The following is a 144,179-nucleotide window of genomic DNA, read 5'->3' on the forward strand; positions in this document are numbered from 1 at the left end:
TCATACATCACATTAGAGTATCTTGGAGCTGGAATGAATAAGTTTGCATTTACTCTGGGGCTCTTTCCTATGGGTCTTCCACTAGGGAGTTACAAGAATGGACTCAGGTGTAGATATTTTGGCTGGGATATGAAATGTCCTCGCAAAAGGCTCATGTGTTAAAATCCTGGTCCCCAGGTGGTGGAACCAATCACTGAGAGGTGACTGAATCATGAGAGCTTTGATCTAACCATTGAAATCATTCATTTATAGATTCATAATTTGGTGGTATTTTTGGTAGGTGGGTCCTCATTGGAATAAGTAGGTCATTGAAAATATGTCCTTGGGGGATATATCTTTTCCTGGGCCTCTTTCTCTCTGTTTCTCTACTTCTTGGCTGCCATAAGGTAAGCAGTTCTGATCTATCACACCCTTCCAACTGTGATGTTCTGCCTTGCTTCAGACCCAAAGTAATGGTCTAGAAAACTTTGGGCTAAACTCTCTGAAACTGTGAGCCAAAATAAACCTTTCCTTCTTTAAATTGTTTCTCTCAGATATTTGGTCACAACATCAAAAATGTAAACTAGTGGACCTCACTAATACAAGTATTTGTGTTAGTCAGTTTTTCATCGGGTTTTTGTTTGTTTTTCATCAGGTTTTCATTTGTTTTTGTGACAAATACCTGTGACAAAATACCTGAGAGAATCAATATATAATGAAGAAAGGTTTATTCTGGCTCATAGTTTCAGAGGTGTTAGTCCATGGTCTCTTTCCTTGTTGCTTTGGGTCTATGGTGGCATGGTACATCATGGAAGGAGCTCATGGTAGAGAAAGCCTGTTCACCTCATGGCTGCTAAGAAGCAAAATGAGATAGAAAGTGCCAAGGTCCTAATATCCCCTTCAAAGTTACACCCCCAATGACCCAACTTCATTCTACTAAGCCTCACTTCTTAAAAGTTTCTACCACTTCCCAATAGCAGACAGGCTGGTGGCCAAGCCTTTAACACATGGACCTTTAGGGGACATTCAAGGTTTAAACTATAGCGAGCATGCAGGAGATGATCCACTGCAACTGGGGGACTATTGAAAACATCATCCACTTCTTTGGCTCATTTATTCCTAGGAAGTAAATGCTACCAGTTGACAGAGTAGGGACACCAGTCCTTCTTGCACCAAAGGCTACCAGATAAGCAGTACAACTGAAACGGGCCTGCCTTTTGTAGAAAGCTAGAAAGAGCAGAACAGGATCAATAAGTATCTATCACTTCAGGAAAGTAAGAAAGTATAGCAGGACCCCTTCCCATTGCACAGGCAAGCATAAATGTCTTAAAATAAAAAAATAGGATAGGAACACTGAGACCAGCTCTCTGGCACAGCTCACTGAACACAAGGTATGGGTAGTCCATGGCTTGAAAAATGTGAAGACTGCCAAATTAGCTCACTACAGAATAGAGCAGGGTTCATCAAACTGTAGTCCATGAGCCAAGTCTAGTCTGCCACATCTTCTTTTTGTACTTAAGGGTATACTGAACTTCCTATTTTTCCCATTCTTTTAAATTTATTATGTATTTATATATTAAACATGTTTTACCTTTTTTTTATGTCAAAAAGGTAATGCCTTGATGTCATAATAAGGTTTGAGGGAGACATGTGAGTACCCAATCATCACATTTATGAACCAAAAAAGGATGCTGAGAAAAAATAGAGAAGGTGAACCAAATTGGGCTATAATACATATATACATGGAAGTGTCACAAGGAAACTCCTGTGTAGCTATCTTAAACAAGCAAAAATGTCATTTTCTTTTTGTTTACAAAATCAGAGAACAGAGGGGCAGACCCGGTCCTGCCTAAGGGGTAGGTACCAGTGGGAGGGGGAGGAGGTAGGAAAAGGAGATAGGAGAGTGAATGTGGTGCAAATACTGTTTACACATGTATGGAAAGGTAAAAATGATACCTGTTGAAACCATTCCAAGAATGGGGGGAGGAAGGATATAGGAGAATGGTGGAGGGGGTGAATTCAAGTATGATATATTTGATATATTGTAAGATTTTTTGTAAATGCCACAATGTACCCCCACCCAGCACAACAATAAAAAAATTTTTTTTAAAGAAACATGGTTTAGAAGATGTAATATTGTTTTGAATCATCTCAATCATTGTCTTTCATCTAAGTATTTGCGTTCTATTCATTCCATCTGCATCTTGTTCCTTTCTGTTTATTATTATTTTCTTGCATTAATTGAAACTAGTTCCTTTCTGTTTATTATTATTTTCTTGCATTAATTAAAACTAATTTATTATTTTTTCCCACTTTTAGTTTGCCAACTATATACTATATATTCTTTTACTGATTATTCTAGAAAGTAGACCCTGCATTTATAACATATTAAAGTGTAATATTAGTTATTTCTTTAACACTTTCTTACACATTTTTTGGTTAATTAAAAAAATTTAATTGCATTGAAAAATCCCCTTCTTCCCTTTCTTTCCTATCTGATTTTCATGAATTTTAATATCATATATATACATATATATATATATATATATATATATATATATACTGGGTTTTTTGCAGTACTGGGGCTTGAACTCAGGGCTTTCACCTTGAGACATTCCACCAGCCCTATTTTTGTGAAGGGCTTTTCGAGATAGGGTCTTGGGGAACTATTTGCCTGGGCTGTCTTCCAACTGCAGTCCTCCTGAACTGATTTCCTGAGTAGCTAGGATTACAGGCGTGAGCCACCAGCACCCAGCTCCTACTATATTTTTAAATTTTAAATATTTTTTATTTTTCTATAGTCTGCAATGTTTTGAGAAATCCTCACATATTTTCTATTTTTGATGCTTTTATTCCTTTCTACATCTCTTAAACTTCTGTCTGGAATCATTTTTCTTTTGTACAAAGAATACTCTTTAGAATTTCCTTAAGTTCAGGACTGATGGAAAATGATAGTTTGCATTTTTATTTGTCCAAAAATATTTTGACTTTGCCTTCAATCTTGAAGGATATTTCATTAAGCACAGAACACTGGATTGGCATTCCAAAGCAAGGAAGATACAAAAAATTAAATAAAACCCAAACAAACAAACAAAAACCTTACAACTAAGAGATTTAAGTAGGATAGCAGAATATAGAATAAGCATGCAAAAATAAATCATGTTCCTATATAGTAGCAAGCAATAAGTGGATAGTGAAAGAAATGGAATATTTAAGTGTAAATCTGTGAAATCAGAATATACACTATCTGTATACTTAAAAACTAAGAAATGCTGATGAAATCAGACTCCTAGGCGAATGAATAGATATGTTATGTTCATGATTTAGCAGACTCAACACAGCAATGATGTCTCTTCTACAAAATTGATATGCACACTTAACATAATTTCCATCCAAATTCCAACAAGACTTTTTATAGATATAGACTACAAGATGCTAAAAATTTATATAAAACAAAGAAACTAGAATAGCTAAATGTTTTTAAGAAGATAAAAATGGAAGGAATCTGCCTACCCTCCTGTAAAACTCATTATGTAGTCACATTAATCAAGGAAGTATGATTTTGCCAAAAGTCTAGGCACATAGATCAACGGAATAAGATCAAGAATACAGAAATAGTGCCACACAAATATACCCAACTGCTTTTGATGAAGATGCAAATGAATTTCAAGGAGGAAAGATAGTCTTTTCAACAGTTAGCTCTGGAGAAATTTTATATTCATAGATATCATGTCAGATAGCCTAAAATATAAATCTCAACCTAAAACTTACACACAAATTTAAAACAAAAAATGATAAAGCTTTTGGGAGAAAATCCAAGGGACTTGGGTCTAGGCCAAGTGTTAGATTTTACACCAAAAACACTATCCATAAAATGAAAAATTGATAAATTAGATTTCATCATAATTAAAAACATGTTTCTTCTTTGAAAGATCCCATTAAAAAGATAAAAAGACAAGCTACATATTGAAAAGAAAACAATGTATTTAACAAAGAACTAACATCTAAAGCATATAAAAACACTCAGAAATAAAGACAAACAATCTAATTAGAAAATGGATACCAAAAAGGATACAGAGATGGCAAATATATACAAGAAAAATTTCAACATCATTAGCCATTAGGGGAAAGCATACTAAAAAAAGCCACAATGCAATGTCCCTATACACATATAAGCATGGCTAAAATAAAAAATAGCAACACCACCAAACATTACTTAGGATGCGGAAAAACTGAATCACTCATCAATTGCTGGTGAGAATGCAAAATGATACTACCATTCTAAAAAAAAAAAACTAAAAAACTAAACACGAGATTACCATAAAACCCAGAAGTTGTAACCCTGGGCATTTGTCGCAGAGAAATGAAAATTGTGTTTACATAGAAACCTGTGCATTAATATTTTATATATGATCCCTCCAAACTGGAAAGAATCCAGCTGACCTTCAATGGGTGAAAGGTTGGATCAACTATGGTACCATGCAGTATTTTTTAGCAGTAAAAGTAATGATCTGTTGATTCATGCAACAACCTGCCAGAATCTCCATGGAAAGAGTATAAAAAGTCAACTCTACATTAGATCAAGGGCAAACACAACAAGGGGACAGGACTCTGATCAGACAATAAAGCGAGAGCACACAAGGGAGGTATAAGGATAGGAAAGACACCCAAAAAACTAGATAGCATTTGTTGCCCTCAATGCAGAGAAACTAAAGCAGACACTTTAAAGTGACAGAGGCCAATAGGAGAAGGTGACCAGGAACTGGAGAAAAGGTTAGTTTGAGAAGAATTAATTTAGAAGGTAACACACATGTACAGGGAAAGCAACGCAAGTCAACTCCCTGTATAGCTATCTTTATCTCAACTAGCAAAAACCCTTGGTTCTTCCTATTATTGCTTATACTCTCTTCAACAAAATTAGAGATAAGGGCAAAATAGTTTCTGCCGGGTAGCGAGGGTGTAGGTGTGAGAGGGAGGGGGTGAAGGTAGGGGGTGAGGGGGACAAGGGGGGAGAAATGACCCAAACATTGTATGCACATATGAATAAAAGAAAAAAATAAAAAGTCAACCCCAAAAGATTATATTTACATAGCATCCTTAAAATGACAAACTTAAAGAAATTGGTAACAGTTTAAAGGTTGCCTGGGATTAAAAAGGAGTTGGGAGGAAGGAGGAATGTAGATGTGGCTAAAAAATGACAAAATAAAGGATCCTTGTGGTGATGGAAATGTTCTGTGCCCTCACTGTTTAATGTCAATATTCTAGTTGTGATAATATAAATTTTTACCACCAGAGGAAACTGAGTAAAGGATGTATACAATCTTACCATGGTATTTCTTACAAGTGCATGTGAATCCATAAATCTCTCTGTATTATTTCTTCCAGGTGCATGTGAACCACAATTATCTCAAAATAAAAAGTTTAATGAAGGAAAAGTATACAGGGAGAGAGAAAAACATGACTTAGCAAAGCATTTTAAAAACACAAAGATTTCAAGTGACATTTTGCACTATATGTTACTAAAAATATTAAAGAAAAAAAACCAATATAATTTTAGGCTTCATTCAATGACTACAATATAAAAGCTAGTGGTTTCTATTTCGAGCTGACTGTTTTAAGTGGTGTGCTTCTAACTTCTGGGTCCTGCACTTTAAGAGGAATTTAAAGTGAACTCAAAGTCTAGATATAAGATGAAGATGACTCTGGAACCATGTCATACTTAAAATTATTGAAGAAACTGACAGTGTTTACCCACAAGAGTGAGTGTACTCTGGACAACATTCTTTAATTATCTGAAGAATGACCATATGCAAGAATTAAACAGTCTCTGGAAGACCCTAAGGAACAGAAAGAGTGAAGCTAGGAGTAAAAAGTAGAAGAAAGATTTTGGTTTGATACAAGAAAATGTGGCTTTTATCTAGAGTGAGTGGGAGTCCTCCCAATATGAAGGATACTCAGAGTGGTGTGACAGCTCTGTGAATATGAATCGGCAAACATGGGCTGAGATATTACGAATGGGAGTGTGAGTGTGAGTCATGCTTGCAACTTCCCAGACACATTAGCTTTACCTCAGCAGAGTTATCACCATGTTCTTTCTTCAGGATGGTTCTTAGTGGGCTTGTTATCTTGCAGAGATATCCCGCGGTTCAGCTTGAGGTCATGTCACACAAAGTCTAGAATGACAGGGCAACCTTAGAGCAGCTTGAGTAGACATAGTTTACTACACATAGCAGCCTGTGTTTCTAAGCAAAGTGGACCTGCACCAGACACCTGACCTTTTAAGTCTGATAAGATATGCCTCTCTGGGTTCTCATTGAGCTAACACCTGGCCAAAGATGAAATCAACCAATTTCACTGGTAGGAATCGCTTTCCAAAAGTGAATGTGTTTTTTCTGCACATTGTAGTGGCATCACTGAGAGGTGCAAAGGTTGTGGACTTTGAAGAAATCTAGGCTTAAGCTCAAATTCTGTCCCTGATATTTTACTGGTTGTGTCATCTTGATCAGGCACATCACCTTTCTGGGGCACAGTAATCTTTTTTTCCTTAATTCTTTTTTTTTTAAATTAAATTAAATTAAATTAAATTTTATCCATACATGCACAATGTTTGGGTCATTTCTTTCCCCTTGCCCCCCCAACCCCTACCTTCACCCACTCCCTCTCACCCCTACCCCCTCGCTACCCGGCAGAAACTATTTTGCCCTTATCTCTAATTTTGTTGAAGAGAGAGTATAAGCAATAATAGGAAGGACCAAGGGTTTTTGCTAGTTGAGATAAAGATAGCTATACAGGGAGTTGACTTGCATTGCTTTCCCTGTACATGTGTGTTACCTTCTAAATTAATTCTCAAACTAACCTTTTCTCTAGTTCCTGGTCCCCTTCTCCTATTGGCCTCTATCACTTTAAAGTATCTGTATTAGTGTCTCTGCATTTAGGGCAACAAATGCTATCTAGTTTTTTGGGTGTCTTACCTATCTTCATACCTCCCTTGTACCTCTCGCTTTATCATGTGATCAAAGTCCAATCCCCTTGTTGTGTTTACTCTTGGTCTAATGTCCACATATGAGGGAGAACCTATGATTTTTGGTCTTTTGGGCCAGGCTAACCTCACTCAGAATGATGTTCTCCAATTCCATCCACTTACCAGCGAATGATAACATTTCATTCTTCTTCATGGCTGCATAAAATTCCACTGCGTATAGATACCACATTTTCTTAATCCATTCGTCAATAGTGGGGCATCTTGGCTGTTTCCATAATTTGGCTATTGTGAACGGGGCTGCAATAAACATGGGTGTGCACGTGGCTCTGGAGTAACCTGAGTCGCATCCTTTTGGGTATATCCCCAAGAGTAGTATTGCTGGATCATATGGTAGATCTATGTTTAGATTTTTAAGAAGCTTCCAATTTTTTTTTCAGAGTGGTTGTACTAGTTTGCATTCACACCAGCAGTGTAAAAGGGTTCCTTTTTCCCTACATTCTCACCAACACCTGTTGTTAGTGGTGTTGCTAACGATGGTTATTCTAACAGGGGTGAGGTGGAATCTTAGTGTGGTTTTAATTTGCATTTCCTTTATGGCTAGAGATGGTGAGCATTTTTTCATGGTTTTTTTGGTCATTTGAATTTCTGCTTTTGAGAAAGTTCTGTTTAGTTCACTTGCCCATTTTTTTATTGGTTCATTGATTTTGGGAGAGTTTAGTTTTTTTTAGTTCCCTATATATTCTGCTTATCAGTCCTTCAGTGTACAGCTGGCAAATATTTTCTCCCACTCTGTGGGTGTTCTCTTAAGTTTAGAGACCATTTCCTTTGTTGAGCAGAAGCTTTTTAGTTTTATGAAGTTCATTTATCTATGCTCTCTTAGTTGCTGAGCTGCTGGGGTTCCATTGAGAAAGTCCTTACCTATACCTATTAATTCCAGAGTATTTCCTACTCTTTCCTGTACCAACTTTAGAGTTTGGGGTCTGATATGAAGGTCCTTGATCCATTTTGAGTTAATATTGGTATATGGTGATAAACATGGACATAGCCCCGCAGCCTCAGATAGACATTCACAAAGCTGTCTCCAGACTCCTCAATTCTTTTTTAAAATTATTTTAAATATATTATTGCTGTGACATTTAAGAAAAGTGCTCACAATATATCATAGTTTAATTCATCCCCTCCATCATTCTCCTTTATTCCCCTTCCTCTATTCCTTGAATAGTGTCAACAGGTCTCATTTTTCCATTTTTTTCATACATAAGTATGTAGTATTTTTTCTCTACATTCACCCTCCTACACCTTTTCATTATATCTTCCCCCTTCCCACTGGTACCAACACCTAGACAGGACCTGTTTTACTTTCCTGTTCTCTATTTTTGAAAACAAGACATTTTTGTTTGTTTAAGACAGCTACACAGAGAGTTTCATTGTGACATTTCCATATGTATGCATAATAACCCGAACTGGTTCATCCCTCTACGGGGTAGAGTATTCTTAATATGTTAATTGGTATGATCATAACCCTACATCCATGGGTCCACATGATGTGCTGGCCAAGGTACAGAGAGCACAGAGCATCACGTCTAGAATCACAGCAAGTTTGCAATAGATAATATTGATTTTCTTCATTTTTCCTTGGTCAGCAAAGTGTTAGGTATGGCAGGAAAGAGATTTGGGCATGTGATGAACTTTTTAACTGAATGAGTGGCCTTCTATCCCCCAAAATAATATTTTTGAAGAAAATGAGAAAGAGAGAGCAAGGGAAAGGAAACTAGAAGAGACCACATTCTACACAGTAACCAGGTTTTTGAGGAGAAGCCCTTCTTTTGCCCACAAACACACAAAGTCCCTGGTAACCACTCCACCTTTCCATTTACTATGGTTTGAACATGGTCTCACCCCACTGAAACTCAAATTGATACTTAATTCCTCAGTGTGTCAGTCTGGGGAGATCAGGCCTAGAGGGAGTTGCCTGGGTTATGGGATAAGCCCTCATGAATAGGACTGCACTAGTTAACTCAGGGAGGGTTGTTAAAAGCAAAGTACCCATTGTGCTTTGTCTCTGCATCCACTCACTTGCTCTTTTGTTTTCTACCATGGGCTCAGGCAGTATGAGGCCTTCCCCAGCAACTGAGAAGATTCTGGTACTATGCTCCTGGACTTCCAGCACTGTGAACCCAAATAAATCTCTTTTCTTTATCAACTACCTAGTCTCAGGTATTCCATTATAGTATGAACTGAGACTAATCTCCCTTCCTTCTTTTCCATTCAGTCTTTCTTTTCTCCTAAAAGTTGTCATAGGAGCAACTGAAGACTTACAGATATTTATTTATACAAGGTGATATTAAGTGCCTAATAATATTGTGGTATAGCACTAGACAATCATAGTTATGTGAACAACATATATATATATATATAGGGACAAAGTCCTGGAGCTCACCTTCCATGAGGCATTAGCCCTTTATTTGCGGAGTCATGGGACAATATTGTGGGGAAGCTTGCAATGAATCACATGAGGAGCCTTACGAAAGAGCCATATTTCAATCAATATGAATTATTAATTATCTGTGTCACCATCTTGATGTGTACATGCTGACTATCCCTAGTCTGAGGGAGAGAATTGATTGGTATGTGGTAAGAGTGTATAGGTGAAGGTGGGACATATTCAGTGGAAGGTGGCTTGCAAAAACTTGTATTTATATTTATATTTATGCTTACATTTATCTGTGACTTACTCATAGTGAATCTTAAATCTTGTTGGGAGGCTTCTCCCAAAAATTTGTGTATCCTGCCACACAAGAATCCTCTCTAGCTTTACCTCCAGTCATATCCATCCACCTAATTCATGTGTACTCAAAGAATGAAAACTTACGCAAGCTTTAGCTTACAAAAATATACTCAGGAACCTCACTTGCAAATCTATAGGAAAATGAAAAACCTGAAAAAAATCAGTCTCAAATAAATTAAAATGTATTAAATTTTCCACTACCTGATATGGCCAGAAGACTGTGAGGAAGAGAACAGAGAATAAAAATCAGGCTCTGTTTCTCATTGTCCTTTAACTGTTCATATATTTCTTAACTTTGCTAAGTCTTAATTTCCCCCTCTGTAACGTAAACAAGTAAGGCTAACACTGTAAATGAATAATAAATATTTAAAACACACAAAAGAAACAAAAATAGTAAGACTCATGATGCATTTTTAATTGTAGGTAAAATTATAGTGGAGACAGGCAAGGTTGAATGCAGGTTATTTCTTAGTTTTATAACTTTTGGGAACTCTTCTCATAGCTTATATTCACACTTATTGTACTTACTATTTATTATCACTGAAGTCCATGATTATTCACTGGCATAGCAGGTTGTAACTAAGTAAACTCTTATAACTAAATGGTTTATTTTACCAGTGTTTGGAATTCTTATTAGAAACAATTAACATTCAAAGGTAAGGTTAAGAGAAATGCCAATAAGCCTTGGGACAAATGAAAGTCAAAGCGCAATCTATCATTTACAACCTTCATATAGATTTTCCTAGCTTAAAAGCATCAGTTAAAGTCTTTGTTCACATTGGTTATGGCTTGGTACCAATCTTAAGGGCATTTGTCTTCTTTATTCTCTTTGAACTTTTTCTGAAAGGAGAATGCATTAATTTTATGATCAGAATAATTTAAAAATTGTTGAAAATAACTAGAAAACCAGGAAGTAGAAGGCAGAAGAATAAGAATAATCTGGTAAACCAATGATCTTTAATGGATATTAGCCAGATGGTAGGACTTAGGTCTTTGTTGCATGATAATACATTGAATCTATATAATGTACCATAGAATGAATCAATGTGTTTTTAACTTTAAATATACACACATGTATTTTATAATGATCAATATTAATATGATAGTATTATAATGTAAATGGGAAAATATGTTGTCAGATAAGTTCAATAATGTATTCAAATGCATTATCTAGGCAATATAAATAGGAAAGCCATACTTATAAGTCACATTGTCTATTCTCACCTGTTGGCATTTAAAGCAAATTCAGTCTCTTAAAGATGATAAGGATCACCATAGAGTGGACAGATTCTTTAGATTGTTTTGGTTTGTAAAGATTTCCTTTGGATTACAAATGGCCACAGAAATACTTCTATCTCATTCATTTTGGTATAATGGATATTAAAAAACAGTTCAGATGAGGTGAATATAAGAAATATGCCTCCAAAAAGCAATCTGAATAAAAGTCTGTCAATGAACAAAAAAGCCCAAGATGACTGGAATATATTGCATTAATAAATAACATTTATTTCATTACTCTTTCCTAACAATGTAGGAATTACCCCCAAAAGTTCATTTTAATTTAGTTAATGGTATGGAATTCTAAGAATATAATTGAAGGATTCCTTCTTTCTGACTTATATTGAGATTTAAAAGAGGTTTTTATTCAGCATTCTCTGCAATACCAGCAGAGGAAGACAGCAAGCATCTCTTTTCCTACTCTTCCTGGTGTTTCGTTTGGTTAATTTTCTCCCCATCACATCATTATTCAAATCATCTCAGGTCAGAAAGTAAGTTCAGGTTTTAGGATCCCTGTAGGCTTAGAGGCTATGCACATCGCTGGAATAGTAAACAAAAGCAGTTCCTTAGCTTCAGACAAAGAGATGTTATGGGAGGGGCAGGGAAGTCACTAGTGTGTGGATGCTCTGGCAGGACCAGGGAAGTTTCGAAAACGGCATCCTGTGAAAATTCAAGGACTCTTGAAGGAATCCTAGGTAGTAGGATCTTGTCTTAAAGCTAAACTCCAATTTTTGTATAAGAGGGATAAAAAGCAAATAGTGTGAGCTGCTAAATAAGAAATCTGACTAAATGTAAGACAGGAACTCAGTGATGGAATCCAGCATACAGGCAGAGAGCTACTTTCAGGATAACTCACCTTTTCCTATGGGTCCTTAGACACTAACTCAGATGGAAAAGAGGAGGTTATGTTCATCCTTTTTATAATTATTGTCATAATTACTAAGATGTGTAAAATGCCTACAAAGTCACAGATACTGTATTTATCATTGGATGCAGCTCATTTAATCTCATCAACAATCTCCTTCAATTAATGCACAAAAAATTTAAAGATAAAAAAACATTTCAACTTGACTTCCTTTTGAATCTCTAATAGACTATACTCACCTGGTTTCTAAAGAAATAAACTTTAACATTCTGACAAATTCAGATCCATTCAGATTTCATTACAAATACAAGTTCTATGTCAACGCTAAGTATGTCATTAAGTCCCCATTGAACATCTGCAAATCTTCATAAAACTCAACATCAGTTGAGAGAAAACAGGACTGATGAGTAGGTACAATCTGATCAGAGATCTGAACCATTCTTTCCATAGTTCAGAAACCTTTAATGTACTTAGATGCCTACATTGTTAATTTCCTGGCTATTGCATTTTATTTTGGTTCCAAAAGAGGTATTGTTTAATTTTGACATTTCAGCTCTCTCTACTGATATGGATTGCTAATTTTCTTATAACCTTCACACTGTAACCATCTTGTCCCTTCCTACTGCTGAGATTTTCCTAACTTCCTTTAGTTTCTTACTACCCTGTCTCTCTCCTTGGGAAAAAAGTAACATACAGATACGAGTAGACATGCATATGCAACTTTAGACAACTGTGAATATCTTGTCCTTCTATGACCACCTTAACTTTTAGGTTAGCTTCTGTTTGCGTTAGTGTTTATCTATTATAAAACATCCCATATTAATAGTCATTCCTTATGAAAGAGCTAGAGTCATACTTCTCTAATTCTGCTTTAAAAACTAAGCCCAAGGGCTGGAGGTGTGGCTCAAGTGGTAGAGCACCTGCTTTGTAATCATGAAGTCCCGAGTTCAAACCCCAGTCCCAACAAAAAAAATTGTATAGTAAAAACTAAGCCCGAGACAAATATTCTAACTTTGATGGTTAGGTATGTATATACTGACCAGTAGTTAGTTTTTATTGTCATATTATTGTTGTACTGGGGTACAGTGTGACCTTTACCAAGGTGCTTACAATATATCATAGTTGAATTTAACACCTCCACCATTCTCCTTTATACCTCCTCCCCCATGACCTGTATGAAACAAATAATATTAAGCATGACAATTTCCACAGAAAAACAACCTAATACATAATAAACAACATAATTATTTTGTAGCTAAAAACTATACACTCTTTCCTAATTTAACACACAAAATTGCCTCATAACTATCTTGGAATTACTGCTTTTGAAACTGAAATTAATTTAATGCAATTTGGAAAAGTTGCTTTATATTCTTTTTGAGTATGACTATATAGTAGATAAATTGACAGACCATTTTTCCTGCACTTGGGGTGATTTAAGTGTTATATGAGTTGCATAGTAACAACCTGAACTTCATTTTAATGCAAACTGTCAACAGTTTGCATTTATTGCTTCTCATCAGGTTCTTTATATTATTACTAGTACTGAGAGTTAAAAATGACTACAATTTCCATCACTAGAGCCAAATAGATTTTTAAATTGATTTATCCACACATAAGTGATTCATAACCAGCTCCCTGATGGGCTATTTTTTTGCTGTCCTCATTATGAGACATAAAAATAAATCCCCATTTTGTGGATTAGTAACCATGCCACTCTTTAAATTGGCAATGTAAATTTCAAAATAAACATTCTGTTATGAGGTATTACCAATATCTTAAGCTTATGACTACACTTTCAACTGATTTGGCAACCTAACTGAGCATAGGAAGTTACATCAATCTGTAAGTTGATGGGGAAGATTGTAGAGATTTGTTTGGTATATTGGAGTGTCTCTCACCAATACCTGTTGCTGGCACAGAATAGGCATGCAGTCAATGTATATGGAGTAAAATAGTACAATAATAAAGCTAAATGCTAAAGTGTGCACATCATTTTAGACTTTTTTTAGAATAATGAAAGGATTACCAATAGGAATAAATAAACAATACCCAAGACATTTTTATTATTTACTCATTTATTCATATATGCATACATTGTGTGGGCTGTCTCTTTCCCCTGCACCTCTTTCAATGCCAGGCAGAACTTGTTCTGCCCTCTTCTCCAATTTTGTTGAAGAAAGACATTGCATTTTTGCTAGTTTGAGATAAAGACAGCTATACAGAGAGATTCCTAACATTGCTTCCATGAACATGTGTATTACAACACAAATTGGTTCATCTCTACAAGACCTCTTTACTACTTCCTGGTCACCTTCCCATTGTGGTCTCTGTCAGTTTAAGATTATTTTATTTGCTCCTCTACAGTAGACACATCAAACACTTTCAAGTTTTGAGTTTCCCACCCTTCCCTATTCCTCCTGTATATGTTCTCCCCTTAGCATGTGACCCATGTCCAATAATATTACTGCATTTGTTTAAGTCTGCATATGAGGGAGAACATACGATTTTTTTGGCCTTCTGAACCTGGCTAACTTTGCTTAAGATTATGTTCTCCAGTTCAATCCATTTACTTGTGAATGACAAATTTTCATTCTTCTTCATGGCTGAGTAAAATTCCATTGTATATAAATACCACATTTTCTTACTTCATGCATCAATACTGGGGCATCTTGGCTGTTTCCATATCTTGGCTATTGGGAACAGTGCTGCAATAAACATGGGTGTGCAGGTGCTTTTGGAATAACCTGAACCACATTCCTTTGGATATATCCCTAAGAGTGGGATAGCTAGATCATATGGCAGATCTATGTTTAGTTTTTTAAGAACCCTCCATATTGTTTTCCAAACTGGTTGTACTAGCTTACATTCCCACCAGCAGTGTATGAGGATTCCTTTTTGCCTGCACCCTCACCAACATTTGTTGTTGATGGTGTTTTTGATGATAGCTATTCTAACAGGGGTGAGGTGGAATCTTAGTGTGATTTTGATTTGCATTTCCTTTATGGCCAGGAATGGTGAGCATTTTTTCATGTGTTTTTTGACCATTTGGATTTCTTCCTTTGAAAAGGTTCTGTTTAGTTCAGTTGCCCATTTTTTTTGTTGGTTCATTGATTTGGGGGGAGTTTAGTTTTTTGAGTTCCTTGTATATTCTGGTTGTCAGTCCTTTGTCTGATGTATAGCCAGTGAATATTTTCTTCCACTCTGTGGGTGGTCTCTTCAGTTTAGAGACCATTTCTTTTGTTGTGCAGAAGCTTTTTAATTTCATGTGGTCCCATTTATCCATCCTTTCTCCTAGTTGCTGGGCTGCTGGAGTTTTATTGAGGAAATCCTTGCCTATACTTATTCCTTCCAGAGTATTCCCTGCTCTTTCCAATACTAACTTCAGAGTTTTGGGTGTGATATGAAGGTCCTTAATCCACTTTGAGTTGATACTAGTACAGGGTGATAGACATGGATCTAGTTTCAGTTTTCTGCTGGCAGATAACCACTTTCCCCAGCCACATTTGTTGAAGAGGCTGTCTATTCTCCATTGTATGTTTTTGGCACCTTTGTCAAAAATAAGTGGGTATAGCTCTGTGAATTCATATCTGGGTCCTCTATTCTGTTCCACTAGTCTTCATATCTGTTTTTGTGCCAGTGCCATGATGTTTTTATTGCTATTACTTTGTAATATAGTTTGAAGTCGGGTATCGTGACACCTCCAGCATTGCTCTTTTTGCAGATTATTACCTTGGCTATTTGTGGTCTCTGTGTTTCCAAATGAACTTTAGGGTAGATTTTTCAATCTCTGTGATGAATGTCTTTGGGGTTTTGATGGGAATTGCGTTGAACATGTAGATTGCTTTTGGTAGTATAGCCATTTTTACTGTTGATTCTACCAATCCATGAGCACAGGAGATCTTTCCACCTTCTGTAGTCTTCCTCAGTCTCTTTTTTTCAGAGGTTTGTAGTTCTCCTTCTAGAGGTCATTCACATTCTTTGTTGTTTACTCCTAGGTATTTTTTTTTTTTTGAGGCTATTGTAAATGGAATTGTTGTTAGATATTCTTTCTCAATTTGTTCATTGTTGGTGTACAGAAAAGCTAATGATTTTTGTAAGTTGATTTTGTATCCTGCTACATTGCTGAAGCTGTTTATGATGTCTAAGAGTTTTGGAGTAGAGTTTTTTGGGTCTTTGAGGTATAGGATCATGTTATCTGCAAATAGGGATACTTTGACTGTTCTTTACTTATTTGTATTCTTTTTATTTCTTCTTCTTGTCTTATTGTTCTGGCTAGGAATTCCAGGACTATGTTGAATAGGAGTGGGGAGTATAGGCACTCTTTTCCTATTCCTGATTTTAGGGGAAATGGTTTCAGTGTTTCTCCATTAAGTATGATGTTCACTATAGGTTTGTCATATACGCCTTTATAATGTTGAGGTACTTTCCTTCTATTCCTAGTTTTCTTAGAGCTTTTATCATGAAGTGCTGTTGAATCTTATCAAAGGCTTTTTCTGCATCTATTGAGATGATCAAATGGTTTTTGTTTTTTGCTTCTATTAATGTGCTGTATTACATTTATAGATTTGCGTATGTTGAACCACCCCTGCATCCCTGGGATGAAGACAACTTGGTCATGGTGAATGATCTTTCTAATATGTTCTTGGATTTGGATTGCCATTATTTTTTTGAGAATTTTTGCATCGATGTTCATTAAGGTGATTAGCTTATAGTTCTCCTTTTTGGATGCGTCTTTGTCTGGTTTTGGGATGAATGTAATACTGTCTTCATAGAATGAGTTAGGCAGTATTCCTTCCCTTTCTATTTCATGCAAAAGTTTAAGGAGAGTTGGTACTAGTTCTTCTTTAAAAGTCTGATAGAATTCAGCAGAGAATCCATTGGGTCCCAGACTTTTCTTTTTTGGGAGACTCTACTGCTGCTTCAATTTCATTTTGTGTTATAGATATGTTTAGGTGGTTAATAACTTCTTAATTATTATTGGATGGTCATAAGTATCTAGAAATGTGTCCATTTCTTCATGATTTTCAAATTTATTGGAATATAGGTTCTTCCAAAGTAGTCTCTGATGATTTCCTGGATTTCCTTGGTGTTTGCTGTTATCTCCCCTTTTGCTTTTCTGATTTTACTGATTTGGGTTTTTTCCCTCCTAATTTTAGTCAGATTTGCCAGGGGTCTGTCAATCTTGTTTTTTTTGGTCTCTATTTAAGTAATTTCATCCCTTGCTTTTATTATTTCTCTCCTCCTGCTTGATATGGGTTTTGCTAGTTCTTATTTTTCTAAGAGTTTGATATGTAGCATTAGGTTGTTTATTTGAGATCTTTCTGTCCTTTTAATATATGCACTCATAGCTATAAACTTTCCTCTTAGGACTGCCTTTGCTGTGTCCCATAGGTTCTGGTAGGTGTTGTTTTCATCTTCATTAACTTCCAGGAAACTTTTAATTTCCTCTTTTACTTTATCAATGACCCACTGATCATTGAGCAATGTGTTGTTCAGCTTCCAATTGGTTGTCTATTTTCTGCTGTCGTTTTTGTTGTTGAGTTCTAGTTTTAATGCACTGTGATCAGATAGAATGCAGGGGATTATTTCTATTTTCTTATATTTGCTGAAGCTTGCTTTGTGCTCTAACATATGATCAATTTTGGAGAAGTTTCCATGGGCTGCTAAGCAGAATGTATATTGTGTGAAAGGTTGGATGAAATATTCTGTAGACATCAGCTAGGTTCATTTGATCTATGGTGTGGTTCAGTTCTAGAATTTCTTTATTGATTTTTTTGTTTGGATGACCTATCTATTGGTGATAGGGGGGTATTAAAGTCTCCGACTACCACTGTGTTGGAGTCTATATATGCTTTTAAGTCCTTTAGAGTATATTTGATGAAATTGGGTGCACTGATATTGGGTGCCTATAAGTTGATAATTGTTATTTCCTCTTGTTGTATTTCCCTTTTTATTAGTATGAAGTGTCTTTCTCTATATCATTTGATCAATGTAAGTTTGAAGTCTACTTTGTCTGATATAAGTATTGTTACTCTTGTTTTCGGGGGCCATTGGCTTGGTAAATCTTTCAGCCTTTCACCTTAAGCCAGTGTTTGTTTCTGTCAATGAGATAGGTCTCCTGTAAACAACAGATGGTTGGCTCTTCCTTTTTAATCCAGTTTGCTATATGGTGTTTTTTGATGGGGAAGTTGAGTCATTTGACATTCAGTGTTAATATTGATAGGTATGGAGTGATTCCTGCCATTTAGTTGTTTTTGTTATTTAAGGTTTTGATTGATTTGAGAGTAGAAGCTGAATCCATGCTACTCTCTGATTCCTTCCTTCTTCTACCTGAGACATTTTATTCTAAAGCAAAAATTTGTTGCTGCCCTATTCTAAAATGCACCTATGAACCTGGCTTGATATTTAACAATTCTAACATAGAGTATCAGTCAGATGCAGTTGCAACAGGTCCATTCACATGTAGTGAGCAGGTTCAGTTTTACCAAGCTTCAGTAGAAGAGAGTTATAATAGTATGTTAAATAGAAAAGCAATTGTTAGCAAGGTTGAAGAAACAGATTTTAGATTGAGTTTCCAAGATGAACACTGACAAGTTGAAATGCCATGGAAATTTTGACTTGATTAAGAGACTATAGAATGAGAAAGCTGTCAAAGAGTTTGGGAAATTGGTCATTTCTGTTGCCATATACTGCAACATATCTGACCCTACTTCTTACCCAAACTCAGTTCTGCAGTGAAGTCTTACAGAACTACATGTGATTGATGGACTCTAAGTTACATTAAGAATGGTAACTGCAAGGGATCCTGGGAAATTTAATTTTAATATTCTGATCTCAGCATTATTACACAGTCTACTGTAAGTGCCATAGAACTTTTCTCCTGAAAAAGATATTACTCCATTGAATTCAGTTTTCTAATTCATTCCAATACCTTATAAAATTAAACAATAAGGCATCAGGCATTAAACCAATCCAAGGTTATTGACAATGTAAAATTTGACCAGATTCCTCAACACTTTCCAGTCACTGATGAAATGATGAAATCACATCCCCCAAACAGAATGCCACAATCTAGTTAGAAAGCCATATGTCATACAGCATCACTCTCCAATTAGACATACTGTTCAATCAACAGTTACAAAGAACAGAAGACAGTTGAATGCTCTAGCTGAAAATGGAAGTATAAACAGATCAGTAAGGAAAATATGTTTGAAGAAGAATTTCAGAAGATGTAGCTTTAGTGTAATGGAAACTGCAGGAGCTATCAGACCAGGCTGGCATAAAGACAATTATCTTTATATAACCTTGAACAAATCTGTTAACCTCAACCTGTGCCTCAATTTTCTCATCATGCAAGTGGGGTAAATAAAAACATATCATTTATTGAGTTTTCTGAGAGTTGATTGGGTTAGAGTTGTGCCTGGAACATATTAAACATATAAGAAATGTTAGTTATTACAATTAATCATTTAACAAATCATGTTATTATCTAATGCCTAATTTCAGTCCTGGAGACTGAAAAAGATAGATGACCAAAAAAGACCCAGCTATGATTCCCAAGGTACTTAGAATCTAATCCAGAATTACTAGCAATACAAGACACTGGAAAGTGTTGTATACAGCAAAGAGAGGTGTTTTCTTTTTGTTTTCAAAAAGCCTTAGGAAGACTAGTAAGTAGAATCCTACACAGAGTAACAAGGGTGATGAATAGAAACTGCCAGTATAGAGAAAGAACAATTTAGGGAGTAACATGGCTAACCTCAATAGACTAATGTGAATCATTCCAACTTAAGTAATGCCTCAAAACAAAAACCATCACAGACCATAACATTAGCAATGAAGAACTTAGAAGAAATATGATTATCTATAAGATGGATCAGGCTTTTTAGTTTTTATTTTAATACTATTTTTTTCTATAAACAAACCACATGAGTAATTGGGCACCAGCTCAGCAGCACTTATTCAGCATTTGTATCATAAAGAAGGAATTGGATAAACATTGAAAACCAAAAATATATCAAAGTAAGTTGCTTACACAAGTAAATCCAAAGTAGTCTGCCTACTTGATATAGCACTAAACATTTGATCATACATCTATCCAAAGATACACAGATATGGCAATCTGAATTTGGCAAGAGAGTCCAATTTATGAACAACTCAAATTTCTGTGAAAGTCTGCAAAGAGTATTCACTTAACAAATCATTGTTGGAAAAAAATTGGGGTCGGGGGAAAGTAATGGAGGTTGAACTCAGGGCTTTGCACTTGTCAGGCAGGCATATTATCACTTAAGCAACTCTGTCGCCTCTTTCTGTGCTGGCTATTTTTGAGATAGAGTTTCACTTTATGCCTGGGTTGTAATGGACTGTGATTCTCCTATTTGTGCTTCCTCAGATAGCTGGGAATGACAGATGTGTGCCACCATACCTGGCATTGATCATGATGGGGGTCTTGTGAACTTTTTGCTGGACTGGTCTTGAACTATGATTCTTCCCATCTCCACCTTCCAAGTAGCTAGGATTACAGGCTTGAGCCACTGTGCCCATTGTGAAAACTTTTGAAAGATAATGCATAAGATATTTCTTCCCAAAGCCTGTGAGAATAAATGAACCTATTTCTTTTTATATAGCCAAGTTCTTAACAGAACAGAGCAATTTTTATGATCATTTGTCAATTACAATAAATGTTCAATTCCCCAAATTCAAAAGAAACAGTATATTCAGTATATATTTATTGAACCTTCATTCTTAAGCTTGCCTCTTACCAGGTCCCATGGGAATACAAAGTTTAAGATTAGGTCCTTATTTTTAGAGATTTCTAACCTAATGTATAAGTTAAATTGAACAAGGACTAAAAGGTGAATAATCAAAATGAAGTAAATAAGAATAAATATATAAGAGATATCATTAGATAACATATGAGTAAATACAGCTACAAACACATATGATTTTATAGGCTAAATGCTACTCCAGAGAAATCAGATCAGTAAGACCTGATATAGACAAAAACATTAATTATAGGGGTGGACCGATGCCAGGAGTTGAACAGAATTAGTAGAGGAGAAGATTAGCAGCATTCCAGGTGTGAGAAACAACTGACTAAAATGCATTCAAATGAACTCTAGAGCTAATATTGCTCAGGTACAGAATATTCAGAGGGACCCAATGGAAATAACAAAGAAAATGTAGTTTGGGGACAGATTGTAAAGATTTTTGAATGCCAGGATAAGGAGTTAATTGGTAAAGGATTGTCACAACAGGGATTTCAGCAGGATAGTATGTAGATGCAATGTGCCTGGCAACACGAAGGGGACAACTGGGATAGAGGGAGACAAGCTGGATGAGAAATTTAAAGAAAATTGGGTTTGATGTGCTGAGGCTCAAAACTAGACTGGCAGATATAAGTAGAGAAAAGGGAATAAGGAGTTAAATGACATTCTCAAAGAAAAAGGAAGGGCTTGGTGCTTATTAGAAAATAATTGCTATTTCTGGGTGAGGTAGAGCACCCCTGTAATCTCAGTACTGGGGTAGAGAAAGGAAGAACATGAGGCCAGCCTAGGATACAAAGAAAGACTCTGCCTCAAAAACAGGAAAAAAAAAAAGAATTGGTATCTTTGTAAAAATGATAAAATATTTTCCATCCCTCATAAAATTTAAAAAGCAAGATGGATAGAGAAAAAGAGATAAGGAGATAGCAACAGAGATTTGACCACTCTTTAGATTAAGTTCCCAGGAGGAAAATATTAAAAATTATGGGAAGTATTTTTGCATTTTAATTTTCTAAAAGAAGATGCTAGGATAAATGTATGTTTATCTTCTAAGTAGAAACAAACTGAGAGGAGCTTTTGACATTATTAAGTCTGTAATTAAAGCTCTTGAATTAACACTCTGCAGAGGTCCACTAATGGTACTTTTGATAAAAGAATTAATTGAAAAGGAGCACCTAATTTCTACATGATGTTCATCTAAAATATTCACCCAGTACTGGCTCCAGGGATGGCCCACCAGGTTGGCAATCATCTTGCTGGAGCTGTCATTTCTAAGATTCTTCTGGATTCCTTACAGGCAAATGTCAGTGTACCATCAACTAATCTCAGTAAAGCAGCCTACAATAAACTTTATTAGGAGAAAAGTAGAATGATTACAATAAATTCAGAGTAGGAAGAACATGATGAGCTCTGTACTGGCAACAAGGAGTCTTGAAGAAGAACTTGTCATTTTCCTGGTCTGCATTCCTTTGTGGCCAGCACTTTGTAAACAACACTATAAACATCAGGCATTAAATAAGAAGCATCTACATATTCCCTACTGAACAGGGTTTAGTTTGGCATGAGAATTAAGTAAATGGCATTATCAAATATATTCTCCAAATTATTTGAAAGGCATATTTCTATGGGTTAAAGGTCCAATTATGAGAAATACAAAAATTAGTCCTACCTGAAGCATCTCTCTGAAAGCCAAATGAAATATTAAAGAGCTACCAACATGGAAGGATTCAATTTTGGTTTCTCAATTAGATGCTATTCACTAAATTCATCAAAAGACTTAAATGGCAGAAGAAAGACACACTTGCAAAAAAAAATGAATGAATTAATGAATGAATTGTCCTTGCTGTCAATTGTCTGCTATGTGGAATCTGTACAATTTTACATTGTCACTGGGTACTGAGATCACTCCTGAAGCAGTGCCCTTTCAGTTCTGATACAAATCACTGTAAAGCAAAGAGCAGTGCCCAGCTGGGAAAGCAGGTGTAAAATGGCCCAACTAATTACTGCCTTGTCAAGTAATGGCTACAAGGCAACCAGTGACTTCCCTGAGAGTGAATTTTGGTGATTCCTACCAATTAGATTAAGAAATAACGTATAAAGGAAAAAGCATGTACGTCACAGAGAGAGACAGGACCAAGAGTGTAATGACCCTTGGTCTGAGGTAAGAAAGGACAGAGATTTTTAGGGAAAGGCCTGTTAAGCCAAACATAGAAAGAAGATGTATAGCTTATTTCAGACCAACTTTGAGTTTATTGGCAGAGCTACCAAATTACACTTGACCAAAAAAGGAGCCCCCAGATGGACAACACAGCTTTCCCATTCACGATCCATACTGGTAGATTTAACACACTCGGCTACAATTTTTATGAAGCCATAACTATGAAAACACTCTGGATTACAGTCAGAAAATAAAGAATTTCTAGTATCCTGAAGCATTCAACAGCAAACAAGCCTGACTATCTGGGACAACAGCCATATTTCAATCCCCAATCCTGGGCCTTTTCTTTAAAATGTTCCCAAAATGCAAGTGCTTTCTAAATCCCAAAGGGAAAGGAAAGTTATTACCAGGATCTATAAGACTGCTTACTCTCCCTACTATTCTTTGCCTGGAGGCTAGGAATCCAGCATTTTATCAGCAGCCCTGCTCAGTGAAGTGGAGGACACATGTCCAGATGGCGAAGTCACCTGCTTCTAGGCAATGCATAGAAGCAATTACTGTTGTTTGGCTCCTATCCAGAACAAAAATAAAGAATTTAATATGTTAGTCTCAATAACTATGTTCTGGTTGATCCAGGAAGTTTTAGATAAATAATATGATATTTTCAGGAAGGAGTTTCACTTTTAACTCTTATGATAAAAAATATGCTGTTAATACTTTCAGTAATAATTATACTACACTGTTATGTTGAAGTCATAGCATTCTTTTAGAAACTCTCCTGGTAATATTTTAGAATTTGTTCTTTTATCAACAAAGATCCCAACAACAATTTCAACATTTTCAGCAAAACAGACTGACCTATAAGGCAACAAACTGCTACAAATAGGTATGTCCACTCTTGTAAAATGAGTAATTTCAATGAGATCCAGTGTTACTTGAGAATAATTCAGCATCTGTTTAATCATAATTCCTGTCTTACTAAGTTAAATAATGATATGCGAACTAAAGTGTTCTTAGGAGAAAATTACTATTTCTATTAGAATAATGACTATAAATTGCTTATTTCTTATATGATGCATAATTCTTTAATGTGATTGATTCTGTTGGATTTTAATAAAGAGAAAAAGTGACTCTTCCTATGTTGTTCCAAAAGGTACTTAAAGGGTTATAGAATATATGCACAAGGTTAAAAACAAAATTAAGAAAATTGGGAAGGCCATCAATGGATAGTTCCAGGTTGAGTCTTAGAATGGTGATTCACATTTTGCTCTTGCAATAATTCTGTATATTCTTCTGCTATTCTATAACATCTTCCCCCAACAAATAAGTGTACTAAGGCATTTGCTTCTATGTACTATCCCCAGATAGCTCTAGAGATTTGTGTCTATGAGAGATTTATGGCATGCCACCATAAGCATTAGCCAACTGCATTCCTACATGTTCATAGGCATGAAAGACTTTTTGGACTCAATTCACCAACATTTAGAATAAAAGAATACTAAGCATCATGTAACTGGTAAAGTCTTAGCAAATGCAGTTTCTTTATAATTTCAGTTAATTCCAAGACAGTGATCTGAAGAGGCATAAAAAAAAAAGTGCAAAGTATTTTAGTAAAATTTTTTCTTACTCTTTTTCTTACTTATTTAAATTGTAATCCTTTATTGACTACAACATCTGCTTCAACAGTTAAGCATATATTTAGATCTTCATCAAATGACTATTGAATGTTTAGGATGTGCCAGACACTATGCTAGCTTCAGCATTTTTCCCTGATACAGTGAAGCAACCAGCAGACCACTAGTTGTTTTATACTTCCTTTGTTGCATTCATTAACTCAATTTGCTCCTGGGACCTTCCTTTCTAATGCCTTGTGAAGAAATGGAGAGACAAGAAGACCTGGTCTTAAACAATATGCTATATAGCAAGGGAAGGTAGAGAGAAAATGGAGGGAACTAAGAAGGTAGAAATCAGCATAGCTTGCTTATTGTTTGTGAAGAGGGGCATATGAGTTAGAAAGAGATCAGGATGCATTTACAGCTTTTTAACTTCCACAACTCAGAGAATACTGGTGCCATTCACTAAATAGGAACCAGGGATGGCAAAAGTGAGATCTGCTTTCCTTTTAATTATATACTTAACCTGCATTAGACCATTTAGGTAGAAATTCTAATAGAGTGTAGGATTTAAGTTGTACAGGTCAAAAGAATGAAGGGGATACGAAGATCAGATTGGGAATTTTGGTAACTAGATCATAGTTAAAATATGAAAATATGTGAGATAAAGCAGGGAAGTGAATGGAGAAGACCAAGGAGGCCAAGGTTAGAACCCTGTAGCATTATCAACACCTAAAGGACAATCAATAGAAGAGGAATGCATATAAAAAGCTAAGAATAAAAGACAATTGGGGTCTGTCTTAGGCTAGGTTCTCCTGAAACCAGAGACTGATGCAATGCCCTGGTATAGGTAGTTTATTTTGATAAGCATTTCCAAAGAATGGAGGAGGGAGAGACTGGAAGAATGGAACAAGGGAGGAAGAGCAAATCCAATGTGTCCTCTTAAAATCACTACCATTATGGACAGTAGAGACTCAGACTTGGTGGAAAGCTGGAAGGAGTCATGCATGCAGAATGCCCTCAAAATTATCCCCTGCTTGAGACAGCAAGGGCGAGCATTTTTCCATAGGTTCCTGTCCCTACTGGGCAAGATAGGCCTTATAGATTATTAATCTCCTTGTACTTCAATATTTGTGCTTGTTTAGGAATGAATGAAATGCTCCATATATATTTCATGTGGTGTTAGGCAGGAAACCTTGGGATAGAAATACATGGATGGAGAGAGATTTCTTTCAGTTGGGCAGTATGTATGGCACTTAAATGGCTTCATCTTCCTTACTAATGGGTTGACTTTATCTGTGAGGAGATGGAGCTCAATGCTTTTTAACTCTGTTTGCATAATGTTTGCTCCAGTTGCTCTTTCATGGCATGATGACCTTAAGTGTGCCCATTGATGTCTGATGGCAGTCAGCTTGGCACTATGTGGCTGGCTAGAATCTTCAAGGGACAGATCCAGAACAATATCTGAGCTTTGGTTTTTGCTGCTAAAAGTTAGGCTCTCAGTAAAGTCAGTAGCAAGGTCAATGTTAGAGAGAGGAAGACCTTTCAGTTGGGTGCATGCATGGCTTCTTGCCCTGTTCTCATGGTGTAGTAGTCTGAGTTCAATAAGTGAAAAGAAACCACAGTATAATTTGGACAGAAAAAAATTTAATGTAGGGAAATCTTGATTTTAAACAGATACTTGAGTAATGAGGATTTGGCTAATAAGACATATAGAGAATCCTAAAGAATACAGGAATGGCTTCTATAAGAAATAGCCATTATCTTTAGAGCTGAGATAGAAATCCAAAAAAGAGGCCTCTCAACCCCAGGGCAGAGATCAAGACCTTGCCAGTAAAAACATGCCAGTGGCCCTGGGTGGTAGCAAAGTCAGTGTGGCATCATGCTGGCAGGGCTTAAGGGAAATCTGCCCTCTGGAACTTCCCAGAAATCTGCTTTCTAGGGTTCAGGGAGAGTTCTTCATGGAGAAAGGTATGTATCCTATAGGCACTGGGCTATAAAACCACCAAAGGGACAAGAAGCTACTGGTTGCTGGGAACTGCTGGTAGCCTGTATTGCCAAAGTCAATGCTAAAAAAGCCAGCAAACTACAGGAGCTTGTGGAACAAGTACAATGGGACCAAAAAGGAACACTATTTCCTCCCACGATGTCTCTTCTACTTCCTTCTCTCACAAAGCTTAACGTCATGCAACTAGCAAAGGGAAAGCATTTAAAGGGTCCATACCTGTTTTCACAACAGCAAAACAGATGAATTTGGATCTGAAAGGCAAAAGATAACAAAAATACATGACTATAGCCATACTGCTCATGACTGATTGCACAAGCACTGACCTCAAAGGACAAAAGCAAGCTGACATGCACAGGACAAGTCTACCTTGAATGAAAACATATTGGGTTTGTGATGTAGGATGAACACAGGTTGTTGAGAGTTGAGCTGGACAGAGTCCTCCTTGATTGTACCTCAGCTGGTTGATCAAGGTAACTCCACAGTATTGATCCTCTGAGCACTTTGGAATAACTAGCAGGGACCCGAGGCAACTGGATCCTCTGGGACTGTCTTTGTAGCCACTGGCCAGCTTTAGTCATTTATCATTTTCTATGTGTGCCATGACATAGAAAAAAATGAGGTACACTAGAAGAGAGAGACCAGTAAAGTACACCTGGGAAAATCTTTTTAAAAGACTAGCTATAGCTACCAGAAACTCAGAATCTACAGGACTTTGTTTGAATATTTACGATGAAAATATTTATTTACATGTCTATGTCCTTACAAAAAAGGAAGAGAAAATAAATAGATATTATGAGAGGAGAGATGAAAAATTTAGTAATAAAATCAGACATGGGGAAAGTCTTTTTTTGGAATCTATCCACTGCATGATCCCTACATGCAATGAAAGATTCCTGTACAAGTGGAAGTTTTCAAAATCTGATTTCAGAACACACTCTTTGAATTTGAATTGTGTCCTTCGTAAGGCATCCCAGGGAGATTACATTCGCCAAAGGTTTCCTTACTATGACTTGACTGGTATTAGACAAGGTACTTTCAGTTATCATTATTATTATTGTTATTATTATCATCAAAATTCTTATTAGTGGTTGTTGTTTAAGGCAGGGTCTTGCTATGTTGCCCAAGCTGGTCTCAAGCCAACCACCTGCCTCAGCCTACAAAGTAAGCATGTAATACTGTGCCTGCCTAAAATGTTCTGTTCTTAAATTGCTCCTTGATATAATTTATAAGGACATGGAAAGAGAATTTAAGGTGTAGGTTACTAATTCATCATTCCACCTAATAAAACCTGAAATAATTCAAGTCCCCCAAATATCTAGGACCTACTCAAGGGCTAAAAACCAGCAGCAATATGAGGAAGAGGTAATGTCACATTAGCCCCAAATAAAATCTTGACCCATTCAGAAAAACTACTGCAAGAAACCTCAGCTGATATTCTATTGTGATTGAGTGACTACTTATACATCATCTGAAATTTATTTGCTGTTTTTTATCATTACACCAGCTTTACTTGGCTTGACTTGATTGACATAATTAGGAGCTTATTGCTCAAATGTTGTCATATTAGATATTTGTTGTCTTTTTCTTTTATTGTGACTATGTTTCTTCCAAAGAAGCCACTATTAATATCTTTTTAAAAATAAAAATCTGTTAAACAATAGCACTACAAATGTCTTCTGAAGGTTTTCTCTGCATAATTTTGTATGTTTATTATCCAACTATATATTCATGTATCATATATTATTGCAAACTTATGTTTGAGCAGGTAGAGCCAAGAAGAGTTTTAAAGATAGGACCATTTCACATTTGGCATTTTAGTCGGGTTCTGCTTCCTTTATCTCTGTTGATAGGTTCTATTTTTAATCTCATTCTCCTGATTCTATTTTTCAATTTTGCACGGTACACTTTATTTGATTCAGGAAAGTGTATCTTTTCTTGTTTGTTTGTATGTCTCAGTGCTTGTGTCTGTGCACTGTGCTACACTCATGAGAACTCCTCACTCTTTGCTAAATTAGATGCAAGTGTTTCTACTCCCCAGGCAGTTCAACTAGAAAGAGTAAGGTTACAAAAGATAATAAATACACTGCACTGGTAAACATGTAAAACAATGTAAGCTGTATGATAGCCATGGCAAAAATCCTACTACAAAATCAATTTCACAAAAAGTCAAAGAAAATGTGGTTAATTTAGAAGTAGTGATAGGTGTTAGAGGAAGACAGACTTACATGGAAGCAGCGGCTGAATAGCAGGGTCATGGTGGCTGCAGACCCACAATTTCATTCACAGGGAACAAATTAGCTAGAATTGTAAAATATTAGGACTGAAAGACATTTAGCGATCACTTGGCCTGCTCCCATTGATGCGTAGAACATAGGAGCGAAGAGACAGGTTAGTCGCTTTCCTTCTAATACCAATCATATAAGCTGATTACAATAGCTTTAAAACATTCTTGAATGTGCTATTTAGTTTTAGTATACAAAATTACTTAAGGAAATAAGTAATTCTTGTTGATAAGCATGCAGGTTTTAATTTTTAGTTGTAAGTTAACAAATTATAGTTTCATATTTTTATGGGATACAAAATGATGCTATTATTTATGAAGATAATGTGGTATAATTAAATCAAACTAATCAACATTTCCATCACCTCAATTACTTATCATTTGTGTAGAGAAAACATCTGAAATGTACTCATAGAGATTTCAAAATGTAAAATATGTTATTTACTAAGTTCTCCATACATATATCTTGCAGAAGAAAACAAACCTCCTGCAGTCAAACTGAGGCTTTGTACCATATAAATGTCTACTATCTCCCCACCCAACCCCATCATCTGACCGCCACCTTTCTACTCTGTTTCTTGAGTGCCAGTGTTTTAGATTCCATATGTAAATGAGAACTCATGGTACCTTTCTTTCTGTGCCTGGGTTATTTCACTTAGCATAAGGCTCATTCATGTTGTTGCAAATGACAAAGTGTCTTTCTGTTTTAAGTTTATGTATTTCCCTTTTGTGTACATATACCATGTTTCCTCTATGCCATCTTCTGTTGATGTGTGCCTGTTCTACATGACTGAGCAAGGATTATTTAAGAAATACAAAGGAGTTTTGCAGTTGATATCTTATTTCCTAAGAAACATGACCTATTGATACTCATGCTTCATTTTGTTGATACTCTTTATCCCTCTTGTAAAATTCTCTTCTCCATTTGCGTTTATAGGTGAACTTGCTCCTTCACCCATACACAAGCAATACAAGAACCCTTTGCAACTGAGAAAGAAACATTTCTTCAAGTCCCAATATTTCCCCCACTCATCACTCCAATTCCCTAAGTAAATATCATCTTAGCTTAAAAATGTATTTCTAAGCTGTTACATTGGGGCAGTTTACCTTTCAAAGCACAATATATATTTGCATTTGCATTTATGTTAATGGTGATTTTATAGTTCTCCTACAAACTTCCTGGGCTTTACATTGAAAAAAGCAGGGCTTATTCTGGGATTTTCCTTAAGAAATGATGGATGGGGTGAATCTAATTAAGATACATTGTAAGCACATATGTAAATGTCACAATGAAACCCCCTGTGCACTAATATAAGCTAATAGAAATATAATAAAGAACATTTGCCCTCCACCGCCAGAGAGTGAATAATATTGGCAAATTTAAAGGCTATTTTTATTCTTTTTCTAATACTTACTGTATTTTCAAAACTCTAGAACCCAGTCATGGAGACCATAGGTATGATTTTGATAAAAGGTGAGAATAGATCATTAAAGACAAAGGGAAGGCATAGTAGTAGAGACTATAGAGCTGAAATTTAATTGATTAATAGTGATGAAACTTTAGTCAAATTACATCCCAAGCTTCAGTTTTATCTTCTACAAAATAACGATAATAATCATAGCAACAATAACAATAGACCCAACCTCAAAAATACACGTGATGATTTATATTATAAACTTCTGATGATTTATATTATAAACTTCTGATAGATGATAACTGCTGTTATTTTCTCACTGTAGAGATAGTAAACAAGACATAAATATTTAAACTCATGTGTATTTGTACCAGATGGGCAATAATGAAATAAGTTGACACACATATGTATGTATGTATGTGTACATACATCTACTGGTATATAGACATATACTAGCATATATATATATATATACATACATATGTATATACTAGTAAGTCTTTTTAAAAATATATATATTATACATATATGTGATCTATCTATCTGTCTATCTATATGTATGCACACATACTGGTAAGGGTAAGTCTTTTCTGAAATATCTACATAACTACATATCTTTATACATACTGACAAGCCTTTTTGCAACAAAATGCACTATACATTCATATATATTATGAATATCAGATAAGCATTTCAAATAAAAATTAATTTTAGGTATAAAGTGCTAACTATATTACATTAGAACCAAGTTTTTAAAGTATATTAATGAGTAGGCTCTACATGACATAACTGCTGATAATTTATTGATCATAAATGTAAAATATTAGTCTTTAAATTTTATCTGTCATTTAAAATTGTGTCAGCCAAGGTCTGTGTGCTATTAAATCCATAACACTTAAAAATATTTCCTCATTAGTGACACTGCTATAATTATTGCTTTCATTCAGGATCCTGGTTTATATTAATAAATGTTACCTAAAGTTCAATGTCTGTTGCTGCTCATTATTTTTAGTCATGTGGAGGCGAGCAGCATGATTTGTTGGAAAATGAGGACCAGATCTGAGATAACAGAAGGCTGCACCTTAAGACATTGAAAAATAGGAATAGTTCTTACAATAAGTTCATTTTCTGTAAGAGCCACATTGACTATGTACTCATGCACATACATGCTTTATTTTGTCATTATTATGAATAGGCAAAAAGGGTTGTGGTAAAGACATTATGTCCTTTGGTTATGATACACAGGCCTTGCCCCTAAAATCTCAACCAACACTGCCAGCAGAAGATAGAATAACCTGTTGAGGCACAATTTTTTCCCCATAATCTTCCCTTGTTTCTTAAATTGTTAAAGTCGTCTATGAATAAAACTTCCAAAACAGGACAAAAAAGGTTGATATTTCTGATGGTGAAACAGACCTTGTATTACAGACATGCAACTCATCCTATGCCTAAACACCATCAATCATTTAGAATTAAATACGCAAGTAGATTTTATAGCATGAGTTTTGAGGTTCTGAGATCTCACTACAGACTAGTACTTCTACAGTGATATCTGGAACTATTTGCAGTTTGTAGATCATGTGTGTTATATGCATGGCAAAAAAGCAATGCCTTTCCAAATGAAAGCAAATTGGGTCCTTATATTTGGAAAGCCTGATTTTGGTATTCTGCATATTTGTGTCTTGGCTCAGTGTCCTTTCTTTACAACATAAACTTCAAATTCTTCTATTTTTTTTAGCATATTATTGTTGTACCAGGGTTACATTATAACATTTGCAAAATTGTTATAGTGTATCTTAGTTAGAGTCACTCCTTCCATCTTTTTCCTTTATTCCCCTTTCCCTCTTAGACCAGTTTCAACAGGAATCATAATTCCAGTTTCATGCATGAATACATAGTACTTCCACCATAATAATCCTTCTATACTCTTCCCTTATGCCTTCCACCCCTCACGCTGGTACCAACCCATGGTCAGGGTTTGTTTTACTTTCCCTCCCTTCATTTGTAAAAAATGAATTTTTGTGTAATACTTGAAAATGGGCAAAAGAAAATAATTATTTCTTTAATTCAAGCTTGAGGACATGAAGTTAAAAGTAAAGAACTATAAAGCGACTAACAAAACAGAACTACTTACATGATGAAAAGTGTGCTTTTTTTTTTCGTTCATGTTTATTTTCATATGAGAAAATAAGATGTTTATAACTTCACTTAGTATTAGAAGTATTTAGTCCAAGAAATATATTTGCAAGTCAGTAAAATTTTTATGCCAAAAACATGGACTTATGATTACGTTTTGGCTCATGGCTGTCAATCATTAAAATTCATGCTATTACAGTTATTTATAAATTCACAAAAGATCCCTTTGTGTGCAATGGCCTGGGGCAGTATGTAATATATAATTATGGCCCTTCTGAAAAACCTAATTATAGAACAAAGCTGAATACCATCTCTACATGACTGGGATAGCCACGTGTTTTCCCCCATCTCATTGCTAATTGGAGACACCTACTTTTTTAAAGCAATAGATGCCAAGTTTAGGAACAGATTTGAACACCTGATACAGATTCAGATGTAGCAGGATGTGACAACTCAATTATTTAGCTTCATTTCTCATACATGCTTCTCCAAAACTAATTTTTCAAACAAAATTGAAAGTAGTGTACAATGAAAAAATGAAAGAGTATCCTTAGAACAAAGATTAAAATATAACAGTCAACTCATGAATGAATGTATTTGGAAACCTAGGTTGAAATAACCACTCAATTTCATTAAACTCACATCTGAAGCAAACGGAAACTATTTTAAAAAGACTGATTCACCAGGAGAAGCCACTTTTTTTTTTAACATGATAGTGCCCAAGGTAGTTTTCTGTAGTGTTACTGGTAGATGTTTATAGAACATACAAAGGTCATGGGTGTGATAAATGACCTCTATGTAAACATTATTTACTAAAGTAGCCACTGATTCCAGAAGATATTTTGGTTGTGATCCTTGGCAAGGAAGGCCAATAAAGTAAGAGCTATTTTGTCAATAAAGAATAAGATTTTTCTCTAGAATGTCACTCTTTAGGGCCAATCTACAAACTGTGATTTCTTAGTCCATGGTTTGGTTCTGTAATGCCCAAATCATTTTCTGCTTATTTGAAATTTGAAAAAAAGAAGTAGAAGAGAATTTTTGTATAAGATTGAATGTTGTGTTTTTAATTCTTGAAGCCTCTCTGTGGTCAAAATTCAACAGATCCAACACAAGATGAATAAGTGAATTATTTTTTTTTGGTGGTACTTGGGTTTGGTGAAACTCATGCTTGTTAAGGCAGGCACTCTACCACTTGAGCCTTGTTTTTTTTTTTTTGCATTAGTTGTTTTTCAGATAGGTTTTCATGCTTTGGCCCAGGTTGGTCTACAAACCTCTACCTACTACCTCCTATGTAGCCTGAATACAGACATGAACTGTCATGCTTGTCTTGTTTGCTGAGATGTAGTCTTGCTGAATTTTTGCCTACTCTGGCCTCAAACAATGATCCTACCCATCTCTGCCTCCCAATCCCATAGCTGGGATTATAGGCATGTACCACCACACCTAGCTAGAATGAATGAATTTATTAATCAAAGGTGTTTGTTATTAAACTACTCTGTGCAGACCATATATTAGCACTTGGAAGAGGAGTAGGTTAAATAATCTAAATCAGGGTCACCAAATTTTTCTGTAGAAGAAAAGTCATTAATATTTTTAGTTCTATGGGCTCTTCAATGCTAACATCTTAGCACAAAAGCACCACAGATAATATGTAAACAAACAACTATAGCTTTGTTCAAATAAAATGTCATTTATACATTCTGGAAGAAATCATATTGGCCCACCAGTCAGTTTGCCAGCCCCGATCTAAATAAATAGAACATTTACCTTTAATGTGCTTTTAAGGAAGGATTTTTATTCTGCCTTGGATTTACTTTCGAAGTGCATTAACCACCTGTGCACCAATGGAGTAGCCTACAATTTCATACTGGGTTGAGAGGTTGTCAAGAGTACAGCTGAAGAGTTCTTCAAGTATGCATCCAAATCCCAGCGCTTGGTGATTCTCAATTTCCTGATATAATTATGGAAGTGCAATCTTCAATGAGATTTCTTTTTTTAAACATTTTAACTAGAAAGAATGGAAAGCTTCCTGGTGTTTCCAATATAAGTACTTTGTATCTCATTATGACACAACTAATTTAAGCTTTTATCTGAGCACTGTCTATGACCCAGCATTATACCAAAACATTTTTTTGGCTTGAACTCGGAGCCTTAGGCTTCCAAGGAAGGCTCTCTACCACTTCAGCCAGTCTCCCAGCCCCTTTGTGCTTTATTTACTTTTTAGATAGAGTCTTGCATTGCTTGGGCTGAACTCAGACCATGATCAGAATTCCTGTCTACTGTCTCTCATGTAGCTTGGATTACAGACATGCACCACTCAACCTGCTTGTTTTCTGGGATAGGATCTTGCTAAATTTTTGCACAAGCTAGCCTTGAAACATGATCCTCCCAATCATATACCACGTAGCTGGGATTACAGTTATGAACCTCCACTGGACTTCTTTTTTTCAGATGGGTATTGCTAATGTTTTATCCAGACTTGCTTTGAATCACAATCCTCCTGATCTCTGCCTTCTCAGTAGCTGGGATTACAGGTATGAACCATTTTTTAAAAATTATGTGATACTTTAAAAGATTTTAGCATCAGCAGAGCATAATATTTATATAAGTATAAAATACTTTAAAAGAATGCAATAAAAAACAAAAAATATGAATTTCTATAGGAAATTGATAATCCTTCAAAATCCACTTCATGGGATCCTCTGAGTTTTTTGATCAAATTGGCCTCATTGTGTGTGCTTGGTAAATATCTATTGGTGCAATGCTTGCATTTAGAGAAGCAAAGACTAGAGACTGTTTGACATGTTCTCATTTGGGCAGATACCATGAGTTGTTTTAGTCACTATTATTCTGTCTGTCACATAGAGGGGGCACATTAAAACAAAGGTGAGGTTCTCATAATTATAAGAATTTGTTCCTTTTATTGAGAGTAGGAGTTGGTTTTGCTTTCTAACTTTAATAATATTTCATGTCACACCCTCAGCCAACCAGAATATATATATTTTTCCATACATATGGAGACACAGAGAGAAAAAGAGATTTGATATGAAGAAATGGCTCAGAAGATTTTGGAGGCTGAGAATTCTCACAGTCTGTTATCTGCCAACTGGAGATGCATGCAGGAAAGCTGGTGGTGTCCAAGTCTGAATGCTCAAGGACCAGGGTTCCTCATGATGTGAATCTCAGACCAAGGCCAGGGGAAAATGAGAGGCCCCAGACCAAGATGAAAGGCAGGAAAAAGAGGTAGAGGAAAAATTTCTCTTTCTTTTACCTTTAGTTCCAGTGAGATCCTTGATGATGAGTGAGATAATTAGCCTCACAGGTGAGAAAGTCCACTAAATCATGTTACTCTTGTTTGGTAGCACCCTCACAGACCAACCCAGACATAACATTTACTCTGGGGACCCCTTGATCAGGTCAAGTTGACATATAGAATTAACCATCACAGAGACTTTTAAACTAGGAGTAAGATATTGTGTTTACTCTCAACATACTTATAATTTCTATTGAAATAAAGAAAGTAAATAAAAGTAAGTTATATCCTATATCATATTATTAATACATTGCTTCTTGTATATACACTTCACCTCAGAGAGGAGAGACATCAGTAAGGGCTTGATGAGTGAAAAAGGGAAGACTTCATGACAAAGAGAACTGAATTAAACTTTGAATTACTATTAGAGTATGAGCCTGGAGATGTACAGATCCTTAAAATTACAAAGAATCATTTGAACCTAGGTAATTGAATCTATTTTTGTTTCCTAAAAGGGTGAGTGATGAAACAAATTCATGCCCATTTACTTACATAATTTCCAAGATTGGTGACCTAGAGAACTGGTCCATCTACAGGGAAAAAACTTTGAGTCAACGATGTGGAGAACTTTATGTGGAGTCACTCTAGTTGGAGTCACAGGGTGGAGTGGAAGTAGTGCTTGATTGGCCATTAGGGAAGGTAGCTGCAAGAGCTAAGGCAGTTGGGAGTGAATAGTTGAAATTAGTTACGTGTGGGAGCTAGGTTGCAGAACTCAGAGGATGGCACATACACATGGTCTGCAGTAGTATGGATTGCCACAACCTCATAGCACTTCTCCATCCCACAACTAGACTTTTGAAGTTGCCAGAGATTTGAACCATCCTGTAGAAAGCTTCTGTTGTGTCCCACCCTGTCCTAACAAGCACGGAAGCTGACAATAATTATGGTCAGCTCTTCCCAGGAACCATGCAGAGAGCAGAAGTGATCACAGAAAGATCTGGTCAGAATAGAGTGACATCTTTCACTGCTTCCCACACAGTTGACCTCCTTGTAGGACAGGAAGCCTTGACATTTTCCCTTCTACCACCGTTTTTGTGGTGCTGTATTGTTTGTTTGCTTGCTTGTTTTCCTATCAAGACTAACAAAATCAGGCCTCATCACTTTAAATATTTACAAATAAAATTTCACTCTTCTTTTTTAAATGTTTTCTCTTTTTGTTTTATCTTTCCTTAGTGTTTCATTTCCTCTTTTTTGTCCTGCTTTGTTTTATTTTTTCAGAAAGATTGTCACAGAAGGCCAGGGCAGGCTTTAAGCTCAATATCCTCCTACATTAACCTCCCAAGTGCTAGGATTGCATTGTGAGTCATCATGCCCAGTTTTGCACATTTAATTTTTAATCTTTTCTTCCTCTCTCTCCTTTCAATTCACCATCCTTTAGAATTTTTCTTTTTCAATTAGATAAGTTTCCTCTTGCTCCTTTCTTCTTCTTTCTCATCTTTCTCCCTTTGTAATGTTTTCTTTATTTTCAAAATGTTTTGGATTTTTTTCTCTTTGTTTTTTCATTAGCTGGATCTTCTCTTTCTTTCTTCTCTCTCTCTCTCTCCTCTCTCTCTGTTTCTCTCTCTCTGTCTCTCTCTCTCCCTTCATTCTGTTCTCCCTTCTACTTATTTTTCTTCTTTGTTGTATTTTCTTTTTTTTTGTACCAATCTCCAGTATTACTTTTTCTGTTTTTTTTCCATTTTTTAACCTTATTAACCAATGTCTTCTTAGTTTAGTCAGTAATGACTTTGCTCCTTTTTCTTCTAATGTTACTGGAGTTGTGGGGCGGTAATTGTTTTTAATTGGTTATTACTGTGTTTATATAACTAGGTTGTTCAGTTTGTTTTCTTCCCTCTGAATGGTGTTGGGCATCAGACCCTGGGCCTTCAGCATGTTGGGTGGATATTCACCCACTGAGCTACACCCCCCTACCCTCAGCCCCAGTTGTGAGAAACTGCACCTCAATCTTTCCACAATCTAGTCCCACCTGTACCTCATTGAATACTTCAATTGAAAATATACAGTAGATTAAAACTTTCAGTCAGTGACCCAGCCAGCTATGCACAAATCTTAATGCAGAAATACAAAATAATATGAAAAAATAAGGCAATATGACTATAGTACTACTTCCAATTATAGCAGAGTGAATAAAATTTTGGACAAAGAATTATTGTAAGAATAATCAATGAATTCACAGAGGACACAAGTAAACACTTGAAGTAAATAAAATGTGAATGAAATAATGAAGACAATGCAGGATATGAAGAACAATTACAAAAGAGATATCTGAAAACAGCAAATTGAATTTCAGAAATATAAAATTCAATAAGTCAAATAAAAAACTTAAGGGAAAGCCTCCTCCTCTCTACCAAGCAGAAGATAGAATATTAGGGCTTGTTTGAAGAAAGGTGAAAGAATTAGAACATTCTGACAGCAATAAATTTAAAAATAAGAAAGAACAAACAGAGCACAGAACACCTCTGAGATACCTCAGAAATACTGAACTTGTGAATCATGGGCATACAGGAAGGAGAAGTACAAGCTAATGGTATAGGAGCATATTCAGGAAAATAATAGCAGAAAAATTCTCAAATCTTTGGAAAGAGATAAACATCCAGGTACAGGAAGCTTTTATACCCTGCCACAGCATCTGAGTAGGAGATGGCCATGAGAGTTTGTCTTTGAGAAGGTCAAGCAGCAGGGATCTCTGGCAGTGAAGGATATGGTGGTTGAAACTCCATGGCAAGAGTGAGGAGTATTATCTAGGGTCATGGTGGAAATACATCAGCAAGCCTATGGGTGGTATAATATTCAGCCTCCAGGACATCTGTATTGGCTGCCGATGGGCCTGAGAGCCCCAAGCCTAAACCCTGTGATTTCCAAAGCCTTCTCCCCACTACAGAGAGGTGAACAGTTGGATGGGGTCTAAAAGCACTGAGATCTGTGTCCAGGAACTACATCCTGGTATGTATTTTCAACCAAGTGGTACTGAGTGTGCAGAGTTCAGACCCTCTGAATTACTTGATTTCCACCAACTCCTCCTTTGCACAGGCAGGTGAACAGCTAGGCAGAATCTGAAAGCACTGACTCAAGCAGGCAGAGTGCGTAGGTCCCTCAAATCTCCACCTGCCAGTACAGAAGTCACTGCTGTGTTTCCCTCCTCCAACTGACACTCTGATGCATTTGGATCTCACCCCTAAGCATGGGCACTTTCTGCTCCCAGGGACACAAACTGGAAAGGTTGAGGAGCAAGTTGGATCATGCCAGGCCTACAGGCTATAAAGCTCCCTCTGGCCAGAAGTATCTTCCGGAAAGAAGCCAAGAAGAGAACAACTAACCCTTGTACAACAGACTACAGATGATTTTTCTTAATCTGAGCAGTGCTGCTCAGATCACATGGACGAATACTTAGCAACTGAACCATACACTCAGTCCAGTGCTGAGAAATATTATCTCAACTCTGCAACTATACACTTCTGCCTAAGCATTGAGAATATTTGTACTCAAAGACTGAAGATGATTAATTCCCAACCAATGACTTGGCCTCAGATATCCAAATTCAAATGTAGGAACACAAAATACCAGGCAGTATGACTCCCCCAAAACTCAACAACTTAACAGCAACAAACACTAATAATAGTGAAGTGGATGAAATTTCAAAGGGTTAAAAGTGATTATAAGAAAGATCAATGAAATAAAAAGGACACAAAGAACCCTGAATGAATTCCAAGAAAATGCAAAAAAGAGCCAAATGAGGGCAGGAGCAGTGGCTCAAAGCTGTATTCCTAGTTACATGGGGGTGGAGGGAAGGCAGGGATCAGAAGGACTGATCGGGCAAAAATTTAGGGAGATCCCATCTTAACCAATAAACCAGGCACAGTGGTTTACACTTATGTGAGAGGCCATAGTAGGAGAATTGCAGTCCAGGCCAGCCCTGGGCAAAAACACAAGACCCTATCTAAAACAAATAAACTAAGGCAAAAAGAGGTGGAGGAATGGCTTAAGTGTCAGAGCACATGCCTAGCAAGTGCAAAGCCCTAAGTTCAAACCCCAGTACTACCAATAAATAAATAAATAACCACAAAAAAACCAAAAAGCTTAATGAATAGAAAAGGCAATGCAGAACATTAAAGAAGAATTAATAAAGGTACAGAAATTCTCACAAAATGAAAAAAATTAAAATTTTAGGAATTAAAACTTCAATAAGTCAAAGAAAACGCTTATTTGAAAGCTTCTCTAGTAGACTGGGTTTTAAAACAAGGTAGATATATATTAGAACATTCAATTGAAGATTTTAAAAAAAGAAGCATGAATGTAAATTTTAAGACCTCTGGGATACCATTAAAAGACCAAATCTATGAATTATGAGAACAGAAGGAAAAAGGTGCCAGCTAAAGGCATAGAAAACATGTTCAATAGAGTAATTACAGAAAACTTTCCAAATCTTGAGAAAAAGATGACTATCCAGAAACAGGAGTCTTTTAGGACTCTGAACAGACATGACAAGTAAAGAACATCAGGCATACAGAACAAGAAAAAGTATAGAAAGCCACAAGTGATAAGTCACCTATAAAGACAAACTCATTAGAATAACAGATTTCCCAGCAAAAACTTTAAAAGCAAGGAGGGCATGGAACATCCTGAAAGAAAATAACTGCCAACCTAGATTATTGAAGTCTCCTTCATAATTGAAGGAGAAATAAAAAATAGCCATGATAAAGATGAAAGTAATTCATGTCCACTAAACTAGTGCTACAGAAGATACTTAAAGTCAAAATTGTTCTTATTAAGAAAGCAAACAACAAATGCTGGTGAGCATGCAGGGGAAAAGAAACACTTATACATTGTTGGTGGGAGTATAAATTAGGGCAGCCACTATGGAAATCAGTATAGAGATTCCTTAAAACACTAAAAATAGAAACAACATATGATCCCAAGGAATGTATGACAGCATACAACAGAGATGCCTGAACACCCATGTTTATTGAGCACTGTTCACTACTTAAGTTATGGAATCAGCTTAATTGCACATCAGCTGATGGATAGATAAAGAGAATGTGGTATACATGCCCAGTGGAGTATTATTCAGCCACAAAGAATGTTATTTGCAGGAAAATGGATAGAACTAGAGCTCATGATATTAAGTAGAGTAAGCCAGACTGAGAAAGACAAATATCACATGTTCACTCTCATATGCAGAATGTAGAACTAAAAAAAAATGAATGAGATGATAGTAAAATGGGACTGTTCAGAGTGGGAACCAGCAGGGGCTAGGAAGGGCAAAAGGAGAGGGTGAAGGGGTGGTAAAAATGATGGAATTACTTTATATGCATGTATGATAATAGAATAATGAAACCTGTTTAAAAATTGTTTTAAAAGGTGGATAAGGAGGATAAAAAATAATAATAGAAGGGGTGGATTTGACCAAAGTATGTTATATGCATGCAGAGAAATGACACAATAAAACCCCTTTGTACAATTAACATACATTAATATATACATACACTAATATATATAAAATGTATATGCAAAACTGCATATAAGGTGGATTACTGTGTCACTTTAAGGGCAAGTCTCTTCTATGAAGCCATGATTAAGAGTCTAGAGTGTGCTGAAGGGTCTTCACGGAGTTGTATTAGCTGATAGTTTAGACTTAATTGACTATGTAGTGGCCTTGTATGCTAGCAGCTTAGAAACAGATTTAGAATTGAAAGGTCAAGACAACATTCCGGCCCAGATCCTATTCTTCTCAAATATTTATCCCTAACATAGATATTAATATGTTTCTATTCTGATAGTCAAGCAACTTTGTTTGAATTCCAAGAGGCTTTGGGTCCTCTAATATACTGACCCTGTCAGTCTCAGTTTCTTCATCTTTAAAATAGAACAAAACATATAGAAATGAGGATAAAACCTTAATATCTATAAGGATTTTAAAACAGAATCTGGCACAAAGTTGCATGCAATAAATTATAGTTACAATGATTACTTAATCTCAGTGACTAGCTTCAAATTCACTTATTCAATTCAGCATTAACTTCCTTAATGACTTTGAATTGTACCTAACTCAGCATCACAGGTTCTTAAGGACTTAGAAAATGTTCTGGAAGGAATTCATCTGAAAAAGATGGACATGACATGTTCATTTTTCTGAGCCTCATTATTATTCTAAATGAATAAAGAAGAAATTATTTAAAAGTATACAAAAATTTGAAATGAAGACAATGATGAAAGCGGAAGAGAGGAAAATAGACAAAACATGTCAACACAGTTTTGAATGATGTACAGCAGAGAGTTAAATGGTAGCTATTTTCAGAACAGCAATATTGAAACATAACTTCCTACAGTGAAAGCCTATTTTCATCATAGGATCCTAGAAAGGTCTAGAAATTGGAAACACCAGTTACCTGTGAAAATGGGAATAAAAGTGGGATTGAAAATAGAATGATTTCTAAGTTTATATAAGGAACAGCTCAAATCTCACTTTCCTTGACCCCACACAGCTTGGCAACCCCAATACATCTGCCACCACCAAAACCATGAGAAAGTCTACAGATGGGCTTGAGGCACACACACCATTCTAAACCTAGCCAGCGTGATACATGCTGACTTCTTCAACTGACCCACCAAATTTGTTTTATGTTCATGAATTTGAGAGAAGGTTTATAAAGCCCATTATAATTCAATCCCCAAAATTAATAATTCTATAAATACATGTCAATTTTAAATAATACTCAGTTTAATTGAAAATTAGTCAATGAAAACCTTTCAAAATTGATTCATCCACTTATTTTCTTTGATTTCAGTTAGTATTTTACATTAGTAATGGTTATAGAATATGTTAACCAAATAAGATTTCTCAAAAAAGTATAAGCCAATTCTTAAGTAGAAAAGGTTAATGTTCCTTGTCTTACACACATGTGGATAGCTTCAGCCTGGACAAGTTTGTTGGACAAATATGGTGGGGATATCAATGACTGCTTCTCAGAGGCTCTGGCAAAATGTCAAAGATTCTCCTCTGTACTGGAAGCATCTGTGTCTTTCAGGAGAAGAAGTTAGTTGAGAGAGGACCAGAAGAATTTGTAGTGATTCGGTGATCAACAAAAAGGACAGGCATCCCATAGAGAGTGGAAATATGATATCCTGAATGGACTGGTGGGAGAACCCAACTTGAGATGCACAAAAAAGAGTTATAGCCTAGCCCATTCTGAAAACCAGTTGCAAGGTTGTTCTCTCCCCACTAATCCTGTGTCCTCATGTGCATCTTCAAGGACAAAGATGCCTCTGCAAATTCAGATGCCTCTGAATGGAGAAATTCTGAAGTAACTGAGTATTAAATCTGAAATGATTAAAAGAACCTGGAATTTATTAGCTAGAGTTACTTGCTTTCAGGAAAAAAAGGGCAGTTTAAATTTGTTTACAAAAAATAATTCCTTTCTTTCTTTCCTTCTTTCTTTTTTCTCTTTCTTTCTTTCCTTCCTTCCTTCCTTCTTTCTTTCTTTCTTTTGTTCTCTCTTTCTTTCTTTCTCTCTTTCTTTCCTCACTCTCTTTCTTTTCTCTCTGTATAATTTATATGTACACCCAAATTTATGTATATATAATTATATATAAATTTATGTGTATGTATATATACATGTGTATACACATGTGTACATAAATTTGGGAGTTTCTGACTAATCATTTCATACCTATTGGACTCATTACTGCCACCGCAACTCAACTCCTTTTTAAAAAAATTTTTATTGTTGTGCTGGTGGGGGTACATTGTCGCATCCACAAAAGTTCTTACAATATATCAAATACTTTAATTCACCCCCTCCGTCATTCTCCTTCCCCCCATTCCTGGAATAGTTCAACAGGCATCATTCTTCCACTTACATACATGTGTATATACTATTTGCACTATATTCACCCTCCCACATCCTTTCCCCACTTCTTCTCCCCTCCCACTGATCCCATCCTTCTCCCCCACCCCCAGATAGGACCTGTTCCACCCTCCTGTTCTCGGATTTTGCAAAAGAAAAAAAAATGACATTTCTATTTAAGATAGCTGCACAGAGTTTCCTTGTGACATTTCTATGTATAAATGTACTATTGTTAACTCCTATTGGAACCCATTCTACCAATGTCACACCGTATGTCATTTTCTCTTCTACATTTTCCCTTTGGGAACAAAAACATCCCCATGGTATTGTCTCAACATCTATGAAAATGAACCTAGACTCTCCATTTCTAGCCAACATCTTTTCCCCGAATTCTGAGTCCAATTTCCAGCAGTTTGGATATATAAGCACCTGAGCTCTCTCATGAAATATAAAGTTGATTTTCCTGTCTTGGTCCTTTAAGTTCGGCCTGCATATTCACTTTGGCCAGCTGAGACTCAAGGCAGCATTTTCTTGAAAACCTCTGTGTTTCACTCTTGGCTTACATGTAGTCACTCTCACTCCTAAGACCTAGATTTCTGGCTCATACTCTGTATTTGGCACCTTCAGCTGGTATTTTATAATCTTCACTTTAAGTTTGTACCCTGACTTAATACATAATTCCTCAATTTTTATTGTCATTGCCCCAAGGGACAAACTTCCTTTCCCATTCCAATCCCAAGTATCAGCCAAAAGGTGCTAAATTCTGACAATCATGACCCCCATATGTGCAATTCTCTTAAGTTTACATCTTGGACTTCTTTTCTGAATATTTCTCTTTAGAAACATCTACTTCTCCCTCTCTCCTTCTCTCTTCTATATCAATTTGGGGGTAAATGCTCTTAATTCAGTCTTCAGTGTCTTTATCACTGGTTTCCTCTTTTGAATTCTTATTATCACCACCTTAACATTCAGTTAAACAACAAAAATGGCTTCCTGCCTTGTTGTCCTACTTCCAAGTCTCTACCACTGAAATAAAAGATACATTGCTGTCAGAATACTCTTCCTAAACCTTCTTTACTTAATCTTATTCCACAAAAATCTTATGTGGAAAATCAAAACAAAAGGATACTATTCCCACCACTTTATCAATGACCTTTCATTTTACACAGAACCTAATCCATATACTGTTGTTTTATTGACCACATCCTCATCCTACCTCCACAAATGCAATTTTCCAGACCCACCACGGCCCTTGCCATGAACCATCTAACATGTCCTCCTTTGCCTCTGTTCCTTCTATCTACCTGTAAAGATTTCCCCATCTTTCAACATACAATAAAAATATCCCTTCCTTAAAGTTGAATCTCTCACCCACTCCAAAATTTGTGCTTATTTTTCCAAGGCATGGATCACCTCCCAACTGCAGAGGGCTTATTTATGCATATCTGCATCACTAGATCATTGTTAGCTTTAATTATAGCTACCACACACCCCATTCCATGGTGTGTAAGATAGTGCCTTAAACATAACAGATGTTCAATATATGTAAATTGAATTGAATATGCTAGAAGTCAGAAAAAAAACTATAAAAGATCTGTTTCTTTTTAAACTGCCCACCACACTCCACTCTGTTTCCACAATTTCATAAAGCTAAAGAAAATACAGAAATATTTAGGGTTCTTGCCTTCTAGGCATACCTCAAGTGTCATCATACAGCTATCAACTAGTCAAAACAAGGTAAGCATTGCTAAAAACCTTAACAGGCCAAGAAAGTGGTATCCAGTCTTCAAAGGTATCAAATAGTAGAATTTATAGAAAAAAATAAATTAACCTAATCTAATTATTCCCCTACACAAAAGGAGCCTAATTATAGCCATTATGTTTAGAATGACACCATCTTTCTCTGATGTTCATTTCAAGGACACCTCTAGGGAATTTGTAGGCTTGGAAATATTCTGTACTCCATGGTGTGATAGCATGACTTTAGTTTAAAGCTGATAAAAGTCACTTTTAATTTATTTTTGTTCAGAAACTTTAATGTAACTGGAAATTATTTCAAATTAAGTCTTTCTTGCAATTGTTTTGATTTAAAAGTTGAGAACTCCTACATTTATTTTTGCTTATATCCTTCAGAACTTAGGATATTTAGTTAGTAATCAGAGTTTGAGCATGAGTAGTTTCTAGAACTAAAACAAAATTATACATAGATTATCCATAGCTTTTAAAAGTTTTCATTGTGAAAGTGTGGTTACTTTAGCCATTCATCAATTATTCATAATGCATTTGTTAAACAACTTCATTGATGCAGAACTTACACACATATTACAAAGTGGTTATAGTTTACTAAGACTTCACCAACCTTAAAAAAAATGCTTCAAGCACATAATTTGCTGAACATGTTTCCTGTCATACTACGGAAGACATTACTGAGGTGGATCTTTTGTATTTCTCACATTTGGATGATAGAATGAAACATATGAAATCAGAGCATAAATGGAAAGGCTATTTACAACTCAATCCTAGAGAGCTTGTTCAAACAAAAGATGGTAGGCTGGGTTCATAGCTCAGTAGAACACTTGCCTAGCATGTGCGAGGTGTTGGGTTATATTATTGAAAGTTTCTTTTTAAAAACTTATTGACATATGTTAATTGTATAAAGTAATGAGTTTCATTGTGACATTTTAATACACACTTATGATGTAGTTTCATCATATTTACCTACATACTACCTTCTGTTACTCCTCTATGCCTCCAACTGGTCTCTTGATGCTTGCCTAATACTTTACCTTATCCCCTAAGTTTCCACATATGAGAGAAAAGAAGTGATACCTGACCTTCTGAGTTTGGCTTATTTTACTTAACATGAGGATCTCCAATTCTACCCATTTTCCTTTAAATGGTATAATTTCACTTATTTATGACTTAATAATAATTCCATTACATACATATACTACATTTTCCTTATCCATTTCTTCTTTGATGGGTTGATTCCATGTTGTGGATACTGTGAAACTCTCTAGTAAACATGGTTATGCAGGTTTCTTTCTTTTTTTTTTTTTTCATTTTTCTTTTATTATTCATATGTGCATACAAGGCTTGGTTCATTTCTCCCCCCTGCCCCCACCCCCTCCCTTACCACCCACTCCACCCCCTCCCTCTCCCCCTGCTCAATACCCAGCAGAAACTATTTTGTCCTTATTTCTAATTTTGTTGTAGAGAGAGTATAAGCAATAATAGGAAGGAACAAGGGTTTTTGCTGGTTGAGATAAGGATAGCTATACAGGGCATTGACTCACATTGATTTCCTGTGCGTGGATGTTACCTTCTAGGTTAATTCAGGTTTCTTTCTTGAATGTGGCATTTTATTCCTCTGGGTATGTACCCGGGAATGCTAAAACTAGATAGTATGGTTGATCTATTTTTAGTTTTTCAATGAACCTCCAAACTGATTTCCATAGTTGCTGCACTAATTTATATTCCTACCAAGAGTTTATAAGGGTTCATTTTCCCCTGCATCCCTGCCAGCATTTGCTGTTTTTTTTTTCTTGATGATAGTCCTTCTCACTGCAGGGAGATAAAATCCCAGTGTAATTTTGACTTGCATGGGTAAAGATATTGAGCAACTTTTCATGTTCAAGCCATTTTTACTTTTTGATAATTGCTTATTCAGTTCATTCTCCCATACATTGATTGGATTATTCATTATTTTGGTGTTTAATATTTTAGTTTTTTATATATTCTAGATATTAATCCCTCCCCCTGTAAGATGAATGACTGGCAAAAACTCTCTGCTATTCTGTAGGCTGTTTCTTCACTTTCTTGACTGTGTCTTGCTTTTCAGAAGCTTTTTAATTTATTTCAATTCCATTTATCAGTTCTTATCATTATTTCCCAAGCTGTTGGATCCTATTCAGAAAGTCATGGTCTATGCCAATATCTTAAAGTGCTTATCCTAAGTTTTCCTCTAGTAGTCCCAAAGTTTCAGGTCTTGTTTAAAGATATTTGATCCATTTTGATTTGACTTTTGTACAGGGTGAAAGATAAGGATCTAGTTTCAGTCTTCTACATGTGAATATCCAATTTTCCCAACAATACTTATTAAAGAGCCTGACTTATCTTCAATGTGGTTTTAGAAACTTTGTCAAGAGTAAGATGGCTCTAGCTTTGTGTGTTTATTGCTAGACTCTCTCTTTTATTCCACTGGTTTATATGTCTATTTTGTGCCAGTACTATGCTATTTTTAGCACTATTGCTCTGTACATAAAATGAGTTTGAGTAGTATTGCAATATGTGCATCATTGTTCTTTTTGCTCAGGATTGCAAAGCCTATTTGGGGCCTTTTGTGCTTCCAAATGAATTTTAGGTTTGTTTTTTCTAGTTTTGTGAACAGTATCATTGGAATTTTGATGGAAGATTCCATTGACTCTGTAGGTCACTTTCAGTAAGATGGGTCATTTTCTCAATATTAATTCTGCTGATCCATGAACATGGGAGATCTTTCCATCTTCTAGTGTCTTCTTCAATTTCTTTAGTGTTTTGTAATTTTAATTGTAGTGATCTTTCATGTCCTTAGTTATGTTTATTTCTAGATATTTTATTTTTTGAAGTTATTGTGAGTGGGATTGTTTTCCTGATTTCATTATCAGTGAGGTCATTGTTGGTGTATAGGAAAGCTACTTATTTTTATTATTGTATCTGGCAACTTTGTTGAAAGTGTTTATCAGTCCTAAGAGTCTTCTAGTGCACTCTTTAGAGTCTTTTAAGTATAGGAGCATATCATCTGAAAATAGAGGTAATACGACTTCTTTGTTTTGTATTTGTGTCTCTTTTATTGTATTCACTTGTCTTGTTGCTCTGGCTAAGGTTTCAATCATTACATTGAATAAGAGTGGTGAGAGTTGACACTAGTCTTATGCCTAATTCCACAGGAAATGTTTTCAGTTTTCCCCCATTCGGTACAATGTTATAGGTCTGTTGTACATAACCTTTATTATGATGAGGGATAGTCCTTTTCTTCCTTTTCCTAGTTTCTTTAGGGCTTTTATCAGGAAGGGGTATTGAATTTTGTCCATAGCCTTTTCTGCATCTATGCAGACGATCATGTGACTTTTGTCCAATTCTATTTATATGCTGTATTATGTTTACTAGCTGCATACATTGAATAATCCTTGCATTCTTGGAATGAAACTCATGTATGATTTTTCACTGTGATATTAACTTCTATTTGCAGACACTTATCTAGGGTTTTTGCCTCTATGTTCATGAAGAATATTAAGCTATAATTTCTTTCTGCTGTGTCCTTATCTGGTGTTCATATGATGTTAATACTGGGTTTGTACAACGAGTTTGGAAGCAGTCTCTCCTTTGCTGTTTAATGGAATAGTTTGAGTTGTATTGGTGTCAGTTCTTCTTTAAAGATATGGTAGAATTCATCAGTGAATCTGTCTAGATCTGGGCTTTTATTTATTGGGAGACTTTTTATTACTGCTTCGATATCATTATTCATTATCTATCTGATTATGTCATTTATATACTTATTTCAATTTTTATAGTTCATATGAGTTTAGAAATTACCCATTTATCTAGATTTTCCAATTTATTTGAATTTATTTTTTTCAAAATATTCCCCAATGATCCTCTGGGTTTCAGTAGTATCTGTTGTAATATTCCCATTTTCATCTCTATGTTAACTTGTGTCTTTTTCTCTTTCTTTACATTAGTTTGCTAAGAGTTTATTAATTTTGTTTACCCTTTCAAAGAACAATTCTTTGTCTCTCTGATACTTCCCATTGTCCTTTTAGTTTCCATTTATACAATTTCAGCTCTCATCATTATTATTTCTTTCCCTCTACTTATTTTGTGTTTGGCTTGTTCTTGTTACTCTAAGATCCTGAGGTACATTATTCCTTTTTTTTTTTTTTTTTATTTTAGAACACTCTCCTCTTTTTTTTTCTTTCCATCTGTCATTTTGCATTTTCTTTTTTTTTAATTTTTATTTTATTCATATGTGCATACAATGTTTGGGTCATTTCTCCCCCCTTACCCCCACCCCCTCTCTTGCCCCCCCCTTACCCCTCGCTACCTGGCAGAAACCATTCTGCCTTTATCTCTAATTTTGTTGAAGAGAGAGTATAAGCAATAATAGGAAGGACCAAGGGTTTTTGATAGTTGAGATAAGGATAGCTATACAGGGAGTTGACATGCATTGATTTCCTATATTGGTAGCTATAAATTTCCCTCTTAGAACTGCCTTTACTATTTCCACTCTTTGGTAGTTTACGTTTTCATTTTTATGTGATTATAGGAATTTTTTAAAAATCCCCCCTGATATCTTTGATGACCCATTGATCATTCCAAAAGGAATTGTTCAATCTCCATTATTTTTGTATTTTCTGCTACTTCTCTTGTTAGTGATTAGCAGTTTTATGCCATTATAATCTGATAAGACACAAAAAATTATTTTTTGTTTCTGTTTACTAAAACTTGTTTAGCCTAAAGTATGATCATAGACTGCTGAGAATAATGTATATTCCACAGCCATTAGATGGACTATTTTGTTGATGTCGTTAAGTCCATGTCATTTATGATGTACTTTAAAGTTTCTTTTTAAATTTTTTGGGAGGAGATTATCTATCTATTAATCATGATGGGGTACTAAAAGCTGTCATCACTATTTTTTCTAGCCCTCTCTGTCCTTTTATATCCAGGGGTATTTGGGTGTAGAAATGTTTGGTGCATGTGTATTTATAATCATTATGTCTTCCTGGTGGATCATTTTCTTTGTTAATTTGTATTAACCTTCCTTATCTCTTCTGACTAATTTTGGCTTGAAATCTACTTTGTCAGGTATCACTATAGCTACTTCTACTTGATTTTGAGATTCACTTCCTGGAATACTATTTTCCATCCTTTCCTTTTCAATCTGCGTATGTCTTTGAAAATGACTTGAGTTTCTTGCAAACAAAAAAAAAACCTGTTAGGTATTTCTTGTTTTTCTCACTGAATCAGCCAATTTTCTCTTTTAATTGGACAGTTAAGAGCTCTTACATTTGTGGTTCATACTGGTAAGTATATAGGAATTACCATTTAAAAATATTTTTATGGTTGTTTCAAATATTCTAAGTTCTTATAGGTTTGATTCTTTATTGAGTTAATTACGTTGCTTATTTTCTAATTCTTATTTGTTTACCTCTCCTATGATGTTTGTTCTGTTTCAAACTCCCATGATTATGTATTTCTTTCTTCCTCCTTTGTGTGCAGTGTTCTTTAAGTATGTTCTGTAGTGCTGGATTGGTAGTCATGATTTGTGCCTAATTTGGAAAGTCTTTATTTTTCCCTGGATTTGAAAGGTTAACTTTTCTGAGTGTTTGGCAATTTTTTTTCAAGGATTAAAATACATGGCCTTTAAGGGTCTAGTGAGAAGTCATCTGTATTAAGATTGGTTTGCCTTTGAGAGTATCTAGCTTCTTCTCTTTTGCAGCTTTCAGTTTTCATTCCTCATTCTGTATTCTTGGAATTTTAATAATAATATAAAATAGGCAATTTATTTTCTAGTCAAGGCTTTTTAGGGTTCTAAATGCTTTCTGTATCTGGATGTCTGTCTTTCCTTATATTTGTAGTGTTTCTGCTATTATTTCACTGAGTAAGTTTTCTATGCTCTTAGTTTATATCTCTGCACTCTCTTCAGTCTGAAATATTTGCAAGTCTGATGTCTTAATTGTATCCTAGAGATCATGAAAATGAAGTCATAGCTCTTAGGTTTTTTCTTATTAATATCTGAATATAATTTTATCAACCTTATCTTCAAGCCCTAATAATCTTCCTTTACTTGATATAGTTCATTGGTGATGCTTTCCACTAATAGTTTTCTTTTTAAATAAATTTTTCTTAGGATATCTTCATGATATAGGGGAGGATTCATAGTGACAATTTTGATTAGACTTATATTTTACACTAGTTACAGTGCCCCCGTTGTCCCTCCCCCTCAGCTCCTCACTTAAAGCAATTGCAAGAGGTTTTCTATTTCTGTTTCATATAGGTATATGAAGTCCACTTAACATACACTGTCACTTTAATCTCCTTCCTTCACCCTCCCCCTTCCATTAGTCCCCCTCCCCCACACACAAGCGGTGTGCCTATTTTTACAGTCCTGGTTTTCATTATTAACATTTAAATTGATGTTCAAAGGGGTTTCTGTGGGTGTGCTTGATTTTGGCCTGTTCAATTTCTTCAAATACTCTCCCTTACCCCTTGACCTCCCACCCCCCGTTTTTCAACATCTTTCAATACACATCTTTATATCCTCTACCCTCACATCTTATGGTATGCAATATTACTATTGCTTTATCACTCTCTTTTCCTTTCTCTCTTTCCTAGAGTTCCATAGAGTAGTTCCACTGTTACAAACATGTTCTACAACTGAGTTTGTATATGATCATGCTTGTTTTTGTGTCTATGCTTATCTTTGGATCTGTCTTCCATGTATGAGAGAAAACATGTGTCTTTTGTTTTTCTAATCTTGTCTAACTTCACTTAACATGATATCCTTCGATTGCATCTGTTTACCTTCAAACCCCAGGTTTCTTTTCTTACATTCTTTTGGGTAGACACCCAGGAGAAGTATCACTGGATCTTAGGGCAGTTCTATCTCTAGGTTTTTGAGAAATCTCCATACTGTTTTCTATAGTGGTTATACTAATTTGCATTCCCACAAGCAGTGTATAAGGGTTCCTGTTTCACCACATCCTCACCAGCATTTGTTGTTGTTACTACCCTTGATTAGGGCCATTCTAACTGGGGTCAGATGAAAACTAAGTGTTGTTTTGATTTTCATCTCTTTTATAACCAGAAAAGTTGAACACTTCTTCATAGATTTACTGTCCATTTGTTCCTCTTCCTTTGAGAATTTCCAGTTTAATTCATGTAGCCATTTCTTCATTGGGGTGTTGATTCTTTGGGGGCTGAGTTTTTTGAGTTCCCTATAGATTCTGGATATTAGACCCTTGTTGGATGAGTAGCTGGCAAAGATTTTCTCCCATTCTGTGGGAATGTCTCTTGAGTCTGGCTATTGTTTCCTTTACTGTGCAGAAGCTCTTTAGTTTGATGCAGTCCCATTTGTATATTGTTTCTCTTAGATGTTGAGCCTTTTGAGTTCTGTTTAGGAAGTCGTTCCCTATATTTATCTGATCTAGTGTATTTCCTACTGCATCTTGGAGTTGTTTCAAAGTTTCAGGCCTTATATTAAGGTCTTTGATCCACTTTGAATTGATTTTGGTACAGGTTGAAAGAGATCTAGTTTCAGTCTTACTGGACATGATGTCCAGTAAGAGGCTGTCTTTTCTCCATCGTGTGTTTTGGGCTCCTTTGCGAAAGATCAACTGGCTATGTATGCATGGGCTTAGGTCTGGATCTTCTATTCTGATCCATTGGTCTTCCTATCTGTTTTTGTGCTGATACCACGTTGTTTTTGTTGCTATGGCTCTGTAGTATCATTTGAGGTCAGGTATTGTGATGGCTCCAGCGTTGGACTTTTTGCTCAGAATTGCTTTGGTTATTTGAGGTCTTTTGTATTTCCTTGTGTACTTCATGATTGCTTTTTACTATTTCTGTGCAGTGTCATTGGAATTTTGATAGGGATTGTGTTGCACATGTAGATTGCTATTGGTAGTATGACTATTTTCACAGTATTGATTCTACTAATCCACGAGCATGGAAGGTCTTTCCATCTTCTGATGTCTTCTTTGATTTCTCTCTTCAGTGGTTTGTAGTTTTCATTAAAAAGGTCTTTGGTTTCTTTTGTTAAATTTATTTTGAAGTACTTTATTGTTTTTAAGGCTATTGTAAATGGGATTGTTTCCTTGATTTTTTTCTCAGTCTGTGTGTTGTTGGTATATAGAAAAACTACTGATTTATATATATATTAATTTTGTATCCTGCTATTTTGCCAAAAGAGTTTATGATTTTTAGGAGTTTTTTGTAGCATTTTTGGGGTCTTTTAGGTATAGGATCATATGATCTGCAAATAGGGAAAGCTTGACTTCTTCCTTCCCTATTTGAATCCCTTTTATTTCTTGCTCTTATCTTATCACTTTGGCTAGGAATTCCAAAACTATATTGAATAGGAGTGGAGAAAGCAGACAGCCCTGAGTTGTTCCTGACGTTAAGGAGAACAGTTTCAGTTGTTCTCCATTTAGTATGCAGTTGGGTCTAGGTTTGATGTATATAGCCTTTATTATGTTGAGGAACATTCCTTCGATTCCAAGTTTCTTCAGAGCTTTTATCATGAAAGGGTGTTGGATTTTGTCAAAGGCTTTTTCTGCATCTATTGACAGCATTATGTGGTTTTTGTCCTTGCATCTGTTTATGTGCTGTATTATGCTTATGGAGTTATGTATGTTGAGCCATCCTTGCATCCCTGGAATGAAACCAACTTGGTCATGGTGTATGATCTTTTTGATGTGTTGTTGAATTCTGTTTGCCAGTATTTTGTTGAGAATCTTTGCATCTATATTCATGAAAAATACTGGTCTATAATTCTCTTTTCTGGTTACAGCTTTAGTGGGTTTCCAAATGAGTGTAATGTTGGCTTCATAAAATGAGTTTGATAGTGTTCCTTCCCTTTCTTTTTCCTGGAAAAATGTGTGGAGTATTGGTGTTAGTTCTTCTTTAAAGGTTGATAAAATTCAGTTGTGAATTCATTTTCTTTGTACAACAACTATTACTGTTCCAATTTCATTGCATGCAGTAAGACTATGTAGGTGGCTAATATCTTCTTTGTTCAATTTTGGTTAGTTGTGTCTAGGAATTTATCCATTTCATACAGATTTTCCAGTTTACTTGAATATAAGTTTTCAGAGTACTCTCTAATGATTCTCTGGATTTCATTGGTATTTGTGGTTATGTCACCTTTTCATCTCTGATTTTATTAAGTTGGGTCTTCTCCCTCCTCTGTTTCTTCATGTTGGCTAAGGGTTTGTCGATCTTGTTAATCTTTTCAAAGAACCAACTTCTTGCTTCCTTGAGTCTTTGTATAATTTGTTTGGTTTCAATTTCATTAATCTTGGCTCTGATCTTTGTTATTTCTCTCTGTCTGCTGGTTTTGGGTTTGGTTATTTTTGTTTTTCCAGGAACTTAAGGTGCATCATTAGATTGTTTATTTGAGAGGTCTCTGTTTTAATGTAGGCATTTATAGTTATGAACTTTCCCCTTAGCAGGGCCTTTGCTATGTCCCACAGATTCTGGTATGTTGTATTTTCATTTTCATTGGATTCTAGGACTTTTTTGAATTCTTCACTTATGACTTCTGACACCTATTGGATTTTTAGCAGTGTGTTGTTCAGTTTCCATGTGTTTGAGTATTTTCTGGGGTTTCTTTTGTTGTTGAGGTCTAGTTTTATTCCATTGTGATCTGATATGTTGCAAGGGGTTATTTCAATTTTTTTGAATTTGTTAAGACTTGCTTTGTGTCCTATAATATGATGTATTTTGGAGAAAGTTCCATGAACTGCAGAAAAGAATGTGTATTGCTGAGTTGTTGAGTGAAATACTCTGTAGATGTCAACCATGTCTATTTGGTATAGCATGTGTAGTAGCTCTGAAGTTTCTTTGTTTATCTTTCATCTGGATGATATATCTGTTGGTAACAGCAGGCTATTCCAGTCTCCCACTATTACTGTGTTAGTGTCTATCTGGGCTCTTAGTGCCATTGGAGTATTTTTAATGTAGATGGGTGCCTCTGTGTTTGGTGCATATATGTTAAGGATTGATATTTCCTCTTGATGAATTGTTCCTTTCATTAACATGAAGTGACCTTTGTTGTCTCTTCTGATTGATTTCAGTTTAAGGTCTACTTTGTGAAATATGTGTATAGCTACTCCTGCTTGTTTATCAGGTCCATTTGCTTGGAAAACTTTTTTCCACCCTTTGACTCTAAGTCAGTGTTTAGTTTTTGCAGTTAGATAAGTCTCTTGTAAGCAACATATTGTTGAGTCTTATTTTTAATACAATTTGCTATTCTATGTCTCTTGATTGGGACATGGTGGCCATTCACATTCAGTGTTGGTATTGAGAGGTGCCTGCTGTTTCCCTGAGAGGTGTCATTTTTGATTCTCTGTTGTCTAGTTTTACCTATTTCTTATTTACTGGTCTGCTTGCTCAAAAGGGTTTATTCTTTCTTGAGTCTACCTGTCTCACCCTAGTTTCTTCTTCTATATGTAAAAGTCCTTTAAGTATCTTCTGTAGTGCTGGCTTGGTGGTTGCAAATTCCTTTAGTTTTTCCTTATTGTGGAAGGTTTTAGTTTCTCCTTCAATTAGGAAGTATGGTTTTGCTGTGTAGACTATTGTGGGTTGACAGTTGCTTTCTTTTAGGGACTGGATTATGTCTTTCCATGACCTTCTTGTGTTTAGAGTTTGAACTGAGACATCTGCTGTTATTCTAAAGAGTTTGCCTTTTCTCTTTTGCAACTTTCAGAATTCTTTCTTTGCTCTGTGTGTATGCTAAGTGTTTTGATTATGATGTGTCTGGGGGTGTTTCTCTTTTGGTCCTGATGGTTTGGTGTTCTGTAAGACTTCTGCATGTGGGTGACTCTTTCTCAAGGTTAGGGAAGTTTTCTCCTATTATTCTATTGAATAGGTTGTCAGTGCCTTTTTTTGTATCTCCTTCTTCTACACCCCTAATACGTAGGTTTGATCTTTTCATGCTGTCCCTCATAGCTTGCATGTTCCATTCATATTTTCTTAGCATGTTTTCACAATCTTTTACTATTTGGTCTAATCCTCTACTTTGTCTTCAGTTCCTGATACTCTGTTTTCAGCTTGCTCCACTCTGTTCACCAAGCTTCTGATTATAATATTTATTTGGGATATTGAGTTGTTTATTTGGGATTCATTATTTTCAGGGTTTCCATATCTTTATTGGTTACCTCTTTCATATCCTGGATAGTCTTAATTTCATTAACCTGTTTGTTTCTATTTTCTTTGAGCTCATTTAATTGTTTATTCATGTTTCTACTTTGAGGTTGTTAATCATTTTTACTATTGTTTTTTGGAATTCATTGTATGACAGCTCATCCTCTACACAGGTTTTTGGATCCTTAGTGGTGGAATTGGGTTTTGATGGAGAGTGGTTATCTTGCTGTTTCATTGTGCATTGAGATTTATGCATCTGGAGTTGGGAGTTATTTTTTGTTTTGTTTTGTTTTAATCTCTTGTGCCCCTATAGTTGGTGCTTTGAGTTTTGAGGGGGTTTTGTTTTGTTTTGTTTTGTTTTTTCCCTGCTGGAGCTCCAGAAGTGTTCCTCAGAGAGGGATATGCTGAATATGTTACCCCTTTCAGGGTTCTTGTTGTGGTGTCAATTGTCTCTTTTCTTCCCTCAATGAGGGTCTGGAGTTCCTACTCTTTGATGGGAGTGCAGAGACTCTCCTTCAGTTGCAGTAGAGAGTGCTGGGTCTCTGTGCACCATGAGGGTTAGGCTTCCTAGTACCAGCAAGGTAGTGGATTGCCACTCGGTGGAGGAGCTGTGATTCCAGCTCTTGGAGAGAAGAGATGTGATTGTCCTGCAGGGAGGTGCAGTATGAAATGCTGGTCTTCTGTGTGCAGAGGGGAATCTGGTGTTCTCCCTCTTTGATGGGGAAGCAAGGGCTCTCTTGTTGTCAGAGACAATGTAGAGTGCTGGGCTTCCATGCTCTGTGGGAGGGAAGCCTCACACCTGCAGATTAGTAAAGCCTGGAGTCTGGGGTTCACTTTTGTGTGTGGTAGCAGTCTTCTGGCACTGTGTAGCAAGTTGAGGGTACCTGTGGGGCAGCAAAGCTGATGGGCTTGAATTATCTGGTGCTTACCAGGCAGCAGAGGCCCTGGGTTTTACTTGTGTTGGGGTGTGGGCTTCCAGGAGCCACAGCAGCTGCTGCTGACTTAGGAAAACAAGTGCAGGCCCTGATTTTCCACCTGTGCCTCAGGGAGCATAGTTCTGTGGGATTGCTACCCACTCGGGAGAACCAAGGTAACAGGAACCATGAGTTTTTGGGGCATGTGTTCCAGCCCAGGCTTCAGGAAGCACAGTCCCTTGATGCTGCTGCCAGCTTAGGAGAACAAAGCCTGCATGTAGCTGGAGTTCTGTGCCCAACCTCCCACACAGGCTTCAGGGAGCTCAGTTCTTGGCACTGCTGCTGGGGGAACTGAGCCTGCTGTTACCCATGGAGCAATGGAAGCCATGGGACCTGCTTACACAATGGTTTTGGTTTCTCTGACATTTTAGGGTGAAGGTGGCAGGACTTATTACTGAGTAATAGAGCCTGGAGCTGCACGGCAACTTCAGAGTTGAGTGTTGAGCTGTGCATCATTCTTTCCATTCTTCCCCTGGCTAGTTGTTTCTCTATTTGTGAATTCAGAGAGGGTTTTGCTTCTTGCTGGTTGTAAGACCCCATGGGTGCCTGTTGGAGTCCTCTGATCTTCCTTTCTTGGGCTAGTTGGTCACTGCTAGGCTATAGGAATGTCAACAATTTGCCATCTTGCCCTCTCTCCTCACTTTCCACTAGTTTTTAAATTTTGGTTTAAAAATTTATTTTCCAAGATTTCTGAGTTTTGTTTTTTGTTGTTCAAAATCTTTATCTCTCTGCTTTATTCAACTGTTTGTTTCCTTTTTTAAATTAGACTTTTGAATTCTTTGTCCAGCATTTCATCTGCTTCCATATCTTTGGGTTCAGTTAATGAGGTAATTAACTTTTGGGGGTATAATGTTGATTTATGTTTTCTGACTTCTTTTGCTTCTATGTTGTGATTTGCACATCTGTTGGGATATATTTCTCTTTCACTTGTATAAGGGATTTTTCTTAGTAAGTAGCTTCTTTTAAGGGCTCAATCTCCACTGGAATTCAGGAGGGAGAAAATAAACTTCAGTAACATCAACACTGAATAAAACAAACCAGATACATAAAGATAGAACAAAGCAATTACAAATACCACTACACCCCCAATCACAATAGAAAAGGGGCAAATATAATGCAGATTAAACTAGGAAGTTAAAAATTAAGAAAGGTAAAGTACTATTGTTAAAGTGATAAAATTGTGGGTGGAGGAAGGGAAAAAGAATGAAGAAGCAGGAAAGGAAAGGAAAAGACTATGGTGTATAAACATGAGGAAAATAGTGAGAGGAAACACAATGTTATAAATCCAAAACAAAATAATCAAAGAGAAAACAAAGTCAAAAGTTCCTCCTTGCTGAGAGGAAAGAGACACCTCTTTCCCAGGCCTTTAGTTAAAGAGTTGGCCAGGTATGTGGGTATGTAGCAGAGTGGGCAATGTGACTTGTTTCTTTTCAGATACAATTGGTGCAGAAATGGAGCCCCTTCTGCTGTGTCAACCACAATACCATGATACTGTCAGGTTATGACCATGCCATGAACCTTATCTTTGTACCCAGGATGCAGTGACAGTATCAGTCATCTTCGAACTGCTCTTCTCCAGCACACCTGTGTTCTGCTCAGGGGGGTGCCCCTCACACCTGAGACTCTTTATCAGTGAGCTGACTGCTGTAAAAAAGTTCAGGTAGGACAGTGTGTCCTTTAAATGTCTCTGAGCATACGAGTGAAGAGAAATTGACCAAACCAAAGCTATTTGCACTAGGGCCATAACATCAAGTGATCCTCCACACCTCCTATCACACTAGTCTTCAACCCAGCTCTACCTGTATCCACACCTTTCAGATATAGTACCAGTGGCTTTACATAGGCACATCTTCTGCTTCTCTCTGTAACAAAGACCATGCTTTCTGCCTTGTAAACATGTGTCTGTGAACCTGTGTCCAATCATAAGCAGTATTCCTGGGCCCATACTGGCTCTGGGTAGTTTACCATTTAGCCAGTAAGGGGAAAGACTGTAAAGATTTGGAGGTATAAAAATGCAGGGGCTTGCAATATCTCTGTCATTAAGGTCAGCTAGTAAAGATGGTTGCTTGTTATGGTACTCTTAACTCAGCTAGTAATTGTGGGAGACCCCTTTTCTAGTGCCAATTTTCTGCTGAGATCATGGCTCTCTTATTTTAGGCTGTATTTTTGCAAAGCACCATATTATGCATTTATATGGCTCACCAAGACATTCCTTCTCTCTTACATCTACAGCCCCACTGAGGGGGCGCTTTCTCTTTCCCCAGTATACAGTGGAGTGGTCACTGTTAGGGTTCCTTGATTCTCTTACATGTCCAAAATTCAGTATTTATGGATTTCACTTGGTTACTGATTATCTACTTTTGTACCCCACTAACTTTCCATAACACTCCATCCCTCCCTGAAACCACAAACTTGGCATTTTGCTTCAATATCACAGAGACATAGGAAAATGCCAGGTATCTCTAATTCACCCTTTTCCTTCCACGTGGAGGTTTTTCTTGACACCTCCTTTATACCAGCTTTTGAGAGAAACCAAACAGCAGATCCTGTTTCTACTAATAAATTTTCTGTGACCACTTTCTCTTTAAACTCATCTCAAGTAAAATTGAGCTGGCCAACTTTGCACAACATTAGCATCTGATCTATTTGTTCCATAAAATCTACTAAAGATTCACTTGATGTGTAGTCAGATTTCCATTGCTGTGCTAAAATAGCTGAGAAAAACTCTTTAAGGGCAAACAGATTTATTTTGTTCATCCATAATGGGAGTAAGGGTGTGGATGAGCAGAACATCTCACCTCGTGAGATCCAAGAAGCAGAAAGAGAAAACTTATGCTAGCAGGCATTTTCCTTTTTCTTCTTTTATTCCATCTAAGCCCTAAGCCTATAAGATCATGCTTCATACATTCAAGTTAGGCTTTCCCCCTTTAGTTAATCTTTTCTGGAAATGTTCTCACAGATACTCCAAGAGGTGTGCTTTACTAAACTCTTAGGCATGTCCAATCGAATCAAGTTGACAATCAAGATGAACCACCACAAATCGATGTCTTCTTAACTTGACACACAAACACATCTCTTTAAAACATAACATTACACATTTGTGCCCTAAACAACTCATGTCTATCTCATAATCAAAATGCATTAGGTCCATCTCCAAGTGTCCCATAGTGTTAACAGTTCCAGCATTGCTCAAAATACCAAGCTTCAAGTCTCCTCTAAGATTAAAGGCAAACTCTTAGCTGTGAGCCCCTATAATTTTTTTTTTTAAATCATATATGGGCAGGGGGTAGGGAGGAGAAATGACCCAAACAATGTGTACCCATATGAATAAATGAATAAAGAAAAAAAGTCATACACTTCCAATACACAATGGCACAGAGTAAATATTCTCACTCCAAAATGGAGAAATGGGGACACAGAAAAAAGAGATGAGACCAAAGTAGACTGAAATCCCAAAGAATAAACATTAAATCCTGTAGCTCCGTGTCTGACATCCAAGGCACAAGGTGACTTGAAGTGAGCTCCAAAGGGCTCCACTGATCATCACTATGTGTTCTACAGAAGCAATTGAACTTGTTAGCCTTGAACTATATTAGAAATTATTCTTCTGGATGTGAATATGATATCTATGTTTATATGCCCCCATACATTATGTGAAAAATTAGACTGAATTACTAATGACATTTGCCTTTTTTCAAGTGCAGATTAACTTCTAATAAAGAGGTACTGAATGGATAACATGTTCAGTACTAATGAGCTCCACAACAATATTCATGATCTACCTGGGCTCTAAGACATCCTAGGTCCTCTTTGCTCCTAGTGGGCAATGGACCCAGAACAGAAAAGGATGTTGTAGCTAGTGAGCATTTGGACTGAAAAATATTTGGAAATGTTGGGCATATATACTTTCCAGATGTCAGCATGTTGACTCAACCTGACTCTAAGTTTACTGATTTGTATGCAAGATAAGTATTTTTAATAAAGCTCACACATGCATTACCATATATTGATACTATAAATTGTCCTGGCTATATAGCAGCATCTTTTATATATTTGAAAAATGCAAAGGCTGAGGAAAATGCATGTTGAGAGATCACTTGAATGCATGTTATATTTCTCAGAATATAATTATGTCAAACCTAAATATAACTACATAGTTGATCAAGTCTTACAAATCCCAAGTATGCAAATCCTTTAAAAATATTTCCTTTGAGGGAATTTGTATATTTCAAAATTTTCAGGAAATTATATATGAATTGTGAAGTAAAACAGTAAAATGAATAAATATGATTACTATTTTTAAGAAAGGAAGAATACTAACATGGAGTATTGGACTATTTCCACAAATCTCTTAACCTCTCAAATCAACATTGAAATATTCAAGAAATAGGAAGACCTGACTTAATGCAAGCATGACTAAATATAACTTGTAAATAACATTCTATGGCAGTTCTCCTGCATGGTGACTATGGAACAGCCACCCCTTCAATAAAAGAGGATGGATTAAATATTAGACACCTTGACTTATTGCTAGGTAGTTGGGAAAGTTTTTGAAATTCTCTGCTATAATCTGAATATGCCCCCCAATTGATAAATTAAAATTTAATTACTAACATGATAATATTATTAAGAGGTGGGGCATTTTAGGAGATGATCAACTTAGGAGGGCAGAGACTCATGAATGAAATTAACAAACTTATAAAGGAGGTGCAAGGGAGAACTTTGCTATTCTGTCATGTGAGGACATGGAAAGAGATGTCATTTATGATGCAAAGAGCACGACTTCACCAGACACACTGAACCTGACAGTGCCTTGATCTTGTACTTCTCAAACTCTAAAACCATGACAATGAATAGTATTTATGTACTACCCAATTCATGATAATTTATAACATCGTAAACATCCCTCCTGGGAGGGAAACACCCCCCCTCAGTTTACTCTAGCATTGATTTCAATAAGAATTATGTGAAATAAAGTTAGCATTGTACTAATCCAATGCTTGGTACACAGTAAGGTTTTGTTAAGTGTTAATTTCTTTCCTCTCTTCTATAATATAGCAGCAAATAAGGAAGGTTGAGTTGGTCCTAAAAGAGTGCTTCACTCTGTTTTAAAGGCAGTGCACAGGGAAATAGCCAGGAACATGATTATAGCTCATTAACAATAAGAAAACTTGCCAATAGTCCAACTTGTCAACCTTAACAACACAATCTAGTGTACCTTTCAGGCAATCTTTAAATTCAGAAATCTATTCTCCTTTAGTTTTCATATTTGCTGACTCAATTAATTGTATTTTGAAATTATTTTGGATAAATTTACATTAACCTTTCCCATCCAAGGTATTGTCCCTTCTGGAGAGGGAGGGGCTCTTTCATGTTCTCAGTAAAAGTGGAAGTTTCTATTATCTTTATCAGAAAATAAATAGCCCACCTTGTTGGGAATTTATCCTGTTTTTTTGCTTGAGATCCTTGAATTATAAATGGTTAAAATTGAAACTACATGTGGAGAACAGAAATACTGTATTATTTATTTATTTTTTATTATTATTATGAACAGAGGTCTCTTCAACATCTGTGTTATATCTTATTGAAATTCATCCAGCTAACCACAGCTGGTATTCCATAGGAAAGTGGGAAGAAATGAGAAAAGAATTCTTTTGCAAGAGAGGTGGGTCTTGGGGAAAAAGGAAAAATATATTTGTTTGTTGTGGTTTTTTATACTGTTGTTTAACTTTGTTACACTAGAATTTTCTTGGACTTCCTGAGAATGATTGCTTAACAGACAGACAGGTAAAACAAGTATAAATTCAAAGTGTTACTCAGAAAAGAAATATACTTCAGGTATCTTATAAACCAGGGAAAAGTATATTAAAGGCTATTTCGGTTTCCCAAAGGAATGTTTATATCTTCGTGAAATAATTTACAGTTTCTCTTTCCCACTAAAAGCATGAAAATTGGTCATATAGCACACCATTTTTGCAAAAGATGGCAAAATGAAATGGTAATCAATGGCTACAGACCATGAGATGGCCAATGGTACCATGGAGTAAGTGAGAGCTGTTTGTAGCCACTAAATCAGTGTTTCTTATTTTTTCCTATCCTGTTTCCACCATTCAGTAGCACACAATGATCTGTTTAGAAACTCAAGCACATTTTTAAAGCCCTTTTCTTTACTGGATAAGTATTTTAAAGTAATCTGCAAAAGTGAACAAAAACATAACAGTCAAATTTTACCTCATTTGAAAACGCGATCAATAAAATTTTTGATCGCCATCTTTCTCCCCACCTTTCTTCCCTTAGCTTATTTTTCGAAAAGCAAAGTTAATTTTCCATCTTATTAAAGCAAATGAATGAGGATTCAGAAATATCTATCTCCACGCCCACAACTTAATGTAAATTGTCTGTTGATTGTAACACTGTCTAGGAGCAGCATTTATCATGATTTCATTGAAAATCTTGATGCAGAATCAAAGGGGGATAAGATAGTCTGTAATATATTTAGGAAACATTGAAAAAAGTGAGTCAAAACTTGCTCAAAGGAAGAATCTATTCTCCCCAACTTAGGATCCACTACAGAGGAAGCTGTACTTGAAAACATTCAAATGATGATTTATCACTAACTTTCAGAAATTTGGTCTTGATAGCAGGTGAAAATCAGCACCATGACATAAATTGTCTAGTCAAAGTACCAATGTTCCTTCTCTTTCCTTGTAAACTTGTTTACTGTGTGAATGCTATCATAGAGGATGCTGATAAATGAGATGGTCACATATTTTTTATAATGCAAGCACACTCATTCTCATTTCTAAGGACAGAAAAACATTCTGATGGATTGAAAAGGCAAGTGGAAGACCAAATTAGGGCAAATCTTCCCCCCCCCCCATAACATTAAAGGCTTTCCTTAACTTGATAACATATTTGTTTGCTACTCTTGGGCACACCTACCTTTACATTTCCTTTTCCCTAGTCTCACTAGGATTATTAGAGGATTCTCCAAACAATCAGACAGGCAATTACTGTAATGCAGTCTCAACAAGAGCTGATCAATGTGGCATCAACAGCCAGTGTACTTAACTCAAATAGCACCATTGCCAGCTAAGGGGTTTCATGTCTGCAGAGAGTGAGAATATGTGAGAGAAATGAGGTTCAAATGCTTAGCAAGAGTCCTTCTTTGCTTCTTTCCATGGAAGGGCTGGCTCTGGTGAATGTTTAGAAAAACAATATTAATGCTGCTGCTTCAGAGGATCCATGGGGAAATCTGATAAATATCTGATTAAATTTGTCTCCAACATAATTACATTAAAGTCAAATTTGTTTAACTTTTTCTATGCTTGGTTATCTCTGCAAGAGCCCAAAAGATGTTAATTGGCAACCTAGCTTCTAATGTATTTATACCACTGGTGGTTCATTAAGTTCAAGTTATATAATGCAAATGAAAAGAGATTGAAGCTCTTTTTTTAAGAAAGTTAATGATTCAACTTTTAGGTTTTTATTTTTAAAAGGAACCTGTGAACTCTTTGTCAATTTAAAAGTATTATACTTCTAGACATTAGAAAATAAAGCTAAGGGAAATTATAAATGTGACAGACTCTGTCCTGTCTACCCTGCCTGCACTTGAGATGCACTATCTTGAAGAATTTAACACAGGAAACAGTTTTTTACACTTAAATTTCCTTTTTCCACTCCTTCATTGGTTACATCTCTTGAATATGTTCTCAAAGAAGTTATAATTTAGCAGATGATACAAGAAATGAGAAATAACACAAAGAATATTTTAGAAGTAGAAACTCAATGCATTAAATTACTACACACACACACACACATACACACACATATTGAACAAAATTGCTGTACGGATTCCTAAATTTTGCTGAGAATTCAGATAGATTTCTATGTGTAATGAGAGATATCCTGTTGTCTTAGTTTTGGATTAGTCTCTAAAGTTAAAACAAATGGTGTTTATTCAGTACCCACACATATATAAGAGCCTAAATATCCATGCATAATTTGCTAAGGGGTGATGCCAAATCTGTCACACTATCCAACAGACCATTGCCACTTCCAGGATATACAGAAGGGACATGACTAGTGAAAGCATATTAGTGAGGAAGACTTCTCTAGAGAGACTACTTCTGTCCCTCTCACCTAAACATTTTAATTGTCTGGAGAAGCCGATGACTGCTATTCTGCACTGGGAATACACAAAGGAAGGCAGCTCATGTTTCCTGTGGGTCAAGTCTAAACCTACTACAAAAGTGAAAACCTGCATCCATTCAGGGACACTTGCTCATGACTACTCCTTGGAGGATTATTGTGGCCCTTACAGAGAGAGACTAAAGGAAAGCATGGCCATGCAGAATGCTGTAGCAAACCAGCACAATAGACGTCAATATGAATGAAGTTATAGGTGGATTCCTATTTATAATCTGGGGTGGCTACAGATTGCTAAGCACCCAGGCAAGGTGCCGGTTAAGATCCAACATTCCTACAGGCATGGGAATCAGAATATAACTACAAGCTTAAGATCTTTCGGAACCTTACCAGTCCTCCCTTCCCACATCTCCAACAGAGGAGAAACAAGAGGCTGCACAGGCAGAAGAGCAGGGAGGGCAGATAATGAAGAAGCACATTGTAAGCCCCATCTGTTCTATAGATTTCCCACTCCAGGTTGATTCAGATCGGGAGAGGAGGAAGGCTTTAACTGAACACAAATAAGCATAATGTGAAGTATCTGAGCAAGCTATGGAACTAGCATAGAATTTCTTCCAAGATCAGACAAGAAAGAGTGTACAAACTGAAGAAATGAGTTGTCCTGGAAAAGATAACTCTTTACATTCAGTTTATAAAAATCTGTAATATAAGTTTTAAGAATGTATAGCTAAGGAGAAGTGAATGATAGTATAATAGCAAGAGAGGAATTTGAAGTTTAAGAAGGGAAACTTGAATGAGGGAGAAAGAAGGTAGGGTATGTTATTGGGTTAACCTAAGAAAGCAAAACCATTTTTGACAGGATTGCTAAGGACCTTGATAGAACAGAAAGGCTTAATAAAATTTCCATACTGTTTTCTACAAGGCATATGGTACTGGCCTCTCCTTCCTACTATAATATCTTCCATAAACCAATAAGTGTTAAGTGGAATATTACAGCAGAACTGGAAGCTATAAATTGTGTCACCTCTGGGCAGCAGCAGCACAAAGACAGAAGAGACCAAGAAAAGGTAAGTCACTCATATCAGGACACATACTCCTTTGAATGCATTCTGAAGAAAGTGGTGTTTACACAGATTCCCTCACAATGAGAACTTCCCTTACTGATTTCACATTTTATATAATTCCATTTTATTTTATAATATCAATTATAATTCCTTCTTTCTTCAATCATGTACAGTGTCCACTCCACATCTGCTGATGAGCGCATCAAAGGCATTCCCCACTTCCGTTACAGTGTTTCTGATTCTTGCATTCCCTTTTGATTGTTTCTTAGTTTCTAAATCTGTTGAGATTACCTATCTGCTCTACCATGCTATTCACTTTTTTCATTAGAGTCTTTAACATATTAATCACAGTTATTTTAAATTCTTAGTAGGATAATTCCAAAATCTCTGCCATATCTAAACCTTGAACCCATGCTGTGTTTGTCTCTTTGGGCTGTATTTGTTTCTTTTTAGTGTGCCTTGTAATTTGTTGTTGAAAACCAAACACAATATAAAAGATAAAAGGCACAAAGAGGGATAGGTCTTTAGTATGAGGTTTTATATTTCTCTACCTAGGAGAAAAACTTTCCTGTTTGATTTAGCTATGATTTCACAGGCTAAAATTTTGTTGTATGTGCTGGATTTTGTGCCTACTATTGTCTTTGGGTTTTTCTTCATACTCCTAAATAAGGTCTAAGGTTTGCAGCCCTTTTAAGTATAATCCCGTTATTACAGAGATTTACTGAGGTAGTGGTGAGGTGAGGCAGGCAGAAAAGTATTGTCATCCATTTAGTGAGACTGAGTTGGGTATTTCCTTTCTAGGTTGGTCAGACTTTGGCAATACCCTGGCTGATTAGGTTCTAGGAGAGTAGTTTCCCTTGAGGCCAGGACTTTGTAAGGATAACAGGGGACTCTGCACTGTTTCAGAATGGTTGCATTTCCCTTTCTCTTGCTGGAATCAGGTAGAAAATTTTCTCAGATCTTTGTAGTGAGAACCACTACGACTCTTGGCATTTAAAATTCTCACAAATGAGGAAATCCTTAAGACTGGAATGCCTGGGAGTTTTTAACTTTCAAGCTAGGCCACATTGAGTTTCAAGCATTTAAAAAATTACAGTTTAAATGTTTCTACTGATATTGGTTTAGCTGAAGCTTCTGCTCCCAGGCTTCTGCTAAAAGTATACTGTGAGCTTTACCTATCTGTCTCTCCAGTTTTAGGACAGCAGTTGCCTATGACCTCAATTCTCTGATGGAACAAAGAAGGCCTGTTGATTGTTCAGGTTTTTTTTTCAGTTATGAGGGTGGGAGTGACAACTTTCAAACTCTTTACATGTTAGACTGGAAACCCTAAGATTCTATTCTTTTTTAATTTGTCATTAATATACTGAATTTCACTATGTTCCAGAAACATTCATATTCACTGATGATATAAAGGCAAATAAGACATGGACACTTTCTTTGATGATTGTACTGTGTGAGGGTCCTATCCTAAATTATTTATTTCAGCATCTTCCATTATTTTTGCTATATTATGTTACATTTACTTCTTCCTGTAAACATTTAAGATCCTCTTTGTGTTTCTTTTCTATTATTTCTATTTAGAACCCAGATTTCTGTTCTTCACCTAGGACTTATTCAATTGTTCTGTCATTCTCATCTTGGTTGAGTCTTTGTGTCAGTACACTTTTCTCTATTCTGGTATCTCTGAGATTATTACTCAGTTATTCATTGCTTCAGTGTTTCAATACCAGCTATAGTAAAGCACTGTTAAGAAGAAATCTTTGATATATAAAGTGTATACCATGCACGGCCTCAGTCTTCATGGCTAGATCAGTAAGTACCTTGTGGATACCAAAGCATTAATCAAGCTAAAGACATTGAAAACAATTGTGAAGGTAGTTGATGGACCCTAGCAGGTAAGAATCATCTCTCAATTTTGAGTTGTTACAAATAGACGAGCCTTGTGGGACTACATTTTAGATCCATAAAAATAGCATGTAATATTATTGTTGGCAAATCAAATACCAAGTATATATGAATAAATATGAATGTTTTCATACATTAGATTCCCAGATACCCTAATTACATTGAGTGATCCATTTTAGGAATGTATACTCTTATTAAGCATTTTATATTAAGTGGGTTTCACTTCTCTACCAATATTTTTATTCACATTAGTTTCTTGAGAAGCAAAATATGAATGTACATTTGAAAATTGTTGATGATTTTTATCTAAGTTTTCTGATTTACTACAACATTACTGATTCAAAAGTCAGGAACTATCTTTTCATACTTTGTCAGTCTCTGATAAAGAGATATATCTTCTAATCAATGTTTTCATGTAGTTGAATGGGCAGTGGTTTATTTTTATTTTTCAAAGATATGTATCATGGTGACATTTTAAGAAATATATACATTGTATTCAATGAATGAAGTGGACTTAATCATCACATATATTGAGCATTTAATTTTTCCCACACTTTTTATTTTCAAATATTACAACGCTATAAAAGAGAAATTCACATCTAGTCATAGCTAAGTAAAATATGAACATTACATGAGAACTAAAAATGTACCCAATAGGATACTAAATATTATTCTTCAGTTCCAAAAAATATCCACATAGAAAAGATGAGATACGTAAAGAAGAGAAACAAGTAAGCATGTAGATAAACCTAAATGAATACTGTATTGTAGATTATATAAGTCTTATATACAATTAAAATATTCAAAAACAATAGTATCTTCATAGGGAGATTGGTAACCAACTAGAGGCAAAATTTTGTTAGCGCTGTGCATTGTTGGCCAAGAAAGTAAAAGTAGATTAATATTAATATTTGATTAGTCAAGAATGTATGCAGTGATCTCTGGAGTAGCCATTAAGAATAGCAAAAGCCATTAATACTTCAAATTAAAATGGGAAAATGAACTAGTAAAAATTACTTGAATCTGTAAACTATTTTAAATTTATGCAACAGGAAAGATAGATGAGGTAGCACAAATAGTAGCTTTCAATTATGCTAAATTTAAACACAAATACACTAGTTATTTACATTAAATGTTTAAGGATCCAAGTGTGGTGATTCATGCTGGTAATCCCAGCTACTTGGGAGGTAGAGACCAGAAGGATCACAGTCCCAGTCCTGCTTAGGCAAAATAAATAAATAATTAACAAGGCCATATCTCAAAGAATGAGTCAGACATAAGGGTTCATGCCTGCAATCCCAGCTATGCAGGAGGCTGTAGGTAGGAGTACTTCTGTCCAAGCCTGGCCCTGGGAAGAAGTATGACACCCCATCAGAAAAATAACTAAAGCAGAAAGGGCTTAGGGAATGGTTAAAGTAATAGTGCATCTGCGTAGCAAGTGTGAGACTCAGAGTTCAAACTCCACTACCACCAAAAAAAAAGTGTAAGGATTAACTGCTCCAATCAATGTGTGAAAATGCTTACCTTACTAACATGAAAAAATGAAATGGGTATGCCCAAAAGTTTGAGAACTTTCAGTATCATTTTTGCAAATTTTATAAAGTATTAGATGATATAAGACTAACCAATCAGTTCCACTAGCATTATCTAAAACATACTTCTTAAACCATGGACAAAAGAATAAAGAAACCAGCAATGGAATTAAGTGATCTACAGACAGAAGTTTGTAGAGTAGTGTTTCTTCTACCCACAATTCACATCAATCTGCTAATAGAGGGAGCCTTGGAGAGAAGCTCTTAGTGAGCTTAATTTGTTGCCTCACAAGTACCTGATACCTAATCTGTACCTTAAAAGTCTAAAAGCAAAAGCTGTTCTAATGGCAGAATTTGATGAGGAAATGGAAATACGAATTTTTCTGTACACCAATGATAGTCTTAATTGAAGAATATCAGACTTGCCATTGTGAAAAGAATCCCACTCAAAAGAAACACTAGGAAAGGTAAGGTGATTTCCACAGTGGGTGAACCATGATAAACCAGAGACTGAGAATGGAATTGTAAGTATCCAGCTATAGAATATAGTAGATGCATTAAGATATATGAAGCTGTGGGATATTCACCAGAAACCCTTAAAACCAGCCACATAAGGAAGACCTGCTGCTTGTAACCTCCAAACTCAAAGAGCACCACAACAGGTCAAATAAGCCACTGTGCTCTGTGTCACTTTTTTTCCCAACTAAACACTGTATCAGGTAGATGCAGCCTGCTGAGTGGGACTGAAAGAGTAAGACTTTGATGAGAAAACACCCATGTTCCCAACTATAGTGACAGAAAAGAGAAGCTTTAACAAGAACACGGTTTGGAGTCTGTGATAATTAAGACTGTATTATATCATTTATTATCTAAGACTGATGAGAAGAAGTATGGGGGTTGGTAGGGATTTCATCTCAGGAGTTAAGGAGTAGAGCTGTGGTGTCAATTTGAAGAGTAGACCTAAAGGAGTCAAATTGAGAAAGAATCAAGTACTGTCTACTTACATCCATGGAGTCCATTTAATTCAACAGGCCAGTTACACGTACAATAAAACCACGAACAGCACATACAAAGACTTGGAAAAAAAACTTGACTATCAAAGGAGCTGGGTATACAGAAGTCCTAAGGGTGCAAAAGATATGTTTGAACCTAATGTGTGAAATAAAGTCATAGTACTTCTGGATCTTTTTTGTGTTGCTGGTACCTGTTTGGCACAGGAAAGAAGTGCTCCCTTTTATGGGATGAGGCTGCCAAGCCCTCTCTAAACAGATGGCTGTTATTCCATTATTCAGATAGCTTCCCTTGACACTTCTCTGTATGCCAATTAGTCCTGCAGATACAGTCTTTTATTTTGGAGATATTATTGAGATAGCTGTGAGCCACAGTATCCAAAGGTGTAAATTATTTTTATTTATCTACATCCTACCAATCTGTACCTAAAATTAGGTTGCTTCTAATACTGATAAATCATAAAAAATTATGTAATCCATTTTTGTGCTGGGTCTTGGAGAGTTAGTGCTAGTACTGACTTTGCCCAAATTCTCTTCAGAATGGGGAGAGGATAGTTACTGCAGATGACAACCAGTTTGCTAGATAACTACACAGAAGTTGCAACAAAAACCTAGACTTTCACAATTGAAAAGAATAGTTGAGGTCATTTAACCTATCATCTAATAAAGAAACCCAAATTGAGAATGTTTCATGTGAATGATGAGGATTTTTTTTATAAGAAGAATAGAACAAGAGGAAGCTAATATCAGATTTTTTTCACCCTCCAAGTTTTGCTTTTTTCACCATAGTTTTTTTCTTGGATAATAATTCCCCACAAACAGAAAATAAAGCCACGTGTAACTGAGTTTACGTTATCCTGCAGCAAGACATCCGTGTTAGTCAGCTGTCTGCCGCTGTTACAAAATATCTGCGATAACAAAATTATAAGGAGAAAAATTTATTTTGGGCCTTGGTTTCAGAGGATTCAGTCACTTTTAGGCCTGTGATAGGCAATGTATCATGGCAACAAGAGAGAAGAAACAACTCACCTCATGGCATCCAGGAAGCAATAAGAGACGGGAGAAAAGTGGCCAAGGTTCTAACATCCCTTTGAGGGCACAACCTCAGTGACTTCACTATTTCAATAGGCTGTCCTTCTCAAAGGTCCCACCAGCTTCCAATAGCACCATCAGCTGGGGATGAAGCCAGTAACACATAAACCTTGGGGGAAACCTAAGATCCAAACCATAACAGCATGCAAGAGAAAAGTACCACTTTCACAATGATTAGCAAAAATGTCCTGTGTAGGTCTCTGGCTAGTGTCATGCAGTCCCTGCCTAGAACCAGAGATGGCATCAACTCCACCTGATCTACAGGGACTAAAGATGAGGATAGGTTGCTGATCCACAGGTATTCCTACTAGATAAATGTTCACTAAACTAAGGAAGATTTTTGATGGCTTTTATACTGTCCTGTTTTTCTGTTCATTCCATCTCCATTCCTCCATTCAAGTTCTTAAACGAGCCAAGATGATATGAGATATCAATTGAGTGATGTCATCTACATCTTGACTTCTGAAAGGAACTTCCAAGGAATTTTTTTTAAGTCAGAGAAATGTCTAGAATTCAGCAGTTGACAAGACTTTCTATGACACCTTACTTCATCACTTCATTATGGGTTTGGAGCTCACTGCTTTGTGGTTTAATACCAGATTCATTATTGATGGCCCTTGGGGCTCTGATCTGATTCTTTCATCTTCAGATCTGGAAGTTTAAGTCAGAGAATAACTGAACAACTTTGATAGTAGAGTGCCTGCTGTGCAAGCACGAAGCCCTGAGTTTAAACCCAATCCATGCAAAAAAGTAATAATAAGAAACACAATTTGTGAACACACACTTAAGCTAAATGGTAAAGAAGCACATAGGAAACCTCTAGAGTATTACAGTTTTAGGCATTCCAGAAGTGAAAAATGATTTTGCCAGGAGACCAAACCCAGTCAAGATTGGCCCTTCTGTAGAATCTGCATGTCTAGCAGTCATGCCTTGCAGGTGTTAGGGGTCAATTCTTCAAATATTATATTCCTTAGTTTTATAAGTGGACTCATGTTGCTGGACAATGTAGTTGGGACAAGAACACACACAACAAAGTAATTAGAGTTGCAGCTGATCCTTATTGAACTTTCTTTTAGAAGAAGTTTCTACACCCACCTAACACAATGTTTCAGGAGAATTCTTAGTCCTAATTTGTAAAGAAAATTCAAAATGTTTCTGGGAAGGAAAGCAGCATCCAGTTGTATTTGGTGTAGTCTTTCAAAATTTCAGTCTCAACCTCACATTTTTGCTGTGGAAGACATGTTTAGAGTCATGTCTCTGACCAGGGAAAAGGTTATGTGAAAAAGAACTATGACTGCAGAGTACACAGACGAATTCGATTTTTGTAAACAAAAAGGAGAGAATAAAATTAAGTTCTGTTGTTTTATCAAAGCAGTTCTTCACCTTGACTGCATATTTGAACCACTTTAGAACTTTTGAAAATTACTGATTTTTTCACTGTCCATTTCCACCCCTGACCAATTAAATGAGAATATTTGGGAGTAGGGATATGAAAAGCTTCCCAAGTAATTCTAATGCTTAACTAGGGTAGAAAACCAAAATTTAAGAAATATATAAAAGCTAGATATAAAATTTGTGTTAAGATAATTGAAATGTAAGGTATCAGTTGAAGAAGAGAAGATTTTGGTAAACTTTTCACTATCATTCTAAGCATACAATATGTGTGTGCACTAGGTTAGAAACTCTAAAACATACTTGTTGGGTAGAAATACTTATTCTTCTTATGACTGAAGAAACCTATAGCTGTTCAGCATAAGTGGCCTGAACAAGATCACAAAGCTAGTAATGTAACTCCATGTCTGACTGATGCTAAGAATCTGTTAAAAATAGGGACTGTACCTTACTTATCCTTTAGTCTTTTCTACTTCCTGTTGCACCCAGTTTCTAGCAAAGCATCTTGTCTAGAATAGGGGCTTTGAAAGAGGTAATTTACATTCCACTTAACTGAGCAAAATAGACTGTGACTGACATATCATGAAGTACTGCTTTTTTTCTACTATAATCTATTTTAAGTGCCTTTTAAGAATAATTAACAAAAGAAGTCTAGAAAGCTGAGTGATACCTGGTTAAAGTAGAGGTTTCAGTGTCTTTAGTATAGCTTAGGTTAGGTATGCTATCATGAATTTGACCAGGAAGAAAGCTGATCAGCCAAAGGTAGTGAAGGCTTTGGATATTGGCAGAGATAAGAGCACAGCCAGAAAATTAACTAAGTAACAGATCATGTGGAGATATGTATTCAGGAAGTGAATTCAAGTTAAATTCAATTTGCTGAACTTCTACTTAGTTCAAGTATAAGTCATGAAGGTCAAAGTGAGATCAAGATTTCACTGGAAAGGTGAAAGAAACAATTCTTATCCTAAATTCTTAGGATCTATATTAATCAGTGTTATTAGCCAAAGAATCCAGAATCAAGAGCCAGGTGTTAGACATCTGAAAACTTTGCAATGACCCAAGTATCAGGATACATTGATCATTGGGAGATCAAGTAAAAATAAAACCCATAAATATTTGTCCTATAACTATTATATCTAAGCCACTTGGTACTATAATGAAAACACAAAAATTAAATAAAGCACAAACTTTATATTGAACCAGGGAATCATCTAATAGATTGATAAGAGAAAGGTATTATCAAGGAATAGATAAAATTAGAATCTGCCATATCTTGGCTATTACATATAGTGCTCCAATAAACATGGCAGCACAGATATTTTGTTGACATACTGGTTTCATTTCCTTTCGTATATACCCATTCCTTTGGGTATATACCAGCAAGTGGAACGATTGGGTCATATTTTAACTTTTTAAGAAACCTCCATGTTGTTCTCCATAGTAGCTATATACTGATTTACATCCCCCACAAGCATTTGTTATCTTTCATGTTTTTGATAACACCAATTTAAATTGGAGTGAAGTGATAAAATATCACTGTGGTTTTTGATTTGCACTTCCCTGATAACCAGTGACATGGAACACTTTTTCATTAATCTGTTGTCCATTTTTACGTCTTATTTTGAGAAATCTCTACTCCAGTCTTTTACCTCCTTTTTAATCAGGTTGTTTGGCTTCAAAACGGATTCACTCAATGAAGTGACAAGCAGTTGTTCACTAGCAAAGGTGATTCTAACCCTAATTGTAATTCATTTTTAGTGTAATTAAATCAGTGATGCCTTTATAATGCGATAAAAATATTACTCTGTTAAATATATATCACTTGAAAATGGAAAAAATGTTTCTTGAAGAATAGGTAAGATTTTGGCAGCCATGCTTAAGAGGAAAGTAAGAATTTTTAAAAGGCAAAAGGAGACTTTAGTCCCTGTTAAACTAAATTTTAAGAACAGGATTCAGATTTTGGAAAATTCATATAGTCAACATATCAATGGCATGGATGATTTAAATAGCAATTTTTAAACATATTTAAGGAATGGGGAGAAGCAAAGACAAATACCAAAGTCCTTCTTCTGAAGGGAGAATGCCTTATCCCCGAGTCATTGACTGCCCTCTAAAACACAGCACACATTAGGGCTCAAGAAAGTTTAACAAGTGAATTTTCTCAAGATTGGGAAACATGTATGGACACTCAAAATTTAATGCTGTTTAAAACTAATTTTTTTTCAGCCACTGAAAACATCAGCAACAAAGCATCTTTGGGAGAGGATTATGTTTTAGAGAACAATACTTTCTACATGATGATAACAATTCATTCCCTTTTCTGATTTTCTAGTTTTGAATGCACCTAGTATCTAAAGCAGCATCTTAGGGAGTTGATTAAGTGAACTGAGAGTAGTCACTTGCATATGACATTCAGCCATAAGTCAAACAATACTACAACAAATGAATGTTTGGATCCAACTTTACTATGGTTAAATCCTTATTTGCTATAATTAATAAGTGACAGATGGATAGATAGATATGGTAAATAGATAAGATCTAAATACATTTTTAAAAATCGAACTGGCATTTTAATGATCATGGATTTTCTGTTCCAGGGATATTTTTAATTCAAAACACTACTTCTGTTTGTTCAAAAATGTACTGTACACCATCATTGTGAGTTCTCAATCATTATAAATTAGCTAGATATCTATCACAAGTGTCTTAGCCTTGTGCTATAAAGATGGATATTTTGACATCATATTTCTCTCAAACATTGAGATTACTTTTTTTATTTTATCATGCCACAGCAATCTCAAAATTGATAGCAAGTACTTTATGGTCACTATTGTAAAAGCATCAGGGATCTCAGTTTGGTGCCAAATTGTAGCCATTCACTCATTTGCCATTTGGCAAAGGATTTCATCCATTGTGATTGTCCCCTAGCAACTATTACTGATTACCTTTCAATTTCCTAATTCTAAATACCTAGGAAACCTAGGTTACCATAGAAATTTCTTTTCCACTTATGTACAATTTAACTCTGCTAGGTTATTTTTACTAAAAGATCTTGAATTTGATGATTCTTAAACCATAATCATCATATTTCCTGAAAAAATTTCTAAGTTACTGCTCTTTGGGTGAAGTCACAATTTACATGACCATATTTTACAGGACTACATTTGTGAAGGTCAATCCTAGAGGTGTTTCTCGAAGTTTCATTTGATTCCTAACACCTGGAGACATTGTCCAAATGGAAACTGTGATTCTTTTAATCTCAGTGGGGACTTGGATTCTGCATTTCTAACACGTGCCCAGAGAATCTGATTATCCTCATATCACATTTGGAGGAGCAAGAAGATACAGAATCTGTTTTGTGTTATGAATTTTTAGTGATTTAAATTATTTTATTAGTTTAAATTGTTTTATTGACACTTTCTGCCTAATGTTTAGAAATGCAGTTTCATATTTTTTGTCTTTTGGTTGGTCCCTAAATAAGTTAATAAAGCAAAGATGCTTACGGATCATGTCAATTTAGAAACTGAAAATATCATGTTAAATGACAAAGTAGACAAAATCACCCAGTCATATCCTTTTATGACATCAGCACTTAAAGGAAAAAGCAAAAACATCTTCTTCTTTGAATTTTAACATTCATCATAACCTCTGCTAACATAGTCTCTTCAATGCAGGAATATAAGAAAGAACTATTTCTTATAGTGGAACTGTTTATTTCAAAATTCAAAAAAATATGAAGTTCCTATAAATTTATTTTCTTTTGGCCCAAAATTTAAATATAGAATACTGTTTTTCATGTAATGTTGGTATTTGTCTCCAAAAGCATTCTTCTGTTGCTAACCTGGTAAGTGTTGTTTCTACAGTGCTAAAAAAGATTTTAATATCATCTCTGCAAAACAAGTAGAAATGTACAGGTGTGATTTCAGTCTTTTGGAGGCTGAGCAGCTCTTCTCCAAGGAAACATAGAGTGTGAGTCAAGCTCCTCTTTTCAGTATAGCTGGTAAAACCCATGTGAAGGCACTGAGATTGAAAAAAACAAGTTTTAATGGTGGCCAATCACTGGTTCTATCACTAAGACTACAGCATCTAGCAAAATGCTTTCAAATCTTACTTTCTTTAATCAAGCTTTCAGTGGCTCAAAACGAAATATAAGCAAGACATTCAAAACAAACAACTTAGCCTTTGCATCTCCCAACCGGAAAAATAGTAACAGTTTAGATACAGCTTGTTTACTAGCTTAATACCTCTAACATGTCTCCTAGATGAATTAATGTTCTTGAGGGGAGGATCCTTTAAAGCACAAAAAAGTCACAGACCCATGAACTTCAAAGTACATATCAGGAATTGTCCCTTTAAGGAACCAAAGGCAGATAAGTCATGAAGAAAGAATCTGGTATAGGTTCAGTTTGCATTAGGTTTTGGTTTTGGTATAAACGTCTGTGACACCCCAGATCTTCCAAAACAATCTTCAAAGATTCTAATAACAGAAAGAAAGGAGAAAGAGAAAAAAACTTCTATTTAGCTGTATCTAAATCATGCACTCAATTTAAAAGGTTCCACATTTTGGTGAAAATTAAGTTTTTATTTCCAACTGATCAACTTTCCTTTCTTAGCTCCTTATCATTAACTGTTCTCAAGCTTAATCTCTTGAAAATGTTAGTTCTTGCCTTTTCTCTTCCTTCATCTCCAAAGGACAAAGGACATGTAACTACATCGGCAGTGCTTGTTCCCCATCACTTAGCTGGAGCCCAAGTACTATAGGATGGCATAAAAGGCTTATCATTATTTAGTCACCAACTGCTTTGTTTTCCTCACTTGTTCTCATTCTCACTACCTCTTCTTTCCTTCTGCTATGGTTTGAATGTCTCCTCTCTAACACCTGGGTGCTGAAACATCCTGGCTAATGTGCAATATTAAGAGATTGGGCCTTTAGGAGTGAAGGTGTGGCTCAAGTAGAGAACCAGTCTAGAAATCACAAGGCCCTGAGTTCAAACCCCTGTAGTGCCAAAATAAATAAATAAATAAATAAAGGGGGCAGGCTTTAAAAGGTGGTTAAGTAGTGAAGGCTCTTCCCTCGTGAATGGAAGTTGGAGGTAAGGCCCTTATAAAAGAGACTTCATGCACAGTTTGGCACACTTGCCCTTCTGCCATGTGAGAACACAATGTTCATTCCTTCCAGAGAACACAGCCGTACAGCAGCATCTTGGAAACAGAAAGCAGCCCTTTCTAGGCAACAAAACCTACTGCTATCTTTATCTTGGACTTGATAGCTCATAGAGCTTCAAGGAAATAATTTCTGCTCTTTAAAAGTTACCCAGTTCCAAGTATTTTATTACATCAGCACACACACAAAAAATAAGATACCTACTTTTAGAAGAGATTCTGGCCCTTACCATAAAGCAACAGGAAATGAGAAATAGAGGTCACACTTACAATGACATCTTCTCCCTTAAAATCTTTGCTCCTTTCCCAGCACAGTACCAACTTGGAAGGCAGAGATTGGGAGGATCGCAGTTTAAGGCCAGCCCAGACAAAAAGTTGTTGAGACCCTCATCTAAACAAATAAAAACTGAATATGGTGATAAGCTCCTGTTGTCCCAGCTATGCAGGAAGTATAACATAAATAGGAGGACTGTGGTACAGGCCATCCAAGGCATAAAGTGAGACCCTATCACAAAATAACTAAAGCAAAAAGGGCTCGTGGCATGGCTCAAATGGTAGAGTCCCAATCTAGCAAATGTGAAGCCCTGAGTTCAGCCCCTCAGTAACACCACTTCCTCCCAAATAAAACACTTTGTTACTAGAAAACCACCTCTGATGAGTAGTTAAGAACTTTAATAATGTCTTTCTTCTTAGCAAGTGACTTTTGGAGAACTATAATACCCAAAAATTATTGGGAATTTAAAGGAGTAAATCATTATTCTCCCTATAAAACTAATGCAACACTCCTCCCAATTTCCTTATATCTTTTTCTCTACATTAAGAATTTGTTCTTCTTTTGATTAGATGTGTTTTATAGTCATGTTTATTATAAAAATGACTAGTACTAAATCCAACATTTAATGTTCCTTTTAAAACTTTTAAAGCATTAGTGAATGTATTTGTTTCTCTCTATTTGTATTAGCCAGTAACTTAGAAATTCTGTGGGTTTGCTTGCTTTTGAAATTTGAGTTGAACTATACCATATGAATTTTGAGCCATGTAACTTTTACTTGCTATCATGTTTACGAAATTTATCTCTTATAATGCTTATAATAGTTCATTCATTTTCATTGCTCTGTTATGCTGCTGAATGATAATATCTCCTATTTTATGTATTCAATCTACTCTGTTAAAATCTATGTAGCTATGAATTTTCATAAACACATCTTCTGGTATGTATGAATAAGTTTGTTGAAACTTAATGATGGAATTTGTAGGTCATGGAGCATGTGTATTTCACATGCAGTTATAATAAGAACATTTTTCTAAACTTTTCCAATTTGTGACCCAATCGGTAACATGAAAATCTCTGTTGATTTATATCCTTTCCAAAATTTGCAAATATATAGACTTAAAATATTTATTAGTCTAGTGGGTATGGTATGGCATCTCATTTTTTTTTTGCATTTCCTGATTATTGCTGAATCTGTGTACCTTTTCATATGTTTGTTGATAATTTAAATTTCCTCTTCTTTGACATGCCTAATTTTCTCTTGAACTATTTGAATTTTTCTTCTGGATGTTAGTCTTCTCTATACTTCATGTGATTACACTATATTCTCAGTTTGTGGCTTAAATTTTCATTTCCTTTAGGGTGTCTTGACAAGCAGAATATTGTTTTTAACATAACCAAATTTATCACAACACATTTTACTTTTCACAATTAGTTTTTAATATACCCAGAATTGATTTTTGGCTTAATCAAAGTTTGAGATACAATTTTTCTTTTCCTTTCAAAGTACCAGTATCATATACTGCAATGACCGCTGTATTCCTCCACTGATCTTCCAGTAGCACATCTGCCAAGTAACAGGTGTACATATATACATGAGTTTGTTACTAAGCTAATTTGGTTTCATTGGTCTACTTGTCTAAGTGACACTTTAACTAGACAAAAGAGAAAGGGCACAGGAAAAAGATGAGAAAACACATATACTCTAGGATTGATTTTATGGTTGACAGTGATGTAGGTATTGTGACTATTTTTTCTTTTAACACCAGAAGCATCACTTCACAGATTCATTGGGAAAAACTGAAGTAGATCAAGGATACCAGCTGTGGAGTCCACTTAATGATTCTTAAATCACTGAGAATTTCAAGATGGATACAATAGATCTTTGAACCAAGAATAGGGCCATGTTGGAGGGCAGGGTGTGCATGTGCAACTGTGCATGTCACACATGGATGAAGTCAACTCTGCAGGTAACATGTGATGTTCTAGTTACCTTTTTATATGAGAACTTAAAAATGATACAAAATTTAACCCAAGCTTCTTATAGAAAGCAGTTTTTAAGCAGGAAAAAGAAATTATGCACAAAATTAAGTATTTATCATGGAATCAGATAGAATTTTTAGCATTAAACTACATTTAATACAAATAAATATACCTGTAATGATCCAGACTCTTGGAACTAATAAGAAGAAGCATTAATCTTCAACATGTCCACTTTTATTCTCATTCTCTAATTACTCAATTGGATCTCTAACCTTTGTGTACTCTCATGCTTTGATTTGACTGCAGGGCCTTGCTCCATGTGTCAGTCTTCAAGAATCAGTGCTGTAATATCCCAACCTAAATATGCTCTTTACACAATTGCCTGCTGTGTTTACTCTATGATGTTTTAAATAAATCTTGAAAGGAATTTAATCTCCGCCCCCCCCCCCCCCCCAGTTCTAGTTCACGTGCCAGAGTGCTTAAGTTGAAAACTAGTTGAATAGGTGCCTGTGGATATATCCACTTATAAGTTCTTATTACATGGCTTTTTTATTGTCCAAAAGAGAGAAACTTTTTTTATATTATTAAAAATAGACTCAATTTTACATGGAATATATTAAATAATGCCTCTTATCCAGCCTTATGAAGGATTCTACTAATTCATGTAATTGAATTTTAATGAATAACAAGAATTATAATTTAATACCCAAAACTTCAAGGTTTTTTGCCATTTTATTTGTCTATGTTTTAAAGAAAGCTTTCTCATTTTTTTGAGTCGCTAACTAGAGTATTTCAAACATGATTTGCCTTTTCCTTGATTATTTGTCACCATTATTTTTGCACATTAATTATTGGGCTAGACTATAACCAAGACTACTGCATTGTCAATGGTTCAGTCTACTATGGATGTAGTAGTATCTACTTTCATTGATTGTCCTACCTCCTTACTGTTAACTGAATTGACAGCTACCACTTGAGTGTTTTCCCTGTGCCTTACTATTATGCTCTACTACTAATTTGCTTTTCTTAATTTGTTCTAGACTAAGAAGTCACTTACTAATTTATTAGAATTCTGCAACAAACAAGAGTCAGAAGCTTCAACAATGAAGTCAATATAGAGAGAGGTCCAAGAGTTTTAGTGGTAGGTTTTTTGACTGCTCTTGGATTCCTAACAGACTTTCTTTTTTTTTTTTTTTTTTTTTTCATTTTTCTTTTATTATTCATATGTGCATACAAGGCTTGGTTCATTTCTCCCCCCTGCCCCCACCCCCTCCCTTACCACCCACTCCACCCCCTCCCTACAGGTAGGTTTAGATTCACTATTCTGCTTAGTAAGAAAGAGCCTTGTTGATGCATGTGCCATTGTAATGAGTAATTAGTTCTCAGTATTTGACTTATTCTCAGTCTGCAGGCTTCTAATTCCCTTATTGTTTATTATATTTCCCTCTTGCTGAATTATTATAATTCTAGCACCCAAATGGGCATCCAATAATTCAAGTTAACTTGTTCATATGTATGTATAATTATAAGGAAAACAATGGTTATTGTACATCTACTATGTATCCAGGAATAAGCTGATTATTTATCTACATAACAAATATGTAAAAATAAAAAAAATTATTACCATACTATAGATCATAAAACTGAGATCAGAAGTTATAGAAATAACAAGTTTTATAAATCCAGCAAGAGTTTAAAATGTGTGTATCAATGGTAAATGTTCAGCAAACTCTTCTTTAATAAATGAATGCTATTTTATGCAGTCCAACTTCAAAACACCAGATACTTTTACAGCATGAAAAATAAGCAAGGATGGTAAATTTGGTTAAAGTAAGATTTTCCTTGATTTTCATTTAAAACTTATTCACTTTCTATTATAGAGACAGTCTCAAGACTAGATCAAGTAAATAGTAAAATCTTAGAAAAGATTCAAAATCATAGTCTAAGTATAATCCACAATATCCCACAATAGTAAGAAGTCAGATAATCTAAGATAAGCACCTGTGATTCTGGTTACTATAAATGAATAAATAATATGCTGGTGTAAATAGTTTTATAATAGCAGAGCCTATTAAATTAAAAAATATCTGTTTTCCAATGCTAGAGACTACTGAATAAGATTCCATGGCTCCTATTAAGATCAACTGATTATAGGGACTGCTTTATTTATGTAGAAATATTTCAAAAGACAGAAGTAATAACTTTTTACTTGTTTATTGATTATGGTCTTTATGAAGAGCTTGGTAGTATGTTGTTCTGGCCTCTCCTGTGAGCAGCATTCACTTCTGGATAAAGTACCCCTGGCACGGTAATGAAGAAGTGGCTCCTTCAGGTCATCTTCCAGATAAATCCAATGAATCCTTCTCTGTGACTTCCATTCTATGCAGTGATGGTTAATTTACAAGGAATAGAAACCCACCAAAGTTAAACTAACTTAAGTAGGAGGAAAAGCTCACAGAGTCCATTTGAAAGAAATTTAACTGAAGGAACCACATGTCTGATTCTGTGTGGTGTGTGTGTGTGTGTGTATGTATGTGGTGTGTGTGATGTGTGTATATGATGTGATGTGTGTGTGTGGTGTGTGTGTGTGTGATGTGTGTGATGTGTGTGTGCGTGTGAAACTGTGAACTTACTTGACCATGATTCATTTCATGCATTGGCTTTGGGTTTAACCCTCTGTAAACTGTTTAGTCTTCCTATTTGTCTGAGATACATTTCTAATGGTGGTTGCTTGTTAGACTTTACAGAATAATCCTTCTAGATCTCCACAGTTAAATCATTCCATCAATTTGCACCAATTGTAAGTTTTGGGGATAAAGCAACTTATTGTCTTAGTTGGAATGAAATGACCACACCAACTAATCTTCTGTGACTTGGAAAATGATTTTGTGATAAATAGAATGGTGTCATCATACTGGGGATGTTATTCCTAGGAAGATTATTGGGCCTAAGAGCTATTGCATAAGTTTAGCATGAATATTACTATAGCCTATGATTGTGACAGTATTATCCCTAAGATGTTCAGACAAATAATATATGATTAGAAACATTTATTCCACAGTCTGATTCTTATTTTTCAACTGTATTTGTTGAGCTGCTAAGTGAATGAAGTAAAGCATCTTCTCTGGCTACTAACAAATTCTGAAATTTAAAAAATCCATGGTTCATATAATTGAAGCATACCTTCCTTGCTGGCTATAAAATTATATAAGAAAAGGTGTGTTAATAAGACTAATTATCTATTGCTGCATAACAAATTACCATAAAATTTTACTCCTAAAACACTTCTTATTCCTTACCATCTGTGGGTCAGGAGTCCTTGCTGAGTATGTTGGACACAGGTGTTTCATAAGGCTACAAGTAGACCATACGGCAAAAAATTTTCATTGCAAGGCTAATGTAGGGGAAGATATGCTTCTAAACTCACTGGAGTGGCTAATGGCAGGCCTCGAGTCCTCATTAGGTGCTGGTCAGAATCATTGGTTCTTTGTCATGTGGGTCTCTCCATATTATTTTCTCATATTTTTTGATAAATAATCAATGATTTATATTATTAGCACAACATACAGTTTTAAAAAGAGTCAAGCACTACTATGATGATTTTTCTGTTCTTCCTTTTTTTTGAAGTGCTCTGTGAACATTTCACTACTTTTTTCAATGCTTAATGGAGTTCTTAAGAAATTGTGAATATTTTTCCAAATGCTCAAATATAAACAGTCAACTGTCAGTTCCAGAGACATTCTTTCCACCATGTCCTGTCATCTGATTCCAATGTGTATGGTTGGTCACTAAACCTTCCCTTCACATGTCCTCTAAGTTGTATGATCTTTAATTTCTTGTGTGTCAAGCACTTTGCTTGAATAGTCCTTCATTTCTTGAAGAACTTTCTCAGTAGTGTCTTAAGAATATTTATTTTATCGCCAATATTCTAACCATTACATTTGATTCATATTTTAACTAGTTGTTGAATTCTAGGTTTGGAGATTTTCTTTACTCAGAAAGGGTTTTTAGAAGCAATACTCCATTGGTTTACAATTTTCAGTGTTGCTACTGAAAGGTCTGAAGCCATTTTCATTTCAACTCTTTCATATAACTTCTTCATTATTGATTGATTCTTTTAGGGTCTCCTTTTTATTCCTGCTATTTTGAAATTCACATGTTTTTAGGGCATATATTTCACAATGCTGATCACTTACTGAATCTTTTTAATTAGGAAGAAACAGTTTTCACACTTGAAAACTATTTTAGTGCCACTTCTTAGATAATTTCTGTACGTCTATTATTTTTCCACTAGTTACATATTTGTTTTATATTATCTGAGACTTCACCAACCTCATCATTCAAATCTTGCACTGAATTCTTTATTTTATATCTTCTTTATTAATTTTCTTTTTAATGTTACTGGATTTCTTCAAGTTCCTGACAATTCTTTAACTTGGCCATTTAAAATTCTTATTGGTGAGAAATGATAAAGATAGTAAATAAAGGGCCAGAAGACTTATATTGGAGGCATGCACTTATTTCATAAATTAGGGCTACTGACTTCTCAATGCACCTGAATTTGACAAGGTGAGGAGACAAGAAAATCAGAGACAGTTTCCATTTGGTCAGTGACATTTTGGGACTTAAACAGAGGAAGGGTGAAAAAGCCCCAGAGTAGAGCATGTAGATTTTTACCTACACATAGGTGACCCTAAATCTCAGCGATAAGTTCCCTAAAGTCTAAAAATATTTCTCAAAAAGTTTAATTTCTGGTATCTTGTGACTCTTTGTGGTGATGTGAGGGTCTAGGTGTTGAAGACAGGAGAGATGGACTACTATGTAAGAAAAGCCCTTCCCAGGAAATGTGGGCTTTCTAAGGTGTCTTGTGTTAAACTGAAATTTTGCACTTCCAAATTCCTGTAAGAACTAAGGCTAAGGAATCAGAATTCTGATAAACTCTTGGAAGTCCAAGAGGCAATATGAATTTTTCATAATGCTTTATTGGCATGTTTTAAATAATGAGTAATAATAGCAACAATAACCAGTAAATCATTTTTTTCTATGATGGGGCCAAACTAAATTTTCAAGGGTTACTTTAATTAGAAAAATACATAAAAAGTGCATGGTTTATAATTATTATGAACAATATGACAAAATTTTGTGTTTTAATAACACAAACATAAACATTATCTCTATCTGATGTAGAGCTCTATTTTTTTTGTCTTTTCTTTCTTGGTGCTGAGATCGAACCCAGGACCTCATGCAAGCTAGGCAAGCTATCTGCCACTGACCTATATCCCAGCACTGGTGTAGAGCTCTGATAATAGAAAACATTAAAAGAAGGAAACATAAAATTAAACAAATGCTAAATAAAAATCCTTCAAAGCATTGTGAAAGATAATACCACGAATACATTAAATACTTAAAAGTCATACTTAAAATGAAGTTTTAAAACACACAGCATTAATATCTCTATCTGACCTATATTTTTTTAACAAATGTTACAGAACATTTGTTATAGGGAAATATTCTTTTCATTTTGCAATGGTATCGGTACAGTGAGTCCAAAAATCTTCAAGCAGAGCTTAGAATATCTGTCTCTTCATAAAGGCTCATTTCCTTTTCTAATAGTAAAAGTATTTCATCTGCTTTCTTTGAATTTGGCTTTGTCATTTGAAATTTGTGCTGCTTTTGCTGATAGATTTAAAATTAGTTGCTAATTCTATCCTGGAAGATTCCACAACAATATTCCTGTCTTCTTTCCACTGTATTTCTTTTCTTAAAGTATTTCCTAACAACTTTATCCTGCAAAGCATTTTTAAACACTAGAAATGCCAGCTAACTTTATTGAGTAGTATCACAATATTGCAACAGTCTAAGTTCCTAACATGGTTAGCGATACTGCACAGAATCACATGTCAAACTTGCCAATTTAAGAATTTATTTTGTTTCCAAACCTTATTTGTCAGAACAACACTCAAAGGACTTATATAAAACATATTAATATTTATTTTTCTTGCAAGAATGATTCACTCTTAGCAGCAGTTAGGGTCATAGACAATCACAGAACAAGACAGTAGTCGAAGATGATATCATTACTGCTTCTCTCCTACCTGTTCAGTCTTGCTTCTCCTTCCAACATGCCTGCTCTTGGTTTTGACTTGACATCAGTCTGTTTTCTCAAATAAGTAACATCTCTGTGGAGACTACTAAACTTTAATTCTGAGAGGAATTTTCCTGTTTTCCCAACTGATTTCTCTCTGAAATCAGAAAATCATATACATTTCCAGAAAAAAAAAAAATCTCTGTCTGGAAACATTACCAGAATGCTTATCCTTCATTTTCTGAATGCATTCTGAATGCTTATCCTTCATTTTCTATACCTAGGGTGCCTCTGTTGTTGAAGCATTCAGAATTCCTAAGAATAAGTTGATAGTCTATAATTAAGTTTAAACTCCTTCTACTTGCTCTTATTTTCTTTCTTGTATCCCCAAATTTCAATAGATATTTTCTCTGCCATTTTCACTTTCCACTAGTTCTTCTTGTTCTTGTGGATTAATCTTTACACTAATATCAGTGAAATCTGGGAGATTGAAAGGAAGTGTGAGCAATAAATCTATCATTTTACCCTCTCCACTTTTGGTAATTAATCTGCCTACCCAAAATTGATAAAAGGAAAAAATATCTTTAAAAATCTTTCTTTTTTAAATCTTTAAATCTCCAAAATCTTTAAAAAAAAAAAAAAAAAGACCTGAGAAAAATATTTGGGAGTGATGGATATGTTTGTGACCCTGATGATGATAACAGTTTCATGAATGTATGTCTGTACTCATACTAATTGAGTTGTATATGTTCAACATGTACGGTCTTTTATGTCAAGCATTCCTCAGTGAAGTGGTTTAAAATTGAGAGAGAAAAATGTAAAACAACCCATATGTATCATACAACTCAACTTCCTCCCCAGCAGGCATAATTTAGAGGAAAATAATGGGCACCCAACTTTATACTAAGTGTTACCATTATAAAATAAATGACCTGTAGACTTTGTCATCTAGGAGTAACAAGTCTGTCTGGAAGAAAAAAACAACTCGATGAATAATTAGCCCATCAGACTTAGCAAGAATACAACCACCAAATGTTTGTAATACAGAGAAAAAAGTGCTCCCAAAGGGTGTTGGTACCAGTGGGAGGGGAGGACGATACAAGGAAAGCATGTAGGAGGGTAAATAACGTAGAAATATTATGTACTCATGAATGAAAATGGAAAAATGAGAACTGTTGAAACTGTTCTAAGGATGGGGGGAGGAGGGATAAAGGAGAATGATAAAAGGGGGTGAATTTAACTAAGATACATTGTAAGTACTTTTTGTAAATGTCACAGTGTATCCCAGCACAACAATAATATGGTAAATAATAAAAAAGGAACCAGGACATTGAGCTACAACCAGCAAAAAGAGCCAATGTTAGAGGTGAATGAGAAAAGGGCATGTTCAGGTCGAGCAAGCTGTGTCACAAGACTATTGGGGTAGACAACAGTATGTGGACAGGTTAAAAGTGCAGACTGGAAAAGAACATGAAGAAATTGGGCATTTATCCTAAAAGTAGAAGAAATTTTAGGCATGAGTGATGTAATCATAGTTTATTTTTATAAGAGGAGAGTAGTGTTGTGAGTTTTAGTGAAGAACAAAAAGTGGCAGCAGGTAGAACATTCTGTAGAAGTCTTTATGTTAATTCAAGGAGTAAAAATGTGTCAATTGTCACAGGCTTTTTGTTATTATTAGTGGGGAAGTCAGAAAAGTATGTGGAGATGTCATGTCTTTTAAAGAGACTTTCAGGACCACCCCACAAATTTGGGCTTCTATTTTGTCTCACAATCATTGCAACTTTATCAGATGTTCTATATTTAGCTTTTAGGCACCTTGCAGGCAATGATGACCTGAGTTTTACTCACAGGTATACATTTAGGCCTAGTGAGATCATGTGGGCAACCAGTAAAATATTTGTGGAAGAAATGAAAGCTACTGTCTGAGATTCTCCAAGCAGATTCCTACATTCTTCTAGCTAGTAGGAAACGGGAAATCAGCTTACCAATGTCCACCACACACACATACCAGAGAATCTCAGGAGTGGTGGCCAGATCAGCAGCTACTGGACCACCTGGAACTGGTTAGGTTTGACCCACTTCAAACCTACTGAGTCAAAAATGCTGGAGTTGAAGGCCCAACAATTGGTTTTGTAACAAGATTTCCAGGTCATTCTGATGCAAGCTGAAGTTTGAGAACCACTGATATACAGCATTCAAAAACTAGGCTGAAGGAAGCAAGATGGCGGATTGCTGACATCCCTATACTCCAGCAGTGACTAACTACCCTGAAGAAGGAAGATCAGGGGACTGCAAAAGGCACCCATAGGGTCCCATAACCAGCAAGAAACAAAGCCCTCTTCAAATCCACAAATAGGGAAGCAACTAACCACAAGAAGAATAGGAAGAAGGACTCGCAGCTCAACACTCCTGAACCCTGGTCCCTGACCCCATTACTCAGCACCTGCTTGGCAGTAAGTCCTGCTTCCTGTCACACACAGGAACTCAGGGCTCCATGGTCCTCCCGACTACAGAACCTGTTACCTTCACCCTGAAACACCAGGGAAACCAGCGTCCCTGTATAAGCAGGACCCAGGGCTCCTACTGCTCCATGGTAGCAGAATGCATAAGCCAACAGGCTTGGTTCCCTGTGCTGGCAGCAGCTGCTGTACCACTTCTAGAAGCCTGGGCCTGCAAGCAGGCCTGAGGGCTCCCACTGCCAACAGGCTTTGTTCTCCCATGACTGCAGCAGCTCCTATAGCTCCTGGAAGCTGGCACCTGGCAAGCAGGCCCCAGAACTCCCACTGCCCACAGGCTTGGATCCCCCATGCCTGCAGCAGCTGCCACGGCTCCTTATAGCCTAATGCCAGCACCTGGCAAGCAGGCCCCAGAACTCCCGCTGCCCATAGGCTTGATTCTCCCATGCCTGCAGCTGCCATGGCTCCAGAACCAGACGATCAGGCCCCAGGGCTCCTGCTGCCTGCAGACTGGATCCTCCATACCTGCAGCAGCTACCATGGCTCCTGGTAACCCATGCTGGCAAGCAGGCCCCAGGGCTCCTACTACCAAACGGCTTGGGTCCCCCATGCATGCAGCAGCTGCTAAGGTTCATGGAAGTCCACACCCCAACACAAGTAGACCCCAAGGTCTCCACTGCATTGTGGGCACCAGATGATTCAAGTCTGTCTGCTTTGCTGCCCCATGAGCACTGCCAACTTGCTACTCAGTGCCAATAACCCAGTTACACACACACACACACACACACAAGTGTACCCTAGGCACCATGCTTTGCTATTCTGCTGGCACCAGGAAGCTTCGCTCCCCACAGTGCACAAAGGCCTAGAACTAACCACCAAGCCCTCCCGTGGGAAAGACTTGTCAAAGAGCAAGAACCCCAGCTCTTCTACTCAGTGGTAATATGCCATTCTGTTGGTGCCAGGAGACCTGCTTCCCTAAGGCACAAAAAGGCCCTGTGTTCCCCACTGTGTCTAACCATGAGAGAGCCCCCAATTCTCTGTTAGACACAAAAAAGGCTAGATTCCCCACTGAGGGGAGGAAAGCTGTAACCTACTACTCAGTGAGGGGTGCAAGAAGGCCTGCCTCCCATGGTGCACAGAGGCCCAGTGCTCTCCACTGTGCCTGACAGCTGGAGAGCCCCCACCTCCCTGCAGGAGAGTCCTGCCTCTCCTGTTCAACAGCTGGAACCCCAGTTCCTCCACTGAGTGGCAATTCACTATACTGCAGGTGCCAGGAGGCCTGCCCCGCACAGTGCACAGAGACCCAGAGACCCAAGACTACTCTGTGACTGCAGGAGAGTCCATGCACCACCATCAAATAGCAGGAACTCCAGCCCTCTCACTGAGGGGAGAAGAGGTAATCTACAACAGAACAAGCAAACTAGAAGGGGTACCATTTCCAGCATACCATCCTCTCTGAAGAAAACTGCTGGAGCTCCAGAAGAAAAAAACTCAAAACCCCAAACTATAGGGTCATAGGTCATAGGCCTTTTGGTTAAAACCCTAACCAAAAACAATTCCAGATTCATAATTCTCAATGCACAATGAAACAGCAAGACAACCACTCTCCCTCAAAAGCCAATTCCATTACTAGGGATCAAAACAACTGCCTAGAGGAAGAGATATCAAATAATGGATTCCAAAAAACAGTAGTAAAAATGATTAACAACCTCAAAAACTCATGAAAAAATAAAATCAACATCTATATTGTTAAAAAAAATAACTAGGTTTTTGCTAACAGATCCCTAAATCCTTTTAAGGTGTTTTCAATCCTATCATGATGTTCTGTAGTCCAAATCTGTAAGCAGATGTCTTAGTTTGGGTTTCTGTAACAATGTACCATAGACCGAATAGCTTATAATCAACTGAAACTTATTTGACACAGTTCTGGAGGCTGAACATCCAAGATCTACCATGGTCAAGCTCGGATGAGTGCCCCTCTTCTGGGTTACAGAGTGCTAATGTTTTGTGGTAGTTTCACATGGAGAAAAAAATGAGGGTCCCCTTCATAAGGGATTAATTACCTCTCAAAGCCCCTACTTCCTAATACATCCCATTGAGGGGTTTGGATTTCAATGGATAAATTTTGAGAAGACACAAACATTCAGTCATTCCAGCAGTTTATACAGGATGAGAATGATATGAAATGAGGACTTCTGTTATTATTGTTCTCAGTAGAAAATCCAATAGTTACTTAGCTATAAAAGATCTACATATTTACTAACTTTATTTAGTGGGACCAACTCAACGAGTCTCCTGGGAAGCACAACAGGCCCACACCACTCTGAGAGGCTGTTCTTACCTGCTGTGAATAGGAGACATAGGAAATCGACCAGACTGCTACATTATCGTTCTATGGACCTCTTTGGTTCAATTCTCTAGTAAATGAAAATGTAGCAGTTTGAATCAGTCACATTTCATCCAAATGTATCCTTGATTGATTTTATTTTCATACCATCTGAAAACTGCCAAAATTCCTGCTCAAGTCCAGCAGTTGGCCCACTGTCTGTTAGCTAGGCCAACAGAGTATACTGTTCTCCATCTGAGTTAAAGTCTTTAATGAAATACTGCCACAATTGTGACAATTTTTTATTAAGACAAATAAAAATGATAATTCTGATAATGACATGTCATTCTCACCTAAGCCAAAAGCGACATTTTCCAAGTTTCTCTAGGAAAGCTTAAATACCCATGAACAAAAATTCTTTGCTCACCTCTTTGGTTCTTTAGTATTTCAATCATGTCTTGTTCTACTAGGTCCCACCTTCACAGCGAACATACATTACTTAGCTCAAGCATACTGATTTTCACTTCATGGATCTATAAAACCTATAATTCTCACCCTAAACCTGGCAGTTTAACCTGTCTTTGAAGGAATGATTTAATAATAGAGACTTGTAATGAGAGCTCTTATCACTAAAATGTCACTGTATTTACCAAATATACTACAGGGCACTTACTAATATACTACAAAGTACTATCATAAATCATTTGGCTTGTGCTACACTTTTAAGAATACATTAACAAAATAGAAGTTGTTCAGTATTCCTGACTTTGAAACACTTAGTTTTTTTCTAATCTGAAGTATTTTGACTGTTCTCAATTATTATGACATCATGTCTTTTTCTTGTTCCATACTCTCTTCTTAGTAGTTTCTACCAAACATTAATTTGGAAATAGCCTTCTGTCAATTTTTACTACATTTATAGAAAAGAATAGAATATGTAGGAAATAAAGCAGGTAAATAAAGATAGCAAATAACTATGCACTGAATAATGGTTATATTAATAACAATAGCATTTCCATTTATCTATTGTGACACAAGAGCAAACTTACGTGCCTAATATGTGCAGGGTGCTAAGTAGATAGTAAATACTCAGAGGAGATTTGTAAGCATTGTGCCTCTTCTGTAGGGCAGAAAACTAAGGCATAGGTTAGGTAAGAGCCCTTCCCAAAACAACACAGCTCATTGATAATTAAGAGGGGATTTGAATTCTGTTCTGTTTGATTCTAGAGTCCATGTACAGTCCACTGTGCTCCGCAGACTCTCATTCATGCCTTAGGTAAAAATAGTGAGTTCTCTTTTTCTCCTTTCAATGAAAGGAAGAATGCTAAATGGCCTTTTGTGTCTGAGGCAAGAAGATATCCTTCTTGCTTATTTTCTGAGTAGAATCAGGGAACTCTGGTATATACAACCTCAGAAGACCCAGAAAGAAGGTTACTAAACAAGATCAGAATTCTGATTACAGAATGTGTTCCCCCACAAAAATTCACACACTGACACTTTAACCTTTGACATGACTGTGGTAGGAGTGAGGAGGTAATTAAGTTTATTTGAGTTCAGAAGGGTGGAGCCCTGATTGGGTTAGTGGCTTATAATGAGAGGTACCAGACCCCTCACTAGTTCTCTCCCCACCTGTAAGGACATAAGACAAAGGAAGCCATGTGCCAAGAGACCTCACTGGCACTGGATCAGTTTGCTCCTTGACCTAGATTTTTTTACTTTCAGAAACTGAGAAATTGACTCTCTGCAGCTGAAGGCATTTGTTGTGCCAGCCTGATCTGACCAACACATTTTGTGTACTTAAGAAATAGTTCTAGGAATCACGAAAAAGAAACACAGATGAAACTAAAAATTTATGATTGTACCTTTGGACACCCAGACTCTGATCTGGTCCCACCGAGGCATCTGAAACCGTAATATGCTCATAAGTGATGTTGGTGCCATAAAATGTGATGTTCATACCTATGCCATGTATGTTGGAAAGCTGTGGCAGTAGAGGAAAAGCCCTGGTGTGTGTGGCGTTTCACACTGTACTCCCAGAAAAGCAGATGGCACGGCATACTTTCCTCTTTGTAAGTAAGTTATCAATTTAGTAGTGTTAAAGAACTTCTCTGTCCAAGCATCTAGAGAGCCCAAATGTTCTCACCAAGTAGAAATGTCTGAAGGCTTGTGCTTTGTGGCTGCCATTCCCTCAGTGAAGTAGAACTGTACTCTTAGCTCATGTGCAATTAATTAATTGATAATTCCATGTCCAGAAGCTTATAGGTTTCAGAATCTGAATAGAACAATTAAACTGTTCAACACTGAAGGGATAAGCCTGCTTTTAATTTTAATCATTTTCACTAATAATATTCCAGAATTGTTTCCCCATTGAATCAGTGGTTCATTAGAGAAGCCATAGTTATAAAGTAAGACCTAGGCATAAAACCCTTTTTCCAATATTTTAAAATTACAGAGTAATTTAAACATACCCAAAACTCTGAAGGTCACTATAGCACTAATACAGCTACCAATGAAAAAAAAAACTCATGCTAAACTTTACCATACTTAATTAAAATATTTTATGGCTTTATTAAGGTATAACATACATAAGTAAATGAATCCATTTTATGTGTAAATTTAGATACGTTTTGACAAATACATGCTGTCATGAAAGACCACCATAGTCATGACATAGAATATTTTTGTCACCTCCAAATCTATTTTCTTCTTTCCCTTTGCAATAAATTCCTCCCTACTTATCCAGCTCCTAGCAACAACTGATCTGCTTTAAATGAAAAGGTAAGGCATAAACTTGAAGAAATTTCTCTCAAAATATATTTCTGACTTACACCTAAATATGTAAAAAAAAACCTCTTTTAGCTGAATAAGACAAATAATCCATAAATGTTGCTTTAAAATTTTAATAAACTTGGAGTAATACAATAGGAAACTGAAAAACTATGAAAATCATATTTGAAAATCTTTAAGAAGGAAAAAGTAGATTACATATCATAAGCAGTGAACGGACCACTATGAAAAAACCAGAATTTTTTTTTAAAAAGGAACTCATATTAATGAAAAATAGCATTGAAATGATCTCAAGGAGTTTGCTAAATATATTTCACATGTCTGAATGTGAATTGGAAAACAGACCTGAAATATTAACTGGAATTCAGCACATAAATAGAGAAATGGGACATACAATACATCAAGATGGAACAAGAATAACCAAAATTGGAGCTCTAAAAGTTATAAAATGTGGTAAGGACAGTACTCTAATCTATGATATAATGGGAAGAAGATTTCTAGGATTAATGCAAGATATGAATCATCATATTGACCAAGACTTCTTAATTGTAAAACAAGTCTGTATCTAGACTCGGTAAAACTTCAAATAACAAAAAAGATAAAATATTTTAAGCATCTTTTATAGGCCCAACTCCTACTCCAAATTAGACACTATCAGTGAGAAATATAAGTAAAAAAAGTATGGATATCTCAGAGATACAAAAATAACGTATAAGCACAAAAATATACTAAGCCATTTACCCAATGAATAAAATAATTTAATCTCAATCTATTATTGTCATTTGTATCAGAGACATTAACCAGAAGGAACAAAATCATAATTTAAATAAATGTAGAAAAATTCAATCCAAATTCATAATACAAACTCTTGGTAGTCTGTAAAAAAAAACAAAAAAATCTTTAGCCATACAAAGGGTAGCTACCAATGCATGAAGAAGGACATCAGAGTTAATGGTAAAAGATTAGAAACACACTCTTTAAAATCAAGGCTAGGACAAGGATACTTGCTTTCAACAACATTCAACATTTTATTGGAGAGTATGGACAGTACAATATGATAAGAGAAGGAAAGGAAGGAAGGAAGGAAGGGAGGGACGAAGGAAGGAAGAAAGGCTGGCAGGGAGGGAGGGAGGAAAAACTGGAGAGAGGAAAAAGAGTGAGGAAGAAAGACAAAGAGAGGTATATGAACTGAAAATCCCCGGGGGAGCCTGATGTCAGTGGCTCATGCTTATAATCCTACCTACTCAGGAAGCAGAGATCAGGATGGTTGCAGTGAGGGTTGCAGGTGAATAGTTCTGAAAAGCCCATCTCAAAAAACCCCACCACAAAAAGGGCTGGCAGAGTGGCTCAAATGCTAAGAGTGCCTGCTTAGCAAGTGTGAGGCCCTAAGTTCAAATCCCAGTACTGCCAAAAAAAAATAAAGAAGAAAATCAACTGGAGATATAGGTCAGTGGTAGAGCAATTACCTAGCATGTACAAGGTTCTGAGTACAAACACTAACTCTGGGTTCAGGGAGAAAGCAAAGAATGACAAAGGGTGAAATAAAACTTAGATTTCCTTCAGATTATATTTTTATCTACAAATAAAATTAATGTGGGAACATGGCTCAACTGACAGAGTGCTTGCCTAGCAAAGACAAAGCCCTGAGTTAAACAAATATAAGCAAATATTTGAATCAATATTAATAATAGTATTCATATTACTGAATTACATCTCAAAATAGAAATTTTAGCACACAGCATGCCTATGTACCACAAACAACCAGTAAGAGAAGATAATGGTCTCATTCTCAACAGCAACAAGAACATCTAAAGTACTCAGGAAGGGATCTAAAATATCACATGCAAATCTTTATGGAAAAAGTACTTAAGAAGTAAATGATATACACACACATATATGCATATACACAAACCACAACATACATGCAAGAATCAGAAAAGTCAATATTACAGAGAAATATCTTCCCCTGGTTTTAATCTAAAAATATAATGCACCAATAAGTGTACTTTAGTTCAACAAGATTTTTGTTGTTAGAGAATTTAACCAGCTTATTCTAAAACTCACATAGTAAAATAAGTGATCAAAATAATTTAAAGAAATGTAAAACAGAAGAACTCTTACTAGGCAAAACTAATTTAGCTAGAATGATTCATTCTCTGATATTAATGCAATCTCGGACAAATATAAAAGCAGAACAAAATATGGAGCATAGAAATAGATGAATGCACAAAAGAAACTTATTAAATGACTAACGTGACATTATAATTTAATGTGGAATATATAAGTTGTTCATTGAAAGATGTCCAGACAATTGGCTTTCCATTTGGAAGATGATAACAGTGTATCAATATACTGCACACAAATATAAATGCCAGCTGCATAAAACATTTAGGACTACTTTTTTAATTTAGAAAAAGTAGGAGAAAAACTGAATGATATTTCTTAAGACAAACAACTGATGAAAACAAAAGTGTTGATAAGTTGAACTTCATTGAAAAATTCTATACTACAAAAGATACCATAATAATTCTTTAAAACCACAAACCATGAAGACATTTGTAAAAGCCATAATTTACTAGTTTTCAGGACATATATAAATTTCTAAAAATCAATTAAAAAGAGATCAGCCATTCAATAGGATTTGACTAATGAAGATGAACAGAAAGTTCTCTGAGGAAGAAATCTAAGTAGCCAATATAAGTGTGAAAAAAATACTCTTTCTACTAATCAGGGAATTCAAATTAAGATAATCATGAATTTTCATTTCACACTCATCCAATTGGCAAAATTAACAAATCTGTTAATATTAAGTATTGGCAAGGATGCAACAGGAATTCTCATGAGTGGATATGTAAATTGGAAAACCACCGTAGGGGTCAAGGTCCAAGCAAAAAACCAGATGGCACCCTCAAAATAATTAATTGAATAGAGTTTAATGAATAGACTATCTACAAAGCTGAGAGAGTTAAGAGAGACTGACAAGGAACATTGATGCACCATAGGATTTCTAATAGTAGGAAGTGGTTACTATCTTTAGATGTAAGGATGATGACAAGAACAGCTGTCGTTACTGAGCATGGCCACCCAACTGAAACCATGGCTCTTATAAAAAAATATAGAGACTGATAAACCAACTCCCACTAGATACAGCTTCCGTGTTCCCTCAGCTTCTTGATTTTCCAACATCTCACAAATGTCATGTTTCTTCTTTGGTCCAGAGGGGTGGGTTTTTCTGATCCACTTTCATGGAGAAGGCAGACCTCACAAAGTTCTGGCCTTCTGCAGGGACATCATTCCCAGCCCCTTCACACAGGTCTATTGTCATACCTTTGACCCTAAATTGGCAAAAAAAAAAACCTCCTCAGCCCTTGGTATTTGATCCTGTGACTGAAACTGTTATCATCCCAAAATTGCCCAGTGTCACTCCCAGTGGGCACTTAATCTTCAGGCTTTGAGTTTCCTCTTTGCTTGAACATTTCCATTATTCCATCTAAACTAGATAGACAGACAGACTGAATATGAGGCAGCATATAGCTATGTGTTAGAGTTGAAGCAGTTTATTTTATCCCATTCTCCCATGGTCTGGAACCCAGATGGGCTGAACTTCTGTCCCACTGACTTTTTTCACTCCTAACATCTGTCAGGTGAGCCTAGGCATTTTTATTATTCCATGGCCATCAGAGTTTAGGTCCTGGTTAATGATAGGTACTATAAAAAGTTGCTAGAATCCCAGAGAATGCCTAGGATGGTCTATAAAATTCTTAGCTACATTTTAAATATTCATAAGATTAAAGTTTTTTGGCTGAATTTCAAAAAGTAGCTCCAGTTTTAAAAATGTTTTCACAAGAAAATAAACTCAAGTCCATTCTATTTCAAGTATCGATTTATTTTATCAAGTACATTTCATTCATTCTAAGTGTGCTGTATTTTCACTAATTTGTATTAGGAGTCCAACACAGCCTAAACTGGCTTCTCTTCAGAGGGCTTTGTTTGTCAGTGGGAAAACAGTCATCAGGATATTCAAAGGGCACCAAAATTTTCAGAAACATCAAAGGGGACCATTGTAGTGTTTCTAAATTTTCCATAGATTTCCCCTCAATGGTTATAAATATCCTTAGGAAACCATGTGAATTGTATCACAGTAGTTCAGGAGGAATGTTTGTGTATTTCTCAGCTGAGATATTTCTATAAACAATAGGTCCCCAAGAGAAAGCCAGATTCCCAATGTGGTTGATAATAGTTTGCTGTGTTTGCCAAATTAGAGAGTTTGGCAGTCCTATTTCTCTCTTTCCAAAGAATAGAATTATTCTAGCAGTGCATGTAAAATTAACAATGAGAGGCTCCTTTGGGGCCTCACAGTTAAAGAGATGTTGGAATTCTGTGTCTTTTTAGGGTGCCTTTAGGTCCAGCATTTAGTATCTACTAAAGTTGAAGGTTCTCAATGAAAGTTTGCCTGTTATAAAAGAACCAGAGATGAAATAAGGAGGGTGTCAGGGGTCTTCTTTGAACACTTTGCCTACACTTAACATTGTTGATCTTCTTGGCTTTAATGAAATGTTACTAGTTTCATATTTCCTCATGAGGGATGAATAAACATATTCAATGTGAAAGCATATGGAATGATATTTACCAAGAGCGATTTTAAGATCAGGACTCTAGTTTAGGCACTTTCATAAGCAGAGCTTCTTTGAAGCTGAACAAATTCCTGTTGGCGGGGTGTGAAGGAAACATCAATCCAAACTGTTACCTTTTATAGCCAATTCCATTATCTCTTCTCCTTTAATTTGTGTGTGGTTCTTCTTTGCCTCCCATCCCTTAGCGCTAAAGTCCTCATTCATGCCGTGGTTGGAACACACACATCAAGTGGTTTTGACACTCGGGTGCAATTACCAATGATGCATTTGACTCCATGCAAATGTCAGGATGTAGCAGCAGAAAGGTTACCTCCCCACACTGCAGGGATAATCACTCTGTGAAGTGCCAAACCTCTATTCACTCCCTGCTCTTTCCTGATCCAATGGGAGGTTTCTAGCATCAGTCACAGAAACTGATCCCTAAATCTGCATCTCTTGGGACATGTCAAACACTAATTGGCAGTCCCAGGTATTGTTTTCTCTGTAGGCTTGGGGGGGGGCGGGGGCAGGGGAGGAACTAACGACAAAAATTCCATTCACCTATAGCAACAGAAGGTAGGTTTGTCTTGTGGTGGGGGGTCTATTCTGGCAGGAATGGACTTTTACCTCTTCTCTGGTGAAAAAGACCTTCAGTCTTTAAAGTGGTCAGTCATCTAGTTGATGTCTCCAGGGTTGAAACTCTGGGAAACATGCCATCTGTATTTCATTATGAGTATCTGGAATCTCTATCTCTTTCAGCCTCTGAAGATGTCGTCTCTTTGTCCCAGTCTTTAATTATCCCACTAAGGAGAAAAACAGGTGAAGCAAGAGGCACTTCCGGCGACTTGGGAGAGAGGGGGAGACAGCAATACACAGAAGGAAACAGAGAAGATGAAGAAGTGCATTTAGGCTCCCCTGCTATTTTGCTCGGCTAGCTCACAGTTGGGAGGAGGGGTAGGGACCCACATGCTGGCTTTCTCTCCAACGCAGCTGAGACCTTTAGGAAATCACTGCAGAGACAAGGGCGGCAAGGCACTATTTTTATCTCCAAATTGATTCAGCTGCAGTTGCTGCTGTGCCTCTGACTTCATTGCTTCCCAGCCCTCCCCCTTGCTATCCCCTCTCCCAGTTTGGAGCCCGATTTGGAGACTTATCTTCAGCTTCCTGTGCCACCCCTTCCCTCTCCTTGCTTCTCCCATTCTCTCCCTCCTCATTTGGGGCTGGGCTGGGCAGGCTCCTGCTGGATACTGATAGTGACAGGAGCTGATAGTGCCCAGGGCTCTGACATCCCACAGAGGCACAGGGCCAGCCAGCCAGCATCTGATTGTTCACCCTCCAATTTCCCCTGCCCTTCAGAACAGGGTTCCACAAAGAAAGTTCATCAACTGAAATGCTGCCTGCCTGAACATTTGCCAAATGTGCCCCACTTGACTAAGGTTTGCGCTTCCAAATGTTATTGCTAAGAAAAAAGAACATGTGCGGGTGCGTGTGTACCTTTCATCTTCTCCTTCCTAGGAAGATGTGGCTCCCTACAGAGGCTCCTGGAGAAAGTGGCTTGCCTCAGAGCTCTGGGGGAGATTTCCTGGTTAGGGTAAACAAAGAACAGGGCAGGCTATGCCACCCACACTTGTTTTGCATGCGATGTTTGGAGTTGTCTTCTCCTTTTCCCTGAAGGCTGGAAACACTCCCAAAGCCAGGTAGTGTTCTATTAGTTTTCTATTCATGTCTCATCCTATCTGCCTATCAAATTGGGGGGTGGCCACAGGATAGTCTGAAATGCATACATCACTAACTAGGAGTTTATTCTAAGTACAAAAAAAAAAAAAAACAAGAAAAACCGAAGAGTGTGTTTCTGGGCTGAGGATCAGGTTGTTACAGCAATTCATTAGTTAACTGTCCAATATTGACTTAATCTGGGTGCTTTGCTGAGGACAGAGCCTGACAAACACTAAGTATTTGGTGAAGATGGGTGGGTGGGCTGGCTGCTTCAGTGAATGGGAGCAACAATCACTCAGGACAGTGACAGTCTTAGTAAAAGTGTTTGGAAAGAGTAGTCCGTGTCCTAGTGATGCCATACCAAATCAGCTGTGGTCTGAGCATCCTCCAAGTTTGTGTGTTGAAATAATTGGCAATGTGATATTGTTAAGAGGTGAGGCCTTAGTAAGCTCTTAAGTGATGAGAACACAGCTGGGATTGACAACCTTGATTAATACCAAGAGGTATGAATTCACCTCTTTCTTCCCTTTCTTCTGAACGTGAGGGCATCCTGCCCCTCTAAAAGTTGCAGCAACCAGGCACCATCTTAGAAGCAGAGAATAGCCATAGCCAGACACTAAATTTGCCTGGCCCTTTCTCTTGGATGTCCCAATCTCCAGAACAGGGAGAAATAAATTTCTGTTTATAAATTACCCAGTCTGTGATAATTTTTATAGCAACACAAATTGACTAAGATATTACCTAAAAGAGAAGATAAGATAGGAGTAAGTAAAAAATGCAACTTACAAAACAAAAGCCTGCATAGTGCTAGACTGATTGAGAGGAAGATGTCTGAGTAAGAGCACAAATGGTGATATTAAGGACGAAGCAATCTATGTACTAGATAATGACAAATAGCCATTTTTTAGATGTAACAGGATAAGGAAGAATAATATTCTAGGTGAGTGCTGTGCAATATAGTAGGTACTAGCCACATGTGGCCATTTAAGTTTAAACTTAATTAAAAATTCAGTTCCTTAGTACTCAGGTACTCAATAGGTGTGTGGGACTAGTGGCGATCATACTGGGTAGTGATTTCATGTTTATCTTTGCAGAATGTTGTACTAGTGTCCTAATCTACAGAAAGAAGTACAAAGAAAGACACCAAGATAGAAAAACTCAGGAGAAGTCAATGGACCACTCAGTAAATCGGGTTGACAGGAGCAGAGGAAGAATAAAAAGAAGCAGTTGGAAATAATGGACTAGAAGGTGGGTGCTGATACTAAATACAAGCCTCAGACATTAAATATATTTCATAGGTAATTGGTTCTCCTCGAAGGTCTGCAAGCAACATAGTGGCCTGATGGGCCACATGGAACATGGAACACAGGAAACATGTACAATTTAAATGTAGAAAGTCAAGTCTTCACTATGTTTGGAGTTTGGTTTTTTTTTTTTTTTTTTTTTTGCTTAATTTCCTCTATTTGGGGATAAGTAGTGAAGTAAGTGAAAAAAGTATAGGAGTTATGCTTCTGAAAGATAAATATAAGTTACATGTATGGTAGTTTTGAGTGATTTTCAGTTTTCAGAATCCTTACACAACTCTTGTCTTAATTCTCAAAACAAACCTAGGTAAGCAGAATGGGTATGGAAAATAACAAAAGTTTTCAAAGGGCTTAAGTCACTTGGCCAATTTCATTGGGGAGATGGGTGAACCCTAAAAAGAGCCACAAATAAGTAAACAAGTAAAACAAGTCTCCTGTCTGTGGAAAACAGTCTTCTTCCGCTACCACATTACACAATTAGTGAGAATTTTTCTTCTTAGAACAGAACTACATGTTAATATTTCCTTCCGGAAGCTGAATCACAGTGGCAACACTGAATAGGAGGCAAAAGTCCATGGGACAAAGTGGCTTCAAATTTGACATAGCAAAGACAAAACCTCACAACCAATTGGAGCCAGAATATATTACAAATTGTTGAATTAAATGGTTATGCTTAATGGGTGAATTGTATGGTATGCAAACTACATTTTAATAGAGCTAATTAAATCAAAGAAAAGCAAAACAAAATGCTCTAGAGGATTTACTATCACTACCATGGCCACCCTAGGCTGTCTGTATGAATGGCATCCCCATGAGTTGGATGTACCACAACCTAAATCACCACCAGCTGGAGAAGAAAGCAGGCACTCTCTTCTCATGCAGAGAAAGATAAACTGAGAGAAGCCTTTAATGATGGCAGAGCAACCTGCACCTGCCTGAGGACACTGAGGAAAATGGAGTGTGATGTGAATATTCCTGGGGAGCAAAAATTCTTGTAGACCCTCAACTAGGCATCATGGGAGACTTTAAACTCAGGGTTTGGGAAGAAGAGAATTAATTTGTACATGGAGCTAATTTGGAATTACCTCCTATTTTCTGTGTTCTTGCTGATGCCCTGGATGAGCTAATTAGCCTCTCTGACTCAACATTTTCTCATCTATAAATCTATACAATTTAAGAAATACTTCTCAGGATTGTTCAGAGGATTCTAAGTGAGACACATAAAGCATCTAGTGGGTTCTCAGTATACCTGGTTAAACATCTCTAAATATAGGTGTGTGTTTTGTTTTGTCTTGTTTTATTTTTATTTTTTTATTTTTTATTACCATGTATTCATTATACAGGGGAATTCATTGTGACAATTCTGAATAGCCTTACATGTACCTTGTTTAGGTCACTCCCACCGTCTTCCCCCCTGCACCTCCTCCCTGCCCCACTAAAATCAATTGCAAAAGATTTCATTGTTCTATTCCATGCATGTATATGAAGCATATCAACCACATCCCCTCACCTTCATCTTCTCCATTCATCCTCCCCCATCCCACTAGTACCCTTCCCCATGGTACCTATTTTATAGACCTGTCCTTCATTTTTTAAAATTATTATTGAACTGGGGGTATATTGTGACATTTACCAAAATTCTTAGAATATATCATAGTCGAATTCAAACCCTCCATTATTCTTTCTCCCTCCTCCTTCCATCCCTGGAATAGTTTCAGCAGGTCTCATTTTTCCATTTTTGTACATGAGTACATGAAATTTCCATCATATTCACCTCCTACACCCTTTCCTATGTCTTCCCTCCTCCCAGGTGTCAACCCTCAGACAGAACCTGTTTTACCTTCCTGTTCTTCATTTTTGTTTGTGTAAGATATAGGGAGTTCGTATATATACAGGGAGTCACATTGTGACATTTCCATGTATCTGTAGTATAATCCTTGTTTTGTTTTTTTAATCAACATGAAAAGGTAAATGGCCTTAGCTGTTTCCAGGTGAGGGAAATGGCACATATTTATCAGACAGCAGTGAAGTCTCCATTCCTGGTCCCCAAGAATTATCATCCCCCTCTTGGACAAAACAGAAATGTTTTTCAGTTCCCTATTTAGAAATAGTAAATTCACAGTCAGAATGACGTCTGGTTCCCTGCCGTCAGTCTAGCCATGGATTTGAAATACAAGCTGTGTTGGGCTTCTGAGAGGTCCATATGGATTTAGTAAGGTGCAAATCCCAGGACAAAGGAAAAGTTGATTTCTGTCCCTGATGCAAACACATTGCTTCAGGCCTCAGCTACTGTCCACTCCTGCTTTTATTCCTGCTTTCTTTCCAGACCCCCAATAAGTGGAGCAAATATACTGGTCAGCTGAATCCCACTGTGATATTGCCTCCTTTATACAGTTTCACCAAGTATTTTGGTTTAAATGAGCTACATGTATTTATGGGGCAGTTTCTTCTTCCGGGAAACTAATACTCATTAAAACTGCTGCCTCTCCCAGTCTCTCAAGTAGCAAAGTAAATGAAAAAAGAATATTCTCAAACAAGCCAAATCAAGAAGACAGTATTTGAAGTAAGAGAAACTACTGCTTTCTAAAGCTTTAACTAAATCCTTAGAGGCAGGGTGAGCAAAGAGAGAAGGGATAAGCAGAGAGAGGTGGGTGAGCAGATGCTTTCAGTGACCCCAAAGGCCTTCCAATGATTCAGGGCCAGCTAAATCCCTTGCTGGCCCATACTAGCTAAGAAGTAAGAAAACCAGAGTTTAAAACTATATTCATCTTCTTCCTGGAGTAGTAGAAAGTATTGAATTCATTTCTTCATTATCCTATTTCTTGCAGCCACAGTCTCTCTAGGTACTTCTGGGTCTCTAGCTACCACAGATTTGTTTTAAATAGAGATTGGGTGCAACCTGAACATTGAGCTGGAGTTCTACTTCAATGAAACAACAAATGCTTACTTAGCATGCTGTTTTTTGAAGGGGTGGGAACACACTTTCAGATCCAAATGTAACCTTTTATAGCATTGAAGGTGAGAAGAAAGAGGGGAGAGAGAGAGAACTAACCAGTGATTGATTTAAGCTTTCCCTAATTATGCTTTCAGTATTTTCCTGCTGTTTTTCAGGGCACCTCCCTATACTCTAAAGAACTCCACAGTCTGAAGTATACTGATAAAGGAGGCCACCTTGCCTGGGGCAAGAGAAATCTGGTTCCACTGAGCTGAAAGTTAGGAAGACGTGATTCATCACAGCCTGGATTTTTCTGCTTCTCTCACATTTCCTGCAGAGAACACCAGATAGGGCTGCATTCCATAGCTTTTAATGATAGGCCCTCTGGAAGCCCCCAAATAAAGGCGGGGTATGGCAAGGAAAAGAACTGCTTATTTTTGACAAGAAGAATTGTTCAGCCAGAGCTTGAAATCTGCGGAAATGACCTGGAAGGAAGTCAAAGGAAAACAACAAAAAAGTGTTCTTTGCCTGGGTAGCTCTGAGCCACACCAATGACTTTAAGTATGAATATTTCCAGAGGCCTGATTTTAAAACAGTTCTTTAAAAATAAGTAAGTTGATTTTTGGGTAGGTAATTTGATCAAATGGTGAGAATATGGAATGAATCACCAATCTCTTCTCTTGATTTCTATTTATCCATTATGTATAAGAAAGAAAATTTAAGACTGTAAATTAGCAATGGCTTTGCTTTCTTTCATACTAAGGAGCCCCATACTTTCTGATCCCAGCTGAGATTACGTCTTAAGCACTAGAGGCTCCTACATGAATAAGAATGACCATGGGGAAGATGGCATCCATCCACAATCCAAATTCATTGTCAAAACTGATGAAATTATGAAGTGTAAATACCCATCGTGACCTTCAAGTGACTCTTTGTATAAACAAGAGTGTTTGTTACAAATATTCAGTATTTTTCTGTAGACGGATATAAAATATGATGCATGTTGATTTCATAATTATTCTCATACTTTCCATGATAAATAAGACATTTTCATAAGTATTGGCCATCAAAGACCATTTTCATTCACTTCGACAACTATAAAAGTTAAAACATGCAGTGGTCTTGGAAGAGTTAAACCATCATTTGACCATCTATGCTACATATCCCCTAAATGCTATTTTCCACAAGATATTTGGAAGAGTTAATTAGATTAAATGATATAATAATGGATGTGAAAATGTCTACCAATGTCAAGCATAGTATAGATACTTGATAAATACACTTCTGCTTTCTTTCAGGCAGGTTATACACGATTTAGTTTCATTAGTGAAATCATCTAATGTGCAAATCAGATATTTCCATAGAGAAAAGCTTTAAGTAATGGGAAAGAATCTGTGTAGCAATCAAGCTTTAGTGTATATCCTAACTTGGGAAGAACAAATAGCTCATTCTTTTGTAACTAGACTATAATGTCCATAGCATTGGAATGATTCTTGTTAAATAATCATGCTTACCAAGAAAGACAGGCATATGTGCAAGAGAAATTAGGAACAGAAAGAGCAAGAGTTACATAACTGGTGGACTTATAACTGTGGCAGAACAGCTGAACTTGGAAATTAGTATTTTGCCCAACTGTAGACAGAGTTTGCTCAATTTGCAATGATGTCAGCATACAACATTAATGCCAAGAGCTGATACAGCCAATGTAGCAACCAGCATGTTGAAATGAAATATTCTGGTCACAAACACTGATCCAGTACAATAAAGAGCCACACCATAGCATACATGTGACTTAGCCTATCTCCACCCACAGGTGAGAAGGGATGGCAACTAATTCGATGACAATGAGACAATTTGCACATCTCCTAAAATTCCCACAACTTCAAGAGGTAAATAGTTTTTAATCACTATTTCAAAAATGAAGAATTCTAGTTTACTTAATTTACCAGGACTATTGCTGAAGAAATAGGCCCTGGATATGTTCAATTATAAAGCCTACCTAAGATGGTAGGTGTGGGTATTGTTACATCCACACCTATTTTATAGTATGCCTGAGTTTTAGCCCTAATTTTCTTAAAATAACTGCAAGTGAAATACTATGTGGTTCATACTATGAAATACTTTCATTTATTGTCAATGACAATTTCAGTTGCCTTGTGAAATGTTCACATAAAAGTATCACTTTCAGATATTTCTAAAGATCTAAATTAAATCTAAGTAGCCTCAGTTGATCTTTGTCAGTATCAAGGTGACTGAGTTAAAATCAAAATTATAAACAAATATTTCTGTCACCACCTTCTATAAGGTAATAAGTTTTTTAATGAAAGTAAATGATACTTATCTTCATTTTCTTTAGAGATGTATAAGGGTTTAGAGCATAGGATTTTAATCATCACCATCTCCACTGTCATCATCATCATCATTGCCATTATCACCATCCTTAGTCATGAAGTGCAAAGTGATCAGAGACAAAAACAGGGCTGTGGGGTGAAGCTGGGTAGTGACTGGTCTGAGCCTGCTGCAGTCTCTCTCTCGCTCTCTCTTTCTCCTGTCTGGAAGGGATATCTAAAGAGTCTCCATTGTTCAAGGAACCTAGTAGAAAGATTTCTGGTTTAAGGTGTTAGTTTTTACAAACATTATTTAAGATTCATCACAGGCTAGTTGATGCTATATATATATATATATATATATATATATATATGTAATTCAAACATGGCTCCTGCCCTCAAAAATTGAGCCAATGAAAACATTAAACTTCAGTTTCCTTTGCCCTTTATCACTTGCCTATTAAAAAACCCAGGCCATCACCAGCTGACAGCCTAACACATAGCTCTGTGGTGCATAGCTCCATTTTGATGCTCAGTTCAACATTTACCTAGAAGACCAGTGTACCTAAATACTGAAATACCTTTGGTGTGTGTCTAGCCTGTTGTCTTATTGGCCAGATGGAAGATGGAAGGAGAAAATGGAAGGATCTAGCTCTCTCTTTTTCTTTTGCTAATAAAACAATTTCAAGTATATTTTCAGTGCTTAAAATAGGCAAGAAGTCAAATGATCAATCTTTCAGAAGGATACTTTGTATTTCTGGGTTAAGAAAAAAACTATAACCATTTCCACAAAGTTTTAAATATATAAGCTGTTTCAGACAATGCAACCCACAGCTTCTGGATGGGGAATTTATTCCCTGAGTCACCAAATACTTTGCTTAGTGTCTTCTCAGGGAGGCATGCAGTTACTACCATGGCTCTTTTTTCCTTCTCTTGGGTCAGTTTACCCATGTCTGATGTGTCTATAATAAGGAACTTAGGTCTTCTAGGAACTGACACAGTCCCATATGACCTTAGGATATTCCCACAGAATATTCTATGGTAATAATTGAATACACAGTGGTTATGGTACTAAGCTGACCCACACTTTTAAAACAGTAACACATACACACACACACACACACACATGCATCATAGTGTGGAACAAGAAAACAGGAGATGGTAGATCAAGGAAAGGGAGGGGCAAGAAGGTCGCAGTAAGTAAGTCTATTAAAACTGGAAAAGGACAATTAGCCATATGAGAGCTATATTATAGGTTAAATTGGCATTTTTGGCCTTACTTGGAATGTTATTTTGTTTTCTGGCATATCTCTGCAGTATGCATATATATATTTGTTCTATTAGAATACAACAGTCAACTTTATAGTATTGTGATGAGTAAATGGAATCTTGAAGAAGGTGCCATGGCCAGCCCTGCTATTTGGTGACCTGACTCAGAGACTCAATTTCCCCACAACTTTATCCTGATGTCTCTCTTTCTCTGGAGTCAGGGTGCTCAGATTTGTTTCCTGCATTCTCCATTATTTAGTTGTGTAACTGGAAAAATTACAGTTCCTTCATCTGTAAAATTTCGATCATACTATGGTTTATTTAAAAAGTTGCTACGAGGATGACATGAGTTAATGGAACTGACATGCCAGAATAGTTCCTGCCATATACTAACTCTTCCACAATTAGCATCTTCATCACCTGCAGTAGCAGTGTTCCCTGGCATTATCAGTCCTCACTGACAGCACCTCCCTGTTCCATTGTACACACCTGATTCTTCCCATCTGCCCCTCCCTGCCACTTAATCCTCTCAGTATCTTTCTTTAGCAAGCATCACCAAGTAAATTTTGGATTTTTTAAAACCCTCCTTTGTTTTCTTCTTTTCATTTTTTATAGCCTTTCTTTGGATAATTTCAGTCTTCCATGCCTTTAAATATCACATGTGGAAATTTACTCATTTGTCTTTCTAAGCATGCCTTCTACTCCAATATAAAGTCCCATTTAGCTAACTACTATTAACTATAGATTTGAGACAGAAATGTGAAACAAAATTTGCATAAACTGAACTACCAGCTGATGTTATTATATACTCTCCAAGTTTCCCTGAAGCAGCTCTTGCTGCTTGGAGCCTTTCTAATGACACTATAATCTCAGTCTTCTACTGCCTTTGTAATCCTCAGGAAAGCAGTTAAGTTTTACACCTACCTCAGAGAGTCAAGAAACTTTAATTCATGTATCTATGAATTTTCTGAAATCAAATGATCTCAAATGAGAATCACATAATTAACTAAAGAATTTAGAAGTTGTCCAAAATGAGTTCTCCATTGTCATCAATTTCAATAAGAGTAGTAAGTTACAACGTTAAGTTGGTGAGTGTTTACCCTACTTAGGGTAAGTTGGTGAGTGTTTACCCTGCTTAGGGTAAGATTTTGTCAGGGGTAGGGATGAAACCCAAAAGTAGAGCACTTTCCTAGCATGCATGAGACCCTGAGTTTGATTCCCAGCACTTCAAAACAAAAATCTTGATATCAAGAGGAGTCTGAACCTCTGCCAACTACTATGCATCTTGTAAACACCAGTCACTGAACTCACATTTGGGCACACAAAGAAATCCAAGACAGACCTTTCTTTGAACACATAATGGTTTCTTAGGAATGAAAATCCAGAAGCAATTTTGATATATAACTGTGTGGCAAAGTCCAAAATGGAAAATTCTGTAGAAATCATAAAAAGGGAAGCCTCAGGAATCTTAGTCTAACACCTTAGCAGTATACAAATATTTTTTCTTTGAGAAAATTACAACGATTTGGGCTCAAAATTCATAGCAGGCATTTTTCTTATCTTTTCAGTCAGTCATACTTTATCCACCAAGCAAATTGCTCATGATTCACCATGGCATCCAATATTCAACTTCCTGAATTTAGAATTTTTCTTACCCACTAAACAGGCAAAGTTGAACACTAGTTAAAAAATCCCTCCTTCTGAGCTTGAACTCTTTTTGGGTATGCACATTTATACTCTATCTAATTAACTAAGCAGTTAATGAGAATGACTCCTTTACCTAAAAGTGCTCACCACATGTCCTTAAGAATGGTCTGGAGTTAAAGTTTAAAATCACCACATGGTAAAAAGAGACTGTGTTTTTCAGATTAAAACCACTCATTACATTTGATTTTTTTCTTTCTCTAAACAGTACATTTTATAAACCTATTTAAGCAGCTCTTTTGTCCCCCAAACGCACTAGACTACATAGAACCCAAGGTGATATAGAGGGTGGTTAGTGCTTAATAAGAACCATGTGGTTCATTTTGTCTGAACATTCCTCTAGCTTTTCTAGTGTTTTCATAAGGTTCTTGCCATTCAAAATATGCTTCCCTTGCTTGATGGAAAAAGGAGTTAGATATGTCATCATATCCCATATTATAGATACATCATATTGCCTACGCCTTACGTTTTGATCCTTTGGTGCAAAGTTAAACCGCACGATAAATTCCTTCACTGTACAGCATAGGTCTGCTTCCAATGTGCACAGGGGTCACTGACACCAGAAGTCTATGTCCTGTTATTTAAAGGTTTCATTCCAAAATCTCCACTGGCCCAGATGCTTGATGTTACCATTTTATTCCATTTTGTAAGCCCATGGTCTCCATTCAAACACTGAAATCTCTAATGTACCCAAACCAGATGTTATAATTGCCAGGAAAAAAAAATTAAAATACCAAGTGCTGAGTTCCCATAAAATGACAGGTGTGTCTCAGCGTTACCCCTACCCCACTTTCACCACCATAGCACTGTGCTCACAGAGAGGGATTCTTCTGCATTTAGTAAGAAAGGAGGGTATCTCATCCCCCCCCACCCCCATCTTTCAATTCAAGTCAAATTCAAGTTCCAGTGCGACTCAGCAGATAGAGAAGACATTGTCACAGTTTACATGGGACCTGCATTGAGGCAGTGGGGCTAGGCAGCCAGTCTACTCCAGGAACTCTGCACACAATCCCTCTCATGTTTACCACCACCAATTACAGGAAGAGCTCCATCTGTGCCATTGGGAATGGAACCATATTTAAAGACAATTTTGAAGCTCATATTACTCATAATCCATTACAAAATGCTTACTCTCAAGTGGCAACTTTTGCCCCAATATGTTGCTGTTTTAAGCATTGTTAGTTGTCAGGAGCTGAATTTCACTGTAATTCCAGGCAAGACCTTTGGTAATAGAATCTTAATATTTTTCAAAAGAATAATTTTGGGACATTTCCCAGATTAGCATCTGGCTTTTTCATTCTTCCCTAAGGAAAGGACTTACAAGGGGAAGCAATGAAATAATTATACTTATTAACAGTCTATTTTATGCATGATTTTTTTGCACATCTGTACACAACCCACACTTTCTCAGGTACCAACTGGTTCTGTTTTCTTTTATTTGTCTTTGAATACCTGACTTGAGTGATAATGCCTCTCAATGCACCCAACCCACCCACACATGCACATTTCCATGAGGATTCAGTAAGATTCTGTTCCATAATACTTATCTGTAGTTTGTTGGGTGGAACACACTTTTCCAATACACAAAATCTTCCTTTGTAATGGAATTATTTTCAGTAACTGTCACTAGTCACACTAATTTCAGACGGAGGAATAGTTAAATAGAATACAGAGAAAGAGTTAAGCAGGCCAGACATGAAAATAGACATAATGTGGGGAATGAAGGTTCTCTAACTCCAGTAAAGCAGCAAAAGGAAACAAGTGTGACCATTCAATCAATCACAAAACTGGGGAAATGTGCCATTTTTCTAGGGAGAGGATCTATAAAATGCATTGAGTTCTCAATAAAGTCCACTTGCCCTATCTTTTATGTTATTCATTATTGAATTTCAGAAGACATACTGAGAATAAAAATGATATTGGGTTATTTGAATCTGGGCAATAGTACATTGCATGATTTGTTTCAATGTGTAATTTATTAAGTTGCCACTTAACCTTAATGCAAATAAAATAAGGTCTCCCTTTGGGCAAAACGTACCCTAATAATAAAGGCATATGTGGACATAGATAAATACATTTCCAGGTATAATGACACAAAATGACTAAAGTAAGGTGTAGATAAATTCCTAGAATTTTATGGTGAAAGTACTAAATTGGAATCAGAACCAGAAAAAAAAATCACAAAGAAGATGGCATACAAACAGAATTTTGAATGAATAATGGACTTCAGGTGGTAAAATTAATGGTAAAATGCATTCCAAATAGAGAAGTTTTGATATCATAAAACTAAAAAGAAAGAAGCATACGAGTTTTTATGTCACCAGAGTGGAGGGGAATCTTGGAATAAAACATAGACAAGACAATATAGGATAAACTTGAGTTTAAAAAGACAAGAAGGACCCTTTACTATCTGAGCACTGGTTGTATAAAATATAGATAAACCATTCAAGGGTGGGGGAAATACAGAGATATATTTAAATTATAAAATATGGATGCTAAACTGTAGGGATAATAAGTCTCATTATTGGGAAATACCATTATTTTACCACATGTACTAGTGATTTTGTAAATTAAAGTGTCAAGGTATGAGCTATGAGAGAACTAATTATTCTGTGCAAGGAACAGATAAAAATGTAAAATTTCTATTTAAAAAAATCAAAGAAAAAAATTCAGAGAAGTAGGTGAGATTATGTATGTTTAGAAAGAAGTCAAAGGAGTAGATAGATAAATGCTTGAAAAGAATCTGAAGAGAAACTTAAGGATAAAAGTAACTCATAAAAAGATAATTTCTGATGAACCACAATATTGGTCCTTTTTATGGTCTCTCCTACATTTAGGACATTCTATAGGGGATACACTGGAGTACTGAGTTCTGTCCACAAGGTTGGAGCAGCTAACAGATTTTCTAGAAATTGAAGCCTGTGAGGGCTAATGATAGATAGTGTCTTACACTGAAGGACATCAACCTGCAGAGAAATGAATCTTGGATCTGTTATGCAGATAAAGAAGAGTCGTTGAGTTTCAGTTTGTAGTTGCTTGTTTGTTTTAATCAGATTGATGTTTTAGAAATATACCTCTGACAGAAACATAGGGACTATCTTGGGGTAGGGAGAAGTTGGGATGAAGAGAGATAAATATAAGGCTATGGAAATAATTTGATTCAGAAAAATTGATAAGCTGAATTAGGGCAATGACACTAGATATGGAACTTGAGAGACAGTTTTGACAGGCATTCACAAATAAAGTCAAAAGGAATTGGCACACCACCAATTTGAGTGATGTTGAAACAAAGGATATCAAAGCATGGCTCCTGGCAAAGAAAATACAAGCTCCTTTCACTAGTTTCATTAAGAATATTATAGTTATTTCAAAGCTATTTTATAAATGAATGATTTCATTGATTAAATTAAAAATAGATATTTTCAGAATGAGATAATTAAATAGGTTTGACCAAAGGAATTAGATCAAGTCAGGTCATCTTAAATGTAACATTTTCACTATAAACTCATGTATTGTCTTTTCTCATAAATATATGCCTGTTTAGCTTTGTCCTCTGAAAAGTGCCTATAAGCAATGACAACCAGTGACAACAAACACTCCAGCTCTCTCTCAACATCATCTTTATGTCATTAGGAAGCATGATCCAACCTGAAGTGGTTTCTACTGGCCTGAGATGGGATCTTCAGCAGCAAGCAGTCAAACTCTAAATGTGACATATTCAGAAAGACAAATTACATATTTTCTCCAGCAAAAGAAAGGGTGCTATTGTAAAATACAAGACATTTAAGAAGCGTAATAGCTAAATGCAATATACAGTTCTTCTTTAGATCTAATTAGAACACCCCAACTGTTAATACTTAAATTTGATACAATCAGGAAAACATTGTGTGGTATTAAAAATGTGTCCTTATTCCTGCTGGGAATTCTGTCTGGTAACAAGAAGTGAAAGGAAAAGTGTCCTTTTAAGTTTAAGATGTATTCTGAAGTTTGTTTCTTTGTTTCTAATGAAATGCTGTGATGTGTAGTTTGACTTAGAATATTCTCAGACACAAAATGAAACAAAATGTGTATGGAGGTGAGGTGGGGTGGAATAGGAAATTGGGTATGAAATCAATGCAACCAAATCTTAAAAATTATTAAAGTTTTGTGATACGTATGTGAACTTCATTAAACTGTTTTAACTTTGTGCATGTTTACAAATTTCCTCAAAAGCCTGTTTAAAGAAAGCAGAGCTGAATTTTAAGCTAAAGGTAGACTATTTTAAAAACCATGTTTAATCACCCCATTTCATATTTTTTCCTTTCAACTCATCCCTCAAGTTGTCACCATGTTTCTTATTTTTGAACATTTGTGATGTTGACTATGTGATGTGTCGGCTTACACAGACTTCAAAGATACCCCCTTCTCACTTCATTACTCATCAGATGAAGCAGAAGCTCATACAGCACACACCATGTAAGACTCTTGTTTTTCATTTCTTTTCTTTTATTGAGGTAAGATTCATAAAATATACAATTAGTCCTTATAAAATCAACAGTTGAGTGAGATTTAGTGCATTCACAGTGTTGTACAAACAGCAGCTCTCTGGTTTCAAACATTTTCATCATTCCAAAAGAAAACCCATTAAGCAGTTACTTTAATGTCCTTTTTAATCTGATCCAAACAAGAAAACTACACATCTCTGAACATGATCAATGCCTTTGGGGGGGCAGTATTAAGAGATTGAACCCAGGACTTTGTATATGCTAGACAAGTGCTCTATCACTGAGCTCTATCCCCAGCCCTCTAATTCACTTTTGCTCACATTAGTCCTTCTCCACTAATGCCTCCCTCAGTTCCTGCCCTTAAGTAGAACACTCATTTAAGATCTAAACCAAACTTCATCCATAAACTGTCCACAATGCTATAAATCAGGTTTGATATTCAACTTTCTCTGAATTCCAGCATCGACACAATTGACAATAATGGAAAAGGTTGTGCTGTTTTATAAGATTATATTGAACAGAGAATATTATTTCACAATTTATTATTTTAATGATAACAGAGCCAAAAACCTTAGAAGAATATTTCCAGTCTACCCAGTTCTTTGAACCATTATGTCTAAGGGGAGGAAAACTGAACTTGGAATAAGAGAAAATAGAGAGCTCACATATTTGCAGTAGGTAAATGCTTTGGAAAGAGGCTAACTCCGCATTAAATAGCACTGGAGGCGGGGAGGTGGGGGGGAATGTTACCATAATTGTCAGCACTGTCAAAGTTTCAAGCAATAAAAAGTGTTCCAAAACAATTTTCAAACAAAATGTGCAGTGAGGCTGAAAATAATAATGAGAAAAATCTATGGGTATAAACACTCAGCATTTGAAATTTTCCCATAAGGTCACTGCTGGCAAGTTCATTGATGTTGGTTAGGCCTGGCATTCGATTTATGCAGGAAAGCCAGAGACGTCCATCCCCACCTGGGTCCCCTTGTTGCCTCCATCAGTTTCATGGCTCCCAACCCTGCCAGGAATGGAGCCTAATATAGGTGAGGATGAATCACAGAAATCATAGGAATACTGGAATTTTACAAGCCTATGGGCTTTAGAGGTAACCAAGTCCAATTACATAATCCTATAGCTGAAAGATGGGGCTCCTAGGAAGAGTAACTGACTTTTGAAATTTGCCTAATGAGTAGCACCAAAGCCAATCTTAGAATCCAAATATTCTCATACCAATTCCAAGGCTTTTTCTGTCTTACAGCCTAGATTCTTCTTTCCTTCTTTCCCTCCTTCCTTTCTTCCTTCCTTCCTTCCCTCCTTTCTTTCTCTCTCTCTTTCTTTCCTTTCAGTTTTAATTAACTTATTTCTTTCATTTGTCTGTGGTTAGAGGTTTTCTTTAAAAGTTTCTTTGTGATTAGTTCTCCTTGAGGGTCAAGGAAAAGAGACTGTAAGCATCAAATTTGTTTATATGCTTTTTTAAGTAAGCAAAAGATTTACTTATTGAAATTTTCTGTCATGGATGAGTAGCATGAATTCTATACATCATGTTGCTAAGAAGGTAATGAGAAATAAGATAAAAGTCCCAGATCTAAAAAGGGGAGATAGGGGACATGTTACAATAAAATCAAAAGCCAAAATCTTGTCTACAAAACGCACACATCATTCCCTTGGAGTAAATCCAAGGTCTGATTCAGTTTCGACCTTTCCTGTGGACACACACTAAAACAGAGGCCCAGTGAATCAGGCCATAGGCAGAGTGAGTGCCTAAGTTTGGTCCTATAAGTCAGGTATTATATTAACTCACTAGGGCTGCTATAGCAATGGACCCAAACTGATTGGTTTAAACAACAAATACACGATTAAGGCTGATTCAGTTTCTGGTGAAGTCTCTCTTCCTGGCTTCAGATGGCACCTTCTTGTTGGTATCCTCACATGGAGGAGTTAAGGGAAAAGATAGAGAGAAACAAAGACAGAGACAAAGAGAATACTCTGGTGTCTCTTCTTATAAAGACATTGATACTATCAGATTTGGGTTCTATATTTTTGGCTCATCTAACCCTAATTGCATTCTTATAGGCCCATTTCCTAATACAGTCACATTGGCAGTTAGGGCTTCAGCATACGAATTCTTCTCAGAGGACACAATTCAGTCCATCACAACCCTGATCTCTGTCTTCATGTTGACATGGTGTTCCCCCTGGGCTCATGTCAGTCTCTGCATTCAAATACTCCCTTTTTATAAAGATCAAAAGTCACATGGGATTTGTGGTTTACTTTAATCTTAAGTAATTATACCTGCAAAGACCGTATCTCAAAATAAGATACTGAGAATTTAAGATTTCAGCACTTGCTGAGGTTGTGGTAGAGATCTTGCCTTGCCAGTGTAAAGGCCTGAGTTCAATCCTCACTGATGGAAAAAAAAAACTCAACACTGGAATTTTGAGAAGATACAATTCAATTTAGAACATGTATGAACCCTTTTCTGAGACCATGATATCCAACAGTTTAGATAGTGTCTTGATTTCTGTTGTTCCATTAACAGACCCAGAGGCAAGACTTTGAGAGCAAGAGGTTATTTGAGGACAGTAACAGGGGAATGGGAAAATGACCTAGAAAAAGGTACATGATTAAGTCAGCACCACAATAGTGATTAGGAAAAATATTGGAAAGGGACATTCTTCCCCCTAGAGAGGTAAAAGCAGCATATTTAGTTAGACACCATTTTTTCTGCATGTCATTAGTTGATGACTGCTGTGTCCTCCCCTCCCCCGACCCGGTCTTAGTATTTACTTTAGTCTGGCCCATTTTTCCCTGGGGAGATTAGGTATTTATGAGCAAACATAAAAATCATTGTCTTGCCTTCCTTTCAGTCCTGCTCCTTTGAGTATTAACCTGGATTCCTGCTACTCTCCACTTGTCATATTGGAACAAGGAATACTTGTGTTAACTATGATTCATCCCCAATTCTTAATTCTGGCATAACAAAATCCTCCATAGCCCAGCTCCATGCTGGATGCTAAGCTATGTTTTCCCAACTAGGAATCTTACACTGAGAACTAATCACAGAATTTATCTACATTCTCTATCTGTCAGGAAGTCATAAAAACAAACAAGCTTAACACATGTAGGAAAAAATGTAGAATTTTTTTCCTTACAGTATTTGGCAATCTTAATTTGTATTATGTCTCATCAGTGAACCCCTCTAATAGAGATTCTGTTTTTGCTTTGAAATTATTTTTTATGACTGTGGCTTTTCAGGATACTTCTAAATGTCTTCCTAGAATATTTGGTCCATGTATATGGTTGTTATAAAAGTAAAATAAAATAATCTTAAGCCCTCTATCAAACTTTAAAAAGACACACTCAAAAGCACAAAGTAGAGACTGAGAAATTACTTTCTTCAATTATTTCAACCTGTCATGGCAATAATAATGGGTAAGATTTACAGATACCTAGGAGCAGGAAAAGGGTCAATAGGAAAGAATGGAAAATGTGCCAACTACTGCAAGTTTGGGGGAAGTAAAAATAGAGAATTAGCTATTGGATTTGGCAGATTGCGAGATATTAGAGATCTTGATAGGAATTTCACTGGAGTGGTAGAAAGAAAAATTTGATTAAAGTAAATTGGGCTGAAAAAGGGAAAGTGAGAAAGTAGAAGTAGTGAAACTTGACAGTATTTTTGAGGGGTGTAACTATTAAAGGAGACCAAAAATAAGCAGTATTTAGAGAGGGGTATGAAGTTGAAGGAAAAATATGCACACACATACATAGACACTTTTAAGACAAACAATGCCAAGGCATGTTTTTGAGCCAATGGAAGCGATCTAGTCACTGGTGATGGCATGGAACAGAAGAGGATATAATTGAGCATATACTTAAGTAAGATAGATAATAGTAGACAAGTGGCTCTGATAGGAAAAAAAGACCCTAAGAGATATAGGAGGATTTTCAGGTATGGTATGAAGATGAGATTGTTTCATTCGATTGTGCCTATTGTCATTAATTTCATTAAAAAAATACAAGATAAGATAATCTTTGGGGAGGGGGGAACAGGAGGAAGAAGAAGGATTGGAGTTTTGAAGAAAAAGCTTATATTTATATAGCAATTTCTTATTGTCATAACACACTCTTACAAATGAAGGCTAAAAACAACAGATATTTTTTCTCTCACAGTTCTAGAGACCAGAAATCCTAAAATCAAAGCATTGGTGGGCAACACATTCTCTGATGACTCTGGAAGGGAATTCTTTCAAACTTCCTCCAGTCTTTGGGGAACCCCAGCTTCCCTTGGTTTGTGACAGCATAACTCTAATCTTACTCCATCTTCACATGGTGTTCTTCCCTGGGCTCTCTGTTTCAAATTCCCTCTCCTATCTCATCACTGGATGTACAGTCTATTTTAAATCCAGAATCATCACATCTTCAGATCTTTAACATAACTACACCTTCAAAAAAACTTCTTTTAGATAAGGGCAAAATAGTTTCTGCCAGGTAGCGAGGGGTAAGGGGGGTTAAGGGAGGGAGCGGGGGGGGGAGGGGCGGTAAGGAAGGGCGCAGGGGGAAGGGGAGAGAAATGACCCAAACATTGTATGGACATATGAATAAAATAAAATTTTTTTAAAAAGACTTCTTTTCAAGAAAGATCACACTCCACAGACCCAAGGGGCTAAGACTGAACATATCTTTTGGGGAGCATAATTCAATCCACAGTAAAGTATAATTATGTAGAGGTATTAAGGAAGTTAAATTACTGAGGGAAAGTATTTGTAAGCTTTCTATTGCTATAACAAATATCTAAGATAAACAACTGAAAATGAGGAAAGGTTTATTTTGACTTATGGTTTCAGAGGTTTCAGTCCATGGTCATTTGACTCTCTTACTTTGGGTTTATGGTGCCACAGTCTATCATGGAATGAGAACAGGGCAAATGTGGACTGTTTACTTATGGCAGTTGAGAAGCAAAAAGAGAAAGAAAGAAACAGGATCCCAATAATACTTTCAAAGATATGTCCCCAGTGATCTAATTTCCTTTTACCAGGCTCTACCTCTTAAAGGTTCCACAACCTTCCAATAGCACCACAGGCTAGCAACAAAGACAGTAACACATGACCTTTGAAGGACATTTAAGATCCAAACCATAAGGGGAAGTATGTAGGGACGATGGCAAATATCAAGGATGTATATGAGCTTTTGACAATAATTTGAAACAAGATTAGGTTACACAGTTGTGTTATTCCTTAGCAATATTCTCCTAATTGAATGTCAACATGAGCTAAGTGGATAGTTAATTTAGCCAAAGGTGAGCAGTACCAGGCAGGCATGACAAACAGAGAGAATACCAAGGGTATTATAAACCTTGAATGGAGGTGACTATGTAGTGTGAACTATAGTGTATCACATAAAAGGTGAGTTCAAGAACAGAGGGATTATTTGTTTAAAAGTGTTGATGGATTCAAGGTCACTCTGTGAGGTTAAACAGTCAGAGAAGTGAAGGGTGTTTTAGTGAAGATGGATAGAAAGTATGGCTTTTAAAGGGGATGCTTAGAACTAAGAGTTTAGAGATAGAGCCTTGCAATTGATGCTATGGCAGGACGAGAATCACTCACTTATGATACACATGTCCATGAGTGCACAAGGAGGTACAGTGAAGGCAATAAAAATGGATAGAGCTGAAATGAAAGACAAGTGTTAAAAGGATCTCCCAAGCAGTGGGAGAAAGTGTGAAAGCTCATGGGATAGGGAACAATTCATGAGGGCAAGAGATGGTGTATAGACACAGGACAGTAAGCCATTCACTGGGATAGTGGTTTTGTGACAAGCAGGACCACAAAGCCATGTGCAAACACTGGTGCCACTGGTGATTCCCAGTCTGAAGGTATAATAGTAGCCCAGGGATGGCCAAATAAGTATTATTATAAAATACCAGTTTAAAACTGTGCTTGCACCAAGAGTTCACCCCACTAACAGAGATTGTCAGTTCTAAAAAAAAAATAATAATTCATAATCCTGCTTACTATTATCAAATGGTACATAGAAGATGATTATTTTCAATGAAATGGCTTTGAAAAGAGCAGCCTGATCATATTTTGGAATTATGCCTGGAATTATTAACCAGTTCAAGAGAATCTGTCTTGATATCCCTTCCTCCAAGTTGCTTAAAACCTAGGACCATTTCCAGTACCTCCCTCTGTCTTCCAGGAGGATAGAACAGGACTCATGGCTGCCAATATTCAATGATCACAAGGACCATGGGTTGTGGGATTATATGTTTTGTACTTCAGCTCTTAAGTCTCTCCAGGTACACCGTTCCCTCTTCCTTAATGCATCCCCAACCCCCAAAAGACATTCTTCTGGAACTTCAAAAACTGTCCTCAACTTCTCTAATATTGATTCCCCTTCCCTGGAGGAGGGCTGATATTAGTGACTTACTTCTGTTGAATATCAAAAGACAGAAGAGAGGTCATAACACTTTCAAGGAAAGATTACAAAAAGACTTCAAGTGGAGCACTGATTCATACTCACCACCTTATTTTGCCTATAAGCCCTGTTAATTTTTAAATGTTCTTCACAGAATACAGGGGATTTTGGAGGGAGGAACATACACATGGAGTCATAATGGACACACCTGTATTTTGTAGACTGGATTAGTAGCGTTTATCTTCAATATGTTAGAGCACCATATTCCTTCCGTGTCAGTACAGTACCACTTCCTTTAATTATAAATTTATTATGCATTAGTTTTATTCCTGCTAACAAGATCTCCTTACAGGAATGTCTTGTCAAAGGCTACTAAAGTCAAAGACTACACTTTTTTTCTTTTTATTTTATCTTTAGCTATTTAATCAAGGTAATGGAACTTCACAGAAGGGCAAAGAGTAGAAACTATTCATGTCCACAATATACTGTTCAACACTTTGACTATTTCATATTATACATAGTGATATTTTATGTTTTCAAAATATCTTTTGACCTTAATCAGCTCTCTAGAGGGCAAATGAAACACTGCAAACACAGTGTTTTTCTCCTTCCAAAAAGGTATATTTTTTTCCATATCTCACCCCAGCCATGCTTGAGTACATGAAGCAGAATCAAATGTATATATAATAAGAATGTATCTCATTTCATCATTCTAGATTGGATGATGTATTTACATTAGTCTTCAGAAGGTAGTATTGAGATCCCTTTATTCATTCAGAAGTCCTTTGATATTTAAGGACCTAAGATATTGCCCAGTTTTTCTTAAAATGGAACTGTTTTTGCTTAAAAGATAACATATTTGGTCATTAATTGAGCTGAATCATTCATCAGTTAAATTAGTAAAAATATCTGCATGGTTATTTATATTTCCAGAATATTTTTTCATGTCCTTTCTTCTTTGACCTCCTCAATAGATCTGGAAACTAAATACATGGCAGATTTTTCTATTTCTATTTTTCAAATGAGGAAAGAGAATCTTAGTGAGGTTAAATGATTTGTCCAAATCCCACATCAAGTAAGTTATGGCATCAGAAATTGAACAAGGACTTTGGAGGCCATGATGTGACTGACTGATTGATATCTTTGTGCATTAAATCATCAGCAGAAAGTACTGTCTTTTACACATGAGCAAACTCAGGTCTAATCGTTTTTGTGACATATCCTCCAACCTTCTGAGGGACAGTTCTCACGCTTCATTTTATGTGAAAAACAAAGAAAGCCTCTCCTCCGTGTGTAACAATCTGTCTTTCATCATACTCATTTGCGTTTCACATGGCTGAGTTGGCTGTGTGGGGAATCATCAGAGTATTATTCCAAATGGAGAAAAATCAGATAAAACCCAGTGTTCCTGGCTGCAGCCTGTGTGATTATGAACACAATACTGTACTTACGGTAGGATGCCAGCATGAGCAGACACTGCTGCTCTGAAAGGATGAACATTCGTTCTGACCTAATAACTATCTAACACTGGGTACAATTATCTTCCTCCAAGTGGCACATTATTATTTGACACATTAATTGTTGTGTCATTTCTGTCTGAAAGGCATGTTGGGTGCCTAATACAAACCAGAGACCTCATGAATTATCCATGTCAGGGTGCTGCAGCACTGGTTTACCTTTCCAAAATAAATCAACCCAATCACATTCCATTTTCAATGACCACAGGCAGACCTGTGCTGCCTGTGACCCCCAGCACTCTCTTCCTGTGCCCTGGCATATCTGATAAACATCAGCAATGGGACACTTACTCACAACAGCTGTGAAAGCATGTCTTCTTGTAGCAAACCACAGAAACAGAGCTTTCTGTGGAACAGAACATACTTTATGACATAGCTCCTGCATAGGAGGCTCTATGCCAGTGATATAGCAGTCTCCTTTCTCTGAACCTATTCTACTTTGGTTCCATTTCACTCTTTTCTAGGAGGGGGTCTCTGTGCAGGAGGCTGTTTCTAGGGCACAAAGACTCTTTGGCCCAAGCAAGGTCCCAACATTTAAGTCTGAATGACTCTTTTCCATCAGTGCGGCTGCTCTTTGGCATCCTGTACAGGCTGATGGGCTGGCGGCTCTGGGTTTGCCTCTGGGCCTGTCATCTGTCGTGTTGTTAGACCACTGATGGGCTGTCTCTTTGCCCTTTGAGCCTGCACTTCCCTCTCTTCCAAGTTTGGCTGCCACTAAACAATAAAAATCAAGCAGTCACACTGCCCTTCATCCCATTCCTGATCCCAGTAGCTGAACAGGTTTCCCAGCAGAAAACAGAACCTCCCCCTGTCTCCCCAAATACCTTGAGTGTGCTGATAAAAAATCAGAATTAGAATGCATTTGATATTCCATATTTTGTTGCTAGTTAATGCCATGCCACTCTGAAGACTCATCTCCCCTTTGGTTTTAATTGGGTTCTTTTCCATCGTTTTCATTTCAGTTTGCACCTGACTCTGACATATACTGCTGCTGATTACCAAATGAGTTGTTCGGTGAGCTAGAGGTATAATAAATTAAATATGATATGTATCACTGAATCTGTCTTTGGCTGCTTTGTGGCACATTATAATTTGGGAAGGGACTATTAAAATAAAATATTAAAGAATAAGCAGAAACAGCCCACTGTTAACATGTCCAATGGCAAGAGAAAATTACAGGTTTCATTGTATATGCGGCACCATCTGCCTCTGTGCTGGGGCTGAGCTGTCGGCTCTCCCAGGGGAAATAGCTGTGGATAAGTTATTCAATTAGAACAGCATTATTGGCCAGCTACCTTGGAGAATTGGGTTGATGATGTTGTGATTATCCTGGTCTACATTCCTTCATGTCTCCGGCAGGCTGCAGTGCATGGCAACTTCTTAAGTGTTTACTGAGCCCTATACTAGAGTTGAACAATTGGTTAGAAGAATATCAAGGATTCCTGAAAGAAAATCAATTTTGAATGAACTTTCTTTGCGTAGCCACTGTTCCAATATTCTGAGTCATGCTGTATTTTTGTGGACTTTCATTGAATTAAGTGACAGAAATGGCAGTAGGGAGGAAAGTGAATTTCATGATATGCATTTAACCTGTGGCACTGCACAAAAATAATTCTTCATGTACGATTATAAGGCAGAAAAATACTCAGGCCTCCTTAAATGTGATATTAATCTTAAGGATGGGAAAATTTCATAGGGGCATAATTCTTTTTTAATATAGACATTAGCTGTTCTTCAAAAGCATTTGAAGTAATAATTATTTATGTCACTCTCTTAAAAGGTAAGGTCCTACAATTCAACAAGCAACTTCCTAATATTCATTGTAATGTTTAGGATATTAGGTACTTATTAAAGAAAGTTGAATATACATAAAGATATTAAAAATTAAATTGCAAAGTCATTCATTTTCATACCTGTCATAAATATGTATATATTTATATAAATATATGTAAATATGTATATATATATAAATATATATCCTAATACGTCAACCTTTTCTTGAGTGTTTATTCACAGTCTGAGGTCAGTTCTGGTGATGTTCTATGGAACTCAAGGAACTCAAATGTGCCCCTGACCACTGGTTCCAATACTGATGGCTCTGGAAGGGAGCTATCTGTAATCTCAGCCTTCATCAATTGCAGCAATTACAAATTCATATTCTCTGTCTTGTTTGTATGTGTGTGTCACACTGGTATTCAAAGTTACTTATTTTTAAGAGCTTATGAACCACTTATTGCAAAAAAATGTTTTTCTATGAATGTCATTAATTTATACTTAGCTTGTGTTTTTTTTATATTCAAAATGCTATTTGCAGGTAGTCAGATCTTTTTTTTCACCTGTGTTATTATATTTAGAAAGTCATTCTTCGCTTGAGATTCTAAATGTTTTAAAAAACTGGAATTTGTTTTCTCATAACAATTTAATCTGTCATATATGTATATTGCTCTTCGGTATCCATGGGCGATTTTTCCCAGGACTCCCCACAGATACCAAAATCCTTAGATGTTCAAGGCCTTTATATAAAATGATTTAGCATTTGCATATAACCTATGCATATCTTCCTGTATACATTAAATCATCATTCGATTACTTGTAAAACATTATATGTTATAAATAATTCTTACATTTATTGTAGGAATAATGCCAAGAAAAAAGTCTGTACATGTTCAGTAAAAATACAATTTCTCCCCAATATTTTTGATCCAAATTTGGATGAATTCAAGAATGCAGAACCCATAAATGCAGACAGCAACTGTATCTTTGTTTATTTATAAATGTATGTATTTAGAACTGAATGGCCAAAGATATATGCATCTTGTAGGGACATACTACATTATTAAAAATGTTAACATCTCAGTGGCTAAGTGCACCACTTTAATCTGCTCATGTAAAACCCACATGAATCCTACAACCTTTTGGACAGATGTCTTCTGTGTGGTAAATTCAGTGTTCTAGAATGCTTCAATGGTATGTTACTTCTAACTCTTATGGCACCTCCATCCCAACAATCTCATGTACTTGCATAGGTTAGCCATACAAAGAAAGAAGGACAGGTAAAACCTTACACCAGCCCTACATGCTTTGGGCTTAGAAGTCATGCTTCTCACAGCAGACACAATTCTTATTCCAGACTACTCATCTAGCCCCTGCCCACTGAAAAGAGGCCAGGAAAAGGAGAACTGGAAATGTTGCTTAAAGACTTATTGTGTTGGCCACAGTCTCCCCTTTTGTTTTCTTCAAATATTTGCTTCATCTTCCCTTAAGCACAGATATTACAATCATTAATATCTTGTTAAATAGAACTAAATTTGGCCTAAAGCTGCCTCCCTACATGTTATAAATTTGGCATAAAAGTTTGCCCATACATGATGAATTGCAGTCAAACTTGATTGTAAACAGAATGTAATCTACTCTTGTCAAAAGTAGCTGGGTTTCAAGCAATTATAGTTGCCAAGCTTTAGTCAACCACAGGCAGCAGATACCTTGAGTTCATTTGGAATTGATTAGAGAGTCAAACCTTTAAGCTCCAACTGAAAAGACTACTAGGCCTAAGGCTCCGAGTTTGATCTTTGCCCTGAAGCATTTTATTCTATTAAAGACTGAACAAGTCAAAATTCAGGGGAAACTGGGCATGGCAGTAGGAGTGTAATCCTAGCACTCAGGAGGCTGAGGCAGAAAGACCAAAAAGTTCAAGGCCCGCTTGGACTACATACAAAACAAAGAAAAAAAAAAATCCAAAGGATTTTTATTGTTTTTTTTTGTAGTTGACTCAATTTTAAAGTCTTTTATCATTTTATTTCATACGATTTAAGGTTGAGAACTAACCTCATTCAAGATCCTAAATATCTGAATTATTTCCTTTAATTCTTGCTCTTTCCAGAGTATGTTTCTTGTGGTTCCTTACCTAGTACAGCCTATGGCAATCAGCACACATTGCTAAGTTTTTCCTTTGCAAATTGTCTTTCTGGACATATGTATTCATCAAGTGTGAAATGGGGTTGTTTTTCTAAACAGAAATGTGTGTAACAGAAGAAAGAGCATGGACACTCATTCACTGACTTCTGCCTGGTTAATGAGGGTCAGAACAAAGCATGTGGGACTGCAGAACAGTCTCTGTGTGTCCACACACAGGAAGAATATTCGAGTATTGGTGATACCTAGACATCTCTATGCCAATAAAACTTCAACTTGTGGTTTTTTGCACAGGACAAATCTTACCAACCAATTTGCTCAGTCATTTATCATTCTACTATTAGTTCTTTTTAAAATGAAATGTTTGAGACAAACTTATAGTTGTAAAATATAAGTAAACAAGTATTCCTGCCTGATACTGGAATAAAATTTACCAATAGCCATACTAATTGCATCTACTTCTCTAACTAGTCTCCTTGAACTATCTGTTATCCAGAACCTGTTTTTACTAATTGCCATATATTTTTACACTTTTACTACATACTCATGTATTTTGGCACTTATAAAAAGTTTCATGTTGAACATTTTCAAAAAAACACCAGTACAGAGAGAATAACCAATGAACCTATATACTTACTAATCAGCTTCAAACATTAAATAAATCAATGCCTGTCAATTTTGATTGCCATAGTCCCTTGCAAAATTTTTGGGTGAATTATTTTAATTTTTGCATATTATCAATAGTATGCAAATAATATTATAGTCAGATCTTTTTTCTGTACTACAATATTTTGTTCAGTGTTTGTACGAGTCACCCTTGTGGCTATGAATACAGCTAAGCAATTCACTTTATTATTGTATAGAATTCCATTGCATTCATATATTATAACTTAATTATCCATTCTCCCATTGGTTAACATTTAAGTGTGTTCAATTTCATGCAAATACAAACATTACTTCAATAAACATTTTTGAACATGTTTTCTTATGCTCCTTTGAGAATTTCTCCATGCTGTGAGCCTCAAAGTAAAGTAACTGTATCAGGGATTGTGTAGATCTGCAACTTTTCAAAATATCAACTTTGTTTTGAAAAATGATTTTCCCAATTTATATTGTTCCTACTGTGTATGAGAGGCCTCATTACTCCACATTCTTGCCAACAATTTTAATGATCATTTAAAAAATTTTTAGACCAGATTCCAAGATGGCAGCTAGATGGAGGAAGCAGAAAGCGAGCCTCCTATAGTGAAATCTTGGAGAGACGCTGGAGGCACACTTTGCAGGCATAATCACTGAGAAGAGACATAACTTTGACCCCTCCACACCTCCAGCCGGCGCAGAGAATCTCCACTTCACGTTAAATGGAGAAACCAGGAGGGCCCCCAGGCCGCCAGTCACCCGCGCACAGATGGCTTGGGAAGACGCGGACAAGGTGAGCTTCACGGTACCACGGTACCCCCACAGACAAGCCTGGGCCAGAGCAGCATAGCCCTCTGGACAGACTGACCTCCACCTGAGGAAAAAAGAGAAACTGACTAATAAGCAATAAGAACATTAAAGACACATGGGAAAGAGGGTGGGGCGCCCTGAGTGCCAAAGATTGGGGGAAGGGAATCCTTCCCAGGACTGTAAATAAACAAGCTGGGCGGCGCGGCCAGCAACCAGGAGTGGGAAAGCTTGTGAGAGTAGCGGAGGGAGGAAAACTCCACAGGAGAGGAGGGAAGACCCATTTCTCACGTGAACTGTAAACAAGCATGGCAGCTGGCAGGAGCAGCAGCACCACCCAGTAATCAGGAGCAGGAAAGCTTGTGAAAGTGGCAGTGGGAGAAGAACTCCACAGGAGAGGGGGGAAGACCCACCTCCCACATGAACTGTAAATAAACACGCAGGCCTGACAACGTGGGTGCAGTGTCACCTTTCCCAGTGCTTGGAAAGGGGAAAGCTTGTAGCAGAGGCTCACACACAGGAGAACTCTGAGTAAACAAAGCCTGTGGGGCCAGGTGAGTGCTAAGCTCACCCCAGAGATCTGCCTAAATAACGCCGCCAGCTACAGCAGGCTGACAGCAGCGGGCAGGCAAGCCACAGTTGCAGATACCACTCTCAGAACTGTCTCCAGACACTTTTTATTCTTTTTCTCCCTACCTTTGATGAGAGAACAACCAAATTACACCTGCAAGCCGAAAAACTTACTGAAACTGTATTGCATTTGAACTTGGGACACTTGGTGGGGTTTGTGTGTGTGTGTGTGTGTGTGTGTGTGTAGTTTGGTTCTACTTTATGTGTCCCCTTTGATGAGACAACTACAGAACAACATCTGAGGCACCATCTCTAGGACTGGAGACTGAGACTGACACCCAAATCATTAAGACTGAAACTTCATTGCATTTGAACTTGGAGATTTTTTGTTTTTTTGGGTTTTTTTTTTTAAGTTTTCTATTTTTCATTTTATTTTAATTCATTTTTATATATAGATATTTCTTTCATTTACTTACTTTTTATTTTTATTCTTATCTTTTTTTTATTTTTGATTTTCAATCCTCTCTCCGTCTCTCTAATGTCTGTTCAGCTTATGGTTGATTAGTACACTAACACTCCCTGTTATACCTTTGAAACTTTCTTGTCTGATACCTTGTTCTGTTTTCTCCTTCTTGTCTGTGTATTTGTTTTTTCCCTGTTCTTTAACTTCTTGCTTTCTGTGTCCACTCACCCTTCCATTCTAAATATTACCATTGTTATTATTATAAGCTAGAAAATACTTAATTACACACAGTACAGGGACATAACAACACCAAAGACAATGACAGGAAGACAGAAAAAACAGGGAAAACAGTTTCCCCACAGCAAAAAATTAGTACAGGAACCAGAGGGGAATGAAGAAAACAGATACTCAGATCCAGACTCCAACAAAATGAATTTAAACTATGCCAAAGAACCCAATGAAGTCCACAAGAACAATCTAAAAGAAGACATAATACAGGTACTCAATGAGAATTTTATAGAGATGACACTGGATAGGGTCAACCAAAATGTACAGGAGACACTCAAGAAATTCCAAGACAACAAAAATAGAGAATTTGAAAAAGCAAAAGAAGAAATAAAGGAAACCATAGAAGCACTGTATAAACACCAAAGTGAAACAGAGAACAAGATGAATAAATGGATAAATGAACTCAGGACAAAAATAGACAACATTAAAAAGTAAACTACCCAGTATATGGAAAACCTCAGAAAAAAGAATGAAACAGACCTGCAAAACAAAACGGAAGGTGAATCCAGCAGAATAGAACAAACAGAAGACAGAATCTCAGAACTTGAAGATGAAATGGTAATTAAAGGAAAAACTGAAGAACTATTAATTAAACAACTCAAGACCTGTGAAAAGAAAATGCAAGAACTCACTGACTCCATCAAAAGACCAAACTTGAGAATCATGGGCATCGAAGAAGGAGAAGAGGTGCAAGCGAAGGGAATGCGTAATCTATTCAACAAAATAATAACAGAAAATTTCCCAAATCTAGAGAAAGATATTCCCATACAGATGCAAGAGGCCTCCAGGACACCAAACAGACCAGATCAAAATAGAACTACCCCATGACATATCATCATTAAAACAACAAGTTTAGAAACTACGGAAAGAATATTGAAGGCTGCAAGAAAGAAAAAACAAGTAACATACAAAGGTAAACCCATCAAAATCACAGCAGACTTCTCAACAGAAACATTAAAAGCAAGAAGAGCATGGGGTGAGATCTTCCGGGCACTGAATGGAAATAACTTCAACCCCAGGATACTCTACCCAGCAAAACTATCATTCAAACTAGATGGAGCAATAAAAGTCTTCCATGATAAGCAGAAACTAAAACAATATGTGACCACAAAGCCACCACTACAAAAGATTCTTCAAGGGATTCTGCACACTGAAAGTGAAACCCAACTTAACCATGAAAAGACAAGCAGCACCAAACCACAGGAAAAGAAAAAGCAAGACAGTAGAGAGTAACCTCAACTTAGGTACACACAATCAAACCTTCAAACAAACTAAGACAACTAAATGACAGGAATCACCACATACCTATCAGTACTAACACTTAATGTTAATGGACTTAATTCACCCATCAAAAGGCACTGCTTGATGAAATGGATTAAAAAGGAAGATCCAACAATTTGTTGCTTACAGGAGATCCATCTCACTGACAGAAATAAGCATAGGCTTGGGATGAAAGGCTGGAAGAAGATTTACCAAGCCAATGGCCCCCGAAAACAGGCAGGAGTAGCAATACTTATCTCTGACAAAGTAGACTTCAAACCTACATTGATCAAACAAGATAAAGAAGGACATTCCATACTAATAAAAGGGGAAATAGACCAAAAGGAAATAATAACCATCAACCTGTATGCACCCAATGTCAATGCACCCAATTTCATCAAACATACCCTGAAAGACCTAAAAGCATATATAAATGCCAACACAGTGGTTGTGGGAGACTTTAACACCCCATTATCATCAATAGATAGGTCATCCAAACAAAAAATCAATAAAGAAATCCAAGATCTAAAATATGCAATAGATCAAATGGACCTACTTGATGTCTACAGAACATTTCATCCAACTTCTACACAATATACATTCTTCTCAGCAGCCCATGGAACCTTCTCCAAAATAGATCATATCGTAGGGCACAAAGCAAGTCTCAGCAAATATAAGAAAATAGAAATTATACCGTGCATGCTATCTGATCACAATGCAGTAAAAGTAGAACTCAACAACAAAAGTAAAGACAAAAAACATGCAAACAGCTGGAAACTAAATAACTCATTACTTAATGAACAATGGATCATTGATGAAATAAAAGAGGAAATTAAAAAGTTCCTGGAAGTCAATGAAAATGAAAACACAACCTACTGGAACCTCTGGGACACAGCTAAGGCAGTCCTGAGAGGAAAGTTTATAGCCATGAGTGCATATATTAAAAAGACTGAAAGATCCCAAATCAATGACCTAATGACACATCTCAAACTCCTAGAAAAACAAGAACAAGGAAATCCCAAAACAAATAGAAGGAGAGAAATAATTAAAATAAGAGTTGAAATCAATGAAATAGATTTCAACCATACAAAGAAGTAATGAAACAAAAAGTTGGTCTTTGAAAAAATAAACAAGATCGATAGACCCCTGGCAAACCTGACTAAAATGAGGAGACAAAAAACCCAAATTAGTAGAATCAGGAATGCAAAAGGGGAGATAACAACAAACACCATGGAAGTCCAGGAAATCATCAGAGACTACTTTGAGAACCTATATTCAAATAAATTTGAAAATCTAAAAGAAATGGACAGATTTCTAGATACATATGATCATCCAAAACTGAACCAAGAGGAAATTAATCACTTGAATAGATCTATAGCACAAAATGAAATTGAAGCAGCAATCAAGAGTCTCCCTAAAAAGAAAAGTCCAGGACCTGATGGATTCTCTGCTGAATTCTATCAGACCTTTAAAGAAGAACTGATACCAACCCTCCTTAAATTGTTCCACGAAATAGAAAGGGAAGGAAAACTGCCAAACACCTTTTATGAAGCCAGTACTACACTTATCCCAAAACCAGGCAAAGACACCTCCAAAAAGGAGAACTATAGGCCAATCTCCTTAATGAACACTGACGCAAAAATCCTCAACAAAATAATGGCAAACTGAATTCAACAACACATCAAAAAGATTATTCACCACGACCAAGGAGGCTTCATCCCAGGGATGCAGGGGTGGTTCAACATATGAAAATCAATAAACATAATAAACCACATTAACAGAAGCAAAGACAAAAACCACTTGATCATCTCAATAGATGCAGAAAAAGCCTTTGATAAGATCCAACACCATTTCATGATAAAAGTTCTAAGAAAACTAGGAATAGAAGGAAAGTTCCTCAACATTATAAAAGCTATATATGACAAACCTACAGCCAGTGTTATACTTAATGGAGAAAAACTGAAACCATTCCCTCTAAAATCAGGAACCAGACAAGGATGCCCACTACCTCCACTCCTATTCAACATAGTACTGGAATTCCTAGCCAGAGCAATTAGGCAAGAAGAAGGAATAAAAGGAATACAAATAGGTAAAGAAACTGTCAAAATATCCCTATTTGCAGATGACATGATCCTATACATTAAAGACCCAAAAAACTCTACTCAGAAGCTTCTAGACATCATCAATAGCTATAGCAAGGTAGCAGGATATAAAATCAACATAGAAAAATCATTAGCATTTCTATACACTAACAATAAGCAAACTGAAAAAGAATGCATGAAAACAATTTCATTTACAATAGCCTCAAAAAAAATCAAATACCTAGGTGTAAACCTAACAAAAGATGTGAAAGACCTCTACAAGGAAAACTATACACTTCTGAAGAAAGAGATTGAGGCAGACTATAGAAAGTGGAGAGATCTCCCATGCTCATGGATTGGTAGAATCAACATAGTAAAAATGTCGATACTCCCAGAAGTAATCTACATATTTAATGCAATTCCCATCAAAATTCCAATGACATTCATTAAAGAGATTGAAAAATCTACCGTGAAATTTATATGGAAACACAAGAGGCCACGAATAGCCAAGGCAATACTCAGTCAAAAGAACAATGCAGGAGGTATCACAATACTTGACTTCAAGCTATATTACAAAGCAATAACAATAAAAACAGCATGTTACTGGCACAAAAACAGACATGAAGACCAGTGGAACAGAATAGAGGACCCAGATATGAAGCCACGCAACTATAACCAACTTGTCTTTGACAAAGGAGCTAAAAATATATGATGGAGAAATAGCAGCCTCTTCAACAAAAACTGCTGGGAAAACTGGTTAGCAGTCTGCAAAAAACTGAAACTAGATCCATGTCTATCACCCTATACCAAGATTAACTCAAAATGGATCAAGGATCTTAATATCAGACCCCAAACTCTAAAGTTGATACAGGAATGAGTAGGAAATACTCTGGAGTTAGTAGGTATAGGTAAGAACTTTCTCATGAAACCCCAGCAGCACAGCAACTAAGAGATAGCATAGATAAATGGGACATCATAAAACTAAAAAGCTTCTGTTCATCAAAAGAAATGGTCTCTAAACTGAAGAGAACACCCACAGAGTGGGAGAAAATATTTGCCAACTATACATCAGACAAAGGACTGATAACCAGAATATATAGGGAACTTAAAAAACTAAATTCTCCCGAAACTAATGAACCAATAAAGAAATGGGCAAGTGAACTAAACAGAACTTTCTCAAAAGAAGAAATTCAAATGGCCAAAAAAACTCATGAAAAAATGCTCACCATCTCTAGTAATAAAGGAAATGCAAATTACAACCACACTAAGATTCCACCTCACCCCTGTTAGAATAGCCATCATTAGCAACACCACACAACAGGTGTTGGCGAGGATGCAGGGAAAAAGGAACCCTCTTACACTGCTGGTGGGAATGTAAACTAGTACAACCACTCTGGAAAAAAATTTGGAGGCTACTTAAAAAGCTGAACATTGATCTACCATTTCATCCAGCAATACCACTCTTGGGGATATACCCAAAAGACTGTGACACAGGTTACTCCAGAGGCACCTGCACACCCATGTTTATCGCGGCACTATTCACAATAGCCAAGTTATGGAAACAGCCAAGATGCCCCAGCACTGACGAATGGATTAAGAAAATGTGGTATCTATACACAATGGAATTTTATGCAGCCATGAAGAAGAACGAAATGTTATCATTCACTGGTAAATGGATGGAATTGGAGAACATCATTCTGAGTGAGGTTAGCCTTGCCCAAAAGACCAAAAATCATATGTTCTCCCTCATATGTGGACATTAGATCAAGGGCAAACACAACAAGGGGATTGGAGTTTGAGCGCATGATAAAAGCGAGAGCACACAAGGGAGGGGTGAGGATAGGTAAGACACCTAAAAAACTAGATAGCATTTGTTGCCCTTAACGCAGAGAAACTAAAGCAGATACCTTAAAAGCAACTGGGGCCAATAGGAAAAGGGGACCAGGAGCTAGAGAAAAGGTGAGATCAAAAAGAATTAACCTAGAAGGTAGCACACACTCACAGGAAATTAATATGAGTTAACTCCCTGTATAGCTATCCTTATCTCAACCAGCAAAAACCCTTGTTCCTTCCTATTATTGCTTATACTCTCTCTACAACAAAATTAGAAATAAGGGCAAAATAGTTTCTGCTGGGTATTGAGGGAGTGGGAGGAAGAGGGAGGGGCAGAGTGGGTGGTAAGGGAGGGGGTGGGGGCAGGGGGGAGAAATGACCCAAGCCTTGTATGCACATATGAATAATAAAATTTTTTTAAAAGTTAGTGTTATAATTTAACTCTGGATTTTAATTATTAAATGAATGTGATCGTTGTCTTCATGTATCTGATAAAAAAAATTTTTATAATCTGATTTGAATGAGTGCATATCTTCTGGGACTTTTATTGAATTTTTATGATTACTATAGAAGATGAGAATCTTTTATATATTTACTGGGAACTAGGATTTTTAAATAATTTATTCATATTTTTGGCCCATTTAGTTTTTAAAACCTTTTATTGATACCTAGGAAGTCCTAGCTGTAATCCTAGCTACTTGGGATCAGGAGGATTGCAGGTTGAAGCCAGTCTGGGAAAGTAGTTCACCAGACCCTATCTCAAAATACTCAAAAGGCTGGCAGAGTGGCCCAAGTGGTCAAATGCCCGCCCAGCAAGCATGAGGCCCTAAGGGGTGTTTTGTTTTGTTTTAGTTTGGTTTTTGTTGTTGTTCTTGTTGTTTTTCTTGGGATTTTTTTTAGTAGTAGTTTATTGTACTTGTAAAATGGATACATTGTCACATTTTCATATGTGTTTACACTATATCTTAATTAGATTCACTCCTCCATTGTTCTCACTCATTCCCCCTAATCTCGTCTTAGAAAAATTTCAATGGGTTTCTTTGGTCTGTTGCTGTACATGAATGCAAAATACTTCCACTATATTTACCCTGCTTCATCCTTTCCTCATGCCCTCCCCACTCCCACTAGTACCCACCCTTAGACGGGAACTGTTTTACCTTCCTGTCCTTCATTTATTAAAAAATAACATTTTTATTAATTTATGATAGTTATACAGGGAGTTTCCTTGTGACATTTCCATATATATATGTATTATACCCCAAACTGGTTCATCCCTTCATTATTCTCCCTCTTAGTTTATTCTCCTTCTTATGGTAACTTCAACAGATTTCAATGTTCCATGTTCATACATGTTTAGAAAGTACATCATCCATATTTACCCTCTACTTTCTTCATTTATCCTTCCCCTCCCAAGGAGCCCTCCCCTTTAGGATGACCTGCTTTACATTCTTGTCTCTCATTGTTTAGATGTCTGCTGTTTAGTAGGAATTTTGCCTATAAGTATACTGTGCTTAAGTCAGTCTAACCCCTCCACTACTCTTCCTCACCCTTTTCCCACATCCTGTGTTTTTCAACAGTTTTCAGTGTGTTTCATTGTGTCCTGTTCCAACACAGATGTGATATATTTCAGTATTATTCACTTGCTATCATTTTTCTCCTTCTTTTCCTCCTCCCTTAGTCTCCTTTGCAGTCCCATTTTTGGAAACACGTTCTGTATATATTTATATGTATATACGATAATGCTTGTATTTGTAGTAGATCTATCATCCATAAACGAGAGGAAACATGTGACCTTTGTCTTTCTGAACCTGGGTAACTTTACTTAAGATGATGTTCTACAGTTCCATCCATTTACCTGCAGATGACACTGGGTTTTTTTTGAGACAGGGTCTTACTATGTAGTCCAGTGTGGCTTTGACCTCAAGATTTTCCTGTCTCAGCCTCCCAAAAAGGCTGATGTTATGATACACCACTGTGCCTGGCTGAAGATAATTTTTCACATTGTTTGTGATTTGTTTTAATTCACAGAAGTCTTAATTTTCATGCAAGTAAGATTGTGGTTTGTCGTGTGTGTGTGTTATTCCTCTTTCCTTAGATCATACAGGTATTTTAGAAGTTTTCCTCTACATAGAATTGATTTTTTTATTGTGTGGTGGGTGGAAGGGAGGAATCCCTTTTCCCCCTAAGTAACTATTTTCTAAACCCCTTGTTAATTTGTCTATGTTCATCTCACTGCTCTGTAATGTATCCTCTTATATAAAAATTCCCTTATATATGTGGATCTTTATCTGGCATTCTCTTCTGGCTCCTTGGTGTTTTGTCTTTTTCCATATACATGTCCTTACTACAACTTGACCACAAATGTTTATATTTAATAGAGAAAGTCTTACAGAATTGTTCTATGTCATGTGTCTACTGATTTTTTCCCCTGATACTAAGGATTAAACCCAGGGCCTCTCACACACCAGGCAAACACTCCACCATTGAGGTACATCCCCTGCCCTTAGTCAATTAATTCTTAAATTAGTATCATGCTTTACTTATTGAAGTTACATAATTCGCTCTCATATCAGATAGGGCAAGCAGCTCTCCTCTCCATTTATGAACAATTTTTTTTAAAGTATGTTTATCCTTCCTCTACTGGAAATTTGAAATGTTAATCAATTCAAAGAAGTTCAACTGCAATGTTTATTTAGATTAAATTAAAGTAATAAATACATTTCAGCTATCCAATCTCTTCAACTTTTAATATGGCATGTCTGCATTTTGAAATTGTCTTTCATATTTCTTTATGAAACATTACCTTTTCTTCACATAGTTCTCATGTATTTTGCTATATAGAATGCTTATGTATTTTATGTAATTTTTCTTTTGATTTTATTTTTAAATACTTTCATCACACTTTTTAATTCTTACATTACAAGACAGGAAATCAAAGCAGTTATTTTTGAATCCATATATTACACTCAATAATTCTAAGTGTATTTTTCACTTCTGAGTTTAATAAGTATATGTAATCTATTAATAATAATGTTTTGTCTCTTTCTTATCAGTATTCAGCCAATTTCTACCTGGTAGGTATTTATATTCTCTAAATTTTAATAGCAATATAAAAATCATAATTCTACAAGCAAGTATCATTGCCTCATTAAAAATGTAATGAAATGTTTATGCTATCTTTAAATCTGTTATAAGATCAATTTAAGATCACAATTTTTATCATGATGAGTCATTTATCTATACTTAGCTTTACCAAAAGGAAAAAAAATATTGGATTTTATTGAAGACCTTATGCCCTTTAATGAAGAGTCACACGTGTTTGGCTTTACAGTGTGAATTTTACTCATGAGCAGTCATGTATCAAGGTCAGGCAGTAGGAGCTCTCTGGCCTGGGAATGGTAACTGTTTACAATTTAGAACAACAAAAGTGTTTTGTCTGGAAGTGATATTTTATCACTGACATTATTTGGAATTGCCACTGCCTGGTTATACTAAAAAGCAGAGGGACTTCTATTTAAGTTTTTTATTGTTTTAAGCTCTCTATAACAATATACCTTGTGCTTGTACTCACAACAATGGGTCCCAGTACATTGTCTTTGGTGAGCCATTTACCTATTACAACTGCAATCATGGATTTCCCCAAAGAGCAATCTTTACATTCTTGGAGCCAGACTTAGAGAACTGTTTCAGAAAGCTGTTTTGTATATGCTGTTTAAAATTCAGTTTGGAGGTCATTTATTCAGGGTTATTGCTTATATAATTACATTAAGAATTAGTGTGTAATTTTAGGGGAAATGGGCAGACACATCACACTAGATATCAGCATTGAGTTAACTACATAAAATAATTAGGCAGTTGTCCTTTTAAATATTTGTTTAATTTAAAAATATCTGTGTTCTACAGTATATGTAGAATGCAAATTACTTATTCATGAAAGTTTGAAAGAACTTATTTTTAATTGTCTAAACATTTAATTAATAACTTTTCAATTATCTTCCAAGCTTTTTAAATTAGGATTTTAATTTCCTAATAAAGAATATAAAACTTTTCCTGATGTTTTTAAAATATTGGCTAAGTTTTCCTACATTTTATTTTTAGTTCCCCTTCCTTTCCTTACTAGATGTAGCTGGTTGAGTTCAAATGCTTCTAAATCAAATTTTTAGAATTTTGTATACAGTTTTTCAAGCTTAATTAAAATTTTCTGCTTAATTGATGTATGTTTATCCTGTTTCTTGTTTAAGAAGCAGTAAGGAATATGTTGAGGAGTTACTGGATATGGTATTGTTTTCCTTACGTTTTATATTGTCAAATTATTTTAGATTTTTCTTTGATACAATAGTTATTTAGGGCTCTAAGCTTTTATATTTTCCCTTTTTAAATGTTATTTCTAGTGGTTAAACTCAGGGCCTTGTGCTTACTAGGCAGGCACTGTACAACTCAAGCCATGCCCCAGCCCTTTTTGCTTTCTTTATTTTCAAAAAGGGCCCCATGTTTATGCCAGGCTGGCCTAAACCATGGGATCCTCCTATTTATGCTTCTGACATAGCTGGTATTATGTGTGCCTGCCACCAGGCCCAGCTTTTTATTGGTTTAGATGGGGTTTCACTAACTATTTGCTGGGACTGGCCTCAAAGCATAACCCTCCCCATTTTACTTCTCAAATAGCTAGGATTACACTTGTGAGCCACTGCACCCAGCTGCCCTTTTAAGTTTTTAATTCTTGTATTCTAATTTTACTATGGTTATTGAATATGACCTGTTTAATTTTTGCTTGGAGGTAAAGGTGTTCATGAGACCTACTTAATAGTCTTTCTCTTCCTTTTTAAATCATACCTGTTTGGTTATAAGGAAATTTGGTTAAAAGCATGTTTTACTGAAATTACGTTCTTTATCCAAAGATTGCAATTAAAACAAAAACTAAACTTGCAAATGTAGACATTATTGCCTGCAAATGGAAACTGGTTCAGAAAAAAATGCTTTCTGGAGGGACTTTAAAGTAATTGAACTGGTTCCATATCACTTTTGGTATTTGTACCAAATATGTAAAGATTTTTGTATAAATCCCAATTCTATTATTTTACACACTAGCTAATGACCCTGGACGTGTTATTTAAATTCTGACCCCTTACTGTCCTTGTCAGTAAAATGAAAACAAAAATGATACTTACTTCAAGGGATCTTGTGAGAATTAAATGAGTTCATGAAGGTCAAGTACCATGTCTGCCAAATATCATCACTAAACAAATGGTGCTTCTCCCTGCTTTCGATACCTCCCAGGAAGGAATTCTTTAATTACATGTTGTGAGACTCTGATGATTCTTTGTTCACTGTCTTCAGGACACTGTTTCAGTCCGCTCCTTGGCTCTCAGTATAGTCACCTCTCTGTCTGTCTTACACGTTAGCAGTATAGGAGAATTAACAGTTCCTAACTTTTAACAGAAAGAATAACCGCTGTTTTTACAGTAATTCCAAGCTGAAATTATATCTCCAGTCCCCTGAAACATGGATTCTGCCACACTTCCTAAGCAAAAGTATGGGAAAAACAGTTAAAAGAAAACAGATCTCCGTGGTATATATTTTAACCTATCATATTTGTAGATTATTATAGACATAATTTGTTTGCTCTAGAAATTTTGCACTTTGATTATATACACAATTATTGCTAAAGGTTCTGATTAATTTACATTTTTACTTGCTGATCAATAAATATAACTAAATATATGTTTTTTATTTCCTTTATTCATATGTGCATACAGTGATTGGGTCATTACTCTCCCCTCCCCCCCACCCTCCCTTTCTCCCCACTCCCTCACTTCCAAGCAGAAACTGTTTTGCCCTTATCTCTAATTTTGTTAAAGAGAGAGTATAAGCAATAATAAGGAGGACCACGTGTTTTTGCTAGTTGAGATAAGGATAGCTATATAGGGAGATTCCTAGTATTGCTTCCATGTACATATGTGTTACTTTCTAAATTGATTCTTCTCAAACTAACCTTTTCTCTAGTTCTTAGTCCCTTTCTCCTATTGGCCTCTGTTGCTTTCAAGTTTCTGCATTAGTTCCTCTGCATTGAGGACATCAAATACTATCATGTTTTTTGGGTTTTTTACCTATTCCCATACCTTCCGTGTGTGCTCTCACCTTATCATGTCACCAAAGTCCAATCACATTGCTGTATTTGCCCTAGATCTAAAGTCCACATATGAAGGAGAACAGACGATTTGTGGTCTTCTGGGCCTGGCTAACCTCTCTCAGAATGATGTTCTCCAGTTCCATCCATTTACTTGTAAATGATAAGATTTCATTCTTCTTCATGGCTGAGTAGAATTCCATTGTATATAAATACCATATTTTCTTAATCCATTCGTCAGGAGTGGGGCATCTTGGCTGTTTCCATAACTTAGATATTGTGAATAGTGCTGCAATAAACATGGGTGTGCAGGTGCCTCTGAAGTAACCTGAATCACATTCCTTTGGGTATATCCCCAAGAGTGGGATTGCTGGATCATATGGCAGATCTATGTTTAGATTTTTAAGAAGCCTTCAAATTTTTTTACAGAGTGGTTGCACCAGCTTGCATTCCCACCAGCAGTATATAAGGGTTCCTTTTTCCCCCGCATCCTTGCCAACACATGTTGTTGGTGGTGTTGCTAATGATGGTTATTCTAACAGGGGTGAGGTGGAATCTTAGTGTGGTTTTAATTTGCATTTCCTTAATGGCCAGAGATGGTGAGCATTTTTTCATGTGTTTTTTGGCCATTTGAATTTCTTCTTTTGAGAAAGTTCTGTTTAGTTCACTTGCCCATTTCTTTATTGGTTCACTAATTTTTGGAGAGTTTAGTTTTTTGTGTTCCCTGTATATTCTGGTTATCAGTCCTTTGTCTGATGTGTAGCTGGCAAATATTTTCTCCTACTCTGTGAGTGGTCTCTTCAGTTTAGAGACCAATTCTTTTGTTGAGCAGAAGCTTTTTAGTTTAATAAGGTCCCATTTGTCTATGCTTTCTCTTATAACTAAATATTTAAATATAACTAAACCATTATGAAATATTACAGCTGACTATTGAGAAAATGTATTGTAGCCCAAATTTTAGTTCACATCCTAGAAATACTTCTTTATTTGCTTATTTCAATTTGGAAAAGAAACAGAAAATTTCTGAGATTTAGAAAACTACAATAATCATATTCTTTATTTCTACTTAGATATAAGTAGAAAAATCAACATTATATTGCTAACTATTTTTGCCAACATACTTACAGGGCAAGTGCCTTTGAAAAGCCCAAATCTTTTCTATATTAAGCAAATATCCTTCTATCCATTAACATAGGATATAGATTGTTCATTAAAATTCGTTGTTTATAAAGATAGTTCTTTAATAACATTACTATGTAAACTTGCCAGTAAGCACAAAAGGTCAATACAGGACAATCATTCTTTTGGCAAAGAGCAAAGCCTAATCTGAAAAGCAACTAATATAAGAACACTTAAAGTAATCTTTGTGAGATTACAAAATATGAATTAATTTGTGAGTTAGTGAAGACATAAATAACTAGAGGTACCATATTGGAACTCAGTTAACTGTCTTGTAAATGGTCATAAAGTGCTTTTGCCAATGTCGTATAAATTTCCTCATTTCTCTTGCTATGAATTCAAGTACTATATTGAAAAATAGTTGAGAGAGAGGACACTCTGGCCTCATGCTTGACATTAGAGGAAATGCCTTGGTTTTCCCATTTAGTATGATGTAGACTATAGGTTTATCATATGTAGCCTTGAATATGTTGATGTACATTACTTTTATGCCTTACTTCTTCGGGGTTTTTATTGTAAAAGAATATTGAATTTTGTCAAAGGCTTTCTCTGCATATATTGAGGTTTTTGTGTGATTTTTGTCCTTTAGTCTGTTTATGTGCTGTGTTATATGCAGTTTATTGATTTGTGTGTATTGAACTATTCTTGTAGCCTAGAATGAAATTATCTTGATTTTGGTGGACAATCTTTTTAACGTGCTGTTGAAGAAGAGTTGCTAGTATTTTATTGAGAATTTTTGCATCTATGTTCATCAACGAAATTGGTCAATAATTTGTTTATTATGTCCTTATCTGGTTTGGTATCAGGGTAATACTGGCCTTATAGTATAAGTTTGGTGGATTCTGCTGTTCTTTGTGAAAGAAACTCTCTATTAGTACTTCAATTTCTTGTTTGTTATCTATCTACTTAAGCAGTTTATATTCTCTTCATTCAGTTTTAGTAAGTCATACCATATTCATCTAGAAATTTATCCATTTCTTCTAAATTTTCTAATGTATTAGAAATAAATTTTTGAGGTCTTCCATAATCACCCTCTCACTTTCATTTGTATAGCTGTGATATCCCCTTTCTTGTCTTTAGTTCATGAATATGGGTCACTCCCTGTTTCCTTTGGCTAGTTCTGCTAAGGGTTTATCGATCTTGCTTACCTTTTCAAAGAACAACTCTTTGTTTCCTTGACTTTTTTGTATTACCCTTTGAGCCTCCATTTCATTAATTTTTACCCTGATCTTTATCATTACTTGCCACATACTGTTTCTGGGATTGGCTTATTCTTGTTTTCTAAGGGTTTGATGTGCATCATTAAGTTAGTTATTTCAGATCTCTCTGATTTTTAATGTAGGCACTCATAGCTATAAACAACTCTTTGCACTGACTTATTCTATCTCAAAGGTTCTGTTAAGTGTGTTTTATTTTTGTTTGATTCTAGGAATTTTTTAAATTTTCCCTCTTATTTCTTCAGTGACCCACTGATCCTTAAAAAGTGTATTGGTGGGCTGGAGGCATGACTCAAAGCAGCACAGCGCCTGCCTAGCATGAAGCATGAAGCCCTGAGTTCAAATTCCAGTACCACCAAAAATAAAATGGGCTTAGGTATTATTTAGTCTCCATATGTTTGAATATTTTTACAGTTTCTCTCATTGTGGATTTCTAATTTTATTCCTTTGTGGTCTGATAAAATATGGGTTATTTCAATTTTCTTGCATTTGTCAAACTTGCTTTATATTCTAAAACAGGATCTATTTTGGAGAAAATTCCAGGGGCTTCTGAAAAGAATGTATTTTCTATGACCGTTGGTTGGAATATTCTGTAGATGTTTACGAAATCCATTTCATCTGTTGTTTTGCTTAATTCTGAAGTTTCTTTGTTAATTTCTTGTTTGGACGACCTACTTGTGGGTGAGAGTAGGGTTAAAGGCACTCACTATTATTGTTGTGGGGTTTATCTGTGCTTTCAGGTCTAGTAATGTGTATGAAATTGGGTGTCCCAACAACTGGTGCTTATGTTTACAATTGTTATATCCTCTTAATCAATTGATCATTCATCAATATAGAGTGACTGTCTGTGTCTCTTCTGACTAATTTTGATTTGAACAGGCTTCATTTGCTTGGAAAATATTTTTCCATTCTTTCACTTTAAACCTGTTTGCTTTTGCAAGTGATCTGTGTTTCTTGTATATAACAGATGGTTGGATCTTCTTTTTTAGTCAAAACCATCA

The 144,179-nt window shown here is 36.3% G+C and overlaps 1 pseudogene; it reads right to left on the reverse strand.

Annotated features, from left to right (window-relative positions):
* Window positions 1-1,580: 1,580 nt before the first annotated feature.
* Window positions 1,581-1,669, reverse strand: LOC141413264 (small nucleolar RNA U13; annotated as a pseudogene).
* Between the last annotated feature and the right edge of the window lie 142,510 nt (window positions 1,670-144,179).

Source organism: Castor canadensis, chromosome 10 (genome assembly GCF_047511655.1).
Source record: "Castor canadensis chromosome 10, mCasCan1.hap1v2, whole genome shotgun sequence".
NCBI classification, from domain to species: domain Eukaryota; kingdom Metazoa; phylum Chordata; class Mammalia; order Rodentia; family Castoridae; genus Castor; species Castor canadensis.